The sequence below is a fragment of the Rutidosis leptorrhynchoides genome, chromosome 11 (assembly GCF_046630445.1).
Source record: "Rutidosis leptorrhynchoides isolate AG116_Rl617_1_P2 chromosome 11, CSIRO_AGI_Rlap_v1, whole genome shotgun sequence".
Lineage (NCBI taxonomy): Eukaryota > Viridiplantae > Streptophyta > Magnoliopsida > Asterales > Asteraceae > Rutidosis > Rutidosis leptorrhynchoides.
Window position 1 is genome coordinate 212,249,033 of NC_092343.1, and position 144,179 is coordinate 212,393,211.

Sequence of the window (144,179 nt, forward strand, 5' to 3'; positions counted from 1 at the left end):
GCAAAAAAAATTTTTCATTTTTTGAAAAAACTTTTTCACGAACATTATAGATTAGATGAAAATATGAACATTTAATAAAGACAATTTGTAATAAATGTTTTTATTTTGGCGGGAAAGCGCTCGAAGAAATTAGTATATAACAATTATCTTGTTTTTCGAACGTATTTTGAGGTTTTAGATATTAGGGTTTATAGGGTTTAGATATTAGGGTTTAGAAATTTAGGGTTTAGGGTTTAGATTTAGAGTTTAGATTTAGGATTTAGATTGAGTTTTTAACACGAACGGTTTAGAGTTTAGGGTTTAGGGTTTTGGGTTTAGGGACTAAACTAAAAACACTAAACCCTAAACCCTAAACTCCAAATCTGGCTAAATTTTACTTCACAAAACATGAAGAAAAAAACGTTAACATTCTTCACGATCAATATTATCTTGAATGTTATTTTTGTTGATCGTTTTCCGGCCTATATAATAACATTCATCACGAAGTGTCTTTTTTAAATGTTCATATTTACATCTGATAATGCTAAAAATGAACATATATTTCATAGCATTATCCCTCAAGAAAGAAAAGCTTTTAGTTGCAATTGTTCTATTTACAAGTGATATTCGTTTAAATAATAAAAGGTGAAGACAAAAGACAGATTCGACGAATTGAAGACGCAAACGACCAAAAAGCTCAAAAGTACAAAGTACAATCAAAGTGGTTCAAATTATTGATGAGAAACGTTTCAAAATTACAAAAGTACAAGACGCAAAATGCAAAGAACAAGATATTAAATAGTACGAAAGGACGATCGAAAATCCGGAACTGGGACCAGAGTCAACTCTCAACGCTCGACGCAACGGAGCTAAAATTACAAGTTAACTATGCACATAAATATAATATAATATATAAATAATTCTTAAAAATTATATATATATTATATATATTTATAAAACCGTCGGCAAGAAGCAAACAACAAAATGTGAGCTGGTAAAGCAGGCCATGCGATTGTAACATCCCGCCTTTTTCCGTTTACTTTTTCGTTTATTTGTTTAAAGTCCGTTATATGATTATAACGTCCTTCGTTAATACGCGTATTTAAAATATCTCGTTTAGGTAATTCACGCAACCGCAACCGAACTCGAGGGACTAGTTTCGCTAAGGGAGCAAAGATGTGACTAGCTTTTGACTAGTCAACACCCACCTCCCTTTCTTTTTCATTTTCATTTACCTTTTTCTTTACTACTTCCATATTTTTCTCTCAAACTTCATCACAAAGATTCATCATCCAAATCAAATCTAGCAAGCTTTAATCCAAACAAATTACATATTTGGAATCCTTGCAACTTCCTCTTCGATTCCATACCGATTACATCTAATTTGGGTAACTTTCTAAAATCACTAGATTTTGTGTTCTTGATGTTTTTAACTTATAAAGTTGTTAATTAGTGTCTATGGCTCAAGTCTAACATGAATATATGATTTATATGTTCGATCTTGTTATTTTTAGTAACTAGCATGAACTAGAAAGTTTGGTGTGTTTGATTGATGATTTGGTTGCTTAAATGTTGTTGTTATGATAAAGTACAAGTATTAAATGTGTTCCTAGTATCACTAGCTTCAATTTGATGTGTAGGCTGCTTTAGAAAACTTCATGAACTTGATTAGTGATTTTGGTGGATTTAGGTTAGGGTTTGATGAACTTGAAATGAACCTTTGATACTTTGAATGACATGAGATGTTATTAGTAAGTATTTAGTTGTATTGTATATTTAATTATCTTCGAAATGGCGTATCACATGTGTGCATTTAATTCCCGAATCATGATTGTGCATTTATGAACTTGAACATTAATGATGAGCATTAATTGAGCATTTAATTTGGAAAGTCGGTTGTTGCAAATGATGTTTTCGATTGGTGAAATGTGGTTAGTGGTATTCCTTGTCAAAATACATTTCCAACGATATAAGATACGCGTTTTAAGTGTTTACGGTTCGTAAATTATGTTTGTTTGAAGTTTGGCTCGTTTGGAACACTTGAAAACTGCCAGACTTGCTGAACCGAGAAATGGAGCGGCGCGCCAAAACCCCGCGCGGCGCGCCATTCTGGACTGTCCCAAATTCTTTTGATTTTCACGTTTTCACCCCCGCTTACTCGTAACTCCGATTAACATGAAACTTGGCCGACATGCTTATATATACTTTCTCATCATGGAAAAATTGTCGGATACCCGACCCGACCCCGTTGACTTTGACTTTGACTTTGACTTTGACCAAAGTTTGACTTTTGTCAAATTTAACCTAATGTTTATGCGATCGTTCTAACATGCTTCTATACTTGTATCTTGCATGAAACTTGACAATTTGATCCACATGCTATGTAATCAAGTCGTAATGAGCCATAGGACTAATTGAACATCTTTGACCTATTGTGTTTACCGTTATTGATACGACCTATTTGTTTAGGTCAAGACTAGCATTGTTCTTTGCACAAGTTACTTGTTGAAGTACTACTTACTCGTGCACACAAGGTGAGATCATAGTCCCATCTTTCAAACAACTTTTATGCTTTAAACTATGGGATGAGAAACATATTCGTATCATACTTTTATACTTTGAACACAAGTACGAAAATGAACATTCCACGTACGGGTTTGAACAAAAATCCTCAATTCAATTATCATTAGTTACACTTGCAGGGTGTAAACGAGAACTTATATTATGTGATCACATGGGCTTGACGAGCCTCATTCGGACGGTTCACTACCGTTAGCGGATGAAATATATTTTCGAGTATAGTGTATGTTCTAACACTACGTAACAGGGTACAAAACAGTTAAGTTTTATAATTGGGTGCCCGCAAAACAAATAACAACTTTGGAATGCAAATGATTTTGATAATCATCTTATATTAAATCTTGTGGTTCAAATGCAACGTTTACTAAAACACCTATGATTTCACCAATGTTTTCGTTGACAGTTTTCTATATGTTTTCTCAGGTCCTTGAATGTTTAAGGATACATGCTTCCGCTTACTTTTTGATACTTGCTTGGATGTCGAGTACACGTGCATAGTTGGAGCGTCTTTTGACTACTTTTATAAATTGTGTCACATAGGTTTCATTTGTATGTTAAACTTTGATATGTAACTAGTCATTGAACTACTTTTGTAAACTTGAAACATCCTTTTACTTATGAAATGAATGCCACATATTTTGGTCAAACGTCACGTTAAAGACTTATGACCACGTAACGGGACCTAAGTAGTCGGCACCGTCAAACATGATTTGGTCGGGTCGCTACAGATGGTATCAGAGCGTTGGTTGTAGGGATTTAGAGTTCATTGGTGTCAACCCCGAGTCATAGGGTACATTAGTGAGTCTAGACTACAACCGGCCTTATTTCATCTTAACCTAACGTTGTTTAATTTAATTGACACGCCACTTTGACTTAGTGAATTAATGTCGAATGCACATATGAATTAGGGTAATATAATTTCCGGGATTATATTACGGTGACTCATATGAACGTTCCGACATTATGGCATAAAGAATTTAAGGCGAGTCAAGGAAAAATATTCTCTATCCTTATTCCATATTATGATTAGTATTATTGAAAATACTAATCAATGGTATTCTTGTGTTTTGAAGGAACAATGCCTCCTCGTCGTGTGCCACGCCAAGAGACTCCCGAACAAGCTCTACAATGAATGATAGCCACCACCGTGGATGCGGCCATGGCCGGTTACTCCTCCAACAACAACAATAACAACAACCACAATAACAACAATCAAGGGGCCGGTAACTCATGCGAAGGGTGCTCCTATAAAGCTTTCATGGGGTGCAAACCTCATACTTTTGATGGGACCGGGGGATCAGTTGTGCTCACCCGATGGTTTTTCCCTCGTGAAGAAACCCGAAAGCTCGAACAAGAGCTAAGAACTTTAAAGGCAGTCGGAAACGATCTCAATGCCTACAATCAACGATTCGCTGAACTATCCTTGATGTGTCCCAACCTCGTGAACCCCGAATCTCAAAGGGTTGAACTCTATATGGATGGTCTTCCAAAGAGCATCAAACAAGGAGTGATGTCATTCAAACCCGCTAACCTACAACAAGCCTTAAACATGGCCCGCCAATTGATCAAAACGGTTGATGAAATTGTAGTTCCGGCACCAAAGGCCGAGGATAAATCGGGCGACAACAAAAGAAAATGGGAAGCCCCCCAATCAAGTAACAACTACAACAACAACTTCATCAAAAAGCCTTTCACCTCCGACGCCAAGAAAAGTTATGGCGGAAATAAACCCTTTTGCAACAAATGCCACAAACACCACTATGGTGAATGTAGCAATCTATTTTTCCACCGGTGCCAAAGGGGTGGTCATGTGGCCAACGATTGTAGAAGTGCCGCCCCCCGTCGCTCAAAAGGTGCCCAATGCACCAAAATCGGGTACTTGTTATGAATGTGGCCAAACGGGTTATTTTAGAAATGCATGTCCGAAGAAGAAAACCAACCCCAACACACACGTCCGAGCTTTCAACATCAACACTGAGGAAGCCCGAGATGACAATGAATTAGTCACGGGTACGTTTCTCCTCAACAACACTTATGTTACTTGTTTATTCGATTCGGGTGCCGATAAGAGTTTTGTATCCAAGACTTTGACTCATTCTTTTAGCACTCCACCACTTCCACTAGATACCACGTATACCATTGAAGTGGCCAACGGAAAAGTATTGAGTGCCGACACATATTACCGGGGGTGTACGTTAAACATTTTGGGTAATGAGTTTGAAATTGACTTGATACCCATGGAACTAGGAAGCTTCGATGTAATAATCGGTATGAATTGGCTAGCCAAAACGAAATCTCACATCCTTTGTGATCTTAATGCAATCCGAATTCCTATCGAGAATGGTGAACCCTTGATTGTTTATGGCGATAAGAGTTACACCGGACTCAACCTCGTTTCGTGCATTAAAGTTAGAAAACTACTCCGTAAGGGTTGTTTTGCGATCCTTGCTCACGTTAAGAAAGTCGAGTCAAATTAGAAGCACATCGATGATGTGCCAATTATTAGTGACTATTTCGATGTATTTCCCGACGAATTGCCGGGTCTTCCACCTCATCGACCTGTTGAATTCCAAATCGATCTTATTCCGGGAGCCGCACCCGTAGCACGTATACCATATAGACTTGCTCCATCCGAAATGCAAGAATTGCAAAGTCAAATCCAAGAACTACTTGACCGTGGTTTTATCCAACCTAGCCATTCACCATGGGGCGCTCCGATTTTGTTTGTTAAAAAGAAAGACGGATCTCTACTAATGTGCATTGATTATCGTGAACTAAATAAATTGACGGTTAAGAATCGATATTCTCTTCCTCACATCGATGACCTCTTTGATCAACTACAAGGGTCTTGTGTATACTCGAAAATTGATCTCCGCTCGGGTTATCATCAATTAAGGGTTAAGGGGGAAGATGTCTCCAAAACCTCTTTCCGAACTCGTTATGGTAGTTATGAATTTCTTGTTATGCCATTTGGTCTCACTAACGCACCGGCGGTGTTCATGGATCTTATGAACCGCGTGTGTAAACCGTATCTCGATAAATTCGTTATTGTGTTCATCGATGACATCTTGGTCTATTCTAAAAGCGAAGAAGAGCACGAACAACATCTCCGACTTATGCTCGAACTCTTGAGACAAGAACGACTATATGCCAAATTCTCCAAGTGTGAATTTTGGTTGAAGGAAGTTCAATTTCTTGGTCATGTTGTAAGTGATCAAGGTATTAAAGTCGATCCAACAAAAATCGAAACCATTAGTAAATGGGAGACTCCTACTACTCCTACTCACATTCGTCAATTTTTGAGTCTCGTCGGATACTATCGTAGATTCATCAAGGATTTCTCTTTGGTTTCTCGTCCTCTAACCGCGTTAACTCACAAGGGAAAGAAATTCATTTGGGCGACCGAACAAGAATCCGCATTTCAAATCTTGAAAACAAAGCTAACCACCGCTCCTATCTTGTCACTTCCCGAAGGCAATGACGATTTTGTTGTATACTGTGATGCCTCGAAACATGGTTGTGGGTGTGTATTGGTGCAACGAAAGAAAGTCATTGCTTATGCCTCTCGACAACTCAAAATTCATGAACGAAACTACACGACACATGATCTCGAACTCGGAGCCGTTGTCTTCGCACTTAAAATGTGGAGACACTATCTTTATGGAACCAAGAGTACTATCTTCACCGATCACAAGAGCCTCCAACACATCTTTGATCAAAAGCAACTAAACATGAGACAACGACGGTGGATTGAAACTTTAAACGATTATGATTGTGAGCTTCGTTACCATCCCGGGAAGGCAAACGTAGTAACCGATGCGTTGAGTCGAAAAGAAAGAGTTGTGCCTCTTCATGTTTGAGCTTTAAACATCACCATCCACACCAACCTTAATAGTCAAATTTGTGTAGCCCAAGACGAGGCTCTCAAGGATGAAAATATCTCTCTCGAACACTTGAACGTCCTCACCTCTCAATTCGAAGTTAAAGAAACCGGACTCCGATATTTCGCCGGAAGAATTTGGGTGTCTAGTTATGGGGAATTGCGAAGCCTTATTTTAGACGAAGCCCATAAGTCACGATACTCGATTCACCCCGGTGCCAATAAGATGTACCATGACCTTAAAGAACAATATTGGTGGCCGAACATTAAAAAGGACGTTGCTACTTATGTTGGAAAGTGCCTAACTTGCTCCAAAGTCAAAGCCGAACATCAAAGACCGTCCGGACTACTTCAACAACCCGAAATCCCGCAATGGAAGTGGGAAAGGATAACGATAGATTTCATCACCAAACTACCAAAGACGGTTGGCGGATATGATACTATTTGGGTTATTGTTGACCGTCTCAGCAAATCCGCGCATTTTCTAGCCATGAAGGAAATCGACAACATGGAGAAACTCGCACAACTTTACATTAAAGAAATCGTAGCCTGACACGGTGTACCCTTATCGATTATCTCCGATCGAGATGGCCGTTTTGTTTCTAGATTTTGGCGTACTTTACAAGAAGCGTTGGGAACACGTTTAGACATGAGCACCGCAAATCGACGAACAAAGCGAACGCACAATTTAAACCTTGGAAGATATGCTACGAGCTTGCATTGTAGACTTTGGAAAAGCTTGGTATAAGCACTTGCCTTTCGCCGAATTCTCCTACAATAATAGTTATCACGCGAGTATAAACGCCGCACCATTCAAAGCTTTATATGGCCGAAAATGTCGTTCACCTCTTTGTTGGGCCGAAGTAGGCGACACACAAATCACCGGACCCGAACTCATTCATGAAACAACCGAGAAAATCGTTCAAATCCGAGATAGGCTTAGGACGGCCCGAAGTCGTCAAAAGAGCTATACCGATAAACGATGCAACGACCCTCGAATTTCAAGTCGGTGACCGAGTAATGTTAAAAGTCGTACCTTGGAAGGGTGTAATCCATTTTAGGAAACGTGGGAAGCTAAATCCGCGGTATATTGGTCCTTTCGAAATCTTGGAGCGTATTGGAACCGTTGCTTATCGTTTAGATCTTCCACCTCAATTGAGCTCCGTTCATCCTACCTTCCATGTATCTAACTTGAAAAAGTGTCTTGCCGAACCTGATATCGTTATCCCTCTCGAGGAACTTACTATTGATGACAAACTTCATTTTGTGGAAGAACCGGTTGAAATTGTGGACACCTCCGTCAAGGCGTTGAAACAAAGCCGAATCCCGATTGTCAAGGTTCGTTCGAATGCCAAAAGAGGACCCGAGTTTACTTGGGAAAGGCAAGATCAAATGCAAAAGAAATACCCTCACTTGTTCTCGGTTCCGGAAACGCAAGATCCCGATGAAGAAACAACGACTACTACGCCTACTTAAATTTCGGGACGAAATTTCTTTTAAGGAGTAGGTAATGTAACATCCCGCCTTTTTCCGTTTACTTTTCCGTTTATTTGTTTAAAGTCCGTTATATGATTATAACGTCCTTCGTTAATACGCGTATTTAAAATATCTCGTTTAGGTAATTCACGCAACCGCAACCGAACTCAAGGGACTAGTTTTGCCAAGGGAGCAAAGATGTGACTAGCTTTTGACTAGTCAACACCCACCTCCCTTTCTTTTTCATTTTCATTTCCCTTTTTCTTTACTACTTCCATATTTTTCTCTCAAACTTCATCACAAAGATTCATCATCCAAATCAAATCTAGCAAGCTTCAATCCAAACAAATTACATATTTGGAATCCTTGCAACTTCCTCTTCGATTCCATACCGATTACATCTAATTTGGGTAACTTTCTAAAATCACTAGATTTTGTGTTCTTGATGTTTTTAACTTATAAAGTTGTTAATTAGTGTCTATGGCTCAAGTCTAACATGAATATATGATTTATATGTTCGATCTTATTATTTTTAGCAACTAGCATGAACTTGAAAGTTTGGTGTGTTTGATTGATGAATTGGTTGCTTAAATGTTGTTGTTATGATAAAGTGCAAGTATTAAATGTGTTCCTAGTATCACTAGCTTCAATTTGATGTGTAGGTTGCTTTAGAAAACTTCATGAACTTGATTAGTGATTTTGGTGGATTTAGGTTAGGGTTTGATGAACTTGAAATGAACCTTTGATGCTTTGAATGACATGAGATGTTATAAGTAAGTGTTTAGTTGTATTGTATGTTTAATTATCTTCGAAACGGCGTATCACATGTGTGCATTTAATTCCCGAATCATGATTGTGCATTTATGAACTTGAACATTAATGATGAGCATTAATTGAGCATTTAATTTGGAAAGTCAGTTGTTGCAAATGATGTTTTCGATTGGTGAAATGTGGTTAGTTGTATTCCTTTTCAAAATACCTTTCCAACGATATAAGATATGCGTTTTAAGTGTTTACGGTTCGTAAATTATGTTTGTTTGAAGTTTGGCTCGTTTAGAACACTTGAAAACTGCCAGACTTGCTGAACCGAGAAATGGAGCGGCGTGCCAAAACCCCACGCGGCGCGCCATTCTGGACTGTCCTAAATTCTTTTGATTTTCACGTTTTCACCCCCGCTTACTCGTAACTCCGATTAACATGAAACTTGGTCGACATGCTTATATATACTTTCTCATCATGGAAAAATTGTCGGATACCCGACCCGACCCCGTTGACTTTGACTTTGACTTTGACCAAAGTTTGACTTTTGTCAAACTTAACCAAATGTTTATGCGATCGTTCTAACATGCTTCTATACTTGTATCTTGCATGAAACTTGACAATTTGATCCACATGCTATGTAATCGAGTCGTAACGAGCCATAGGACTAATTGAACATCTTTGACCTATCGTGTTTACCGTTCTTGATACGACCTATTTGTTTAGGTCAAGACTAGCATTGTTCTTTGCACACGTTACTTGTTGAAGTACTACTTACTCGTGCACACAAGGTGAGATCATAGTCCCATCTTTCAAACAACTTTTATGCTTTAAACTATGGGATGAGAAACATATACGTATCATACTTTTATACTTTGAACACAAGTACGAAAACGAACATTCCACGTACGGGTTTGAACAAAAATCCTCAATTCAATTATCATTAGTTACACTTGCAGGGTGTAAACGAGAACTTATATTATGTGATCACATGGGCTTGACGAGCCTCATTCGGACGGTTCGCTCCCGTTAGCGGATGAAATATATTTTCGAGTATAGTGTATGTTCTAACACTACGTAACAGGGTACAAAACAGTTAAGTTTGATAATTGGGTGCCCACGTGTAACGACCCGGGAATTTCCGACTAAATTTAAACTTAATCTTTATATGATTCCGACATGATAAGCAAAGTCTGTAATGTTGAGTCTCGAAAATTTTGGAACTATGTTCATATATTCAATTACCATTTGACTTGGACCATTTCTGACGATTCACGAACAATTATTTGATAATAAATATGTATATATATGTGTATATATATATATATATATATATATATATATATATATATATATATATATATATATATATAAGTGTATAAATAATAATTTGAGGTATTAGATAAAGTATTATATGAATTGATGTTTTGAATTAAAAATTAAATTGTTAGTTAATATATATTTATGTAAATATAATGTAATTCGAAAATAAATTGTTTTAAATTCAATTAGGAAACAATAATAACACTCGTTTATCATTCAAATGGTTATTTTAACAAACTTATATGATTTTGAAATAAACGGTGATTCGAAAATGAGATCTATAAATTTTAGACTTACTAAAATTGTATCTAGGACCTAATTATTAAATTTTAACACTTTTTATATTTTACCCAGAGTTGAGCGGGACAGTTGACGTAATTTTTATTTAATAGTTAATAACTGAATTTTATACCATAATGACTAAAATAAATAAATATAATTGTTATAAAAAATGTGGGAATTTTCCGTGTACTTTTATCCGCCACTGCTTATCAAATGAACACGAATTTCAGTCCATAAATGATATAGTAGGCAACAACTAACTAATTACACGTTTATTAATCTCATATTATTATTACTAATACGTTACTGTTGAACATGATTGATATTTTTTTTTTTTTGTCATCTCCATAACTCTCTCCGATGTATATATATAATTACATATACTTAGAATCTAGATAGATTTAGGTATGTCATAATTTAAACACTTTCTATTAAACATCTCAATCACAAAAGAATTTCGATGGCTATACTGTGCTTAATTGATATTTGATTGAACTACTATATTTGTTGTATTGCCTTTTTCATTTGAACTGAACTATCAACTCTATTCTTTCACACACATATATACTACCATAGCAAACACAAATATTAAATCCTCAATTTTTGTGAAAGACATCATCATCCCCTGCAACGCCACTTTACATCAACCTAATCACACACCCGTACATGATCGATCACCGAGAACGAACCAACACCACTTCTTAATTCATTTTCTGTTGTTGTCAAAATCAACCAACCATCAAACCACCTTGTTTTCTTCTTCAACCATTGACAATCACCTTGAAACCAATAAAACCGCCACCGCTACCGTTCCGTTTCTGTTTCTTTATGAAAACCACCACCATAAACCACAATACACACCACCTTATTCATAACAACCAATGCCATCGTGAACACCCAACAATCCACAAAACCCATTACCTTCGGACCATACTGTTATTACACGATATGTTTTATGGTTCTAATCAAATTGTATCACTGCAACTGCACTGCTACTACCTCTGCCCGTTTTATATTTTTTTTCTCGCTGTAAACAATCACAGTTCACCACCTTGCTCGCTGCCGAGTACTGTCGCTACTGCAGTTGCCATTCATCTCCTGCTTTTGTTCGAAGCAAACCAAGCAAGCTAATAAATTACTGCTATTGCGTGTTTATTTTTTTTCTTTATGGCCAACAACTCCCAAATACTAAACCCACTAGTGAATTAATAAAGGTGCTATAATAATAAAGAGGAGGTGGGTTAGTGATAAAGGGGATACTAATCGACACAATGGTCACTCATATGACGTGGTAATATTTAGGATAAACAATACACAAAGATTGTTGATATCTAGTTGATATTTTTTTATTTCGGTCAAAGGAGAAACCAAATGAAACAACCCCAATCCGTTTAACCAAAAACGGAGCACATTTTTTTTTTTTATAAGTTAGATCTCATTAATACAATACATTTTCAACTCTGTTTTAATCAAAACATAACATCGTAATGATACGTTTAACAATTTATCAAGACCCTTGGTACACAAATTACACTTTACAAAATCATTTGTAATAATGACCCGAACACAAGAAATACGGGTTAGTACACAATAACCCAACCCGATACCAAGAGCATAATCCCGGGGACTACCAAATCCCCAATCCGCGTCCAAAACCTCAAAAGCTACCCCATTGAGCCCAAGCGCTCCTAAACATCTAGTCTAACAACTAGTTAGCTTAATACATGATACCTGTAAAAGGTAAACAACGAGAGGGGTAAGCATAAAGCTTAGTGAATGCAATAATTATATATATACATATACAATTTACCTACTTACACCCACTTACGCAACCACGCATAAAATTCCGTATATCAATGAATACAAGCTAGCATTTTAATTAGCATACCGTCGTAAGTATAATGCTAAAATCTTCAATACGCAAGCTAGCACAACAATAGCATATAATGCGAATAAAACACTATGCTACACTACAACACATAAACATTGATGTTCACAACATCCATTAGTATTCAAGTTTCAAGGCTAGCTCTGCAAATGGTATCGTCAATGAAATGTCCCGTTCTTATTGATTAAAAACGTTCCATATTAATTGATTTCGTTGCGAGGTTTTGACCTCTATATGAGACGTTTTTCAAAGACTGCATTCATTTTTAAAACAAACCATAACCTTTATTTCATAAATAAAGGTTTAAAAAAAAACTTTACGTAGATTATCAAATAATGATAATCTAAAATATCCTGTTTACACACGACCATTACATAATGGTTTACAATACAAATATGTTACATCGAAATCAGTTTCTTGAATGCAGTTTTTACACAATATCATACAAACATGGACTCCAAATCTTGTCCTTATTTTAGTATGCAACAGCGGAAGCTCTTAATATTCACCTGAGAATAAACATGCTTTAAACGTCAACAAAAATGTTGGTGAGTTATAGGTTTAACCTATATATATCAAATCGTAACAATAGACCACAAGATTTCATATTTCAATACACATCCCATACATAGAGATAAAAATCATTCATATGGTGAACACCTGGTAACCGACAATAACAAGATGCATATATAAGAATATCCCCATCATTCCGGGACACCCTTCGGATATGATATAAATTTCGAAGTACTAAAGCATCCGGTACTTTGGATGGGGTTTGTTAGGCCCAATAGATCTATCTTTAGGATTCGCGTCAATTAGGGTGTCTGTTCCCTAATTCTTAGATTACCAGACTTAATAAAAAGGGGCATATTCGATTTCGATAATTCAACCATAGAATGTAGTTTCACGTACTTGTGTCTATTTTGTAAATCATTTATAAAACCTGCATGTATTCTCATCCCAAAAATATTAGATTTTAAAAGTGGGACTATAACTCACTTTCACAGATTTTTACTTCGTCGGGAAGTAAGACTTGGCCACTGTTGATTCACGAACCTATAACAATATATACATATATATTAAAGTATGTTCAAAATATATTTACAACACTTTTAATATATTTTGATGTTTTAAGTTTATTAAGTCAGCTGTCCTCGTTAGTAACCTATAACTAGTTGTCCACAGTTAGATGTACAGAAATAAATCGATAAATATTATCTTGAATCAATCCACGACCCAGTGTATACGTATCTCAGTATTGATCACAACTCAAACTATATATATTTTGGAATCAACCTCAACCCTGTATAGCTAACTCCAACATTCACATATAGAGTGTCTATGGTTGTTCCGAAATATATATAGATGTGTCGACATGATAGGTCGAAACATTGTATACGTGTCTATGGTATCTCAAGATTACATAATATACAATACAAGTTGATTAAGTTATGGTTGGAATAGATTTGTTACCAATTTTCACGTAGCTAAAATGAGAAAAATTATCCAATCTTGTTTTACCCATAACTTCTTCATTTTAAATCCGTTTCGAGTGAATCAAATTGCTATGATTTCATATTGAACTCTATTTTATGAATCTAAACAGAAAAAGTATAGGTTTATAGTCGGAAAAATAAGTTACAAGTCGTTTTTGTAAAGGTAGTCATTTCAGTCGAAAGAACGACGTCTAGATGACCTTTTTAGAAAACATACTTCCACTTTGAGTTTAACCATAATTTTTGGATATAGTTTCATGTTCATAATAAAAATTATTTTCTCATAATAACAACTTTTAAATCAAAGTTTATCATAGTTTTTAATTAACTAACCCAAAACAGCCCGCGGTGTTACTACGACGGCGTAAATCCGGTTTTACGGTGTTTTTCGTGTTTCCAGGTTTTAAATCATTAAGTTAGCATATCATATAGATATAGAACATGTGTTTAGTTGATTTTAAAAGTCAAGTTAGAAGGATTAACTTTTGTTTGCGAACAAGTTTAGAATTAACTAAACTATGTTCTAGTGATTACAAGTTTAAACCTTCGAATAAGATAGCTTTATATGTATGAATTGAATGATGTTATGAACATCATTACTACCTTAATTTCCTTGGATAAACCTACTGGAAAAGAGAAAAATGGATCTAGCTTCAATGGATCCTTGGATGGCTCGAAGTTCTTGAAGCAGAATCATGACACGAAAACAAGTTCAAGTAAGATCATCACTTGAAATAAGATTGTTATAGTTATAGAAATTGAACCAAAGTTTGAATATGATTATTACCTTGTATTAGAATGATAACCTACTGTAAGAAACAAAGATTTCTTGAGGTTGGATGATCACCTTACAAGATTGGAAGTGAGCTAGCAAACTTGAAAGTATTCTTGATTTTATGAAACTAGAACTTTTGGAATTTATGAAGAACACTTAGAACTTGAAGATAGAACTTGAGAGAGATCAATTAGATGAAGAAAATTGAAGAATGAAAGTGTTTGTAGGTGTTTTTGGTCGTTGGTGTATGGATTAGATATAAAGGATATGTAATTTTGTTTTCATGTAAATAAGTCATGAATGATTACTCATATTTTTGTAATTTTATGAGATATTTCATGCTAGTTGCCAAATGATGGTTCCCACATGTGTTAGGTGACTCACATGGGCTGCTAAGAGCTGATCATTGGAGTGTATATACCAATAGTACATACATCTAAAAGCTGTGTATTGTACGAGTACGAATACGGGTGCATACGAGTAGAATTGTTGATGAAACTGAACGAGGATGTAATTGTAAGCATTTTTGTTAAGTAGAAGTATTTTGATAAGTGTATTGAAGTCTTTCAAAAGTGTATAAATACATATTAAAACACTACATGTATATACATTTTAACTGAGTCGTTAAGTCATCGTTAGTCGTTACATGTAAGTGTTGTTTTGAAACCTTTAGGTTAACGATCTTGTTAAATGTTGTTAACCCAATGTTTATAATATCAAATGAGATTTTAAATTATTATATTTTCATGATATTATCATGTATGAATATCTCTTAATATGATATATATACATTAAATGTCTTTACAACGATAATCGTTACATATATGTCTCGTTTAAAAATCATTAAGTTAGTAGTCTTGTTTTTACATATGTAGTTCATTGTTAATATACTTTATGATATGTTTTCTTATCATAGTATCATGTTAACTATATATATATATCCATATATATGTCATCATATAGTTTTTACAAGTTTTAACGTTCGTGAATCACCGATCAACTTGGGTGGTCAATTGTCTATATGAAACATATTTCAATTAATCAAGTCTTAACAAGTTTGATTGCTTAACATGTTGGAAACATTTAATCATGTAAATATCAATCTCAATTAATATATATAAACATGGAAAAGTTCGGGTCACTACAGTACCTACCCGTTAAATAAATTTCGTCCCGAAATTTTAAGCTGTTGAAGGTGTTGACGAATCTTATGGAAATAGATGCGGGTATTTCTTCTTCATCTGATCTTCACGCTCCCAGGTGAACTCGGGTCCTCTACGAGCATTCCATCGAACCTTAACAATTGGTATCTTGTTTTGCTTAAGTCTTTTAACCTCACGATCCATTATTTCGACGGGTTCTTCGATGAATTGAAGTTTTTCGTTGATTTGGATTTCATCTAACGGAATAGTGAGATCTTCTTTAGCAAAACATTTCTTTAAATTCGAGACGTGGAAAGTGTTATGTACAGCCGCGAGTTGTTGAGGTAACTCTAGTCGGTAAGCTACTGGTCCGACACGATCAATAATCTTGAATGGTCCAATATACCTTGGATTTAATTTCCCTCGTTTACCAAATCGAACAACGCCTTTCCAAGGTGCAACTTTAAGCATGACCATCTCTCCAATTTCAAATTCTATATCTTTTCTTTTAATGTCAGCGTAGCTCTTTTGTCGACTTTGGGCGGTTTTCAACCGTTGTTGAATTTGGATGATCTTCACGGTAGTTTCTTGTATAATCTCCGGACCCGTAATCTGTCTATCCCCCACTTCACTCCAACAAATCGGAGACCTGCACTTTCTACCATAAAGTGCTTCAAACGGCGCCATCTCAATGCTTGAATGGTAGCTGTTGTTGTAGGAAAATTCTGCTAACGGTAGATGTCGATCCCAACTGTTTCCGAAATCAATAACACATGCTCGTAGTATGTCTTCAAGCGTTTGTATCGTCCTTTCGCTCTGCCCATTAGTTTGTGGATGATAGGCAGTACTCATGTCTAGACGAGTTCCTAATGCTTGCTGCAATGTCTGCCAGAATCTTGAAATAAATCTGCCATCCCTATCAGAGATAATAGAGATTGGTATTCCATGTCTGGAGACGACTTCCTTCAAATACAGTCGTGCTAACTTCTCCATCTTGTCATCTTCTCTTATTGGTAGGAAGTGTGCTGATTTGGTGAGACGATCAACTATTACCCAAATAGTATCAAAACCACTTGCAGTCCTTGGCAATTTAGTGATGAAATCCATGGTAATGTTTTCCCATTTCCATTCCGGGATTTCGGGTTGTTGAAGTAGACCTGATGGTTTCTGATGCTCAGCTTTGACCTTAGAACACGTCAAACATTCTCCTACGTATTTAGCAACATCGGCTTTCATACCCGGCCACCAAAAATGTTTCTTGAGATCCTTGTACATCTTCCCCGTTCCAGGATGCATTGAGTATCTGGTTTTATGAGCTTCTCTAAGTACCATTTCTCTCATATCTCCAAATTTTGGTACCCAAATCCTTTCAGCCCTATACCGGGTTCCGTCTTCCCGAATATTAAGATGCTTCTCCGATCCTTTGGGTATTTCATCCTTTAAATTTCCCTCTTTTAAAACTCCTTGTTGCGCCTCCTTTATTTGAGTAGTAATGTTATTATGAATCATTATATTCATAGATTTTACTCGAATGGGTTCTCTGTCCTTCCTGCTCAAGGCATCGGCTACCACATTTGCCTTCCCCGGGTGGTAACGAATCTCAAAGTCGTAATCATTCAATAATTCAATCCACCTACGCTGCCTCATATTCAGTTGTTTCTGATTAAATATGTGTTGAAGACTTTTGTGGTCGGTATATATAATACTTTTGACCCCATATAAGTAGTGCCTCCAAGTCTTTAATGCAAAAACAACCGCGCCTAATTCCAAATCATGCGTCGTATAATTTTGTTCGTGAATCTTCAATTGTCTAGACGCATAAGCAATCACCTTCGTTCGTTGCATTAATACACAACCGAGACCTTGCTTTGATGCATCACAATAAATCACAAAATCATCATTCCCTTCAGGCAATGACAATATAGGTGCCGTAGTTAGCTTTTTCTTCAATAACTGAAACGCTTTCTCTTGTTCATCATTCCATTCAAATTTCTTCCCTTTATGCGTTAATGCAGTCAAGGGTTTTGCTATTCTGGAAAAGTCTTGGATGAACCTTCTGTAGTAACCAGCTAGTCCTAAAAACTGGCGTATGTGTTTCGGAGTTTTCGGGGTTTCCCACTTTTCAACAGTTTCTATCTTTACCGGATCCACCTTAATACCTTCTTTGTTCACTATGTGACCGAGGAATTGAACTTCTTCCAACCAAAATGCACACTTTGAAAACTTAGCGTACAATTCTTCCTTCCTCAATACTTCTAACACCTTTCTCAAATGTTCACCGTGTTCTTGGTCATTCTTTGAGTAAATAAGTATGTCATCAATGAAAACAATGACAAACTTGTCAAGGTATGGTCCACACACTCGGTTCATAAGGTTCATGAACACAGCTGGTGCATTAGTTAAACCAAACGGCATGACCATAAACTCGTAATGACCGTAACGTGTTCTGAAAGCAGTCTTTGGAATATCATCTTCTTTCACCCGCATTTGATGATACCCGGAACGTAAGTCAATCTTTGAATAAACAGACGAGCCTTGTAGTTGATCAAATAAGTCGTCGATTCTCGGTAGTGGGTAGCGGTTCTTGATGGTAAGTTTGTTCAACTCTCGGTAGTCGATACACAACCTGAATGTACCATCTTTCTTCTTGACAAACAAAACAGGAGCTCCCCACGGTGATGTGCTTGGTCGAATGAAACCACGCTCTAAAAGTTCTTGTAATTGGCTTTGCAGTTCTTTCATCTCGCTGGGTGCGAGTCTGTAAGGAGCACGAGCTATTGGTGCAGCTCCTGGTACAAGATCTATTTGAAATTCAACGGATCGATGTGGGGGTAATCCCGGTAATTCTTTCGGAAATACATCGGGAAATTCTTTTGCAATGGGAACATCATTGATGCTCTTTTCTTCAGTTTGTACGTTCTCGACGTGTGCTAGAACAGCATAGCAACCTTTTCTTATTAGTTTTTGTGCCTTCAAATTACTAATAAGATGTAGCTTCGTGTTGCCCTTTTCTCCGTACACCATTAAGGGTTTTCCTTTTTCTCGTATAATGCGAATTGCATTTTTGTAACAAACGATCTCCGCTTTCACTTCTTTCAACCAGTCCATACCGATTATCACATCAAAACTCCCTAACTCTACTGGTATCAAATCAATCTTAAATGTTTCGCTAACCAGTTTAATTTCTCGATTCCGACATATATTATCTGCTGAAATTAATTTACCATTTGCTAATTCGAGTAAAAATTTACTATCCAAAGGCGTCAATGGACAACTTAATTTAGCACAAAAATCTCTACTCATATAGCTTCTATCCGCACCCGAATCAAATAAAACGTAAGCAGATTTATTGTCAATAAGAAACGTACCCGTAACAAGCTCCGGGTCTTCCTGTGCCTCTACCGCATTAATATTGAAAACTCTTCCACGGCCTTGTCCATTCGTGTTCTCCTGGTTCGGGCAATTTCTAATAATGTGGCCTGGTTTTCCACATTTATAACAAACTACATTGGCATAACTTGCTCCGACACTACTTGCTCCGCCATTACTCGTTCCGACACCATTTGTTCCTTTCGTTCTATTAACCCCTGGTCCGTAGACCTCACACTTCGCCGCGCTATGACCATTTCTTTTACACTTGTTGCAAAATTTGGTGCAGAACCCCGAGTGATTCTTTTCACACCTTTGGCATAGCTGCTTCTGATTGTTGTTGTTGTTGCGGTTATTATTGTTGTTGGGATGATTGTTGTAGTTGCTGTTGTTGTTGTTGTTGTTGTTGGACCGTTTGTTGTAGTTGCGATTGATGTTGCGATTGTTGGGATAATTGTTGCGATTATTGTTGTAATTGCTGTTGTTGTTGTATTGGTGATTCTTATCACCGTTTTCCTCCCACTTTCTTTTGACTTGCTTCACATTGGCCTCTTCAGCAGTCTGTTCTTTAATTCTTTCTTCAATCTGGTTCACTAGTTTGTGAGCCATTCTACATGCCTGTTGTATGGAGGCGGGCTCGTGTGAACTTATATCTTCTTGGATTCTTTCCGGTAATCCTTTCACAAACGCGTCGATCTTCTCTTCCTCATCTTCGAATGCTCCCGGACACAATAGGCACAATTCTGTGAATCGTCTTTCGTACGTGGTAATATCAAATCCTTGGGTTCGTAACCCTCTAAGTTCTGTCTTGAGCTTATTGACCTCGGTTCTGGGACGGTACTTCTCGTTCATCAAGTGCTTGAATGCTGACCACAGTAGTGCGTACGCATCATCTTGTCCCACTTGCTCTAGATAGGTATTCCACCATGTTAACGCAGAACCTGTGAAGGTATGCGTAGCGTACTTCACTTTGTCCTCTTCAGTACACTTACTTATGGCAAACACCGATTCAACCTTCTCAGTCCACCGTTTCAATCCGATCGGTCCTTCGGTTCCATCAAATTCCAAAGGTTTGCAGGCAGTGAATTCTTTGTAGGTGCATCCTACACGATTTCCTGTACTGCTAGATCCAAGGTTATTGTTGGTATGTAGCGCAGCCTGTACTGCGGCTATGTTTGAAGCTAGAAAAGTACGGAATTCCTCTTCATTCATATTCACGGTGTGTCGAGTAGTCGGTGCCATTTCCTTCAAAATAGTTAAATGGAACAAGTTAATCATACAGAATATTAAGAGTAGTTAATAGTATTTCGTAGCATAATATGAACTCATTTATAAAAGCTTTTTCTTCATATTAGCATTTTATAAGTTTAAATTCGGGTAGTACCTACCCGTTAAGTTCATACTTAGTAGCTAATATACAATTCAACTACTACAATTCTATATGAAAAACTGATTGTAATAATATTTCGCGTTCAAACTTTTATACAATATTTTACAAACTTACAATACCGCTTATTTTACATAAAGCATGAAATATAGCACACAATAACTTTGATACAAGATAGTTGTGAAGACAATTCTAGCTAGTACACAAGTCGTTCGGCAAAGGCAATAAAGACACGTAATTCATACGTCCAGAAACAAGTCATGCATTCTGGTTTTACTAGGACTACTTCCCATCCTTGGTCTTGTGCAACATAACCGTTATGGCCGTTGATAAGACAGCGTGTTGTAACGTCATCAAAGGGACGAGGGTTACGTAATGTCCAACAGTCCCGTAATAATCTAAAAACCTCATTTCTTACCCCAATTACCGACTCCGTCACTTTTGTTTAATAGTTGTAGCCCGATGTTCTTGTTCTCACTTTGGTGAGAAGCGAACATTACTAATCCGTAAGCATAACATGCTTCTTTATGTTGCATGTTAGCCGCTTTTTCTAAATTACGAAGTCCAATATTCGGATATATTGAGTCAAAAAAATTTCTTAACCCGTTGCGTAAAATAGCATTTGGGTTCCCCGCAATATATGCGTCAAAGTAAACACATCGTAACTTATGGGTTTCCCAATGTGATATCCCCCATCTTTCAAACGAAAGTCTCTTATAAACCAAGACATTCTTGGAACGTTCTTCGAATGTCTTACAAACTGATCTCGCCTTAAATAGTTGTGCCGAAGAATTCTGGCCGACTCTAGACAAGATTTCATCAATCATGTCTCCGGGTAGGTCTCTTAAAATATTGGGTTGTCTATCCATTTTGTGTTTTTAAACTGTAAAATAGACAAGAGTTAGTTTCATAAAAAAATACTTATTAATACAAGCAATTTTTACATATATCATAAAGCATAAGAACACTATATTACATATATTACACCACACGAATACAACTATCTTATTCCGACTCGCTCGTTTCTTCTTCTTCGGTTTTTGGTTCGTTTTGCCAAGTTTCTAGGGATATATGATGTTCCCCTAATACGAGCCGTCGTTGTCCACATTGGTTTAGAAAAACCTGGTGGTTTAGAGGTTCCCGGGTCATTGTTACAACTTAAGGACTTCGGGGGTTGACGATACATATAAAGTTCATCGGGGTTGGAATTAGATTTCTCTATTTTTATGCCCTTTCCCTTATTATTTTCTTTTGCCTTTTTAAATTCAGTTGGGGTAATTTCTATAACATCATCGGAATTCTCGTCGAAATCCGATTCATCGGAGAATTGGTAATCCTCCCAATATTTTGCTTCCTTGGCGGAAACACCATTGACCATAATTAACTTTGGTCGGTTGGTTGAGGATTTTCTTTTACTTAACCGTTTTATTATTTCCCCCACCGGTTCTATTTCTTCATCCGGTTCCGATTCTTCTTCCGGTTCTGATTCTTCTTCCGGTTCCGACTCTTCTTCCGGTTCCTCTTCGGGAACTTGTGAATCAGTCCACAAATCATTCCAATTTACATTTGACTCTTCATTATTATTATGTGAGTCAATGGGACTTGTTCTAGAGGTAGACATCTATCACATAATATCAAACACGTTAAGAGATTAATATATCACATAATATTCATATGTTAAAAATATATAGTTTCCAACAAAAATGTTAAGCAATCATTTTTAAAGAAAATACGGTCGAAGTCCAGACTCACTAATGCATCCTAACAAACTCGATAAGACACACTAATGCAAATTTTCTGGTTCTCTAAGACCAACGCTCGGATACCAACTGAAATGTCCCGTTCTTATTGATTAAAAACGTTCCATATTAATTGATTTCGTTGCGAGGTTTTGACCTCTATATGAGACGTTTTTCAAAGACTGCATTCATTTTTAAAACAAACCATAACCTTTATTTCATAAATAAAGGTTTAAAAAAAACTTTACGTAGATTATCAAATAATGATAATCTAAAATATCCTGTTTACACACGACCATTACATAATGGTTTACAATACAAATATGTTACATCGAAATCAGTTTCTTGAATGCAGTTTTTACACAATATCATACAAACATGGACTCCAAATCTTGTCCTTATTTTAGTATGCAACAGCGGAAGCTCTTAATATTCACCTGAGAATAAACATGCTTTAAACGTCAACAAAAATGTTGGTGAGTTATAGGTTTAACCTATATATATCAAATCGTAACAATAGACCACAAGATTTCATATTTCAATACACATCCCATACATAGAGATAAAAATCATTCATATGGTGAACACCTGGTAACCGACAATAACAAGATGCATATATAAGAATATCCCCATCATTCCGGGACACCCTTCGGATATGATATAAATTTCGAAGTACTAAAGCATCCGGTACTTTGGATGGGGTTTGTTAGGCCCAATAGATCTATCTTTAGGATTCGCGTCAATTAGGGTGTCTGTTCCCTAATTCTTAGATTACCAGACTTAATAAAAAGGGGCATATTCGATTTCGATAATTCAACCATAGAATGTAGTTTCACGTACTTGTGTCTATTTTGTAAATCATTTATAAAACCTGCATGTATTCTCATCCCAAAAATATTAGATTTTAAAAGTGGGACTATAACTCACTTTCACAGATTTTTACTTCGTCGGGAAGTAAGACTTGGCCACTGTTGATTCACGAACCTATAACAATATATACATATATATTAAAGTATGTTCAAAATATATTTACAACACTTTTAATATATTTTGATGTTTTAAGTTTATTAAGTCAGCTGTCCTCGTTAGTAACCTATAACTAGTTGTCCACAGTTAGATGTACAGAAATAAATCGATAAATATTATCTTGAATCAATCCACGACCCAGTGTATACGTATCTCAGTATTGATCACAACTCAAACTATATATATTTTGGAATCAACCTCAACCCTGTATAGCTAACTCCAACATTCACATATAGAGTGTCTATGGTTGTTCCGAAATATATATAGATGTGTCGACATGATAGGTCGAAACATTGTATACGTGTCTATGGTATCTCAAGATTACATAATATACAATACAAGTTGATTAAGTTATGGTTGGAATAGATTTGTTACCAATTTTCACGTAGCTAAAATGAGAAAAATTATCCAATCTTGTTTTACCCATAACTTCTTCATTTTAAATCCGTTTCGAGTGAATCAAATTGCTATGATTTCATATTGAACTCTATTTTATGAATCTAAACAGAAAAAGTATAGGTTTATAGTCGGAAAAATAAGTTACAAGTCGTTTTTGTAAAGGTAGTCATTTCAGTCGAAAGAACGACGTCTAGATGACCTTTTTAGAAAACATACTTCCACTTTGAGTTTAACCATAATTTTTGGATATAGTTTCATGTTCATAATAAAAATTATTTTCTCATAATAACAACTTTTAAATCAAAGTTTATCATAGTTTTTAATTAACTAACCCAAAACAGCCCGCGGTGTTACTACGACGGCGTAAATCCGGTTTTACGGTGTTTTTCGTGTTTCCAGGTTTTAAATCATTAAGTTAGCATATCATATAGATATAGAACATGTGTTTAGTTGATTTTAAAAGTCAAGTTAGAAGGATTAACTTTTGTTTGCGAACAAGTTTAGAATTAACTAAACTATGTTCTAGTGATTACAAGTTTAAACCTTCGAATAAGATAGCTTTATATGTATGAATTGAATGATGTTATGAACATCATTACTACCTTAATTTCCTTGGATAAACCTACTGGAAAAGAGAAAAATGGATCTAGCTTCAATGGATCCTTGGATGGCTCGAAGTTCTTGAAGCAGAATCATGACACGAAAACAAGTTCAAGTAAGATCATCACTTGAAATAAGATTGTTATAGTTATAGAAATTGAACCAAAGTTTGAATATGATTATTACCTTGTATTAGAATGATAACCTACTGTAAGAAACAAAGATTTCTTGAGGTTGGATGATCACCTTACAAGATTGGAAGTGAGCTAGCAAACTTGAAAGTATTCTTGATTTTATGAAACTAGAACTTTTGGAATTTATGAAGAACACTTAGAACTTGAAGATAGAACTTGAGAGAGATCAATTAGATGAAGAAAATTGAAGAATGAAAGTGTTTGTAGGTGTTTTTGGTCGTTGGTGTATGGATTAGATATAAAGGATATGTAATTTTGTTTTCATGTAAATAAGTCATGAATGATTACTCATATTTTTGTAATTTTATGAGATATTTCATGCTAGTTGCCAAATGATGGTTCCCACATGTGTTAGGTGACTCACATGGGCTGCTAAGAGCTGATCATTGGAGTGTATATACCAATAGTACATACATCTAAAAGCTGTGTATTGTACGAGTACGAATACGGGTGCATACGAGTAGAATTGTTGATGAAACTGAACGAGGATGTAATTGTAAGCATTTTTGTTAAGTAGAAGTATTTTGATAAGTGTATTGAAGTCTTTCAAAAGTGTATAAATACATATTAAAACACTACATGTATATACATTTTAACTGAGTCGTTAAGTCATCGTTAGTCGTTACATGTAAGTGTTGTTTTGAAACCTTTAGGTTAACGATCTTGTTAAATGTTGTTAACCCAATGTTTATAATATCAAATGAGATTTTAAATTATTATATTTTCATGATATTATCATGTATGAATATCTCTTAATATGATATATATACATTAAATGTCTTTACAACGATAATCGTTACATATATGTCTCGTTTAAAAATCATTAAGTTAGTAGTCTTGTTTTTACATATGTAGTTCATTGTTAATATACTTTATGATATGTTTTCTTATCATAGTATCATGTTAACTATATATATATATCCATATATATGTCATCATATAGTTTTTACAAGTTTTAACGTTCGTGAATCACCGATCAACTTGGGTGGTCAATTGTCTATATGAAACATATTTCAATTAATCAAGTCTTAACAAGTTTGATTGCTTAACATGTTGGAAACATTTAATCATGTAAATATCAATCTCAATTAATATATATAAACATGGAAAAGTTCGGGTCACTACAGTCAACATCGAACTTAAATCCCATCCGTCCCAATTAACGTGGTATCGTCAACATCGAACTTAAAACCCACATATGAGGTATCGTCAACAACGAACTTTAAACCCTCATCGAACGTCACTACAATAGTCGTATGGCATCGTCAACATCGAACTTTAATTCCATACATGAGGTATCGTCAACAACGAACTTTAAACCCTCATCCAACAAACAATAATGGTATGGCATCGTCAACAACGAACTTTAAATCCATACCCCACAAGCAAATAAATCATATACATACATATATAATTATTCCACTCACCTTATCACGTCGGTGGTGATTTAGCACTTCTGTATGCTTCGAGCAAGGTACCTAATACATAAGTACACATTCAATACACAACTTGTGGAATTAACCACAATACTCACTCTCGAGCATTTAATGACCCAAAAGCATTAAATAACTCACTTACACCCAAAACCGTCCATAAATGGCCAAGACTCATCTTTAATTACTAAAACTAGTGATGTAAGTCTACTAACACCAATTAACACAAACTTAGGGTATTTCATACCCATTTCACCCAATTAGGTCAACCTTAACTCATTTGACCCATTTCAACACTTATACATACCATTTTAGCCAAACATGACCTATTTACAATTCTTCCATCATTTACAAGTGTAGTAGTGACTAATCAACACAATTTAACACTTACAACTTCAATTCACATGGCCAAACCCTAGATCATAGCTATTAGGGTTTCCTTATCTCAACATAACCCAAATTCACCCATTTTACCCCCAAATGGGTCTTACAAGTTCCAACACTCCTAAAATCACTAATACTAGTGATTATACCCTACTTACAAACCTTAAACATGCTTAAATCATTAACCAACCCAAAACCCGCAAAATATCAAAATAGTGAGTTTCCATAAACCCTCTTCATCATCTAAATGGGTTTTACAAATAACAAACTCAAAACCCTAACATGAAATCTCAAATCAAACAATGAAATTCGGATTTAGAATTTACCATAACAATCAAAACGTAGCCGAGAACGAAAGGAACAACTTTATCACTCGCACCTTTGATCGATTCAAGCTTCTTCATCATCAAAACTCTAAATCTCTCTCTAGAATCTCCCTCTCTCTCTAAACTTTGAAGATGAGAGTGTTTGGATGTGGAAATGGAGATAAGATAAGCATTGGAACTGATTTGGGGTATAAAACTCGTCCACAAGTGAATTTACCAAAACACCCTCAAAAGATTCCATTAAAATGGGTCAAAAATGACATTACAGCGACATTTGTCGCGTTTCGCGACACTTTGTCGTGTTTCGTGACACCAGGACGCGACAAACAATACTCAAACGCGACAGAAAGACAGAAACCATGTATCAGAAGTTGTCTCATTTCGGTCATGTTTGTCACGGATCACGACAGACCAGAACGCGACAAAACACACCCTAACTCGACAGTTTACCTGATTTTCTCCAATTTCACTTTTAAAACATCCCAAGGTCCAACGTGGTCAACTAATTACATCCAAAACATTAATTAATCATTCTTGGACTTCAAATGATGCCCCGAGCGTCATGTTTAGAAAAACGGGGTGTTACAACTCTCCCCCACTTAAATTCGATCACGTCCTCGTGATCCTAGTCACTTAACCGATCGGAACAGCACTCTTTGGTCCTCGAACAAACGTTTCGATCCGAATTCTACCACATTACTCATTAACCCGAAGATTAATCCATTAACTAATTACACACTTGCACGCATTCCAAGACGTACAACACACAACATCCGAAGTCTATAACGATCAGCTAGAATACACAGATTCACCTTGTATTCTCCTAACTCCTCTAAGTAATTCCTTTCAAAGAGTCACCTTCAACAACTAAATCATCACCCGCGATTTATCAAAATCCACAATTCCGAGCACTAACACTTGCTCAATTCCACACATTGGAAAAACTCAACCAATCTCGTACCGAGATATCAACTCCTTAGCGTACCCATACCAAGTACAATTCTAATAATCACAAACTTGCATTACCGCAACCAGCGGTATCTCTTGCATTCAACGTCAAAATACGAAAAACTCAATTAACCCTTCAAGTTCTCTCGACTAAATCTCGCAACAATCTACATACATAACTATATCGCCCAACGCGATATACTAGATCCACTACGCCGTGAACCAAGTCTTGCATTAATCCAAACCGAGAAGGATTTATACCTCATTAAACTCCGTACTTCATTGGTTCATAAACACATCACTCGACCGGTCAACCACGAATGTCCTCCTAATCAATAACCCACTTCCTCGTCTCCACCACCGGGTCATTCCTTCAACGAAGGAATTTCGGTATCACCACATAATCACACTAAGGACACAAGTTTTTTCCTCCAAACCCTACAACACAACCACACAAGACGGCTTCCTAGTACCAGCATGGAGACTATTCATATACTTGAATCCCGTCAACAGCGAATTATCATCACAACAAATTCGCAATTTGCCACACGATCCACAAAATATTCTCCAACGTCGGGTGAATCCTCCTACCTAGACCGTCCATTAAGGATGGCCTTGATATTTCCATGAAACCAACGGGTCACATCACTAGGGAACACACTCTTACAAACAAACAACATCCGCATACCTCGATGTGAGACAATCGGAGCCGACACTCCCCGCCTCCCAATCATTCATAAAGTGGAATAATCCACTGACAATTTTTACGACCACGTTTCCCGAAAGGGAAAATACAATATACATCCCCAAATCGAACCCGTACCTACTCAACAGTACTATCCGGGTTTCACACCAACCCAAAATTACATCACGAGAGCACCTAAAATGACAGTTACATTCTCTCACTCCGAGATCTCAAACTTCACATTTGGTCTCATACCGCACTCTGGTACTACACGACCACCTTACACAAGAAGACTTACACTTCCTTCGATCCCATCATCACAATCTTCACACATAACATTCCGGAAATGTAACTCACAATCGTAATGCACGATCTCGAGTCAACATCAACAACTCATCACTCTTCCTTGTTAGGAACTCCGAATACCTATTGAGGCTTAGCACGGTACACTCTGACACTTCACTATACATAACACCACCGGAGCCCCCTCGGGCGGCAGTAAAACTCCCCCACTTAGGATTTAGCTCCACATTCTTACCGCAAAGATAATAACATCCCGCGGAATTACCATTCCACAACACACATGATCATTCTCATCACTGATCATAAACACCGAATCACTGCAAATTCACTTTAGGCTCTCAGAGCCGTAGTACAAAATTACCAGGGATGTCGTACACGTGACGACTTCGCACCTTCATACCACAAGTCACAATCGACTGCCTTAATGGTTCGCACAGCGAACTCCACCAAAGTCCAACATACGTCTCTATGCCTAAGCATATGTCACCCCGATAAATCAGTTGTGCATCTCGGTCGAGATCACCCGACCTTCCACTCAACGAACCTTTACCAACAATCGCTCACTCTCATGGAGAAGAGTGACCAATCCGACACAATAATTTCATCGACCGCAATACCAACACTTCCTCATAACCTTCGGTCTAACCGAGCCTTAAGTCCGTCACCGGCTCACCGGTCATCTTTACTCGTCTAACACTTAAAAGCAACAAGATTCGCTCATCCGTCACTTCCCAAGAAGTATTTACCGAAAAGCTCTTAAACCTCGACTTTCATAACCGTCGAATTACAATCCCTCGTCGATCACTATTGTAATCTCCGCTGCTTCCAAGGGTATCTCACGGGCTCCCTAAGCACAAAGTGATCACACCACTACTGGAGTTGGACATTACACTAGCAGGTATAAAGAGGCACCTGACGCAGTGTCATGTAGACTCCCACCACAATCTATCGAATTTTAGAAACTCGATCTTTAGGTTCCATACACCCGATGTCGCCCATCTCTCCACAATAATGGCCCGAAGCCATACTTACCCGAAAAATCTTACAGTTTATTGTCTTATCGAAAGTTTATAGCGATCACACGCTACCCACAATTTCCACAAGACCAAAACGATATAGCCTAACGAAACCTTTCATCCAACACTAAGGAGATGCTTGGAAACACCAAGTCTTACATCCTTCCATACCTCGATAAAACCACTACTACAAGGGATGTTCCATTAAGAATGTTACCCTATAATCCACAACACACTAACGCAACCGACGTCATACGGGTCCCACTCCCATGAGCTTAATGACCCAAAGACTTCCCGATTCACCAATTCCAAGGCGACTCACAACAAGAATCCTAACACGATTCTCTAACCACACACTCTACCGAGTGTAACTCAAACTACAATCATTAGACTTGTCGCATTCCATTACGGAATTCAAGTCCTCGTCGCACACACGCACACGTAAATCGGTCATCGTAGTTACGATGAGTAACTTCAACGAATGACAAATCTCAAAATGCACCCACTACTTAGTGTGACTAAGTAGGCACCAACCTCGTGAGTTGGCTCACTCACTTAACTAAACGAATCAACAGTAACACTTCCCGACTCACAAAGAACTCGATGTGACAACAAGCACTTCATTCGAGACGACTATATCCTAGGAACCAATAAAAGATTCCTAATTCGTCTCGTTCTACCCCAACCATGCCACGTTTCCTCCGTTCGGTACTTGTCATGTCATGCTTGGTGTCAAGATACACTTTCGTAATAATGGTGATCAATCACTATTACAAATGCGTACCTTACCATTTTCACATGGTCACGCAAAGTACTTTACCTGGACTGACGCAACATTCACACAAGATAACACGCGATAACTCCTAGTACCCGAATGACCAAAGTCCTTACTGCGAACTTGATCACTCAAAACCGCCAATTACTCGAATCTCTCCAATAGATTCGTCCCAGATTTTATGCGAGGTGTATATGAAATAGCTTTATTTTTACTAGGAAAAAATATTAAATACGATACAATTTTACACAAGATATTTATTTATTTATAGAATGGATATACCTAAACCTTGCTACAACACTTATAGGCAGTGTACCTAATCGTACAGTAGTGTAGTTTTTAGTAAGTCCGGTTCGTTCCACAGGGAAATCTTTAAACAAAGCTTAACGCTATGTTAGTTTTACTTTATAAAAATACAAATATATATAAGTAATATTATTAATATAAAGGGGGGTTTTTACCGTTTAATGACCGGTTTGTCGATTTTAAAACTTTAGTCGCAGTTAAAACCTAATGTAAAATATTAAAAATAAATACAACTTAATTTAAAGCACAAAGTAAATAATGATAATGAAATTGCGATAAATAAAATTGCGATAATTAAAATTGCGATAATTAAAAAGTACGATAATTAAAAGTGCAATTAAATACAATGACAATAAATAAAAGTGCGATAATTAGAAGTGCAATTAAATAAGAAATAAAGGAATTATGCTTATTTAAACTTCCGTAATCATGATGTTTGACGTGTTGATTTTTAGTTTTATGCCCATGGGTTAATTGTCCTTTGTCCTGGATTATTTAATATGTCCGTCTGGTTTTTGTCCATAACAGTCCATCAGTCATAAATATAAAGTGCGAGTATCCTCGTCAAATTATCCTTATACCCGAAGTCAAATATTCCAACTAATTGGGGACTTAAACTGTAACAAGGTTTTATTACTTTGTTTAATAATTACACCAGGATATCGACTGAGTGTAACCCAAGGTTTTAATACTTTGTTATCAATTATGCCAAGTGTCCTTGTACATAATTTCACCCCTGTTTTAATAATTCCATAGACTATTAATCCATTCCCGTGTCCGGTTAAATGAACGATTATTCGAACATATAAATATCCCGCCCAACATGTCCGATCGAGTGTATATGGTTATTTATAGGTACGTCCAATTGTAAATCTTTATATTAAAATTAACAAACTATCATTTAGTTAAACAAATATAAAGCCCATTAATAGCCCATAGTCTAATTTCCACAAGTGTCGTTCTTTTGTTCAAATCCCAATTATGGTACAAAGCTCAATTACCCAATTTTAGTAATTAGCCCAACATCATGATTACTTCGTTTTAAATAAGCATAATAATAACTTAGCTATGAGACATTAAATTAAAAATGTTGAACATAACTTACAATGATTAAAAATAGCGTAGCGTTACACGGACAGAATTTCGACTTACACCCTTACAACATTCGCTAACATACCCTTATTATTAGAATTAAAATTAAAATTAAAATTAAAATTATAAATATATATATATATATATATATATATATATATATATATATATATATATATATATATATATATATATATATATATATATATATATATATATATATATATACGTGAGAGATAGATTAGAAAAAGATATGTTTTATGATCACCAAAAACGCGAGTTTTATAGGCCTGTGACCAGAAAAAGGGGCTCATGCGATCGCATGAGCTTTGCCCTTCAAGGCCATGCGATCGCATGGCCAGCTGGGGAGGCTCACATGTGGTTGTTTTCTTCTGCCGACAGTTTATTAATATATTATATAATATATAAATAATTATAAGAATTATTTAAATATTATATTATATTTATGTGCATAGTTGACTTGTAATTTTTAGTCCGTTGCGTCGAGCGTTGAGAGTTGACTCTGGTCCCAATTCCGAATTTTTGAACGTCCTTGCGTATAATTTAATATCTTGTACTTTGCATTTCGCTTCTTGTACTCTTGTAATTTCGAGATGTTTCTTATCAATAATTGGAACCTCTTTGATTGTACTTTGTACTTTTGAGCTTTTTGGTCGTTTGCATCTTCAATTCGTCGAGTCTGTCTTTTGTCTTCACCTTTTATTATTTAAACGAATATTACTTGTAAATAGAACAATTGTAACTAAAAGCTTGTCTTTCTTGAGGGATAATGTTATGAAATATATGTTCGTTTTTAGCATTATCAGTCCCTAGGACACCGCAAAATTAGATACATGTATATATATACACATATATATATACACGTATATACAATATAATAATAAATATACACAAGTACACCGCAACACAAGTCAACCTACAACTTAGGTGACTATTACTAAAACAACGTCCAAGTTCGCCTACTTACATTAGGCACTAGCAATATAAGGCACTAATTTACGCACCAAATAAGGCCCCACAAAATTCCACATTGGACAAACACAAGTCCTAGTTAGTCTCCTACTCTAAGGCACTAACAAATCTCAATTCGACCAGTAATCCTACAAGTCCCGCAATTAACGCACCACTGTTAATAAGTCTAAGACTAGGCACCTATTCCAAGGTCACCTAATTCCCTTAGACCATGCTCTGATACCACTTGAAACAACCCCAATCCGTTTAACCAAAAACGGAGCACATTTTTTTTTATAAGTTAGATCTCATTAATACAATACATTTTCAACTCTGTTTTAATCAAAACATAACATCGTAATGATACGTTTAACAATTTATCATGACCCTTGGTATACAAATTAAACTTTACAAAATCATTTGTAATAATGACCCGAACACAAGAAATACGGGTTAGTACACAATAACCCAACCCGTTACCAAGAGCATAATCCTGGGGACTACCAAATCCCCAATCCGTGTCCAAAACTCCAAAAGCTACCCCATTGAGCCCAAGCGCTCCTAAGCATCTAGTCTAATAACTAGTTAGCTTCAATACACTATACCTGTAAAAGGTAAACAGCGAGAGGGGTAAGCATAAAGCTTAGTGAATGCAATAATTATATATATACATATACAATTTACCTACTTGCACCCACTTACGCAACCACGCATAAAATTCCGCATATCAATGAATACAAGCTAGCATTTTAATTAGCATACAGTCGCAAGTATAATGCTAAAATCTTCAATACGCAAGCTAGCACAACAATAGCATATAACGCGAATAAAACAATATGCTACACTACAACACATAAACATTGATGTTCACAACATCCATTAGTATTCAAGTTTCAAGGCTAGCTCTGCGAATGGTATCGTCAACATCGAACTTAAATCCCATCTGTTCCAATTAATGTGGTATCGTCAACATCGAACTTAAAACCCACATATGAGGTATCGTCAACAACGAACTTAAACCCTCATCAACGTCACTACAATAGTCGTATGGCATCGTCAACATCGAACTTTAATTCCATACATGAGGTATCGTCAACAACGAACTTTAAACCCTCATCCAACAAACAATAATGGTATGGCATCGTCAACAACGAACTTTAAATCCATACCCTACAAGCAAATAAATCATATACATACATATATAATTATTCCACTCACCTTATCACGTCGGTGGTGATTTAACACTTCTGTATGCTTTCAGCAAGGTACCTAATACATAAGTACACATTCAATATACAACTTGTGGAATTAACCACAATACTCACTCTCGAGCATTTAATGACCCAAAAGCATTAAATAACTCACTTACACCCAAAACCGTCCATAAATGGCCAAGACTCATCTTTAATTACTAAAACTAGTGATGTAAGTCTACTAACACTAATTAACACAAACTTAGGGTATTTCATACCCATTTCACCCAATTAGGTCAACCTTAACTCATTTGACCCATTTCAACACTTATACATACCATTTTAGCCAAACATGACCTATTTAAAATTCTTCCATCATTTACAAGTGTAGTAGTGACTAATCAACACAATTTAACACTTACAACTTCAATTCACATGGCCAAACCCTAGATCATAGCTATTAGGGTTTCCTTATCTCAACATAACCCAAATTCACCCATTTTACCCCCAAATGGGTCTTACAAGTTCCAACACTCCTAAAATCACTAATACTAGTGATTATACCCTACTTACAAACCTTAAACATGCTTAAATCATTAACCAACCCAAAACTCGCAAAATATCAAAATAGTGAGTTTCCATAAACCCTCTTCATCATCTAAATGGGTTTTACAAATAACAAACTCAAAACCCTAACATGAAATCTCAAATCAAACAATGAAATTCGGATTTAGAATTTACCATAACAATCAAAACGTAGCCGAAAATGAAAGGAAAAACTTTATCACTCGCACCTTTGATCGATTCAAGCTTCTTCATCATCAAAACTCCAAATCTCTCTCTAGAATCTCCCTCTCTCTCTAAACTTTGAAGATGAGAGTGTTTGGATGTGAAAATGAGATAAGATAAGCATTGGAACTGATTTGGGGTATAAAACTCGTCCACATGTGAATTTACCAAAACACCCTCAAAAGATTCCATTAAAATGGGTCAAAAATGACATTACAGCGACATTTGTCGCGTTTCGCGACACTTTGTCGCGTTTCGCGACACCAGGACGCGACAAACAATACTCAAATGCGATAGAAAGACAGAAACCATGTATCAGAAGTTGTCTCGTTTCGGTCATTTTTGTCACGGATCACGACAGACCAGAACGCGACAAAACACACCCGAACTCGACAGTTTACCTGATTTTCTCCAATTTCACTTTTAAAACATCCCAAGGTCCAACGTGGTCAACTAATTACATCCAAAACATTAATTAATCATTCTTGGACTTCAAATGATGCCCCGAGCGTCATGTTTAGAAAAACGGGGTGTTACAACAAACAAGTCACAAACATTTTTGGCCATGTTAATTTGTCACTTGGACTTCATTTAAAACTTGCATATCGTTTAATGGGCTAAGTATCCAATCGGGGATTAATTAATAAGTGGACTGCAATATATTTTAATTTCCATTCGGACCAAAATCTGTGTTGGGCCGTATATACATGTAAATGATGATAAGTTTACATGGTACATGATACTGATTCGAGTTTAAGATATGAGTATGAAAATGATACGTAAATTTTATTTGTACAATGATGATGATGGTATAACTTGATGGGCTGTTAATTTAATAAGAAGACAGACAAGATTACTTGGTTAAATGGAGTTATGGTGTGAATATATTCAGATAAAAATAGACAGAGAAATGGTTAGGGGTCTGTGTACTTATTCAAGAGGTTGTGGGTTCGAATCCGGGCTATGGCATTTATTTCCTTTTTAAGCTATTAAGGTAGTCTTCTCTTATTATTATTATTATTATTATTATTATTATTATTATTATTATTATTATTATTATTATTATTATTATTATTATTATTATTATTATTATACTAATACAAATATATACAATACACTTATTAATATTACTATCATCACAATTAAAATTTATTTCTTTTTAAGAATATTATTACTGTTATTATATAATTATTACTAGTATTAAAATGAGTATTATTATTATTTTTATAACAAATAAATATTATACTTATATTACATATAATTATATACTAAACATATTAACATTTTTTATAAATATTATAAATAACAAATTATTGATAAAATACTAATATACATATTAAGATATCTACATGTATAATATTAATCATTTTAAATATATACAAATTAAATACATATAACTTATAAACTAAGATATAATATATATATATATAAATTTGTTCGATTACAAATATATGTGTTAATATACATAAATGATATAGGTTCGTGAATCCGAGACCAACCTTACACTTGTTCAATGACGTCATATGTATTTTTACTACAAAATACAGTATGGTGAGTTTCATTACTCCCTTTTTATATATATTTTTGGGCTGAGAATACATGCGCTGTTTTATAAATGTTTTACGAAATAGGCACAAGTACTAAAACTAATTCTATGTGGGTTTAAACCAGAAAAATACCCTTAGCTTGGTAACATTAAACTACTTGTTTATGTACGGTAGGCGCGAATCCTAAAGATAGATCTATTGGGCCTGACAAACCCCATCCTGACTATGGGATGCTTTAGTACTTCGAAGTTATTTAAAACACACCTGATCTGGTGTACTTCAGAGGGTAAAACATGAACGTTAAGGCTTGTTACCGGGTGCCTACAGCTTATAGAATACTTTTATACACTTGCGAGTGTACATATATTATAAACGAAAATCTTGTGGTCTATTAATATATTGAAATGATTGTTATGATAAACCTATGAACTCACCAACCTTTTGGTTGATACTTTTAAGCATGTTTATTCTCAGGTATGAAAGAAATCTTCCGCTGTGCATTTGCTCATGTTAAAGATATTATATGGAGTCGTAAATGGCATATTTAGGTCAGTACCTCGCAATGGGACCAAATGTTGATGACTTCCAGATGGATTAGGATGGGTCATCACAGTTGGTATCAGAGTGGTTGTCTTAGCGAACTTGGTCTTGCATTAGTGCGTCTAACTGATAGTCGTTAGGATGCATTAGTGAGTCTGGACTTCGACCGTGTCTGCATGTCAAAAGTTTTGCTTATCATTTTTGTCAGAAATCATCTGCTTATCATCCTTAGGAACTTACATGCTCTTTATTCTTAGTCCAGACACATTTTACTGCATTGACTGCATGAATAGTGTATAGACAAAATTCATTTCTTAGCGTATATGACAATTCATATCTTAACGTATCTGTTACTGTAGACCTTGCTTAATATCTCTCGTAAATTTCTCCGTACTTTAAGGGATCCTGGTATTATATATATCTATGCATATTATGCATTGAGAATACATCCAACTATCAATTGCTGTCACTAAACTCTTCATACCAAAAATCTTTTCTGTGATCGCATAAGATGGCCTCTATGAATCGACCACGTTCCTCTGACTCTGAAGACAGCGTGACAGGAGCACACCAACCAATCAACTACAGTGATTACTGGAGAAAATGGGGGTGGGTTCGTGACATACTCACCCTATGGAGAAGGGAAGAAGGTACTCCATATCATGAACCGAATCTACCACCTAACCTTGGAGTACTCGACCCGCTCACCGGCGAACCTGTTCGCAACACCATTTATACCCTTTTTGCCAGAATTTTTCGTCTTGAGGCTACCATTAACGGAACTAGAGAAGATATCCGATCTCTACCTCACACTGATAACCAACCAGGGTTAGTAGAAGAAGTTAAAGAACTTCGAGCTCGAGTGTTAACTTTAGAGAGCATGGTACACAATTTGCAAGCACCAGCAGTATCACCAACACCAGTAACATCACCAACCTCAGCACCAACAGCACTAGTACCACCAACAACAACATCCGCATCACCAGCTTCGACATCTCATTCTGTACCTTGAGTATAATCATCGTTCTACATAACGTTCTACATCATTTATCTTCGTTCTACATAGCGATTATGTAACCTCTAATGTTTTAGAGATTATATATTCTTGTTCTAACGGTAAATCAGATGAGTTAATATCATATTAACTCATTAAATCCATAATTGCATCTGAAGAAAATATATATGTATATATGTTTTCATAAAGATTGTAATTAAAAATTCTTTTGTACAAACTGATAATGGTGAAAATATTTTAACGGGTAGGTAATACCCGAGGAAATATTTAACTTTCATATTAACATGTTATACTGTACATTCTTCGAATCTGATTCAACAGTCATTTACTATCCTACTTACATCCACAGATATACTTATCCGTTTACAGCAGAATAACCATTTTCCTTCAATTTCATATTTGGATTTTGACCTATCAGAATCCAACAAGTGGCATAATGAAAAAAAAAACATTGGACAAAATAAAATTTGTTAGAAACAAACAAATTAACTATGAGAAAAATTTTGTTAAGAATCCTAGCTAACTGTTCCTAGCTAACTGATTACATTTTATTTATCGTAGTTTATTTATCGCAATTTAATTATCGCAATTTTATTTATCGTCATTTAATTTCTGTTATTTACTTTACGCACTTTATTTATCGTCATTTAATTTCTGTTATTTATTTTACGCACTTTAAATATCGGGACACGTATACAAGGTTTTGACATATCATATCGACGCATCTATATATATTATTTGGAATAACCATAGACACTCTATATGCAGTAATGCTGGAGTTAGCTATACAGGGTTGAGGTTGATTCTACAATAATATATATAGTTTGAGTTGTGATCGAGTCTGAGATGTATACGGGTCACGACACGTATTAATTAATTCAAATATTATATATTAAACTATATATGAATTATTGGACTGTTACTGTGGACTATCGACTGTGGACTATCAAGATTGGACAATTAAAAATGAATTAAAATATTAATTATAACATATGAAACTAAACATTTCTTCAAGTTTACCACTTGATTTCATCTTAAACCTCAATTGTATCTTAACGATTACAATCTACATTCAAACCTTTCATGATTCTTGAAAACACCTCAATCGAGAGGATGAACCAACCGCACTTTATCTACGAAAGAAAAGAATTATGCATATAGTTATGCACCTGAAGAACTCTCGGAAACTGAGTAAACGTTTAACATATAGCTGTGCTAATTCCTTTAGTGTTATTATTACCCAAAATAACTTTGCAGTTTTTTTTCAAAATAGACAATTTTGTCACAGCTCCAGCAACACAACTTCGACTTTTCACTCAAAACAACCTTATTATAACCTTGATATATATGCGTGCTCATTTATTGTTACCAGAGAATGCTCATTTATTGTTACCAGAGAACCTTTCATATTTCACCATATTACCATCAGCGTTTAATCATCTAAAAACACAATTCTCCTGAAATCACCTCGGATTAATAACCGATGATTCAGATATCGTAGCATTAAATGCAGAGGAAACAGAAAAATGGTAGATGGACTAAACGGCCAAAAGTTTGATGATGAAGAAAGGAGTGTTAGGAACGCTCGATAGAAAATTTGGTACTGAAAAACAGATTGAGCTACCCATGAAGGAGACCAGGGACAAATACAAGGACCAAACCCTATATTCAAAGGATCCAGGTAATTCTGAATCCGATGAAAATCTTTAGAGAATATCTTGCTCCGAGGTCATGTTAAAATCTTGCAGAAAATCTTTCTTCATCAACCATCGAACTTAGAAATCCCAAAATATCATCATAAATATCTTCGATATTTCTGAGGATATTTTCATAAATCTTCTTGTCCGAAATTAGTTATCTCTTCGTGCTATCTGTATTACATCATAAAGGAAACCATTTTAGTTTCTAATTTTCTTTAAAATTCGAGTTTGAATTATGAATAATTTTGAAGTGGTGTTGGAAATTGATGCATGAGTTAGTATAATAAAATGACACTTGATCAACGTGATTATATTACAGTAAGTCATGCTGAGTTTCTAATGAAACGTGATGATGGTTCACAGTAGATCATACCATCATCATGTGCCATGTTACATAACTCTTTCATTCTAATTAACCTCTAAACATATCAAGAAAATATATTCTTTATAGTTCTATTCTCAGTAATTCTGGTAATTTGACAAATCAAATCGTGCTATTACGTTCTTTCTTGATTAGAACATTAAGTTCATTCGAAACTCCATACTTATGAATTCTGGACCGTTACTCGCTTTACTAGAGGTCGAGAAGAGAACAAAAAGGCAAAGAGCTTCGAAACATAAGGGAAGATATAAAACTCTACAACAACACTGAAATCACAAACTGTGTACATTAATACGAATAGAAATATAAAGACACGGGAGTATGATAAACACAATTACCCTAAGGGCGAAGTAGAAATAAACAGATTCCTCTTATAGGAGTTGGAATAGAAGAATGATTGTTTCAATAGCCAGAATGAGGTTAAGAATCAGAGTTGGATTAAGCATATTCACAATCATTGAAAGTATGGATCGAGAAAGAAAATATAAGAGTGGTGAAAATAATGGAACGGAAGAGGTAAATTTATAGTGAAATATCAGACATAGCAATCGAGGCAGATGACCGCATTTAATTAAAGAGGATCCAAATTTCCTTATTCATCGAAGAACCGAATCTTATATAGATTTCGAAGATTTTCTTTAAATCCTTTGAATTCCGGAATTCAACCAAGACAACGTCAAAAGTTAAAATGCACCTTATTTTCTAAATTCAAATGTGACTCCGTTAAAAGCTAAATCTCTATCTCAATCTTCACTCGTACGCTACAAGTAGCCGAATCATTTTATATATATTACTCAATAATGATAAAACTCAATTTATCAACTCATATTCGTCATGAAAACATTTTTATTGTTAGCCATGACCACCTCACTCAAATTTTGGGATGAAATTTCTTTAACGGGTAGGTACTGTGACGACCCGGGAATTTCCGACTAAATTTAAACTTAATCTTTATATGATTCTGACACGATAAGCAAAGTCTGTAATGTTGAGTCTCGAAAATTTTAGAACTATGTTCATATATTCAATTACCATTTGACTTCGACCATTCCTGATGATTCACAAACAATTATTTGAAAATAAATATGTATATATATATATATATGTATATATATATATATAAGTGTACAAATAATAATTTGAGGTATTAGATAAAGTATTATATGAATTGATGTTTTGAATTAAAAATTAAATTGTTAGTTAATATATATTTATGTAAATATAATGTAATTCGAAAATAAATTGTTTTAAATTCAATTAGGAAACAATAATAACACTCGTTTATCATTCAAATGGTTATTTTAACAAACTTATATGATTTTGAAATAAACGGTGATTCGAAAATGAGATCTATAAATTTTAGACTTACTAAAAATGTATCTAGGACCTAATTATTAAATTTTAACACTTTTTATATTTTACCCAGAGTTGAGCGGGACAGTTGACGTAATTTTTATTTAATAGTTAATAACTGAATTTTATACCATAATGACTAAAATAAATAAATATAATTGTTGTAAAAAATGTGGGAATTTCTTGTGTACTTTTATCCGCCACTGCTTATCAAATGAACACGAATTTCAGTCCATAAATGATATAGTAGGCGACAACTAACTAATTACACGTTTATTAATCTCATATTATTATTACTAATACGTTACTGTTGAACATGATTGATATTTTTTTTTTGTTTTGTCATCTCCATAACTCTCTCCGATGTATATATATAATTACATATACTTAGAATCTAGATAGATTTAGGTATGTCATAATTTAAACACTTTCTATTAAACATCTCAATCACAAAAGAATTTCGATGGCTATACTGTGCTTAATTGATATTTGATTGAACTACTATATTTGTTGTATTGCCTTTTTCAGTTGCACTGAACTATCAACTCTATTCTTTCACACACATATATACTACCATAGCAAACACAAATATTAAATCCTCAATTTTTGTGAAACACATCATCATCCCCTGTAACGCCACTTTACATCAACCTAATCACACACCCGTACATGATCGATCACCGAGAACGAACCAACACCACTTCTTAATTCATTTTCTGTTGTTGTCAAAATCAACCAACCATCAAACCACCTTGTTTTCTTCTTCAACCCTTGACAATCACCTTGAAACCAATAAAACCGCCACCGCTACCGTTCAGTTTCTGTTTCTTTATGAAAACCACCACCATAAACCACAATACGCACCACCTTCTTCATAACAACCAATGCCATCGTGAACACCCAATAATCCACAAAACCCATTACCTTCGGACCATACTGTTATTACACGATATGTTTTATGGTTCTAATCAAATTATATCACTGCAACTGCACTGCTACTACCTCTGCCCATTTTATATATATTTTTCTCGCTGTAAACAATCACAGTTCACCACCTTGCTCGCTACCGATTACTGTCGCTACTGCAGTTGCCATTCATCTCCTGCTTTTGTTCGAAGCAAACCAAGCAAGCTAATAAATTACTGCTATTGCGTGTTTATTTTTTTTCTTTATGGCCAACAACTCCCAAATACTAAACCCACTAGTGAATTAATAAAGGTGTTATAATAATAAAGAGGAGGTGGGTTAGTGATAAAGGGGATACTAATCGACACAATGGTCACGCATATGACGTGGTAATATTTAGGATAAACAATACACAAAGATTGTTGATATCTAGTTGATATTTTTTTATTTCGGTCAAAGGAGAAACCAAACAAGTCACAAACATTTTTGCCCATCTTAATTTGTCACTTGGACTTCGTTTAAAACTTGCGTATCAATTAATGGGCTAAGTATCCAACCGGGAATTGATTAATAAGTGGACTGCAATATATTTTAATTTCCATTCGGACCAAAATCTGTGTTGGGCCGTATATACATGTAAATGATGATAAGTTTACATGGTACATGATACTGATTCGAGGTTAAGATATGAGTATGAAAATGATACATAAATTTTATTTGTACAATGATGATGATGGTATAACTTGATGGGCTGTTAATTTAATAAGAAGACAGACAAGATTACATGGTTAAATGGAGTTATGGTGTGAATATATTCAGATAAAAATAGACAGAGAAATGGTTAGGGGTCTGTGTACTTATTCAAGAGGTTGTGGGTTTGAATCCTGGCTATGGCATTTATTTCCTTTTTAAACTATTAAGGTAGTCTTCTATTATTATTATTATTATTATTATTATTATTATTATTATTATTATTATTATTATTATTATTATTATTATTATTATTATTATTATTATTATTATTATTATTATTACTATTATTATACTAATACAAATATATACAATACACTTATTAATATTACTATCATCACAATTAAAATTTATTTCTTTTTAAGAATATTATTACTGTTATTATACAATTATTACTAGTATTAAAATGAGTATTATTATTATTTTTATAACAAATAAATATTATACTTATATTACATATAATTATATACTAAACATATTAACATTTTTTTATAAATATTACAAATAACAAATTATTGATAAAATACTAATATACATATTAAGATATCTACATGTATAATATTAATCATTTTAAATATATACAAATTAAATACATATAACTTATAAACTAAGATATAATATATATAAATTTGTTCGATTACAAATATATGTGTTAATATACATAAATGATATAGGTTCGTGAATTCGAGACCAACCTTACACTTGTTCAATGACGTCATATGTATTTTTACTACAAAATACAGTATGGTGAGTTTCATTACTCCCTTTTTATATATATTTTTGGGCTGAGAATACATGCGCTGTTTTATAAATGTTTTACGAAATAGGCACAAGTACTAAAACTAATTCTATGTGGGTTTAAACCAGAAATATACCCTTAGCTTAGTAACATTAAACTACTTGTTTATGTACGGTAGGCGCGAATCCTAAAGATAGATCTATTGGGCCTGAAAAACCTCATCCTGACTATGGGATGCTTTAGTACTTCGAGGTTATTTAAAACACACCTGATCTGGTGTACTTCATAGGGTAAAACATGAACGTTAAGGCTTGTTACCGGGTGCCTACAGCTTATAGAATACTTTTTTACACTTGCGAGTGTACATATATTATAAACGGAAATCTTGTGGTCTATTAATATATTGAAATGATTGTTATGATAAACCTATGAACTCACCAACCTTTTGGTTGACACTTTTAAGCATGTTTATTCTCAGGTATGAAAGAAATCTTCCGCTGTACATTTGCTCATGTTAAAGATATTATATGGAGTCGTACATGGCATATTTAGGTCAGTACCTCGCAATGGGACCAAATGTTAATGACTTCGCCCGGATGGATTAGGACGGGTCATCACACCACGAAACAAATAACAACTTTGGAATGCAAATTATTTTGATAATCATCTTATATTAAATCTTGTAGTTCAAATGCAACGTTTACTAAAACACCTATGATTTCACCAACGTTTTCGTTGACAGTTTTCTATATGTTTTCTCAGGTCCTTGAATGCTTAAGGATACATGCTTCCGCTTACTTTTTGATACTTGCTTGGATGTCGAGTACATGTGCATAGTTGGAGCGTCTTTTGACTACTTTTATAAATTGTGTCGCATAGGTTTCATTTGTACGTTAAACTTTGATATGTAACTAGTCATTGAACTACTTTTGTAAACTTAAAACATCCTTTTACTTATGAAATGAATGCGACATATTTTGGTCAAACGTCACGTTAAAGACTTATGACCACGTAACGGGACCTAAGTAGTCGGCGTCGTCAAACATGATTTGGTCAGGTCGCTACAGCGATCTAATGGCCTGGAAGTGAAAATTTCATGCGATCGCATGGCCCCAATATGCAGGCCACATCTATAAATTTTAGCATTTTCGGTCGAATGTTTACATCTATAAATTTTAAGTATAGTTAAATTAAAAAGTTTATATTTTTTTTATTTATTGTGAAAAGTTATAAAAACTAATAAGTATTTTTTTTAAATATAATTTTTTATTATAAATTATATTTCATATATTAATATATATATATATATATATATATATATATATATATATATATATATATATATATATATATATATATATATATATATATATATATATATATATATATATATATAATCACTCGGCCTGGTACTGTAGCAGCCCATATTCAGGCCTGGAACCCTAGCCCATGCGACCACATGAAAATTTAACGGGATATCCATGCGATCGCATGGCCTGATCTGACACGCCAGGTTTGACTGATTTCTGCAATAATTACGGTGTATTAATTATTATTATTAATTAAAACCCTAATTAGGGTTAGTTTATTTAATTATTTAGTTTTAGTTTTATTTATTTAATTTGTATTTTTAGTTTTAATTAGTTTTAATAAATTATAAAATTGATACTTTTATAAAATAAATAATATAAAAATAATATTTTTATAAAAATTATACTTTTTACAACTTTAAGCTTATTTTTATATTTTGTATCTTTTTATTTGTTTTAGCGTAATATTTGTATTTTTCGTTCTTATTTAGTTCTAAGTCATAGTTTTTGCCATAGTTATTTTTATTTCTAGATTTTTAGGCTTTGCCGTAAAATCCCTTAAGTACTTTTTCTTTAGACTAAGATTTAGGTGCTTTAGAATTTTGCAACGCCGTTTTAAGATGTTAGTATTTTTTTAAGTTATTACCGATTTGGATATAGAATTTCGCTAAGCTTTAATACTTTTAGACGCAACTTTTAATTCTTAGTTTTTAGACTCTTAAGTTTCGATGCGCTACGGTCTTTTTATTATTTTTCGACCTTTTATTTTTTGACGTTTTTCCGACGCACTCTTTTTCTTTCTTATTTCTCGCCGCTCTAGTTTTTAGGACATAGAATTTTCTATTTCTTCTCTAAAATTTCAAAATAAAAAATTATTTTAAGCGGTTAAATTGATAGACATCCAAAATTTTCTGGTTCGTAGTAATAGTTGGATTTGTTAGTGGCGAGTTGTGGGCTTCCGATTTAAAGGGTCCTGGCTACCTGTTGCATCTATTGGCTATTCGAAACGTGGGCAAAATCAGAAAAGTCTATTTAATTTGATAACTTATATAATTTTTATTTTTATAACTAATAGGATATTCAGTGAATGCACCGAGCAAAACGTTCACCACCTTTTATACGTTCACCACCTGTAACTCGATCAAGACATCTAGCCAATATTGTTGCCATTGATTTCTCTTTAGAATCGTCATCCAGTCGACCAAGTACTCCAATTCAAATTTCCGATAATCCATTTTTTGAACCCGACCTCACAATTGAGAATCCGGAGGATATTCAGGGACAATTCAGAGATCCTGAACCATTAATCTTTCCTTCGGAACCACCAATTATTCAAACAGAGATTGTCGAGGAATAACCCATTAAATTAGAATCCTCTAGTGATTCAGATTCAACAAATTCAATCATGGAAAATCTGGAACCTCTAAGTATGGAAGACCGAATGAGAGCTAAACGCACTGGCCAAGGTCACGCAATTACTCAACCAGACATTAATGCGCCAGATTATGAAATCAAAGGACAAATCCTACACATGGTAACTAATCAATGCCAATTTAGTGGTGCACCGAAGGAAGATCCAAATGAACATCTTCATACCTTTAATAGGATCTGTACTCTATTTAAAATAAGAGAAGTGGAGGATGAACAGATATATCTCATGTTATTTCCCTGAACTTTAAAGGGAGAAGCCAAAGATTGGTTAGAATCGTTACCTGAAGGGGCGATTGATACATGGGATGTTTTAGTTGAAAAATTTCTTAAACAATTCTTTCCGGCATCTAAAGCCGTAAGACTTCAAGGAGAAATTGTTACGTTCACACAAAAGCCAAATGAAACTCTATATGAAGCGTGGACAAGATTTGGAAAGTTATTGAGAGGATGTCCGCAACATGGTTTAGACACTTATCAAATAGTACAAATATTCTACCAAGGATGCGACATCACTACACGTTAAGACATCGATATAGCAACTGGTGGTTCCATTATGAAGAAAACCGCAACTGACGCTTACAAAATTATTGATAACACTGCTTCCCACTCACATGAGTGGCATCAAGAAAAAGATATCGTTAGATCATCTAAAGCATCTAGAGCCGATTCTAGCCATGACTTTGATTCCATTTCTGCAAAGATAGACGCTGTTGAGAGAAGAATGGAAAAGATGACTAAAGATATCCACTCAATACGAATTAGTTATGAGCAGTGTGGAGGATCACATTTAATAAAAGATTGTCTCAATATTGAACAAACAATGGAACAAAGAGAGAATGTTTCATACATGAACCAAAGGCCTGGAAATAATTATCAGAATAATTATCAACCGCCAAGACCAATCTATAATCAAAACCAGAATTATAACTGAAATGTTCCATACAACAACCAACAAGGTCCTAACAATCAACAAGTATCCAATAATACTTACAATCAGCAAAGACCTATTTTTCAAAACAAACCACCACAAACCGATGATAAAAAGCCAAATTTAGAAGATATGATGTCAAAGCTAGTTGAATCTCAAACTCAGTTTTTCACATCTCAGAAACAAACTAATGAACAAAATGCTCAAGCATTTAGAAATCAACAAGCTTCTATTCAAAATTTGGAACAAGAAGTAAGCAACCTAGCAAGGTTGATAGGTGAAAGAAAACCTGAAAGTCTACCTAATGATACAAATGCTAACCCCCGGAATGAAACAGCTAAAGCCATCACCACAAGAAGTGGTATTACACTTAAACCACCTGAAATGCTTGTGATTTCTGATGAAGCTATTCCTACTCCACAAGAACCACAACCTGAACAAGATAAGGAAACAGAACCGGTAGTTGAAAAGGTTAATGAATATAACACAATTAAGGCTAAACCTTATGTTAAACCATACCAACCACCACTTCCTTACCTGAGTAAAATGAGAAAAGAAAGACTTGAAGCCGAGCAATCCAAATTCTTGGATATGTTTAAACAAATAAATGTTAATCTTCCTTTCATTGATGTGATTTCAGGAATGCCTAGATAGGCTAAATTCTTGAAAGATCTAATCACAAATAGAAAGAAAATGGAAGAACTCTCGGCTGTTACTATGAATGCTAATTGTTCTGCAGTGCTATTGAATAAGATACCAGAAAAACTTTCAGATCCAGGAAGTTTCACAATTCCATGTTTTCTGGGTAGTCTTAGTTCAATAGAAGCATTGGCAGACTTAGGTGCTAGTATAAATTTAATGCCATATTCACTATAAGCTAAACTAGACCTTGGAGAATTGAAACCAACACGAATAAGCATACAACTAGCCGATCGATCAGTAAAATATCCTAGAGGGATAATGGAAAACATGCTAGTTAAAGTTGGTACTTTAGTATTTCCAATAGATTTTGTTATTCTGGACATGGAAGAAGATTCTTGAGTTCCTCTCATATTAGGAAGACCATTCTTAAACACGGCTAAAGCAATAATAGACGTGTATGGTAAGAAACTGACCCTAAGTATAGAGGACGAGAGTGTTACCTTTTCTGTTGATAGAACCATGCAATAACCGCAATCTGTAGATGATACATGTTATTATATTCAAACTATAGATTCACATGCAGAATTGTTAGAAGAATTTCCAGAATTACAAGGAACAGGAGAATGTTCTTTAGGAGAAGGAACTGAACCAATTGATGAAACTGAAATGTTAGCTACACTTATGGCTAATGGATATGAACCAACAACAGAAGAAATTCAAATGCTAAAAGAAGAAGACAGATATCGATATAAATCATCGATAGAAGAACCACCGACATTAGAGTTAAAGCCACTTCCAAACCATTTGGAATATGCTTATTTACATGGTGAATCTGAATTACTTGTAATAATATCATCTTCTCTTACTGAAAATGAAAAATCTCAACTCATTTCTGTGCTAAAAGCTCATAAACCAGCTATTGCATGAAAGATTCATGACATTAAAGGCATAAGTCCTTCGTATTGCACACATAAAATCCTTATGGAAGAAGGTCATAAAATGTATGTGCAACGTCAACGAAGACTAAATCCTAATATGCAAGATGTTGTTAAGAAAGAAATTATTAAACTGCTTGATGCAGGTTTAATTTATCCAATCTCTGATAGTCCATGGGTAAGCCTAGTTCAATGCGTACCTAAGAAGGGTGGCATGACTGTCATCACAAATGAGAAAAATGAGCTTATTCCTACTAGGACTGTAACAGGATGGCGTGTTTGTATTGATTATAGAAAATTAAATGATGTCACCAGAAAAGATCACTTTCCCTTACCTTTCTATGATCAAATGTTGGAAAGATTAGCCGAAAATAGTTACTATTGTTTTCTTGATGGTTTTTTCGGATACTTTCAAATTCCAATAGCACCCGAGGACCAAGAGAAAACCACGTTCACGTGCCCTTATGGTACTTTTGCTTATAAACGCATGCCATTTGGACTTTGCAACGCCCCTGCAACTTTTCAAAGGTGCATGATGGCGATTTTTCACGACATGATAGAAGAATGCATGGAAGTTTTCATGGATGACTTTTCAGTCTTCGGTGATACATTTGAATCATGTCTAGTTAATCTTGAACGAATGCTAATTAGATGCAAACAATCAAATCTAGTTCTTAATTGGGAGAAATGTCATTTCATGGTTAAAGAAGGCATCGTTCTTGGTCATAAAATTTCAAAAGAAGGAATTGAAGTGGATAGAGCTAAAGTAGATGTAATTGCTAAGCTTCCACATCCCACCAATGTTAGAGGAGTTAGGAGTTTTCTAGGGCATGCCGGTTTTTACCGACGTTTCATAAAAGATTTTTCTAAAATTGCCACTCCTATGAATAAACTCCTAGAAAATGATGCTCCATTCATCTTTTTAGATGAATGCATCAAATCTTTTAATATTCTTAAAGAAAAACTCACTAATGCGCCGATCATGATAACTCCAAATTGGAATCTACCATTTGAACTAATGTGCGATGCAAGTGATTTTGCAATGGGACCCGTTTTAGGACAAAGGATTGAAAAACGATTTCAACCTATTTATTATGCTACTAAGACGTTACAAGGAGCACAAACGAATTATACAACTACTGAAAAAGAACTCTTTGCCATTGTCTTTGCTTTTGAAAAATTTCGTTCATATCTCGTTCTAGCAAAAACGGTGGTCTATACCGATCATTCTGCTCTTAGATACCTATTTTCGAAACAAGATGCTAAACCACGATTAATCCGTTGGATCTTACTCTTACAAGAGTTTGATATTGAGATCCGAGATAAAAAGGGAGCAGAAAATCTCGCCGCTGATCATCTTTCTCGTCTTGAAAATCCTGAATTAGAAGTTCTAAATGAATCGGCCATACAAGATAACTTTCCTGATGAATATCTATTGAAGATAGATTATAGTGAAATTCCATGGTTTGTAGACTATGCAAATTACTTAGTATGTGGATTCCTTGAAAAAGGATTGTCGTACCAAAAATGAAAGAAATTCTTTAGTGATATAAAACACTATTTCTGGAAAGATCCACATTTGTTTAAAAGTTGTCCCGATGGAATAATACGCCGATGCGTATTCGGAGATGAAGCCAGTCAAATCTTAAACCATTGTCACACAGGACCAACAGGAGGGCATTATGGGCCTCAACTCACAGTAAGAAAAGTTTACGATGCTGGATTCTATTGGCCTACAATTTTCAAAGACGCACACCTTCTTTGCAAATCCTGTGATGCTTGTCAAAGGGCCAGAAAAATAAGTCAACGTGATGAAATGCCACAAAATGTCATTCAAGTATGTGAAGTATTTGACATTTGGGGTATTGACTTTATGGGTCCATTTCCAAAATCTCATAATAATCTCTACATTCTCGTTGCCATTGATTATGTATCTAAATGGGCGGAAGCACAAGCTCTCCCGACTAACGATACACGAGTTGTAGTCAACTTTTTAAAACGTCTTTTTGCTAGGTTTGGAACACCGAAAGCTTTAATAAGTGATCGGGGTACTCATTTTTGTAACAATCAACTTGAGAAAGTTCTCAAAAGATATGGAGTAACTCATAAAATCTCAACCACTTATCATCCACAAACAAGTGGACAACTTGAAAATACCAACCGAGCTTTAAAACGTATTCTAGAGAAAACTGTAGGATCAAATCCGAAGGAATGGTCCATGAAATTGGAGGATGTACTCTGGGCTTTTAGAACAGCCTACAAAACTCCAATTGGAACCACATCTTTTAAACTCGTTTACGGAAAAGCATGTCACATTCCAGTAGAAATTGAGCACAAAGCATTTTGGGCTTTGAAGACATGTAATCTTGATTTACATAAAGCTGGACGTCTATGGTTAAGTCAACTAAACGAATTAGAAGAATTAAGACATGAAGCATACGAAAATTCGTTAATCTATAAGGAAAGAACGAAGAAATGGCATGATAAAAGAATCAGAAGTTCAAAAGAATTTAAAGAAGGAGACAGAGTTCTTCTTTTCAATTCACGATTCAAGCTATTTCCTGGAAAATTGAAATCAAGATGGTCTGGACCATTCATAGTCAAAAGAGTTTTCCCGTACAGAATAGTAGAATTAATAAATTCAAATGGAATTGAATTTAAGGTTAATGGTCATAGAGTTAAACATTACATAGATAATCCAATGGAAGTTGAAGATGAAGTTAATCATAATTTCGACACCACAGCTAACTAAGTGTGGGAAGGTTCGAATCTTTTTAGGGTAATAGTTATTTCTGTTAGAGTTAGATATTCTGTTTTCATGTAGTTTCCGAGAATGGAATCCGAATGGTCTTTCTCTAGCAGACCCTAAAGAACTAGTCTTCTCCCCTCATTCTGAATTTTTATTTTTTTTAGGTTTTACGAGATGAAGAATTCCTTTGATCTGAACCATGGCCTAATGCTACATGCTATGATTACTAAACGTAATAATGATACACTTCCGAGTGAACTGGTATCATTCATAAGAGAAAAAATGGACGGAGTAAGAAAAGAACTCAGAAAAGATCATCATAAGATACATTTTGGTAAAGAAAAATCAAAATCTGCAACAAAAAGAAGAGCACGACACCTTGAAAGATGTTACAAATGCGGAAAATGGTCACACGAAGGTAAATGTTCAAATAATCAAACATATTCAAATACCGAATTTGTTACTCTATGCAGAGAAGGACCGTTTATATGTTTAGAAGAAAAGATATTGAAGATTCGAGGTTATGCGTATGTAGCTATGGAAAACTAAATCACACGACTCTCCTATGAGTCAGCTAAAGCAGGTCTCTGAGAATTCTTTCTCACAGGTAAGTATGTACAGTTTAGTTTTTTTTTATTGCTTTTAACCTTTTGATAATAAACGCTGAATCGTTCGCTATAAAGTATTAAATTGGTATTCAATAAAATTAGGTATGCGTAACCAAAATTATTGATATCATACAAAAATTTATTACATCACTGCGAAATTTACCGTTTATTCTTAAGGTATAAATATCTTTAATCAATCAACCCAAAATATTTTAGAAATTCGTCAGGAGTAAAACTAGGTTATGGAACCGAAATTACTTTACCGAAAAGAGGGGCGTATATTTTTGATAATATTTGATTGATTAAAGTGGGATAAAAGACCAAAAAGATTTTTAATTTTATTTTTACCTTGTTTTTAAAATTAATATATTAATATTAAATTATTATTGTAAACTTTTTAAAATCAATATATTTAAGTTTGTAAATATTTGAGAAATTAATATTTTTAATATAAGTTTGTATGTATAAAAACAAAAATATAATATAAGTTTGGTGTGAAGTTTTAATTTTAATAATATGAATTTTTAATTTTATGCATTTTAAATTTAAGTTTGGTATGAATTTAAAAACAAAAATGTACTTTATTTCATTAAGTTAAAAATGTGATTTCTAAAAATTCGTCGTGAGTTGAAAACTAGGTCGTTGAACCGAAATTGCTTTACCCGAGGGCGGGACGAGAACTTTTATTATCATTATTTTTAATCTTATTGAATTAAAGTAAGCCAAAAACATTTAAAAAACCTAAAAATCTTTGCTTTTAAAACGACGCTTAAAAAGTAAAAAATTTTAAAATTTTGTCGAGGGAAGGACTAGGACATCGATCCGAAACAACCTCGTCCTAAATAACAAGGAAAACAAAATTTTTAAAATTTAATTATTTTATGTTTTATTAGTTAAAAGATTTTTATAAAAAGAAAAAAAAAAGAAACAGACCCCATGCGATCGCATGGGGTTCCTTTCCAAAATCCATGCGGTCGCATGGAGGAAAAAAACTGGTCAGGTTACAAAATCCACGAGCTGTTCTATTCTCTTCCACAAAAACACACACATACACGAATATACACTCAAACACCCTCAAATTTTCATCAATTTTTCACCAAAATCAACCAAATTTCTTGCTATAATCTGCTCTAATCATGAATTTGATAAGAAGTTTATCAAGAAGGGTAACAATTACACCCCAAAACCTCTTTAAATTTGATTTTTAATGTTCTTGAGCTATAATTTACCTAATTTGATTTTGTTAATTTCTAGTGTAATTAGAGTTAAATTGTTAGTATATTATGCATGTATAACCTAGATTGATGCTATTTAACATGATTTGAAGCTAAAAACTTCAAAAATTTTAGGAATCTAGGGTTTGTGTTCTTGAGCAATTTGGGGCTTTTTGATATAAACAGGTTATGGCTAATTTTTTTCATGAATTATTGCTAAATTAAGTAGTGTAACATGTTTAGGTAGCTAAATGATCTAAACTTTGATCCTAAACATGATTTTTGAGAATTAAAGTGGACTTTTTAGGTATAAAATTCATGAACTTGATTAAATTGATGTAAATGCCATTTGAAACTTGTTTAATTGCTAGTAATGGTTGTTTTAACATGTTATTTGAGTTGAATGCTTATGAACTTTGTAAACATTTTCATATATGCTTATTTGAAAAAGTGTAGAATTGTTAAAATTGTGAAAATGTGTATAAGTTTAATTTTGATTAAACATGTTATTGTAATTGTTTCAAATTGTTATTTTGCTAACACTAATGCATATTTGGATGCACAAAATTTGTGTTTAATGTGTTTTGCAGAGATTTACTAATACTGATGGTGCATCATCATCATCTAGACAACCTGCTCCAGAACCTGAACCAGAAATGCAATATGAACCTGAACAGGAGCAACAACAGGAACAACAACAACAACCTGATCAACACGTACCTTATTATGATCCGCAACAAGAATATATTGATGCCTACGTAGTATTTCCGATGCATCCGATAGTACAACACCCAACGATTCATGAAGAACAGTTGCATCCCAATTTGAGATTTGATCTAAGTTGGAGAGATTACCCGACATATCAAAGTAACAAATTCAAATTGGTAACTAAAAATGTAGAAGTGCTGAGGGTAATTGATTGGGAGCCTTTGGAAAGGTTCCAACTAGCTAACTCAGTTAGACAGCATTTGATCTAAAGGTATGGTAGCTCTTCTTTTCCCGATTGGGAACGTTTATTCACCATTCGTATGCCTGTGTATAAGGAATGGTGCATTGAGCTTATGAGTACTATTTCACTTAATGCGGATGTAGTTAAGTTAAATGATAGAAGTTTTCTTAGATTTATACTTGGCCGTAGGATGTATAGGATGTCCATGCTGGACATGGCCAGGGCTTTACAGATATATACGCCTGCTGAATTACTATTACCCGATTGTACAAATTTGATTTATCATGGTGAAAGGGTAGATAGGAATTTTGATGCTAACACCGTCTAGAGGAGTATGTCAGATTATAATGTTTTTAGGTGGGCAGGAACACACTCCTACTTACATATTCACAGAGCCGAGCTTCATATAATTCATAGATTTCTGGCTAACTCGATTACACAGAGAGGTCACAACAAGGAGAAAATGACCTTACATGATTTATTTTACCTTAAGTGTATTCGAGACCCAAGAGGCTTTGTTAATATCCCCTACTGTGTTGGTTTTTATTTGTCTAAGATAGTGGAAGGAATACAGGAAGGGGGAATAATAGGAGGAGGTATTTTTGTTACTCTCATTGGAGAGTATATGGGTGTAGATAGAGATCAAGGGAGTCCACTCTTGGTTTGTAGGGAACAGGATGATACTTTAGGATTGAAGGTCTATCAGGGTGCTAAGGTATTGAAGAGTAGACGCAATCAGGCAGTACCCTATGTGTGGCGACCCGACAAAATTGTCATCGACGGCGCCGCTACTTAGGTCCCATTGCGTGGTCATAGTCTCTATATGAGACGCGTTTGACCAAAATTATGTCGCATTCAGTTGAATAGTGCAAAACTTACAAAGTTTAGTTTACCAAACGGATCGACAACAAGTTTAAGTTTACAAAAGTTATAAAGTGTAAATGAAACAACTTGCGACAAAATTAGTTTAAAATCACGGTTTACTATAAATAGCGTAAGTATGTAGACAAAAGTTTGAATCCAAGGGTGCTATCACTAGCGTATGTATGTATGTATGTATGCTTGACCCCAAGCAAGAAATCAGAGTGTATGCATGTATGCTTGACTCCAACCAAGTATGAGTGTACGCGGAAGCATGTATCAAATAGCCAAGTATAAACCTGAGAAACATATAGAAAACTGTCAACGGAAAATGTTGGTGAAATCATAGGTGTTTTAGTAAACGTTGTATTTGAACCACAAGATTTAATATAAGATGATTATCAAAATCATTTGCATTCCAAAGTTTTTGTTTGTATCCCGGGCACCCAATTATCAAACTTAACTGTTTTGCACCCTTTGCATAGTGTTAGAACATATACTAGACCCGAAAATATATTTCATCCGCTAACGGTAGCGAACCGTCCGAATGAGGCTCGTCAAGCCCATGTGATCACATAATATAAGTTCACGTTTACACCCTGCAAGTGTAACTAATGATAATTGAATTGAGGCTTTTTGTTCAAACCCGTACGTGGAATGTTCGTTTTCGTACTTGTGTTCAAAGTGTAAAAGTATGTAGTATAAAACCGTATATGTTTCTCATCCTATGATTTAAAAGTATAAAAGTTGTTGAAAGATGGGACTATGATCTCACCTCGAGTGCACGAGTATAAAAGTACTTCACAAAGTAAACGTGTGCATGATAGTTGTTTAGCCTTGACCTAAACAAGTAAGTTGTATCAATTAACAGGTTACGACACAAGGTCGGGCGAAATGTGTTCAATTAGTCCTATGGCTCGTTACGACTCGAATAGTATAGCATGTGAATCACGTTGTCAAGTTTCATGCAAGAATCAAGTATAAAAGAAGATTAGAACGATTGCATAAACGTTTGGTTAAGTTTAACTAAAAGTCAAACTCGGTCAAGTCAAAGTCAACAAAAAAGTCAACACGTTCGGGTCGGGTCCCGAACTATTTTTCTAAGGTTTTTAATCATATATAAGCATGTTAGAACAAGTTACATGTGAATCGGAGGTGCGTAGCGTAGCAAACATTTTCTAAATTTTGACCATGTAGGTCAGAATCCAAACACGGCAAATGCCGCGCCGCGACCAAGGAGGGCCGCGCCGCGACATTTAACGTGGTCTGGTGCCTGGTCAGTTTCAATTGTTCAAGTCAAAATTAACTCTTCAATTTAGCACAATTCACAAACCATAAATACTTAGAACACGTATCTTATATCATTGGAAAGCTCTTTTGACAAGGAATACAACTAACTACCTTTCACCAAGCAAAAACATCAATTAAAATAACCGAAATCTCGTCAAGTGATCAATAAAGGTTTATTTTCAAAGTTTCAAGTTCATTAAATGCATTTTAAGCTTCGGGAATCCAATTCACACATATGATATGCCGTTTTGAAGGTAATGAAACATACATTACAACTAAACACTTACTAATAACATTTCATGGCATTCTAAACATCAAAAGCTCATTTTAAGTCTATCAAACCCTAATCAAAATCCACAAAAATCAATATTCATGTTTTTGAAGTTTTCTTAATCAACCTACGCATCAAAACGTAGCTAGTGATACTAGTAACACAATTAAAACATGAACTTTAACAATTTAACAACATTAACTCATCCAAAATCAAAGATTTAGCACACCCATTTCAAATGTTCAAACTAGTTACTTAAAACAATAAATCGAGCAAACAAATCATATATTCATGTTTTACACGAGCCATAGACACTAACTAACACCATTTCAAGTATATAAAACGAATTTAGAGAAATTTAGTGTTTTAGAAATGTTACCCAAACGAGATGAAATTGGTACCAAAATGTAGAGGATGAAGAGAGGATCACGAATATGTAATTTGTTTTGATGTTTGCTTCTTGATTTGGATTTGGATGATGATTTTGTGAAGATGGGTGTTTGAGTTCAAAAATGGATGAGAGAAAAGGAGGTAGAAGAAGAAGTGAAAAATGAATGGATGAAATGGTGGGAGGTGGTTGACTTAGACAACCACTAGTAACCTTTTTGATTAAATGGCAAAACTAGTCCCTCGAGTTTGTAGTCGGGTGCGAGAATTAATCGAACGAATATTTTAAAAACGCTCGAGTAAACGAGTGATGTTATAATTAAGTAACGGGAATATTATGAACGTTAGTCAACGGAAACTACGAATTTAAATAACGAAAGGTATTATTTAAAAAAAAGATAGTGTTAAAAATAAATTTAACAGAAAAACGCGGGATGTTACACTATGTTGGTCGTCATACACAGGTAGAGAGAGGTTCAGATGAGGAAATGGAGGAAGCAGATGACATTAGGGATGTCATTAAGGAGGCTATGACTGACGTCTACCAGCGTATAGATGAGGTAAAAATGACAAACGAGGATAGATTTAGTCGGTTAGAGCAGTGGCAAGCCCGGAATTAGTACGAGCATTCTAGGCAACGACAGCATGATAGATGGGACTATCATCAGTGTCAGATCATGAGTCGGCTGTCACCTCAGGATCACTACGTACCGACCCGACCCGCTTACTATCCTCCACACCAGCCCGAGATGAGACCACCATTTACTCTCTACGACCCTAATCAGGCCTACCAGTACACCTATCACCAACCATGGAACTCGACCGACGACAAGAACTGGAACCCCTATCCAGATTGATATAGTTCCCTTTAGTGATTTCTATGATTTTTATTTTTTTTATTATTTCTATTTATTTATGTTTAAACCTATGATATTGTGATACTTTTATTGTAATGTTTAATATTTTTATTATATTGTACTAATATTTCATATTTGATTTGAAAGTGGGATGTTAAGTCCATTTTAAATTATCATGCATGTTATTATTTGTATGTATGTATATTGTCAATTGTACACAACAGGGTAAAACAGCGCGTTTTCAAAGACTGGCATTAAGTTCAGCAAAAGCTACTAATTTTGATGACAAAACGAAAAACAAATGTGATGTAACAACAAGACGGAATGAACAAATGATGTGCACCATTTATCATTCAGCAAACAAACGCCAATATGTTTGGAAACTTTGGTAAAATTTAATCATTTTTCTACGCTAATCACCCCCAATAATTTAAATTGTTACTGATTTCTTGCAAATGAGGGCATTGCAAGATCTTAAGTGTGGGAAGGGGTTAAATTCTTTCGGATTTTTAAAATTTTAACTTATACACTTGGTTACCATTAAAAATACTAGTAACGCAGTAGTTGTATTAGAATCTAGTGCTCACTGATAATAAAGAACAGCCCTAGTCTTATATACTGACTACTCAATTTTAGTAAAAAATTTTAAAATTTTCAAATAAATGAATTCAAAATCATGTTTATACATATTTATGAACGATAAAACTAGGTGTTGACACCGAAATTATTGTTACCTCGGAAAGGACATAAATTGAGAAACAACCCAAAATGTTAGAATTCATTTAAAGTGGAATAGAGGACAATAAAAAGGCAAAGAAAGAAAAATAAAAAGCCAAGTGTGGGAAAAATTTACCAAGTTATTTAAAACATATATCACATATTTTTATACAAATAATTGAAGATACTTTTGTTTTGGACAAAATTAACCGTTTTACCCGGTAAATTGTAATATATTTGAAAGAAAGATGGATCTACACGATGAATCAATTCCATCATTAAAAGGAAGTAAAGTCTTCCAAAAAAGACATGCGCTTCTTGATTTAGGTCAGGAAGTTGTCGTCCAGACCAGTTGTAGAGTCTACGAAAAACCTTGAAAAGTTTTCTCGAAAATCAGCTGGAAATCCTCAGACCTCAGCATCAAACAGGGTCGCCAAGTGGTCAGACTTATCCTAACCATGAGAGGATCTGTCTCTTAAAATGGTGGGCGCCGTGCAAATTAGCTTGATAAGACTAATGAATCAGATCCCTAGAAAGGATAATCTCCTTAAAGATCAAAAATCAGCTTTTAAGCATGTTATTACTCAATCCTTGAGATTGACCTTAAAGATTGAGAATTACAAACTCATGGAATTCGATGATGAAAGGACCCGTTCATATACATTATAAATGATTCACAATAGTTGATTACATCGCGAGGTATCTGACCTCTATATGATACGTTTTACAAACATTGCATTCGTTTTTAAAAGACAAACTTTCTTTACATCAAAAATTGACGGCATGCATACCATTTCATATTACATCCAACTATAATTGACTTAATATTAATCTTGATGAACTCAACGACTCGAATGCAACGTCTTTCAAAGTATGTCTTGAATGACTCCAAGTAATATCCTTAAAATGATCTAATGCACAGCGGAAGAATTCTTTAATACCTGAGAATAAACATGCTTTAAAGTGTCAACCAAAAGGTTGGTGAGTTCATTAGTTTATCATAATCCATCATTTCCGTAATAGTAATAGACCACAAGATTTCAGTTTCTATAAATATTCGTACACTCGCAAGTGTATAAAAGTATTCTATAAGTTGTAGGCACCCAGTAACAAGCCTTAACGTTCATGTTTTACCCTCTGAAGTACACCAGATCAGGTGTGTTTAAAATAACCTCGAAGTACTAAAGCATCCCATAGTCAGGATGGGGTTTGTCAGGCCCAATAGATCTATCTTTAGGATTCGCGCCTACCGTACATAGACAAGTAGTTTAATGTTACCAAGCTAAGGGTATATTTCTGGTTTAAACCCACATAGAATTAGTTTTAGTACTTGTGCCTATTTCGTAAAACATTTATAAAACAGCGCATGTATTCTCAGCCCAAAAATATATATAAAAAGGGAGTAATGAAACCCACAATACTGTATTTCGTAGCAATTATGTATATGACGGAACTGAACAAGTGCAGGGTTTGTCTCGGATTCACGAACCTATATTAAGTATATATATTTATATGTTGGTCAATATCTGTCTAACAATTTAGGTCAAGTCGTAGTGTATCACAATCCTAATGCTCGAGACCGACATGCAAAAGTCAACAAAAGTCAACTTGACCCAAAATGACTTCCAAAATCTGTACATGTTTTTTATATAACTTATATATAGTCGTTTTATATATTTAAATATATTTATCAGATCTTATTATACTAAATAATACAAGTCATTTATTAATAAATAAAAATTTATATTTAAATTCATATATGATAAAAATATACTTTTATATATCTCAAGTAATAAAAATTTATAAAATTTACTTGATATCATAAAAATATAGTGGTATGTATTATTAATGTAATTATATTACGTGTGGTAAAAATATCTTTGTACGCATATTTATTTGATTAAATAATATTGATAATAATAATAATGATACAAATAATAAAATGATAGTTTCAATAAAAATATTAATTTTTAGTAATAAAGATAATTTTAGTAATAACATCAACTGATAACAATTATAATAATAGTTTTAATAATAATATTAAAATTAATAATAATTCAGTTGGCCATATCTTTTAATCCGTTCATCGAACCCACACGATTTCTAAATGAAAAGTTATTAATTTTTCTTTAGCTTTTTAACGACATGCATATCATATACCTTATCTCAGTAGCATATGTATCAAATTCGTAATTTATCATAAACTATTTAACGACGAAACTAAGCATACAAACATGCATAATCATATATACTCGAGCACTAGTCAGGGATACACTATGAATAAAAAAAATAAGATATGAATGCTCACGTATCAATATTGTGATTCAATATTGCAGGAAAGTACGTAAACGCAACGAAAATGATAAACGTTAGGTTGGCCTCACGAGCAATACCCTCGAACAATACCCATAACCTCCTTAGCTATAACCCATAATTTCCTTAGATCTATCCCGTTTGAAAACTTATTTTGAAATCGTCTGAATATAACTCCGTCGTAGTATTTTATGTATACTAATAATATCTTGAAATAATACTAACTAAATATATATATGTAATTCGATTGAGAGAGTTTAGAGAAATATATTTTCAAGTTTCTATGAAATAATGAAACCTATTGAATTCTATTTATAATAGATTTTTGAATTATTAAAGTGAATTATTAAAGTATGAATTATTAAAGTGAATTATTAAAGTATGAATTATTAAAGTGAATTATTAAAGTATGAATTATTAAAGTAAATTATTAAAGTATGAATTATTAAAGTGAATTATTAAAGTTAAAGTAAAGTAAAAGTAAAGCAAAGGTAAAGTTAAAGTATAGTATAAGTATAAAACTATGTACGTATAATACGCGTATAAAATATATATATAATATTAATTTAAATCGTTATATATATATATATATATATATATATATATATATTTAATAAAATAAAATATAAATGTCATTATCTTTATCATACTGGTTAAGTAATGAGTTGTCAAAAAAATAAATTTCTTAAATCACAGTGGACCTCATAACATAGGCCCGTAATCATATCATAATGTATCTGATAATTCAATCATTTGATATTATCTCTTAATTCTGTCGATAAATATATCGAAACAAATATGTTTATGTAAAGTATCACATATCTAATACTTTGTTAATGTTTTCAGTTAATATTATATATTATATATACATATCTATATACACATGATTGTTCGTGAATCGTCGAACACGGTCAAAGGGTAATTGATTACATGAATGTAGTTCCAAACTTTTTGAGATTCAACATTACAAATTCAGCTTATCGTGTCAGAAACATATAAAGGTTAAGTTTAAATTTGGTCGGAAATTTCCGGGTCGTCACAGTACCTACCCGTTAAAGAAATTTCGTCCCGAAATTTGATCGAGGTCGTCATGGCTAACTATAAAAATGTTTTTATGACGAATATGAGTTGATAAATAGAGTTTTATCATCATTGAGTAATATAGATAAAACAATTTGATTACGCGAAGAGTATAAGTGAAGCTATCGCAAGAGAGTGAAATGAGTAAACGTATGTTCGTTTTAACCGATGACGTAGTTATGATTGATTTCCGGAATTCATGGGATTTAAAGAAAATCTTTGCAATAAGATTTGGTTCTTCGGCGATTAAGGAAATCAGGATCTTCTTTGATTAAATGCGATAATCTGTCTCGATTTCTCTGTCTGATATTTTACTATAATTCCACCCCCTTCGTTTCTTTATTTCCACAGCTCACACCTTCTAGTCTTTCTCCCCAATTCATACTTTAAAGCATTCGTTAATATGCTTCATCCAGTATTGATTCTTGATATACTTTTAACTTTCATATCTGTCATTCTTCTTTTTCATCTACCACCGGAGGAAGTTATTTTCTTCTACCATTACCTTGGGGTTATTGTGTTTTTCATTCTCCCGTGTCTTTATATTGCTATACGCATTTATATACACGGTTTGTAATTTCGGGGTTGTTATCGAGCTTTATATTCTCCATTATATTTCGGAGCTTCATGCTTTCGTTTTCTCTTCCCAATCTTAAGTCAAGCGGATAATAGTCCAGAATTCGTAGATATGAATTTTTGAATGAACATAGTTAATGTTCCAAGAAGAAAATCGTAATGGCACGATCTTGATTTGGCAAATTACCAGAATATCCGAAAATATAGAGCTATCAAGATGATATGTTCTTAATATGTTTGAAAATTGGGTAGAATGTAAGAGTCGTGTAAACAGTACATGATGACGGTATGTTCTGTGAATCATCACGTTCCATTAGAAACTCAGCATGACTTACTGTAATATAATCACGTTGATCAAGTGTCATTATATTATACTAACTCATGCTTCAGTTCCCGACACTACTTCAAAAACATTCCTATTTTAAATTCATAATTTTTTTTTTAAAATTTAGAAACTAACACAGTTTCTTTTTATGTTGTAACGCAGATATTGCGAAGAGATAAAAGATATCGGATAAGAATAGTTGTGAAAATATCTTCAGGAATATCGATGATATTATAATAAAAGATAAGATAATATGGATGATGAAGAAGATTTGTCTGTGAAGGTTTAGAATAAGAAGTAAGGTGTTTGCTAACGATTTCAGTAGACACTGAATCATTTAGATCCTTTGAAGGCAAGTTTAGTCTTTGTGATTTGTCCACAGCCTCCTTCATGGTCTGCTCAATCCGTTTTCCAGTTTCAAACCTTCTCTTTTTCTCAGCTTTACCACCATACTATTCTTTATCATCAAACTTTTGACTGTTAAAGTCGTTTACAGTTTTTGCTGCTTCATCAGCATTTTTCCAATTTCGGAGAACTAGTTCATAGTTTGGGATGTTTTCCAGAAAATTCAAATTCGAAGTATGTAAGTCTAGGAGATAGACGTTATATGTATAACTTTTGACGTAAAATTGTCGCGAAATTCAAAATACTGATTGCTAATTCCCAGTAGTTGGTGTGACAATTATTGTTACAGGATGTAGGTGAGTACATGATGGGGTTTTAATGAATAAGTATAGTGACTTTTCGGAGAGGCTTAAGTCGAAAGTTAATGAAGTTGTTGATAAGTTTACTGCTAATGTGGCGAGATATGAAAGGTTCCCCGGTAACAATGATGAAGGGGTAATTGTTATAATAAGGTTTATTTGTATAAACAAATGAAGGTGATTTGCTGGAGCTGTGACAAAACTGTCTATTTTGGAAAGAGATTGAAAAATTATATTTGGTAATAAATATCAAAGGATCTGACACGGATACGTGTTAAACTATAACTTTAGTTTCGAGAGCTTTTCAGATGCATGACAGTGGGTAATATGTGGTTGGATCATCATCTCGCATGTCTTTAGGAATTTCGAAGTGTTTGAACACATATTGTAATTGTTAATATACATATGATGTTCTAAGATTTTGAATGATACAAATATTTTTGTGAGTTTCATGAATAGAAATGAGGTTCTAGGATAGTTTTTGAAAGGATCCGTGTAGCGACCCCGACAAATCGTCAAATGACGGCGTCATCTACGTATGGTCCCATTACATGGTCGTAAGTCTTTATAACAAAGTTTGACCGAAAAGTATGTCGCATTCATTTCATAAATAAGGGTGTTTCAAAGTTTACAAAAGTAGTTTCCATAACAAGTACATAACAATGTTAAAGTTTGTATGAAACACATGCGACACGATTAAAAGTAGTCAAAAAGACGCTCCACGTATGCAAGTATACTCGACATCCAATGCAAGTATCAAATAGTATGAGCGGAAGCATGTATCACCTAAGTTCAAGGACCTGAGAAAAACATAGAGAATCTGTCAACGAAAACGTTGGTGAAATCGTAGGTTTAAATAAGTAAATGAGTAATAGTAAGTTGAACCACAAGATTTGCAACATCGATAAAGCCATAGTACATTCTAAAAGTTAATATTCACGAGCACCCAATTATCAAAGCTTAACGTTCCGTCCGTTGAATACCCCATCAATTAGTGCTAGAACAACACTGTTCCCGAAAATATATTTCATTCGTAAACGGTAGCGAACCGTTTGAATGAGGGTTTGTCAAACCCATATGGCCATATAACATAAGTTCTCGCTTACACCATCTGATGTAACTAATGATAATCGGATTGAGGATTTTCGTTCTAAACTCGTATGTAGAATGTTTGTTTTCCCGTTCTTGTGTTCACTTAGTTCAAAAGAATCGTTTATGTTTTCTCATCCCAAAAGTAAGTTTAAAAGAGTAAAAGTGGGACTATGATCTCACCTTGTATGCACGAACCAAAAAGTACTTCGACAAGTAACGTGTGCAAAGAACAATGCTAGTCTTGACCTAAACAAGTAAGTTATATCAATTAACCGGTTACGACACAAGGTCGGGTGAAATGTGTTCAATTAGTCCTATGGCTCGTTACGACTCGAATAGTATAGCATGTGAATCACGTTGTCAAGTTTCATGCAAGAATCAAGTATAAAAGCATGTTAGAACGATTGTAATAAAGTTTGAGTTGACATTTCAAAACCTTACCATTAGAAAGGAAATCTTATTACGTTTCCAACGATATTTGATTCATCGAAAACGGAGTTACGGTCAAAAAGTTATGGCCAAAACAAGTTTGCTGAAGTTCGGATGAGACAGGCTATTGTCGCGGCGCGACAAATGGCTCCGCGGCGCGACAAATGCCTATGTTGAAGGTCAGAAGGCCTGAAAAACATGTTCTAAAATCACCCTTTGGGCCACGGCGCGACAAATTGCTCCGCGGCGCGACAATGGCCGTGGCCTGGTACCTGGTCAGTCTCAAATGTTCAAGTCTTGGTCAAAACTTCAAACAACCATAAAACGCAAACCGTAAACAACTAGAAGGCGTATCTTATACCGTTGGAAAGCTCTTTTGACAAGGAACACAACTAAACATGTTTCATCAAACAAAAACAACATTTTCCATAACCGATTTCTCGTCAAGTGATCATTTAAAAGTCCATTTTCAAAGTTTCAAGTTCATCAATTGCATTTTAAGTTTCGGGAATCCAATTCACACATATGATATGCCGTTTTGAAGGTAATGAAGCATACATCACTACTAAACACTAACAATTAACATTCCATGGCATTTAAGCATCCAAAAGTTCATGTCAAGAACTATCAAACCCTAGTCAAACATCACAAAATCATTAATCGGATTTTTGAAGTTTTCTTAATCAACCTACGCATCAAAACGAAGCTAGTGATACTAGTAACACAATTAAAACATGCACTTTAACAATCTAACAACATTAACTCATCCAAAATCAAGGATTAAGCAAACCCATTTCAAATGTTCAAACTAGTTACTCAAAACAACGAATCGAGCAAACAAAACATATATTCATGTTATACACGAGCCATAGACACTAACTAACACCATTTCAAGTCAAAAACACGAATTTATAGAAATCTAGAGTTTTTAGAAAGTTACCCAAACGAGATGAAGTTGGTATCAAATTGTAGAGGATGAAGAGAGGATTCCAAATATGTAATTTGTTTTGGAGTTTGCTTCCCGATCCGGATTTAGATGATGATTTATGTTTGTGTTCTTGAGAGAAAAAAAGAAAGAAAGAAGGAGAAAGAAATGGATGAATGAGGGATGGAGGTGGTGAGTGGTTGACTAGTCAACTACTAGCCACCTCTTTGGTCAAGTGGCGGAACTAGTCCCTCAAGTTTCAGAGCGGGTGCGGGAATTAACCAAACGAATATTTTTAAAACGCTCGAGTAAACGGGTGATGTTATAAACATAATACGGAGTTTAAATAGTTAAACGGAAAAGTTGACGGAAAAAGGCGGGATGTTACATTACCTACACCTTAAAAGAAATTTCGTCCCGAAATTTAAGTAGGCGTAGTAGTCGTTGTTTCTTCCTCGAGATCTTGCGTTTCCGAATTCACGAATAGATGAGGATACTTCCTTTGCATTTGATCTTGTCTTTCCCAAGTAAACTCGGGTCCTCTTTTGGCATTCCAACGAACCTTAACAATCGGGATTCGGCTTTGTTTCAATGTCTTGACGGAGGTGTCCACAATTTCATCCGGTTCCTCCACAGAATGAAGTTTGTCATCGATAGTAAGTTCTTCGAGAGGGATGACGATATCGGGTTCGGCAAGACACTTTTTCAAGTTAGATACATGGAAGGTAGGATGAACGGAGTTCAATTGAGGCGGAAGATCTAAACGATAAGCAACGGTTCCAATACGCTCCAAGATTTCGAAAGGACCAATATACCGCGGATTTAGCTTCCCGCGTTTCCCAAAACGGATTACACCCTTCCAAGGTGCGACTTTTAACATTACTCTGTCACCGACTTGAAATTCAAGATCGTTGCGTCGTTTGTCGGTATAGCTCTTTTGACGACTTCGGGCCGTCCTAAGCCTATCTCGGATTTGAACGATTTTCTCGGTGGTTTCGTGAATGAGTTCGGGTCCGGTGATTTGCACGTCGCCTACCTCGGCCCAACAAAGAGGTGAACGACATTTGCGGCCATATAGCGCTTCAAAAGGTGCGGCTTTAATACTCGCGTGATAACTATTGTTGTAAGAGAACTCGGCGAGAGGTAAGTGCTTGTCCCAAGCTTTTCCGAAATCAATCACGCAAGCTCGTAACATGTCCTCTAAGGTTTGAATTGTACGTTCGCTTTGTCCATCGGTTTGAGGATGATATGCGGTGCTCATGTCTAAACGCGTTCCCAATGCTTCTTGCAATGTACGCCAAAATCTAGAAACGAAACGGCCATCTCGGTCGGAGATAATCGATAAAGGTACACCGTGTCGGGCTACGATCTCCTTAATGTAAAGTTGTGCAAGTCTCTCCATTTTGTCCGTTTCTTTCATGGCAAGGAAGTGTGCGGATTTGGTGAGACGGTCAACAATAACCCAAATGGTATCATAACCGCCCGTCGTTTTTGGTAGCTTGGTGATAAAATCCATCGTTATCCTTTCCCACTTCCATTGCGGGATCTCGGGTTGTTGAAGTAGTCCGGACGGTCTTTGGTGTTCGGCTTTGACTTTGGAACATGTCAAACATTTGGAAACATAAGTAGCTACGTCCCTTTTGATGTTCGGCCACCAATATAGTTGTTTAAGGTCGTGGTACATCTTATTGGCACCGGGGTGAATCGAGTATCGTGACTTATGGGCTTCGTCTAAAATAAGGCTTCGTAGGTCCCCATAACTAGGCACCCAAATCCTTCCGGCGTAATATCGGAGTCCGGTCTCCCTAATTTCGAATCGAGAGACGAGAATGTTCAAGAGCTCGTGTGAAAGGTTTTCATCCTTGAGAGCCTCATCTTGGGCTACCCGAATTTGGCTATTAAGGTTTGTGTGGATAGTGATGTTTAAGGCTCGGACACGAAGAGGCACCGCTCTTTCTTTTCGACTTAAAGCATCGGCTACTACATTTGCCTTCCCGGGATGGTAACGAAGCTCGCAATCGTAATCGTTTAAGGTTTCAATCCACCTTCGTTGTCTCATGTTTAGTTGCTTTTGATCGAAAATGTGTTGGAGGCTTTTGTGGTCGGTAAAGATAGTACTCTTGGTTCCATAAAGATAGTGTCTCCACATTTTAAGTGCAAAGACAACGGCTCCGAGTTCGAGATCATGTGTCGTATAGTTTCGTTCATGAATTTTGAGTTGTCGAGAAGCATAAGCAATGACTTTCGTTCGTTGCATCAATACACACCCAAAACCATGTTTCGAGGCATCACAATATACAACAAAGTCATCATTGCCTTCGGGAAGTGACAAGATAGGAGCGGTGGTTAGCTTCGTTTTCAAGATTTGGAATGCGGATTCATGTTCGGTCGCCCAAATGAATTTCTTTCCCTTGTGAGTCAATGCGGTTAGAGGACGTGCAACCAAAGAGAAGTTTTCGATGAATCTACGATAGTACCCGGCGAGACCCAAAAATTGACGAATGTGAGTAGGAGTAGTAGGAGTCTCCCATTTGCTAATGGCTTCGATTTTCGTTGGATCGACTTTAATACCTTGGTCACTTACAACATGACCAAGAAATTGAACTTCCTTTAACCAAAATTCACACTTGGAGAATTTGGCATAGAGTTGTTCTTGTCTTAAAAGTTCAAGCACAAGTCGGAGATGTTGTTCGTGCTCTTCTTCATTTTTAGAATAGATCAATATGTCATCGATGAACACAATAACGAATTTATCGAGATACGGTTTGCACACGCGGTTCATAAGATCCATGAACACCGCCGGTGCGTTAGTGAGACCAAATGGCATGACAAGGAATTCATAACTACCATAACGAGTTCGGAAAGCGGTTTTGGAGACATCTTCCCCTTTGACCCTCAATTGATGATAACCCGAGCGGAGATCGATTTTCGAATATACACAAGACCCTTGTAGTTGATCAAAGAGGTCATCGATGCGAGGAAGAGGATATCGGTTCTTAACCGTCAGTTTATTTAGTTCACGATAATCAATGCACATTCGTAGGGATCCGTCTTTCTTTTTAACAAACAAAATCGGAGCGCCCCAAGGTGAATGGCTAGGTTGGATAAAACCACGATCAAGTAGTTCTTGGATTTGACTTTGCAATTCTTGCATTTCGGATGGGGCGAGTCTATATGGTGCACGTGCTACGGGTGCGGCTCCCGGGATAAGATCGATTTGGAATTCGACCTGTCGATGAGGCGGAAGACCCGGCAATTCGTCGGGAAATACATCGGAATAGTCACTAACAATTGGCACATCATCGATGTGCTTCTCATCGGGCTCGACCTTCTTAACGTGAGCAAGGATCGCAAAACAACCCTTACGGAGCAGTTTTCTAACTTTAAGGCACGAAACGAGGTTGAGTCCGGTGCAACTCTTATCGCCATAGACGATCAAAGGTTCACCATTCTCGATAGGAATTCGGATTGCGTTAAGATCACAAAGAATGTGAGATTTCGTTTTGACTAACCAATTCATACCGATTATTACATCAAAGCTTCCTAGTTCCATGGGTATCAAGTCAATTTCAAATTCCTTACCCAAAATGTTCAAAGTACACCCCCGGTAATATGTGTCGGCACTTAAGAGTTTTCCGTCGGCCACTTCGATGGAATAAGTAGTATCTAAAGGGTGTGGTGGAGTGCAAAGGGTAGGAGCTAAAGTCTTGGACACAAAACATTTATTGGCACCCGAATCGAATAAGCAAGTAACATAAGAGTTGTTGAGAAGAAACGTACCCGTGACTAGTTCGTTGTCATCTCGGGCTTCCTCGGTGTTGATGTTAAAGGCTCGGCCTCGGTTGTTGGGGTTGGCTTTCTTTTTCGGGCATTCGTTCTTATAATGGCCCGTTTGGCCACATTCATAACAAGTGACCGTCCTTGGAGGATTGGGCCCCTTTCGAGCGACGGGGGCGGTGCTTGTGCAATTGTTGGTCCTATGACCAACTCCTTGGCAACGGTGACAAATTAGCTTGTTACATTCGCCGTAATGATGTTTGTGGCACTTGTTGCACAAAGGTAAGTTTCCGGCATAACCCTTCTTGCCGTCGTTGTTGAAGGGCTTTTTGGTGAAGGTGTTGTTGTTGTAGTTAGTTGATGGAGTGGCTTCCCATTTCCTTTTGTTGCCACCCGACTTGTCCTCGGCCTTAGGAGCCGGCGCTACGATTTCGTCAACCGTTTCAATTAGTTGGCGAGCCATGTTCATAGCGGCTTGATGAGTAGTGGGTTTGGATGACATCACCCCTTGTTTGATGCTTTTTGGAAGACCAAGCATGTAGAGCTCAATCCTTTGAGATTCGGGGTTAACAAGATTAGGACACATCAAGGATAGTTCGGCGAAGCGTTGATTATAAGCTTTAAGATCGTTTCCGACCGCTTTCAAAGCTCTTAGTTCTTCTTCAAGCTTTCGGGTTTCTTCGCGCGGAAAATATTCGACAATCATCTTTTCCTTCAAATCGGTCCAAGAGAGAGCATGAGCTTCATCGGTACCCACCGATTGAACATAGGTGTTCCACCAAGTGAGAGCAACACCGGAGAACGTGTGGGTGGAGTATTTGACCTTGTCTTGATCACGACAACCGCTTATGCTAAAGACGGCCTCGGTTTGTTCAAACCAACGCGTAAGCACAACCGGTCCACCGGTTCCATCATAAGTGTGAGGTTTGCACCCCATGAAAGCTTTGTAGGAGCATCCCTCATTTGAGTTACCGGCCCCATTGTTGTTGTTGTTGTTGTGGTTGTGGTTATTGTTATTGTTGTTGGAAGAGTGGCCGGCCATGGCCGCATCTACGGCGGTAGCTATCATCCGTTCGAGAGCTTGTTCGGGAGTTTCATTGCGGCGTACACGACGAGGAGCCATTGTTCCTTCAAAACAAAAGAATACCGTTGGTTAGTATTCCAAATGATACTAACCGTGATATGGGATAAAGATAGAGAGAAAAATTATCCTTGACCCGCCTTAAATTCTTTATGTCATAATGTCGGTATGTTCATATGAGTCACCGTAATATAATTTCCGGGAATTATATTACCCTAATTCATATGTGCATTCGACATTACATCATATAGTCAAGGTGGCGTGTCAATTAAATTATACAACGCAAGATTTAGATAGGATAAGAGTAGATATGAGTAAGAGAGTTCGAGTATAAATGCACAAATAGTCAAGTAATTCCTACGTCAAGTCTATATGCCGGTTGTAGTCTAGACTCACCAATGTACCCTAAGACTCGGGGTTGACACCAATGAACTCTAAATCCCTACAACCAAAGCTCTGATACCACTTGTAGCGACCCCGACAAATCGTCAAATGACGGCGTCATCTACGTATGGTCCCATTACATGGTCGTAAGTCTTTATAACAAAGTTTGACCGAAAAGTATGTCGCATTCATTTCATAAATAAGGGTGTTTCAAAGTTTACAAAAGTAGTTTCCATAACAAGTACATAACAATGTTAAAGTTTGTATGAAACACATGCGACACGATTAAAAGTAGTCAAAAAGACGCTCCACGTATGCAAGTATACTCGACATCCAATGCAAGTATCAAATAGTATGAGCGGAAGCATGTATCACCTAAGTTCAAGGACCTGAGAAAAACATAGAGAATCTGTCAACGAAAACGTTGGTGAAATCGTAGGTTTAAATAAGTAAATGAGTAATAGTAAGTTGAACCACAAGATTTGCAACATCGATAAAGCCATAGTACATTCTAAAAGTTAATATTCACGAGCACCCAATTATCAAAGCTTAACGTTCCGTCCGTTGAATACCCCATCAATTAGTGCTAGAACAACACTGTTCCCGAAAATATATTTCATTCGTAAACGGTAGCGAACCGTTTGAATGAGGGTTTGTCAAACCCATATGGCCATATAACATAAGTTCTCGCTTACACCATCTGATGTAACTAATGATAATCGGATTGAGGATTTTCGTTCTAAACTCGTATGTAGAATGTTTGTTTTCCCGTTCTTGTGTTCACTTAGTTCAAAAGAATCGTTTATGTTTTCTCATCCCAAAAGTAAGTTTAAAAGAGTAAAAGTGGGACTATGATCTCACCTTGTATGCACGAACCAAAAAGTACTTCGACAAGTAACGTGTGCAAAGAACAATGCTAGTCTTGACCTAAACAAGTAAGTTATATCAATTAACCGGTTACGACACAAGGTCGGGTGAAATGTGTTCAATTAGTCCTATGGCTCGTTACGACTCGAATAGTATAGCATGTGAATCACGTTGTCAAGTTTCATGCAAGAATCAAGTATAAAAGCATGTTAGAACGATTGTAATAAAGTTTGAGTTGACATTTCAAAACCTTACCATTAGAAAGGAAATCTTATTACGTTTCCAACGATATTTGATTCATCGAAAACGGAGTTACGGTCAAAAAGTTATGGCCAAAACAAGTTTGCTGAAGTTCGGATGAGACAGGCTATTGTCGCGGCGCGACAAATGGCTCCGCGGCGCGACAAATGCCTATGTTGAAGGTCAGAAGGCCTGAAAAACATGTTCTAAAATCACCCTTTGGGCCACGGCGCGACAAATTGCTCCGCGGCGCGACAATGGCCGTGGCCTGGTACCTGGTCAGTCTCAAATGTTCAAGTCTTGGTCAAAACTTCAAACAACCATAAAACGCAAACCGTAAACAACTAGAAGGCGTATCTTATACCGTTGGAAAGCTCTTTTGACAAGGAACACAACTAAACATGTTTCATCAAACAAAAACAACATTTTCCATAACCGATTTCTCGTCAAGTGATCATTTAAAAGTCCATTTTCAAAGTTTCAAGTTCATCAATTGCATTTTAAGTTTCGGGAATCCAATTCACACATATGATATGCCGTTTTGAAGGTAATGAAGCATACATCACTACTAAACACTAACAATTAACATTCCATGGCATTTAAGCATCCAAAAGTTCATGTCAAGAACTATCAAACCCTAGTCAAACATCACAAAATCATTAATCGGATTTTTGAAGTTTTCTTAATCAACCTACGCATCAAAACGAAGCTAGTGATACTAGTAACACAATTAAAACATGCACTTTAACAATCTAACAACATTAACTCATCCAAAATCAAGGATTAAGCAAACCCATTTCAAATGTTCAAACTAGTTACTCAAAACAACGAATCGAGCAAACAAAACATATATTCATGTTATACACGAGCCATAGACACTAACTAACACCATTTCAAGTCAAAAACACGAATTTATAGAAATCTAGAGTTTTTAGAAAGTTACCCAAACGAGATGAAGTTGGTATCAAATTGTAGAGGATGAAGAGAGGATTCCAAATATGTAATTTGTTTTGGAGTTTGCTTCCCGATCCGGATTTAGATGATGATTTATGTTTGTGTTCTTGAGAGAAAAAAAGAAAGAAAGAAGGAGAAAGAAATGGATGAATGAGGGATGGAGGTGGTGAGTGGTTGACTAGTCAACTACTAGCCACCTCTTTGGTCAAGTGGCGGAACTAGTCCCTCAAGTTTCAGAGCGGGTGCGGGAATTAACCAAACGAATATTTTTAAAACGCTCGAGTAAACGGGTGATGTTATAAACATAATACGGAGTTTAAATAGTTAAACGGAAAAGTTGACGGAAAAAGGCGGGATGTTACAATCCGTTCATATACATTATAAACGATTCACAATAGTTGATTACATCGCGAGGTATTTGACCTTTATATGATACATTTTACAAACATTCCATTCGTTTTTAAAAGACAAACTTTCTTTACAATGAAAGTTGACGGCATGCACACCATTTCATAATACATCCAACTATAATTGGCTTGATAATAATCTTGATGAACTCAATGACTCGAATGCAACGTCTTTCAAAATATGCCATGAATGACTCCATGTAATATCCTTAAAATGAGCTAATGCACAGCGGAAGATTTCTTTAATACCTGAGAATAAACATGCTTTAAAGTGTCAACCAAAAGGTTGGTGAGTTCATAGGTTTATCATAACAATCATTTCAATATATTAATAGACCACAAGATTTCCGTTTATAAATATATGTACACTCGCAAGTGTATAAAAATATTCTATAAGTTGTAGGCACCCGGTAACAAGCCTTAACGTTCATGTTTTACCCTCTGAAGTACACCAGATCAGGTGTGTTTAAAATAACCTCGAAGTACTAAAGCATCCCATAGTCAGGATGGGGTTTGTCAGGCCCAATAGATCTATCTTTAGGATTCGCGCCTACCGTACATAGACAAGTAGTTTAATGTTAGCAAGTTAAGGGTATATTTCTGGTTTAAACCCACGTAGAATTAGTTTAATACTTGTGCCTATTTCGTAAAACATTTATAAAAACAGCGCATGTATTCTCAGTCCCAAAAATATATATATAAGGGAGCAAATGAAACTCACAATACTGTATTTCGTAGTAAAAATACATATAACGTCATTTAACAAGTGCAAGGTTGGCCTCGGATTCACGAACGTATCAATATTGCAGGAAAGTACGTAGACGCAACGGAGATGATAAACACTAGATTGACCTCACGAGCATACCCATGAACCATACCCATCACCTTCATAGCTATAACCCATAATTTCCTTAGCTTCGACTCATTCAAAAAAAACTATTTTGAAATCACTCGGACAGCACTCCGTCGTAATATTTTATGTATACTAATAATATCTTAAAATAATACAGAGCAAATATATATATATATATATATATATATATATATATATATATATATATATATATATATATATATATATATATATAAATCGATTGAGAGAGTTTAGAGAAATATATTTTCAAGTTTCTCTGAAATAATGAAACCTATTGAATTCTATTTATAATAGATTTTTGAATTATTAAAGTGAATTATTAAAGTATGAATTATTAAAGTGAATTATTAAAGTATGAATTATTAAAGTGAATTATTAAAGTATGAATTATTAAAGTGAATTATTAAAGTATGAATTATTAAAGTGAATTATTAAAGTATGAATTATTAAAGTGAATTATTAAAGTATGAATTATTAAAGTTAAAGTAAAGTAAAAGTAAAGTAAAGGTAAAGTTAAAGTATAGTAAAAGTATAAAAACTATGTATGTGTAATACGCGTATAAATATATATAATATTAATTTAAATCGTTATATATATTTAATGAAATAAAATATAAATATCGTTATATTTATTATACTGGTTAAGTAATGAGTTGTCAAAAGTGATTCTAGATATTTATAAAAGTTATATACGTTTTAATAATAAAGTTCTTTTTAAACTGAAAACGTCTTTGTACGTTTGAAAATAGATTAATAGAATATTATGGAGACCAATTCTCCACTAACTTTTGTCTAACTTTCGTAAATGACACTTTTTGTTTTTATTTATAAATAGCTTTACAAATTATTCTGAATATCGTTAAGAGGAATAGATTTTCTCAAATCATAGTGGACCTCTCAACAGAGACTTGTAATCATAATTCAATGTTTCTGATAATTCAATCATTTAATATATATTATTTTTTTTAAATTCGTCGAAAATCATATTGAAACAAATACGTTCGTGTAAAGTATTATACGTTTAATACTTTATTAATATTCTCAAGTTATAATATATATATACATATACATATCTATTTATATATAACGGTTCGTGAATCGTCGGAATTTGATCGAGGTTATAATGAATGTATGAACACAGTTTAAAATTCTTAAGATTTAACTTAACAAACTTTGTTTATCATGTCGGAATAATATAAAGATTAAAGTTTAAATTTGGTCGGAAATTTCCGGGTCGTCACAGTACCTACCCGTTAAAGAAATTTCGTCCCCGAAATTTGATAGAGGTCGTCATGACTAACAATGAGAATGTTATTATAACGATTATAGAGTTTTATCATGTTCAAGAAGAATGGATAAAATAATTCGATTACTCGAAGCATGTGAGTGAAGTTATCGTAAATGAATGAAATAAGATAATAGTGATTCGTCGTATCTTTTGACGTCATCACGATTGATCTCCGAAAAGAAAATCTTTGTAATCTATATTAGATTTGATTAATCGACGATTAAGGAAATTATGATCCTCTTCGAATTAATGCGATAATCCATTTTGATTTCTCTGTCGGATATTTCACTATAAATCCACCTCATTTGTTTTCTTACAACTCACACCTTCTCAACTCATATTTTAAAGTATTTGTCAATATGCTTCATCCGGTGTTGATTCTTGATATACTCCTCACTTTCATATTTGTCGCTCTTCTTTTTCATCTGCCTCCTAAAGAATCTATTTACTTCTACTATACTCTTGGTTTTATAGTGTTTTTAGTTCTCCCGTGTCTTTATATTGCTATATGCATTGATATATACGGTTTGTGATTTCTGGGTTGTTGTTGGGTTTTATATCTTCCCTTATATTTCAAAGTCCTTGCTTCTTCTATAATCATCGTCATCCACGGTTAATGCTATCTTCTATTTGCTATGATTTATACTCCCATTTCTAGTTCGGAGCTTTATCCTTTCGTTTCTTCTTCTTGCGATTAAGCACCGCTTGTAATGGTCCAGAATTCGCAGATATAAATTTGGGAATGAACATTGTTAATGTTCTAGGAAGGAAATTGTAATGGCACGATCTTGACTTGTCAAATTACCAGAATACCTCGGAAAAGGCCGAATCATCAAGAAATATTTTCTTGATATTTAGAGATCAAAGAGAATACAAGAGTCGTGTAACATAGCACATAATGATGTTATGATCTGTGAATCATCATGTTCCATTTAGAAACTCAGCATGAATTACTGTAATATAATCACGCTGATCAAGTGTCATTATATTATACTAACTCATGCTTCAGCTCCCAACACTTCTTCAAGAATATTCCTATTTTAAACTCGAATGTTTCAGAATTTAGAAACTAAAATAGTTTCTTTTATGATATAATACAAATAGCGCGAAGAGGTAAATGATTTCAGATAAGAATAATTATAAAAATATCTTCAAAAGTATGGATGATATTTATAATGAAAGATACGATGATATCTCAGAATGTCTAATATCAGAGGATGATGAATGATATTGTCCGCAGGGGTTTAGAGTCAGGAGCAAGGTATTCGTTAATGACTTCAGCAAGTACTGAATCATTTGGATTCTTTGAAGGCAGGTTCAGGCTTTGTGATTTGTCCACAGCCTCCTTCATACTTTGCTCAATCCGTTTTCCAGTTCCAAAGCTTCTCTTTTTTTTTTAGCTTTGCCAATATACTATCCTTTATCATCCAACTTTTTACTGTTAAGGTCGTTTACAGTTTTTGCTGCTTCATCAGCATTTTTCAAAATTTCGAGAACTGGTTCGCAGTTTAGGGTGTTTTTCAGAAATTTCTCATTCAAAGAATGTAAGTCTTGGAGGTAGACGTTGTGTGTATATGTAATTTTTGATGTAGACATGCTGCGAGGTTTCAAAATACTGATTGCTGATTCTCAATAATTGGTATGGCAATTCTTGTTATAAGGTACGAATGAGTATATGATAGGGTTTCGATAATTATAATGATTTTTTTTTTGGAAAGTCAAAGATCAATGAAGTTGCTGGTAAGTTTATTGCTAATGCAGTGAATATAAACGATTCCCCGATAACGTTGGCGAAAGGGCAACGTATCTATCGAGGTTATAATAAGACTGTTTTGATTAAGAAGTCGAAGTTGACTTGCTGGAGCTGTGACAAAACTGTCTATTTTGAAACGGAATTGAAAAGTTATTTTAGCTAGTAAATGCCAAAGGGTCTAACACGGATACGTGTCGAACTATGACTTGGGTTTTGAGAGTTTTTCAGGTGTATAACTGTGGGTAACATGTGGTTGGATCATCATCTCGATTGTTCCTTACTTGAAGTGTCTTCAGGAATTTCGAAGGGTTTGAGCGCATATTGTAATCGTTAATACATATGATGTTCTAACACAGTTTTGAAGTCAAAGTATAGCTTTGAAAGATATAGGAATCTAAGAGTGATGATACTGGTTATATTTCAAATTGAATTATGTGATTTCAAAATCAGAATATGTATTTGAATTTGAATGAGTATGATTGTTTTGATTTATATGAAAGAATGGATATTGTTGTGAAAGTAGGGAGTATAGTTGATGATTGCTGAATCAGTTTCAAAAAATGTAATATATTAATTGTGAATTTATATATCTCTCGGGTATTACCTACCTGTTAAAAAAATTTTCACAATTAATATTTTGTACAAAAGAAGTTTATTACAGTCTTTATGAAAATATATGTGTATATTTTCTTTAGATGTAATATAGATTTAATGAGTTAATATTAAATTAAACTCATTTGTTTTATGGTTGGAACTAGAATTGAGTAATCCCTAAAACTTTATAAATTGCATAAGTATTTCTTCAATAATATTGAAATTATGAATCATTACTTTGTTATTTGTTGGTTTTCGTGAAATTCTTGTGAACTTCGCAAGGTACGAATGATGTTATTTGAAAAGTTTCGAGTACATCGATGATGAAAGTGTAAAATCAAACATATATTCGAATAATACACTTGATTTATTATGAATTGGATTTTTATTGAATTGAGACAGAGATTGTAATTAACGATGGTTAAGTTGCGGACGAATGACGTACATCATTGCATATTTGTAATATGAATTAACTGAGTAGTTAAAATTCACACATAATAGCTTAGTACGGGAAGATTTATTATGGTTTAAAAATTTATACATATAAAATATACATATAAATCTTTCGATTGGAAATGAGTTATAATACTTCATAACTCGTTGATACAATATATTTGTTGTTGATTCGTAATGATGTCCACAATGATTCTTGAACTGACAGAGTTTGTGATGTTACAGGTGCTGTTGATTCTGACGATACTGACGGCACTGACTGTGTTGATGATGCTACGGTCCCGTTGATGCTGTTGGTAAAACAATTCTAGCTTGTAAATCGTACACCATTTTCGATCAAAGTTTCTACTCTACCATCTCCGTTCACTCATCCGATTTACGGTCATAATTAAATAATCTCTAAGATTTTGGAGATTACATAACTGCCGCAGAGATATCTCTTCAATGAAGTTTATGAATTAATACTTCATCGTTTGTTGTTGTTGATATTCCTGGATATTTACAGGACGTATGACGTTGATGTTTGAGATACAGATTGTGATGTTGCGGTGTGGGATGTGGATGTTGTTGTTGGTGGTGGTGATGGTACTGTTGGTGTTGCTGATGGTGGTACTGTTTATGCTGCTGGTGCTGCTGCTGGTGTTTGTAACCTTTGCACCATATTCTCCAAAACCACTACCCAAGCGCGAAGCTCGTTGACTTCTTCTATTACACCGGGGTGATTGTCGGTTCGAACGAGTGGATAAATAAAATCTAGAATTTGGTGTAGTATGTAATCGTGACGAGATACTCTAGAAATAAGAGAGAAAATGGTGTTTAGGATAGGTTCGCCGGTAAGTGCTTCAGGTTCTTCGCCAAGAGGACAATGTGGTGGATGGAAGGGATCACCTTCTTCTTGTCTTCAATGATTAAGGAGGCTACGAACCCATCCCCAATTCATCCAGAATAGATGATGACTAATTGGTTGATCCATTCCGGTCACACTGCTTTCGGAACTTGAGTGGGATTCCATTTCGGAATCTAAGGGACTTGAACTAATGACAAATTCCATTTCGTACGATTGAATAAAGAATTTTTCGATATGAAATGATTTTCCGGCTATCGGGTGGTATTCTAATTATATAGAGCAAAAGGTTTCGTAGATTACGGAGGAATTTACGGAATATGTCAGGCAAAGTTTACAGTAACAGATACGCTAAGATATGAATTAGCAGATACGCTAAGATATGAATTTTGTCTATACACTATTCATGCAATCATTGCAATAAGATATGTCTAGACTAAGATTGATAAGCAAGTAATTTCCGACACAAAAATTATGAGCAAAACTTTTGACATGCAGACACGGTCGAAGTCCAGACTCACTAACGCATCCTAACGACTATTAGTTAGACACACTAATGCAGACCTGGTTCGCTAAGACCACCGCTCTGATACTAACTGAAAGGACCCGTTCATATACATTATAAACGATTCACAATAGTTGATTACATCGCGAGGTATTTGACCTTTATATGATACATTTTACAAACATTGCATTCGTTTTTAAAAGACAAACTTTCTTTACAATGAAAGTTGACGGCATGCACACCATTTCATAATACATCCAACTATAATTGGCTTGATAATAATCTTGATGAACTCAATGACTCGAATGCAACGTCTTTCAAAATATGCCATGAATGACTCCAAGTAATATCCTTAAAATGAGCTAATGCACAGCGGAAGATTTCTTTAATACCTGAGAATAAACATGCTTTAAAGTGTCAACCAAAAGGTTGGTGAGTTCATAGGTTTATCATAACAATCATTTCAATATATTAATAGACCACAAGATTTCCGTTTATAAATATATGTACACTCGCAAGTGTATAAAAATATTCTATAAGTTGTAGGCACCCGGTAACAAGCCTTAACGTTCATGTTTTACCCTCTGAAGTACACCAGATCAGGTGTGTTTAAAATAACCTCGAAGTACTAAAGCATCCCATAGTCAGGATGGGGTTTGTCAGGCCCAATAGATCTATCTTTAGGATTCGCGCCTACCGTACATAGACAAGTAGTTTAATGTTACCAAGTTAAGGGTATATTTCTGGTTTAAACCCACGTAGAATTAGTTTAATACTTGTGCCTATTTCGTAAAACATTTATAAAAACAGCGCATGTATTCTCAATCCCAAAAATATATATAAAAGGGAGCAAATGAAACTCACAATACTGTATTTCGTAGTAAAAATACATATAACGTCATTTAACAAGTGCAAGGTTGGCCTCGGATTCACGAACGTATCAATATTGCAGGAAAGTACGTAGACGCAACGGAGATGATAAACACTAGATTGACCTCACGAGCATACCCATGAACCATACCCATCACCTTCATAGCTATAACCCATAATTTCCTTAGCTTCGACTCATTCAAAAAAAACTATTTTGAAATCACTCGGACAGCACTCCGTCGTAATATTTTATGTATACTAATAATATCTTGAAATAATACAGAGCAAATATATATATATATATATATATATATATATATATATATATATATATATATATATATATATATATATATATATATATATATATATATAAATCGATTGAGAGAGTTTAGAGAAATATATTTTCAAGTTTCTCTGAAATAATGAAACCTATTGAATTCTATTTATAATAGATTTTTGAATTATTAAAGTATGAATTATTAAAGTGAATTATTAAAGTATGAATTATTAAAGTGAATTATTAAAGTATGAATTATTAAAGTGAATTATTAAAGTATGAATTATTAAAGTGAATTATTAAAGTATGAATTATTAAAGTGAATTATTAAAGTATGAATTATTAAAGTTAAAGTAAAGTAAAAGTAAAGTAAAGGTAAAGTTAAAGTATAGTAAAAGTATAAAAACTATGTATGTGTAATACGCGTATAAATATATATAATATTAATTTAAATCGTTATATATATTTAATGAAATAAAATATAAATATCGTTATATTTATTATACTGGTTAAGTAATGAGTTGTCAAAAGTGATTCTAGATATTTATAAAAGTTATATACGTTTTAATAATAAAGTTCTTTTTAAACTGAAAACGTCTTTGTACGTTTGAAAATAGATTAATAGAATATTATGGAAACCAATTCTCCACTAACTTTTGTCTAACTTTCGTAAATGACACTTTTTGTTTTTATTTATAAATAGATTTACAAATTATTCTGAATATCGTTAAGAGGAATAGATTTTCTCAAATCATAGTGGACCTCTCAACAGAGACTTGTAATCATAATTCAATGTTTCTGATAATTCAATCATTTAATATATATTATTTTTTTTAAATTCGTCGAAAATCATATTGAAACAAATACGTTCGTGTAAAGTATTATACGTTTAATACTTTATTAATATTCTCAAGTTATAATATATATATACATATACATATCTATTTATATATAACGGTTCGTGAATCGTCGGAATTTGGTCGAGGTTATAATGAATGTATGAACACAGTTTAAAATTCTTAAGATTTAACTTAACAAACTTTGCTTATCATGTCGGAATAATATAAAGATTAAAGTTTAAATTTGGTCGGAAATTTCCGGGTCGTCACAGTTTTGAAGTCAAAGTATAGTTTTGAAAGATGTAGGAATCTAAGAGTGATGATTTCGGTTATATCTTGAATCGAATTCTGAGATTTCAAAATCAGAATATGTAATTAGATTTTGAATGAGTATGGTTGTTTTGATTTCTATAAAAGAATGTATATTGTTGTGAAAGTAGGGAGTATAATGGATGATTTGCTGAATCAGATTCGAAGAATGTAACATATTAATTGTGAATTTATATATCTCTCGGGTATTACCTACCCGTTAAAAAAAAAAATTTCACAATTAATATTTTGTACAAAAGAATTTTATTACAGTCTTTATGGAAATATATATGTGTATATTTCTTCAGATGTAATATTGATTTAATGAGTTAATATTAAATTAAACTCATTTGATTTATGGTTAAGGCTAGGATAGATAATTTCTAAACTTTAGAATTTACATAATCGCCGTAGAATGTTTCCCCAATGAAGTTATGAATCAATACTTCATCGTTGTGGTATTCCTTGGTATCTACATGGCGTATGACGTCGATGCTCGTGGGACAGATTGTGAAGTTGAGGTTTGCGATGCGGTTGTTGTTGGTGGTGGTAATGGTATTGTTGATGTTGTTGATGGTGGTACTGGTTATGCTGCTGGTGCTGCTGCTGGTGTTTGTAACCTTTGCACCATATTCTCCAAAGCCACTACCCGAGCGCGAAGCTCGTTGACTTCTTCTATTACACCGGGGTGATTGTCAGTTCGGACGAGTGGATAAATAAGATCTAGAATTTGGTGTAGTATATAATCATGACGAGATACTCTGGAAATGAGAGAGAAAATGGTGTTTCGGACAGGTTCGCCGGTAAGTGCTTCAGGTTCATTGCCAAGAGGGCAATGTGGTGGATGAAAGGGATCGCCTTCTTCTTGTCTCCAATGGTTAAGTAGATTACGAACCCATCCCCAATTCATCCAGAATAGATGATGGCTAATTGGTTGATCCATTCCGGTCACGCTGCTTTCGAAGCTCATGTGGAAATCCATATCGGCATAGCTGTCGGAATTCGAGGAACTCGAACTGGTTGAGGGATCCATCTTGTATGATCGGGGAAAGAATTTTTTTGGTATGAAATAGATTGTAGAATTTAGATTTGGTATTCTTCAATATATAATTTACATATGTATATATAATACCAAAATCCCATAAATTACGGAGGAATCCTTGAAAGACGTCAGTCAAAGTTCACAGTAACAGATATGCTAAGATAAGAATTCGTCTATACACTATTATGCAATAAATGTAGGAAAACGCGTCTAGACTTAAGAATGATAAGCAGGTAATTTCCTAAGGATGTTAAGTAGATGATTTCCGACTACAAATGATAAGCAAAACTTTTGACATGCAGACACGGTCGAAGTCCAGACTCACTAATGCATCTTAACAACTATCAGTTAGACACACTAATGCAAGACCTGGTTCGCTAAGACCACCGCTCTGATACCAACTGAAAGGACCCGTTCATATACATTATAAACGATTCAAAATAGTTGATTACATCGCGAGGTATTTGACCTCTATATGATACGTTTTACAAACATTGCATTCGTTTTTAAAAGACAAACTTTCTTTACATCAAAAATTGACGGCATGCATACCATTTCATATTACATCCAACTATAATTGACTTAATATTAATCTTGATGAACTCAACGACTCGAATGCAACGTCTTTCAAAGTATGTCTTGAATGACTCCAAGTAATATCCTTAAAATGATCTAATGCACAGCGGAAGAATTCTTTAATACCTGAGAATAAACATGCTTTAAAGTGTCAACCAAAAGGTTGGTGAGTTCATTAGTTTATCATAATCCATCATTTCCGTAATAGTAATAGACCACAAGATTTCAGTTTCTATAAATATTCGTACACTCGCAAGTGTATAAAAGTATTCTATAAGTTGTAGGCACCCAGTAACAAGCCTTAACGTTCATGTTTTACCCTCTGGAGTACACCAGATCAGGTGTGTTTAAATAACCTCGAAGTACTAAAGCATCCCATAGTCAGGATGGGGTTTGTCAGGCCCAATAGATCTATCTTTAGGATTCGCGCCTACCGTACATAGACAAGTAGTTTAATGTTACCAAGCTAAGGGTATATTTCTGGTTTAAACCCACATAGAATTAGTTTTAGTACTTGTGCCTATTTCATAAAACATTTATAAAACAGCGCATGTATTCTCAGCCCAAAAATATATATAAAAAAGGAGTAATGAAACTCACAATACTGTATTTCGTAGCAATTATGTATATGACGGAACTGAACAAGTGCAGGGTTTGTCTCGGATTCACGAACCTATATTAAGTATATATATTTATATGTTGGTCAATATCTGTCTAACAATTTAGGTCAAGTCGTAGTGTATCACAATCCTAATGCTCGAGACCGACATGCAAAAGTCAACAAAAGTCAACTTGACCCAAAATGACTTCCAAAATCTATACATGTTTTTTATATAACTTATATATAGTCGTTTTATATATTTAAATATATTTATCAGATCTTATTATACTAAATAATACAAGTCATTTATTAATAAATAAAAATTTATATTTAAATTCATATATGATAAAAATATACTTTTATATATCTCAAGTAATAAAAATTTATAAAATTTACTTGATATCATAAAAATATAGTGGTATGTATTATTAATGTAATTATATTACGTGTGGTAAAAATATCTTTGTTTAAATAATATTGATAATAATAATAATGATACAAATAATAAAATGATAGTTTCAATAAAAATATTAATTTTTAGTAATAAAGATAATTTTAGTAATAACATCAACTGATAACAATTATAATAATAGTTTTAATAATAATATTAAAATTAATAATAATTCAGTTGGCCATATCTTTTAATCCGTTCATCGAACCCACACGATTTCTAAATGAAAAGTTATTAATTTTTCTTTAGCTTTTTAACGACATGCATATCATATACCTTATCTCAGTAGCATATGTATCAAATTCGTAATTTATCATAAACTATTTAACGACGAAACTAAGCATACAAACATGCATAATCATATATACTCGAGCACTAGTTAGGGATACACTATGAATAAAAAAAAATAAGATATGAATGCTCACGTATCAATATTGTGATTCAATATTGCAGGAAAGTACGTAGATGCAATGAAAATGATAAACGTTAGGTTGACCTCACGAGCAATACCCTCGAACAATACCCATAACCTCCTTAGCTATAACCCATAATTTCCTTAGCTCTATCCCGTTTGAAAACTTATTTTGAAATCGTCTGAATATAACTCCGTCGTAGTATTTTATGTATACTAATAATATCTTGAAATAATACTAAGTAAATATATATATATGTAATTCGATTGAGAGAGTTTAGAGAAATATATTTTCAAGTTTCTATGAAATAATGAAACCTATTGAATTCTATTTATAATAGATTTTTGAATTATTAAAGTGAATTATTAAAGTATGAATTATTAAAGTGAATTATTAAAGTATGAATTATTAAAGTGAATTATTAAAGTATGAATTATTAAAGTGAATTATTAAAGTTAAAGTAAAGTAAAATTAAAGTAAAGGTAAAGTTAAAGTATAGTATAAGTATAAAACTATGTACGTATAATACGCGTATAAAATATATATATAATATTAATTTAAATCGTTATATATATATATATATATATATATATATATATATATATATATATATATATATATATATATATATATATAAATGTCGTTATCTTTATCATACTGGTTAAGTAATGAGTTGTCAAAAAAATAAATTTCTTAAATCACAGTGGACCTCATAACATAGGCCCGTAATCATATCATAATGTATCTGATAATTCAATCATTTGATATTATCTCTTAATTCTGTCGATAAATATATCGAAACAAATATGTTTATGTAAAGTATCATATATCTAATACTTTGTTAATGTTTTCAGTTAATATTATATATTATATATACATATCTATATACACATGATTGTTCGTGAATCGTCGAACACGGTCAAAGGGTAATTGATTACATGAATGTAGTTCCAAACTTTTTGAGATTCAACATTACAAATTCAGCTTATCGTGTCAGAAACATATAAAGGTTAAGTTTAAATTTGGTCGGAAATTTCCGGGTCGTCACAGATGATATCTAAACTCGAGCTTGAACGAGAAAATATTTTGATCAAAATTACAAACCGATTTGTTTTCTGAAAAACCCATTTTTAATGCGTTCATTACCATTGAACGTAAAATCCTAGGAATTCACCTGGAATTCATTAGGTCACCTGAATTAAATCGGGTGTCAACCGTAAGAACGGTGGTTGCATAGCATGGTCGAAGACAGGACCTTGTGCCAGACCGAAAAACTATAGGGTTATCTTTACTATTGCTCCTACCAAGGATAGTAATTGCATCCGACATGTTATAGACCATAATTAAAAGCATGTCACGGGACATTGCCTTAACAGTTGCTTGTTCAACGCTTTCCTTTACAACCGGACGGTAGTTTACCGAAAGGTAATATACGGAGCAAGTATACTGGACGTGTTGATTTCTCAATACAAGGTTAGCAAGTGGGTGACACAAAACCATAAGTTTTGAGCTAAAATTTTCAAATCTGAAACCCACCAAACCCACAAAAACAATTTGCAAACACCGGTGAAGGGTTATTCCGGAAAACTTATCTAGCGTAAAAGCTAGATTAATTTTCAAAAGATCAAATGTTTTCATAAAGATCCAATTTCCTTAAGGATCTAAATTTTCATAGTCATGTGGGACTGTAAACCACATCGTTACTACCATTGTTTATACCGCCATATAAAAATCACTGATGTACAAAGTGTGAAGAATAAAGAAGTGATTCTAGTATTTTTATTTTCAAGACTATATTGCTTGAGGACAAGCAACGCTCAAGTGTAGAAATATTTGATAATGCTAAAAACGAACATATATTTCATAGCATTATCCCTCAAGAAAGACAAGCTTTTAGTTGCAATTGTTCTATTTTCAAGTGATATTCGTTTAAATAATAAAAGGTGAAGACAAAAGACAGATTCGACGAATTGAAGATGCAAACGACTAAAAAGCTCAAAAGTACATAGTACAATCAAAGTGGTTCAAATTATTGATGAGAAACGTCTCAAAATTATAAAAGTACAAGACGCAAAACGCAAAGAACAAGATATTAAATAGTACGAAAGGACGTACAAAAATCCGAAACCGGGACCAGAGTCAACTCTCAACGCTCGACGCAACGGAGCTAAAATTACAAGTTAACTATGCACATAAATATAATATAATATATAAATAATTCTTAAAAATTATATATATATTATATATATTTATAAAACCGTCGGAAAGAAGCAACCAACAAAATGTGAGCTGGAAAAGAAGTGAAAATTCCATGCGATCGCATGGCCCCAATATGCTGGCCACATCTATAAATTTCTGCATTTTTGGTCGAATGTTTACATCTTTATCTATCTCTCTATCTCAATGTAATATATATATATATATATATATATATATATATATATATATATATATATATATATATATATATATATATATATATATATATATATATATATATATATATATATATATATATTATAATTTTAATTTTAATTTTAATAATAATAAGGGTATGTTAGCGAATGTTGTAAGGGTGTAAGTCGAAATTCTATCCGTGTAACGCTACACTATTATTAATCATTGTAAGTTATGTTCAACCTTTTGAAATTAATGTCTCGTAGCTAAGTTATTATTATTCTTATTTAAGCCAAAGTAATCATGATGTTAGGCTAAATATTTAAGACGGGGTAACTGGGCTTTGTACCATAATTGGGGTTTGGACAAAAGAACGACACTTGTGGAAATTAGACTATGGGCTATTAATGGGCTTTATATTTGTTTAATTAAATGATAGTTTGTTAATTTAATATAAAGATTTACAATTGGACGTACCTATAAATAACCATATACACTCGATCGGGCACGATGGGCGGGATATTTATAAGTACTAATAATCATTCATTTAACCGGACACGGAAATGGATTAATAGCCAATGGACTTATTAAAACAGGGGTGAATTATATATAAGGAAAATTGGTGTAATTATAGTTTAAGTCCCCAATTAGTTGGAATATTTGACTTCGGATATAAGGATAATTTGACAAGGACACTCGCACTTTATATTTATGACTGATGGACTGTTATGGACAAAAACCAGATAGACATATTGAATAATCCAGGACAAAGGACAATTAACCCATGGTAAAAAACTAAAATCAACTCGTCAAACATCATGATTACGGAAGTTTAAATAAGCATAATTCCTTTATTTCATATTTAATTGCACTTTTAATTATCGCACTTTTATTTACTGTCATTTTATTTAAATGCACTTTTAATTATCGTACTTTTTAATTATCGCAATTTTATTTATCGTCATTTTATTTATCGCATTTTTATTTATCGCAATTTCATTGTCGTTATTTACTTTACGCTTAAAATTAAGTTATATTTATTTTTAATATTTTACATTAGGTTTTAACTGCGACTTAAGTTTTAAAATCGACAAACCGGTCATTAAACGGTAAAAACCGCTTTTTTATAATAATAATACTACTTATATATATATTTATATTTTTAGAAATATAGTTTTTAAAAATATAGCGTTAAACTTGGCTAAGATCCCTGTGGAACGAACCGGACTTATTAAAAATTACACTACTGTACGATTAGGTACACTGCCTATAAGTGTTGTTGCAAGGTTTAGGTATATCCACTCTATAAATAAATAAATAACTTGTATAAAATTGTATCGTATTTAATAGTATTTTGTAGTAAAAATATAACTATTTTGTACGCCTTCGCTTTAACATCAACATCCATTCTATAATGTTCGTGAACAAAAAATTTTCAAAAAACGAAGAAAAAAAAATTTGCTTCCCCCGGCTTGGTTACTTCCCCCTTGATCCTACCAGCAAATTTTTTTTCTTCATTTTTTGAAAAAACTTTGTTCACAAACATTATAGATTGAATGAAAATATGAATATTTAATAAAGACACTTTGTGATAAATGTTGTTATTTTGCCAGGAAAACATTTTAAGAATTAATATATAACAATTATCATGTTTTTCGAGTGTATGTTGAGGTTTTAGATATTAGGGTTTATAGGGTTTAGATATTAGGGTTTAGAAATTTAGGGTTTAGGGTTTAGATTTAGATTTTAGATTGAGTTTTAACACGAACGGTTTAGAGTTTAAGGTTTAGGGTTTTGGGTATTGGGTTTAGGGACTAAACCTCAAACCCTAAACTCTAAATCGGGCTAAATTTTACTTCACAAAACATGAAGAAAAAAAAAACGTTAACATTCTTCACGATCAATATTATCTTAAATGTTATTTGTGTCGATCGTTTTTAGCCTAAATAATAACATTCATCACAAAGTATCTTTTTTAAATGTTCATATTTTCGTGTGATCTTGATGCCTGAAAAAAAAATTCTAAAAAAAAAAAATTATGCTTTCACCCTCTTCTCCCTGATTGGTTACTTCTCCATTGATCCTACCCTATATATATATATATATATATATATATATATATATATATATATATATATATATATATATATATATATATATATATATATATATATATATATATATATATAGGGGTAGGATCAATGGGGAAGTAACCAATCGGGGGGAAGAGGGTGAAAGCATATTTATTTATTTTTTGGAATTTTTTTCAGACATCAAGATCACACGAAAATATGAACATTTAAAAAAGACACTACGTGATGAATGTTATTATTTAGGTGGGAAAACGATCGACATAACATTCAAGATAATATTGATCGTGAAGAATGTTAACGTTTTTTTTTCATGTTTTGTGAAGTAAAATTTAGCCCGATTTAGAGTTTAGGGTTTAGGGTGTAGAGTTTAGTGTTTTGGGGTTTAGTCCTTAACCCCAAAACCCTAAATCCTAAACTCTAAACCGTTCGTGTTAAAAACTCAATCTAAATCCTAAATCTAAACCCTAGATTTCTAAACCCTAATATCTAAACCCTCTAAACCCTAATATCTAAAACCTAAACATACGCTCAAAAACACGATAATTGTTATATTAATTCTTCGAGCGTTTTTTTCGTCAAAATAAAAACATTTATCACAAAGTGTCTTTATTAAATGTTCATATTTTCATCCGCTTCCTCCGCTTCCCCTCGATTGGCTATTTCCCCCTTGATCCTACCACTATATATATATATATATATATATATATATATATATATATATATATATATATATATATATATATATATATATATATATATATAGCCAAAAGTTCAAATGGGAACCATAAAAAAGGCGAGAACTGCGAGAACTTTTGATTTATAAAGATTTTCACATTTAACTAGATTGAATCACACATAAACCTTGATGAAGAGTATGAATGAACATAAAATAGTTGAAAAACACTTATATTTTACCTATATAATTAAATATATAGTTTCTCGTTCACATGTGCATATATGTTTCCGAACATGTGAACAGTTTCATATAATTAACAATTTAACATGTAATTTGATATAATTAACATATGTTTGTTAATGATATGTGCATTAATTAACATTTGCATGTAATTTGTTGCATTTAACGCATAAAAACTATTAAATTAAATAGTTCTCGCAGTTCTCACCTTTTTGGTAGTTCTCGTTTGAACCTGCCCCTATATATATATATATATATATATATATATATATATATATATATATATATATATATATATATATATATATATATATATATATATATATATTAGTAAATATGAATATATTTATATGTATATATGCATTTTGGGTAATAAATTATTATTTATATTCGATACCACTATATTTTAATTGTTATCAATATCCATATTTTTTATCCACTTATTATCTATATTCAAATTCATATTCATATTTATATCCTTTTCATATCATTTAATGAAAATGTATAGAGTAACGATAATAATTTTTTTTATTTTTTTATATGTTTTTCTTAAATAAACTCGTAATTTTACTGCTTGTTGTGGTTGTAATATATAATATAATATATAAAATATATAATTAATACTATACATCCTAAAACACATGGGCTTCTTGGTCGTCCCTTCTCTCCCAAAACTACAGTAGTACCAAAGCCTTTTCACACTTGAATTTTCATTTTTCCCCCTCAACTGTAACCATCTTACAAAAAATACACCAAACCTCGGGGGGTTAAACCATAAATTCCCTAAATTAAAATAAAAACTCCACCCAAACCTTTCGACAGCCCGTATCTTTCTCCTCACTCCGAGTTAAATTTCACCAAGCACTCCGTTAACTGGAAATATTTTTACGAACAAAACAAAACTAACTACATTCGAAACATACACTTTTTAAAAAACGCTAAACACAACGACAGCCCGTATCTTTCCGCTCGCCGCGAGTCAAATTTTTTCGACAGCTCCGTCAAACTCAAAATAATTTTATGAACAAAACGATACTAACTACTTTCGGAATGGACACTTTTTAAAAAAACGCTAAACACAACGACAGCCCGTATCTTCCTGCTCGCCGCGAGTTAAATTTTTTTGCCAGCATCGTCAGGCTCGAAATAATTTTATCAACAAAACGAAACTAACTACGTTTGAACCGAACATATTTTTAAAAATACTAAACAACGCATAACACATGGGCCGTTTTCCCTTCTGTAAATACAACTGCGTTAAATATGAATACGCCGGCCGAAAGCCCCCACCGCATCGCGCGTATAACGACCCTCATTTTTCTATTCTTTATTTTTCCTTATTAATATGCCCAACTATATAACTAAAACTTAATGATTAAATTATAATCAATAATTGTTAAGCATTAAGAATTATAAAGCAATATTAATTAACTTTGTGTAATAATTGACAAGTTAACAAAAAGATAAAAATAATGAGCTTATTAATTTTTGGTGAACAAAATAAATAACCATAAACCTTGTACATTTAAATAATTAAACTTGGATAATTTAGGGACCATATAAGCTAATCTAAAGTACAAGGACTAAAGTGAAAAAGTTCTAAACCCTTCCCTTAAACCCTAGCCGATTTTAAGAGGGGTAAAATTACCCTTTTGCCCTCCAAAATTTTGGCCCAAGCAACCTCCATCACCTCCTCATTAATCTTGACTTGTTCCTTAAGTAAAACTTAACCTAAACCTAATTCTAGAATTCTCTAATCACTCCTATAAATAGAGACCTAGGCTAAACCATTTTCTTGTACCAAATCAAAATCACAAATCTCTCTCAAGTCTCTCTCCCTCTCTCTTATTTTCGGCCAAAAACCAAAAATCACCACCACCACCATCGAATTCATCATCATCTTCAAGGGTTTTCAAGTGATCTTCAAGCTCGTTCTTTATGTTCTTCAAAGATCTTCAAGGTGTTCTTCGTTATTCAAGGGTTTTGATCTTCATCTTCAAGTCGTCATCATCTTTTTCTTGTTAATCTTCATCAATCTTCATCAAGGTAAAACCCTAGATCCAAACTTTTACATTCCATCTTGTTAATTCATGTTTATGTTCATAATCATGTTCATGTTCTTAAACTTATTCATAATCATATTCATATTGTAAAAAAAAAATATGCATATACATATACATACATACGGCCTACATATATAAAAAAAAAGTTTTGTTAGATCTTAAAAACCTTAAGGATTCACTAAGATTGTGTTAGGGTAGTTATAATTGGAAAGTAGATACACATTACATATATATATATTTACTAATAATGTATATATATATATATATATATATATATATATATATATATATATATATATACACGACTACATACATATATATATATAATAAAAATAAAAATACTATATATATACATATACACGATATATATACATGTGTGTATATATATATATATATATATATATATATATATATATATATATATATATATATATATATATATATATATTTATATATATATTAAATAACTAAAACCCTAATTAAACCTAACCCTAATTTATTAAACCCTAATATTACTTAAACCCTAAAACATTAAATAAAACCCTAATCATTATCTAATCATTACTTCACTAAACCCTAAACCTAATAATATTATTAAACATTTATCACATAAACCCTAATCATTAAATACTACTTTAATTAATTAAACCTAATTAATTAATACTATTACTTAACCCTAATACTATTTATACTACAAACTACTACTTATACTTATACTACTACTTAACGCTTATACACTTATACTATTACTAATACTTATAATATACTACTTATATTATAATACTTATGTTACAATAGTCATTCACGGTAGCGTGAAGTTACTTGAACATCGACGTTGCTTAAGGCCTAGGGTGATCCTTGGTACCACTATGGGATGCTTGTGGATTACGAATGCCAAACTTAGATTTTGGTCAAGAAATCCTGGGCTAACCGGTAACAATTGGTCATTCTAGTGACTCGGCGGTGGCATAGATGTTTGGGTACGATCCATAATATCAACTCGACTATAGTAATCATACACTTAGTTACTTTCACACTTAATAAGTGGTAGACTTATTAAGGACAATTCACTAGTGTTCAACACCAACTTACTAAAAATGGAAACATTCTAAAAGTGGAAACTTAGTAGGAATGGAAACTTAGTAAAACGGACTATACTTAAAACACTTTCATGCTTACGCTTAATTTGGGCAAAACACTTAACTACTCTTAAATGTCAAATAGGTTGACTTTCTGCTCATCCATACGAACTTTCTATTCCGAGGAATAACCATCTCTCCTACTTACTAAGGTGAACTCATAGCCCCACTCTTTATTGCTAGCAAATTTATTTAACTTATTTGGGGTGAGACACATGCTACTTTTACTATTTACAATTTAGACACAAGTACCAACTGTTAAACTATGCTATAACTGGCTATGTCTGACTAAGTCCCTACAGTGATATTTTTAATTACGATTTAAATGCATTCTTAATTATTGGGGGTAGGCCTATCGGGAGTAATGTCCCCGATACATTTGACTAAGTCTTTGTATTACTTAATAATGAAATTAAACCGACAAGTATAGATACAACTTTTCGTTGGGGCAAACTTTGAACGTTTAGTCTAAATATCACGAATTGGCATAACTTTTTTGATCCCTGCGAGATCAACTTTATAAACTAAATCTTGTGGTCTAAAACAACGGTCAAACATATTTGTTAAACCTATGAACTTCACTCAACCTTTTTGGTTGACACTTTAGCATGTTTGTCTCAGGTGCCGATTGATCAAGCTTATTTACTTAATGCTTATGTGATGCTACTTGGACTTAGGATCAAGAGATATCGCATTTATTATTCTTGCATTTGAAACAATTACTTTATTGTAATTTCCATTATTGTAACGACATTTCATTTTCCGCTGCGTACACAATAAAGTTTGTTTTTATCATTTAGTATTTTTCTCGTATATTATAATATGATGGTTTATTTGATATTAATGTCACATTCACCCAGGCCTTAATTGTGGGTGTGATAGATTGGTATCAGAGCCAGGCTGTTATAGAGAACCAGGATTGCATCTTTATGTGTGCCTTACTTGCTAGATAGGGTGCCTTAGCAATCTAGGAAACTATAACCCTTCCTCCCTTAGAATTTAAAGCACTTAGGATTGCCTTATAATCTTAACAAGTATGTTTTAATAAACTTGACTTAAAGATTTTAATCAAAGTCTCTTTCCTAATGTTAGGATGTCAAGCTCAAGCGTTAATAAACCAAACAAAGCAACTCTCTACAAGCCCTCTGAAAAAAATGGCTCGCTTCAACCCTACCTCCGAAGTAGGTGTTGGACACTCTTCAACTTCGAGACGATTCCAAAGCCCACCTTATGGTCTTGGTGGTCCTCCCTCACCAAACTATAGTCCGAATACATTTTCTAAGTCTCCCGACTACTACCCAACCTCAAGAATTGAAGACAAGGGGAAACGCCCTGCTGATTTTAACGAAGATGGCCCGTCTAAGAAGAGAGCCCGATCTCCTTCTTATGATAACCATAACGCCATGTGTGAAATCATGAATCTGCGAAAAACTACCGAGAAGAACTTCGATGGTTTGCTTCGCCATGTTACAAGGATCGAGGCTCGAATGGATGAAAAAGACTTAGTGATCAAAAAGCTTGTGGAGGAAAATGCGGAGTTAAAGAAAGAGATAAAGTTGGTAAAGTATGAGGAAGAACGTAACACCCGTTGGGGAAAACAATCGCTTGCTCATCTCAAGGAGGATGTTGATTTCTGGATGGATATGGAAAGAAATCGAGTCAATAAGCAGCTTGCTCTAAAGGGGTACGATAACAACGCAGTCAACAGTCATGTTACTAACCTCTACGATAACCTCGAGTATCTCTATGAGAAGCAAAAGGCGAGGAACGAGAAAGTTGATGAGTTTATGAAGAAGGTTGAGGGTGAGAAGAAGAAATATGAAGATTACTTCAATCTTAATATTTCCTACCTTATTTTTCCAATTTTTTATCTATGTAAAGGCTATGCCTTAAACTATTTCTATTTCCGAATCGTGTATTAAAAAGGCTTATTAATGCCTCGTTCTAATAATATAAAGTGTTCTATTAATATCATGTGATATCAATGCTTTATTTTATTCATACTTGTAATTGCTCAAACTTATAACTTGTCACCTAACCAAACTTATGTTCACTTCTATGTAGTGACATCATGGTTCGTCCAGCTGCACCTACTGTTAACAACATCGTGTTGACCACCAAGCAATTCCAACAGTTGCTTGCTGCCGCCCAAGGCAACGCTCAAGCTAATCATGCTAACACCCAACCGAAACCTTGTTCTTACAAGGACTTTACAAACTGCCACCCTCCCGCTTTCAAGGGAAATGAAGAAGCTGTTGAACTAGTTCGATGGTTCGAGAAGCTAGAGTCTATCTGCCGTGTTTGTAACTGCGGGGAGAACAATCGAGTCAAATATGCCACTAGCTCATTAGCTGGCAATGCTTTGACTTGGTGGACTGCTCATGCTAAGTCCGTGGGAATTGACAATGCTAATGCAATTCCATGGGACAAACTCAAAAGCATGATGGTTAATAAATTCTGTCCTAGAAGTCAGGTACAAAAACTTGAATCCGAGTTCTGGGAACTCAAGGTGAAGGGTACCGACATAGAAAGCTACACCAATCATTTTCTCGAGATTTCTACTTTGTACCCCGAGATGTTTCCTACCGAAGCTAGAAGGATTAAAAGGTATATTGAAGGTCTCCCCGAGGATGTTCAGGGGAATGTTATTGCTACCGAGAAGGTTACTCTTAATGCTGTGATTCTCATGGCACAAAATCTGATGTTGGCCAAGAGAAGAAGAGCGTCGGCTAATAAGCAGGTTGATACTAAGGGTAATGAAGGTAAAAGGAAGTTTGAGCTGTCTCAAGGTTCGACTCAGAATGTTAGTAAGAAGCCTGCGGATAGTACAAGGATGAATTATAAGGGTACCTATCCTTTTTGTATTCGTTGTGAAAGGCATCACCTGGGGCGGTGTACTGCTACTTGTTCGTTGTGTAAGAAAGTAGGACACGTTGCTAAGACGTGTAAGACTCCTCCAAAGGATAAAGCTATTGTTCCTGCCAAAGTTCCTCCTACTTGTTACACTTGTGGAGAAAAGGGACACATTAGTCCGAATTGTCCTAAGAAGAAAGATAATCCCGCTACTGGAGCCAATACTACTGCTGCAAAGGGTCGTGCGTTTGTTCTTACTGCTGCTAAAGCCCGAGAGGAAGATGAGGTCATCACGGGTACGTATCTTGTCAATAATTGTTACGCAACAATTTTATTCGATACGGGTGCCGACAAGAGTTACGTGTCTAGTGAATTTTGCACCTTATTCACTGAAAAGCCTCAACCCTTAGAAACTAAACGATTAGTAGAAGTAGCCAATGGAAAGATCATGAAAGTCGATAAAATCTACAAAAACTGCAACCTAATCTTAGCCAATAAAGAATTCAAGATAGACCTTTTGTCGGTCGAGCTCGGAAGTTTTGATGTCGTAGTTGGAATGGATTGGTTACGTCCATTACATGCTACAATCTTGTGTTTTGATAAAACCGTTAACATTCCGTTGGGAAATGGAGAGACTCTAGTCATTCAAGGCGACAAGAATGGTTCTAATCTCAACATTATCTCCTGTATTAAAACCTGAAAATACCTTATGAAAGGTTATCCAGCTATTCTAGCCCACGTTAAGATGATTAAAACGAAAGAAAAGTGTATTGAAGATGTATCAGTGGTTAAAGACTTGTTCGATGTGTTTCCCGAAGATCTTCCTGGTCTTCCACCTCCTCGATAAGTTGAATTCCAAATTTATTTAACTCCCGGTGCTTCTCCTATTGCTAAAGCACCATACCGATTAGCACCTTCCGAAATGAAGGAATCATCTAACCAACTCCAAGAACTATTGGATAAAGGTTTCAAAAGCCTTTTGGTCTGTTGACACAACCCGATATCCCGCAGTGGAAGTGGGAATGCATCACTATGGACTTCGTTACTAAGTTGCCTAAGACTTCGAATGGTAACGATACTATTTGGGTCATAGTTGATCGTCTTACTAAATCTGCACATTTCATACCGATCAAGGAAACTGACAAGATGGAGAAATTGTCACAGCTTTACATTAAAGAAATTGTCTCACGTCATGGGGTTCCTATCTCGATTATTTCTGATCGCGATGGTCGATTCGTTTCTAAATTCTGAAAAACTTTACAATCCGCTCTCAGAACTCAACTCGATATGACTACAGCCTATCATCCGCAAACAGATGGTCAAAGTGAATGAACTATTCAAACCTTGGAAGATATGCTACGTGCTTGTGTAATCGATTTCGGCAAAGGATGGGATAGACATCTACCTTTGGTTGAATTTTCTTACAACAACAATTCCCACTCTAGCAATAAAGTTGCACCTTTTGAAGCTTTATATGGCCAAAAATGTAGATCCCCTTTGTGTTGGGATGAACTCGAGGACAGACATTTAACTGGTCCTGAAATTATTCACGAAACTACCGAAAAGATCGTCCAGATTAAGCAACGACTAGAAACTGCCCGTAGCCGACAAAAGAGCTATGCCGATAGAAAGCGAAAGGACATAGAATACCAAGTTAGAGATAAAGTCATGTTGAAAGTATCCCCTTGGAAAGATGTCGTCCGCTTCGGTAAACGAAGCAAACTCAGTCCACGATATGTTGGACCTTTCACAGACACTCAAAGAGTCAGTCTAGTGGCGTACCGATTAGAACTACCAACTGAACTTAGCCAAGTACATGATGTGTTTCATGTCTCAAATCTTAAAAGGTGTCTTGCTGATGACACACTTGTTATTCCTTTGGATGATATCTGCATTGATGAGCAAATGCACTTCGCTGAAGAACCTATAGAAATCATGGAAGGAGAGGTCATACAAACGCGTAAAAGCAACATACCTATCGTTAAAGTCCGTTGGAATTCGCGTAGAGGCCCTGAATATACCCGGGAACGCAAAGACCACATGATACAGAAATATCCCCATCTCTTCTCAACTGCAGATACAAACGAGGAATCAACCTAAAACTTCGGGACGAAGTTTCTAATAACGGGGAGGTATTATAACGACCCTCATTTTTCCATTCTTTATTTTTCCTTATTAAATGCCCAAACTACATAACTAAAACTTAATGATTAAACTATAATCAATAATTGTTAAGCATTAAGAATTATAAAGCAATATTAATTAACGTTGTGTAATAATTGACAAGTTAATAAAAAGATAAAAATAATGAGCTTATTAATTTTTGGTGAACAAAATAAATAACCATAAACCTTGTACATTTAAATAATTAAACTTGGATAATTTGGGGACCATATAAGCTAATTTAAAGTACAAGGACTAAAGTGAAAAAGTTCCAAACCCTTCCCTTAAACCCTAGCCAATTTTAGGAGGGGTAAAATTACCCTTTTGCCCTCTAAAATTTCGGCCCAAGTAACCCCCATCACCTCCTCATTAATCTTGACTTATTCCCTAAGTAAAACTTAACCTAAACCTAATTCTAGAATTCTCTCATCACTCCTATAAATAGAGACCTAGGCTAAACCATTTTCTTGTACCAAATCAAAATAACAAATCTCTCTCAAGTCTCTCTCCCTCTCTCTTATTTTCGGCCAAAAACCGAAAATCACCACCACCACCATCGAATTCATCATCATCATCTTCAAGCGTTTTCAAGTGATCTTCAAGCTTGTTCTTCGTGTTCTTCAAAGATCTTCAAGGTGTTCTTCGTTATTCAAGGGTTTTGATCTTCATCTTCAAGTCATCATCATCTTTTTCTTGTTAATCTTCATCAATCTTCATCAAGATAAAACTCTAGATCCAAACTTTTAAATTCCATCTTGTTAATTCATGTTTATGTTCATAATCATGTTCATGTTCTTAAACTTATTCATAATCATATTCATATTGTAAAAAAAACATATATATATATATATATATATATATATATATATATATATATATATATATATATATATATATATATATATATATATATATATATATATATATATATATATATATATATATATGCATATACATATACATACATACGGCCTACATATATAAAAAAAAAAGTTTTGTTAGATCTTAAAAACCTTAAGGATTCACTAAGATTGTGTTAGGGTAGTTATAATTAGAAAGAAGATACACATTACATATATATATATATATATATATATATATATAGTCGTGTATATATATATATGTATATATATATATGTAGTCGTGTATATATATATATGTATATATATATATATTTTTATTAGTAAATATATATATATATATATATATATATATATATATATATATACACTATATATACATATACACGATATATATATATATATATATATTAAATAAATAAAACCCTAATTAAACCTAACCCTAATTTATTAAACCCAAATATTACCTAAACCCTAAAACATTAAATTAAACCCTAATCATTACCTAATCATTACTTCACTAAACCCTAAACCTAATAATACTATTAAACATTTATCACATAAACTCTAATCATTAAATACTACTTTAATTAATTAAACCTAATTAATTAATACTACTACTAAACCCTAATACTATTTATACTACAAACTACTACTTATACTTATACTACTACTTAACGCTTATACACTTATACTATTACTAATACTTATAATATACTACTTATATTATAATACTTATGTTACAATAGTCATTCACGGTAGCGTGAAGTTACTTGAACATCGACGTTGCTTAAGGCCTAGGGTGATCCTTGGTACCACTATGGGATGCTTGTGGATTAGGAATGCCAAACTTAGATTTTGGTCAAGAAATCCTGGGCCAATCGGTAACAATTGGTCATTCTAGTGACTCGGCGGTGGCATAGATGTTTGGGTACGATCCACAATATCAACTCGACTATAGTAATCATACACTTAGTTACTTTCACACTTAATAAGTGGTAGACTTATTAAGGACAATTCACTAGTGTTCAACACCAACTTACTAAAAATGGAAACATTCTAAAAGTGGAAACTTAGTAGGAATGGAAACTTAGTAAAACGAACTATACTTAAAACACTTTTATTCTTACGCTTAATTTGGGCAAAACACTTAACTACTCTTAAATGTCAAATAGGTTGACTTTCTGCTCATCCATCCAAACTTTCTATTCCGAGGAATAACCATCTCTCCTACTTACTAAGGTGAACTCATAGCCCCACTCTTTATTGCTAGCAAATTTATTTAACTTATTTGGGGTGAGACACATGCTACTTTTACTATTTACAATTTAGACACATGTACCAACTGTTAAACTATGCTATACCCGGCTATGTCCGACTAAGTCCCTACAATGATATTTTTAATTGCTCATTAAATGCATTCTTAATTATTGGGGGTAGGCCTAACGGGAGTAACGTCCCCGATACATTTGACTAAGTCTTTGTATTACTTAATAATGAAATTAAACCGACAAGTATAGACACAACTTGTCATTGGGGCAAACTTTGAACGTTTAGTCTAAATATCACGAATTTGCATAACTTTTTTGATCCCTGCGAGATCAACTTTATAAACTAAATCTTGTGGTCTAAAACAACGGTCAAACATATTTGTTAAACCTATGAACTTCACTCAACCTTTTTGGTTGACACTTTAGCATGTTTGTCTCAGGTGCCGATTGATCAAGCTTATTTACTTACTGCTTATGTGATGCTGCTTAGACTTAGGATCAAGAGATATCACATTTATTATTCTTGCATTTGAAGCAATTACTTTATTGTAATTTCCATTATTGTAACGACATTTTATTTTCCACTGCGTACTCAATAAAGTTTGTTTTTATCATTTAGTATTGTTCTCGTATATTATAATATGTTGGTTTATTTGATATTAATGTCACATTCACCCAGGCCCTAATAGGGGGTGTGATAGCGTGGGCCGGACCGGACTATTTATAATTATAATTATTAATATTATTATTAACCCTTTATATACTAAATGTGGTGGGAATGTTTGTAGTTTTAGTTATATTGAATTGTAGTTTTGAGTTTGCGTTTACATTACAAACGGCCCCTCAACTTCGGTTATATTTACACAACGACCCCTTAAGTTTGCACTTTCTTAGGGGTTAAAAGTGTAAATATATAATTTTACTAAAATAAAAGAAACTAATTCCACCCGAATTTATAACGGGCCCCATCTTCTCGCTCGGTGCGAGTTAAATTTTTTCGAGACCATCTTTCAATTACAAAAAATCTTACGAACCCAACGGGACTAACTATACGCGAAACGGACAATTTTAAAAAAAACGCTAAACACAACGACAACCAGTATCTTTCCGCTCGCCACGAGTTAAATTTTTTCGTCGGCAGTGTGTGACGCCCCATACAAAATTAACGTGTACGGATCATCAACAACAGGATCATTACAAGGTCAAATACTATATGCTGTTTTAAAATAAGTTTGCATTCATAAGAAAGGGTGACGTCATAACCAACGTCATAAGTTTTACAAACGATAGTAGGCTTCTACGAATAGAAGCAATTAACATAAGTACGAGACCCAATGGTCATTACAAATTCATTGTTTCAAAAGTAACATAGTTGTGAATGCAAGGTAAACGTTTCATGCAGAGACATCTCTAACAAAAGCAGCGGGAGTCTACACAGCAAGACTACTACAGCGGAAGCATCAAACCTCTAAGCACCTAAGAAAACATGCTTAAAAACGTCAACACGAATGTTGGTGAGCTATAGTTTAAGTATAACAGTAATGTAAGGTAGGCCACGAGATTTCGTATTTCAAAACAGTATGAAAAGTACATGTTCAACCGTGGGCACTTGGTAACTAATTTAACGTAATATCACCCCCTAAAAGTACACTTGGCGAGTGCGTAAGTTTACGAAGTATTAAACACCCGTTATATGCTAGCGCGACTAGCCCGAGTGGGGATGTCAAACCCTATGGATCCATATCTAAGATTCGCGTTCACCGATTCAAAAACCAATGACTAAACGTTACCGAGCTAAGGGGAAAGTTTATGCCATTGTATAACCAACACATGTATAGAGTTTAAGTACTCGTTCCTAGTATGTAAAACGTAAAACGTGCATGTATTCTTAGTTCCCAAAATAGTTAAAGTAAAAAGGGATGCTATAACTCACAGTGAAAAGTAGTAAAGTCGGTACGAGATAAGTAAGCAAGTAGTTGATCCAAAAGGTCCTCAACCTAAGTCAAAAGTTACTAAGTCAGTAAATTGTTCCCAAAGGTTTAAAAGTATGTAAATTAGGTCTTAAGTATCATCATCACCAACAACATAAGTAAAAAGTAAAGTAAGTTTTCAATCAAGAATAGAGATCGAAACAAAGGCTGAATTCGTTCAGCTGTCATGACCTCTATACAAACTGAAATGAGGTGAGACCAGTGGCCATGGCTCCGTATATGAGTCCTTTAACCACTGACCAATTTTCAGAACCAAACTCGTCCTCGTTTGACCATGGCGATGGTTTAAGTGCGAGTAGGTCAGAAATTTAAGCACAACGTTAAAAAGGCGTAGTGACTTTCGGAAGGCTATAAATCCTAAACCGTAAATCGGATTAAGACGAGGCCTAAATGGAAAATCATCTACTAGAACCGAACTAACCAGAAATCAACTTTTCCAGTAACCCAGGAGCCTGATCAAATCCAAAAATCAGTAAGCAAAGTGCTCCGGTGGATTTTTGGTGCTTGATGTTCATCACGGTTCTCATCCTTGATGCTTGTAGCTTCAAGTGTACAACTCGTTGATGTGTTTGCATCATCTTTACCAAGTTTTGACAATCATGACACTAGTGTATGTCTAAGATAAATAGCACAACTCATTTAAGGGTTGTAAGAAGGTTGATGAACCAAAGTTACATCAAGATCTTAGATCCGACACATACATGAGTTCTAATAGTAATATTAAGCTATAAACTTGAATGTAAACTTAAATAAACAAGATCTTAAGTTGTAGAACTTAGATCTTAGTTAGATCTTGAGGACCCTAGACTAGAAAGTCTAGATCTAGTATTCTTAAGTTAAACCCTAAGTTATGGAACTTGGATCTTTACTTTAATAAAACCATAAGTTATGAAACTTAGATTTTTATCTTGTAAAATATATATAAGCTTATAAGCTTTTGTTTTAGACAAAATTGGAAGACCATAAGGTATATAAACTTAGATCCAACATAAGTGTATGAAGTTATAACTAGAAAGTTTAACTTCCATGTTCTTGAACTTGCAAAGTTTAAACTTTAGTTTCAAGAAAAATGAGATCAAGTTTAACTAGTAATACTTGACCAATATTATACAATCATGAATTTAAAACAAAAAGATAAAGAAATAAACTAAAGTTACAAGTAACAAGTTCATGTTTGTTTCATACTTAAGAAGATTCAAGCCAAAGCTTGGATCTTAAGAAAATAAACCTTAAGTTTACAAAACATGAACACAAGTAAGATCTTAAAGCTTATGAACTTTAGATCTTTATAATATTTCAAGTGTAGAACCATAAGCTAACAAGCTTAGATCCTTCTTCTTGACTTCTCATCAAACAAAGGATGGAAGAAGCAAGATTACATGAAGATACAAACTATAAAGTTTGATCTTTAACAACAAACAACAACAAGTATGATGATGATGAACTAGTAGGCGGTTTTCAAAGGAAGAAAGGGGAAGAAAAAAAAAAGAATTTTACTTACAAGTTAGAGAGAAAGTAGTGTAAGAAAGTATGTGTAAAATGAAGTTCAATACTAGCATATAAGTAACAAAAAAAAAAAATTGGATCTCACTCCCCATGCCTACTAGGCCGACGGTTTTGGCTCCAAAAATGGGTTAGTCAACTTGATCTTTCATGTGTGGGAGAGTGGTGTTTGCTAGGAAGAGGTATAAAGCCAAATGCATGGAAAGTTGGTGCTTGCATGCTTGAAACATCTTTGTCTCCTCACTTAACTTAATTAATCTTGTTTAGTCTTAATGAATCACTAGCATAATGATGGGCTCACAATTAGTCCATTAAGAAATGTAGGGTGGGCTTTGATAGTCCAAGTCCAATAATAAAGGCCCATGTATAAGTATGTAACAAATTAGTAAAAAGCCCAAGTAATTAACTACTTACATTAGTTAATTAGAAATAATTAATAATAATTAATTATGAACGTAAATAATATTCGAAATATTATTCGAGAAAAGCACGTGTCGAAAAGACGAGTCGGGACATGGAAAGTCAAATACGGTAACAAGTAAAATGTATAAGAATACATTTATTAACACGCAAGTATTAATAATAAATATTAATAATATAAGTTGGAAAAATCCAGGGTCGTTACATTACGCACCTATTAAAGAAAATTTCGTCCCGAAATTTTAAGCTGAGGTAGATGGAGGAGTTGGGAAAAGGTGAGGATACTTCTGTATCATTTGATCCTCTCATTCCCAGGTAAACTCGGGTCCTCGTTTGGCATTCCATCGGACTCGAACGATCGGAATCTGGTTGCTTTTCAAAGTTTTGACCTCACGGTCCATAATTTCAACAAGTTCTTCCACGAAGTGGAGTTTGTCATCAATCGTAAGTTCCTCCGGTGGTATGACAAGTTCCGGTTCAGCAAGACATTTCTTCAAATTCGATACGTGGAAGGTAGGATGAACTGAGCTCAATTGAGTCGGAAGATCCAGACGGTAAGCAACGGGTCCAACACGCTCCAAGATTTCGAAAGGACCAATGTATCGCTTGTTTAGCTTTCCACATTTTTCAAAATAAATCACACCTTTCCAAGGTGCGACCTTCAACATTACACAGTCACCCACGTTGAATTCGAAGTCTTTACGTTTAAGGTCGGCATAACTCTTTTGGCGTTCACGGGCCGTCTTGAGTCTCGCTTGAATTTGGACAATCTTCTCAGTTGTTTCATGGACTAACTCGGGTCCGGTGATTTACTTTTCGCCTACTTCGGCCCAATAAATAGGAGAACGGAATTTACGGCCATACAACGCTTCGAAAGGTGCGGCATTAATACTCGAATGATAACTGTTGTTGTAAGAGAATTCGGCTAGCGGCAAATGCCTTTCCCAAGCCTTTCCGAAATCAATAACACAAGCACGCAACATGTCCTCCAAAGTCTGAATCGTGCGTTCTCTTTGTCCGTCGGTCTGTGGGTGATACGCAGTACTCATTTCGAGACGGGTCCCCAAGGCTTCTTTCAAAGAACGCCAAAATCTAGAATCAAAATGGGCATCTCGGTCTGAAATAATCGATAAGGGCACACCATGACGAGATACAATCTCTTTTATGTATAGATGAGCGAGTTTTTCCATTGTATCCATTTCTTTCATGGCTAAGAAGTGTGCAGATTTGGTAAGATGTTCAACGATAACCCAGATGGTATCGTATTCGCCCACCGTCTTTGGTAGTTTCGTGATGAAGTCCATCGTTATCCTTTCCCACTTCCATTGCGGGATTTCTGGTTGCTGAAGTAACCTAGATGGCCTTTGATGTTCGGCCTTAACCTTCGAGCAAGTCAAACACTTCCCAACATAAGTTGCAACATCCTTCTTAAGATTTGGCCACCAATACTGTTCCTTGAGATAGTGGTACATTTTATCGGCTCCTGGATGAATCGAATATCTTGACTTGTGGGCTTCGTCTAGAATGAGGCTTCGCAAATCCCCATAACTGTAGTGACCCGAACTTTTCCATGTTTATATATATATTAAATGAAATTGTTATTTACATTATTAAGTGTTTCCAACATGTTAAGCAATCAAACTTGTTAAGACTTGATTAATTGAAATAGGTTTCATATAGACAATTGACCACCCAAGTTGACCGGTGATTCACGAACGTTAAAACTTGTAAAAACTATACGATGACATATATATGGTTATATATATAGTTAACATGATTTTATTATAAGTATGTATCTCATTAGGTATTTTAACAATGAGTTATATACATAAAAATGAGACTATTAATTTAAGAAACTCGAAAACGATATATATAACGATTATCGTTATAACAACGTCTTACTAGGTACATATGAATCATATTAAGATATTGATACACTTGGTTAATTATGTTAAATGATAAGTAAATATATTATTAAGTGTATTAACAATGAAATACATATGTAAAAATAAGACTACTAACTTAATGATTTCGAAACGAGACATATATGTAACGATTATCGTTGTAACGGCATTTAACTGTATATATATCATACTAATATATATTATATATCATAATATCATGATAATATAACAATTTAACATCTCATTTGTTATAATAAACAATGGGTTAACAACATTCAACAAGATCGTTAACCTAAAGGTTTCAAAACAACATTTACATGTAACGACTAACGATGACTTAACGACTCAGTAAAAATGTATATACATGTAGTGTTTTAATATGTATTCATACACTTTTGAAAGACTTCAAGACACTTATCAAAATACTTATACTTAACAAAAATGCTTACAATTACATCCTCGTTCAGTTTCATCAACAATTCTACTCGTATGCACCCGTATTCGTACTCGTACAATACACAGCTTTTAGATGTATGAACTATTGGTATATATACTCCAATGATCAGCTCTTAGCAGCCCATGTGAGTCACCTAATACATGTGGGAACCATCATTTGGCAACTAGCATGAAATATCTCATAAAATTACAAAAATATGAGTAATCATTCATGACTTATTTACATGAAAACAAAATTACATATCCTTTATATCTAATCCATACACCAACGACCAAAAACACCTACAAACACTTCCATTCTTCAATTTTCTTCATCTAATTGATCTCTGTCAAGTACTATCTTCAAGTTCTAAGTGTTCTTCATAAATTCCAAAAGTTCTAGTTTCATAAAATCAAGAATACTTCCAAGATTGCAAGTTTACTTCCAAGTTTTCTAAATCCATTCCAAGTAATCATCCAAGATCAAGAAACCTTTGTTACTTATAGTAGGTTATCTTTCTAATACAAGGTAATAATCATATTCAAACTTTAATTCAATTTCTATAACTATAACAGTCTTATTTCGAGTGGAAATCTTACTTGAAATTGTTTTCGTGTCATGATTCTGCTTCAAGAACTTTCAAGCCATCCAAGGATCCTTTGAAGCTAGATCTATTTTTATCATTTCCAGTAGGTATATCCAAGGAACTTGAGGTAGTAATGATGTTCATAACATCATTCAATTCATACATATAAAGCTATCTTATTCGAAGGTTTAAACTTGTAATCACTAGAACATAGTTTAGTTAATTCTAAACTTGTTCGCAAATAAAAGTTAATCCTTCTAACTTGACTTTTAAAATCAACTAAACACATGTTCTATATCTATATGATATGCTAACTTAATGATTTAAAACCTGAATACACGAAAAACACCGTAAAACCGGATTTACGCCGTCGTAGTAACACCGCGGGCTGTTTTGGGTAAGTTAATTAAAAACTATGATAAACTTTGATTTAAACGTTGTTATTCTGGGAAAATGATTTTTATTATGAACATGAAACTATATCCAAAAATTATGGTTAAACTCAAAGTGGAAGTATGTTTTCTAAAATGATCATCTAGACGTCGTTCTTTCAACTGAAATAACTACCTTTACAAAAACGACTTGTAACTTATTTTTCCGACTATAAACCTATACTTTTTCTGTTTAGATTCATAAAATAGAGTTCAATATGAAACCATAGCAATTTGATTCACTCAAAACGGATTTAAAATGAAGAAGTTATGGGTAAAACAAGATTGGATAATTTTTCTCATTTTAGCTACGTGAAAATTGGTAACAAATCTATTCCAACCATAACTTAATCAACTTGTATTGTATATTATGTAATCTGGAGATACCATAGACACGTATACAATGTTTCGACCTATCATGTTGACACATCTATATATATTTCGGAACAACCATAGACACTCTATATGTGAATGTTGGAGTTAGCTATACAGGGTTGAGGTTGATTCCAAAATATATATAGTTTGAGTTGTGATCAATACTGAGATACGTATACACTGGGTCGTGGATTGATTCAAGATAATATTTATCGATTTATTCCTGTACATCTAACTGTGGACAACTAGTTGTAGGTTACTAACGAGGACAGCTGACTTAATAAACTTAAAATATCAAAATATATTAAAAGTGTTGTAAATATATTTTGAACATACTTTGATATATATGTATATATTGTTATCGGTTCGTGAATCAACCAGTGGCCAAGTCTTACTTCCCGACGAAGTAAAAATCTGTGAAAGTGAGTTATAGTCCCACTTTTAAAATCTAATATTTTTGGGATGAGAATACATGCAGGTTTTATAAATGATTTACAAAATAGACACAAGTACGTGAAACTACATTCTATGGTTGAATTATCGAAATCGAATATGCCCCTTTTTATTAAGTCTGGTAATCTAAGAATTAGGGAACAGACACCCTAATTGACGCGAATCCTAAAGATAGATCTATTGGGCCTAACAAACCCCATCCAAAGTACCGGATGCTTTAGTACTTCGAAATTTATATCATATCCGAAGGGTGTCCCGGAATGATGGGGATATTCTTATATATGCATCTTGTTAATGTCGGTTACCAGGTGTTCACCATATGAATGATTTTTATCTCTATGTATGGGATGTGTATTGAAATATGAAATCTTGTGGTCTATTGTTACGATTTGATATATATAGGTTAAACCTATAACTCACCAACATTTTGTTGACGTTTAAAGCATGTTTATTCTCAGGTGAATACTAAGAGCTTCCGCTGTTGCATACTAAAATAAGGACAAGATTTGGAGTCCATGTTTGTATGATATTGTGTAAAAACTGCATTCAAGAAACTAATTTCGATGTAACATATTTGTATTGTAAACCATTATGTAATGGTCGTGTGTAAACAGGATATTTTAGATTATCATTATTTGATAATCTACGTAAAGGTTTTTAAACCTTTATTTATGAAATAAAGGTTATGGTTTGTTTTAAAAATGAAAGCAGTCTTTGAAAAACGTCTCATATAGAGGTTAAAACCTCGCAACGAAATCAATTAATATGGAACGTTTTTAATCAATAAGAATGGGACATTTCAGTTGGTATCAGAGCGTTGGTCTTAGAGAACCAGAATTTTTCATTAGTGTGTCTTATCGAGTTTGTTAGGATGCATTAGTGAGTCTGGACTTTGACCGTGTTTACTTGAAAAATGATTGCTTAACAAATTTTGTTGGAAACTATATATTTTTAACATGTGAATATTATGTGATATATTAATCTCTTAACGCGTTTGATATTATGTGATAGATGTCTACCTCTAGAACAAGTCCCATTGACTCACCTAATAATAATGAAGAGTCAAATGTAAATTGGAATGATTCGTGGACTGATTCACAAGTTCCCGAAGAGGAACCGGAAGAAGAGTCAGAACCGGAAGAAGAATCAGAACCGGAAGAGGAGGAACCGGAGGAGGAAATAGAACCGGTGGGGAAAATAATAAAACGGTTAAGTAAAAGAAAATCCTCAACCAACCAACCAAGGTTAATTATGGTCAATGGTGTTTCCGCCAAGGAAGCAAAATATTGGGAGGATTACCAATTCTCTGATGAATCGGATTCCGACGAGAATTCCGATGATGTTATAGAAATTACCTCAACTGAATTTAAAAAGGCAAAAGAAAATAATAAGGAAAAGGGCATAAAAATAGAGAAATCTAATTCCAACCCCGATGAACTTTATATGTATCGTCAACCCCCGAAGCCCTTAAGTTGTAACAATGACACGGGAACCTCTAAACCACCAGGTTTTTCTAAACCAATGTGGAAAACGACGGCTCGTATTAGGGGAACATCATATATCCCTAGAAACTTGGAAAAACGAACCAAAACCGAAGAAGAAGAAATGAGCAAGTCGGAATAAGATAGTTGTATTCGTGTGGTGTAATATATGTAATATAGTGTGCTTCTGCTTTATGATATATGTAAAAATTGCTTGTATTAATAAGTAATTTTTTTTATGAATCTAACTCTTGTCTATTTTATAGTTTAAAAACACAAAATGGATAGACAACCCAATATTTTAAGAGACCTACCCGGAGACATGATTGATGAAATCTTGTCTAGAGTCGGTCAGAATTCCTCGGCACAACTATTTAAGGCGAAATCAGTTTGTAAGACATTCAAAGAACGTTCCAAGAATGTCTTGGTTTATAAGAGGCTTTCGTTTGAAAGATGGGGGATATCACATTGGGAAACCCATAAGTTACGATGTGTTTACTTTGACGCATATATTGCGGGGAACCCAAATGCTATTTTACGCAACGGGTTAAGAAATTATTTTGACTCAATGTATCCGAATATAGGACTTCATGATTTAGAAAAAGCGGCTAACATGCAACATAAAGAAGCATGCTATGCTTACGGGTTAATAATGTTCGCTTCTCACCAAAGTGAGAAAAAGAACATCGGGCTACAACTATTAAACAAAACGTTCCCACAAGTGACGGAGTCGGTAATTGGGGTAAGAAATGAGGTTTTTAGGTTATTACGAGACTGTTGGTCATTACGTAACCCTCATCCCTTTGACGACGTTACAACACGCTGTCTTATCAACGGCCATAACAGTTATTTTCCACAAGACCAAGGATGGGAAGTAGTCCTAGTAAAACTAGAATGCATGACTTATTTCTGGACGTATGAATTACGTGTCTTTATTGCCTTTGCTGAACGACTTGTGTACTAGATAGAATTATCTTCACAACTATCTTGTATCAAATTTATTGTGTGCTATATTTCATGCTTTATGTAAAATAAGCGGTATTGTAAGTTTGTAAAATATTGTATAAAAGTTTGAACGCGAAATATTATTATAATCACTTTTTCATATAGAATTGTAGTAGTTGAATTGTATATTAGCTACTAAGTATGAACTTAACGGGTAGGTACTACCCGAATTTAAACTTATAAAATGCTAATATGAAGAAAAAGCTTTTATAAATGAGTTCATATTATGCTACGAAATACTATTAACTACTCTTAATATTCTGTATGATTAACTTGTTCCATTTGACTATTTTGAAGGAAATGGCACCGACTACTCGACACACCGTGAATATGAATCAAGAGGAATTCCGTACTTTTCTAGCTTCAAACATAGCCGCAGTACAGGCTGCGCTACATACCAACAATAACCTTGGATCTAGCAGTACAGGAAATCGTGTAGGACGCACCTACAAAGAATTCACTGCCTGCAAACCTTTGGAATTTGATGGAACCGAAGGACCGATCAGATTGAAACGGTGGACCGAGAAGGTTGAATCGGTGTTTGCCATAAGTAAGTGTACTGAAGAGGACAAAGTGAAGTACGCTACACATACCTTCACAGGTTCTACGTTAACATGGTGGAATACCTATCTAGAGCAAGTGGGATAAGATGATGCGTACGCACTACCGTGGTCAGCATTCAAGCACTTGATGAACGAGAAGTACCGTCCCAGAACCGAGGTCAATAAGCTCAAGGCAGAACTTAGAGGGTTACGAACCCAAGGATTTGATATTACCACGTACGAAAGACGATTCACAGAATTGTGCCTATTGTGTCCGGGAGCGTTCGAAGATGAGGAAGAGAAGATCAACGCGTTTGTGAAAGGATTACCGGAAAGAATCCAAGAAGATATAAGTTCACACGAGCCCGCCTCCATACAACAGGCATGTAGAATGGCTCACAAACTAGTGAACCAGATTGAGGAAAGAATTAAAGAACAGACGGCTGAAGAGGCCAATGTGAAGCAAGTCAAAAGAAAGTGGGAGGAAAACGGTGATAATAATCACCAATACAACAATAACCGCAATTACAACAATAATCGCAACAATTATCCCAACAATCGCAACATCAATCGCAACTACAACAAACGGCCCAACAACAACAACAACAACAACAACAACAACAACAACAACAACAACAACAACAACAACAACAGTAACTACAACAATCATCCCAACAACAATAATAACCGCAACAACAACAACAATCAGAAGCAGCTATGCCAAAGGTGTGAAAAGTATCACTCGGGGTTCTGCACCAAATTTTGCAACAAGTGTAAAAGAAATGATCATAGCGCGGCAAAGTGTGAGGTCTACGGACCAGGAGTTAACAGAACGAAAGGAACAAATGGTGTCGGAACGAGTAATGGCGGAGCAAGTAGTGTCGGAGCAAGTTATGCCAATGTAGTTTGTTATAAATATGGAAAACCGGGCCACATTATTAGAAATTGCCCGAACCAGGAGAAGGCCGCGGAAGAGTTTTCAATATTAATGCGGCAGAGGCACAGGAAGACCCGGAGCTTGTTACGGGTACGTTTCTTATTGACAATAAATCTGCTTACGTTTTATTTAATTCGGGTGCGGATAGAAGCTATATGAGTAGAAATTTTTGTGCTAAATTAAGTTGTCCATTGACGCCGTTGGATAGTAAATTTTTACTCGAATTAGCAAACGGTAAATTAATTTCAGCAGATAATATATGCCGGAATCGAGAAATTAAACTGGGTAGCGAAATATTTAAGATTGATTTGATACCAGAGAGTTAGGGAGTTTTGATGTAATAGTTGGCATGGACTGGCTGAAGAAGGTGAAAGCAGAGATCGTATGTTATAAAAATGCAATTCGCATTGTACGAGAAGAAGGAGAACCCTTAATGGTGTACGGAGAAAAGGGCAACATGAAGCTACATCTTATTAGTAATTCGAAGGCACAAAAACTAATAAGAAAAGGTTGCTATGCTGTTCTAGCACACGTCGAGAAAGTACAACTGAAGAAAAGAGCATCAATGATGTTCCCGTCGCAAAAGAATTTCCCGATGTATTTCTGAAAGAATTACCTGGACTACCTCCACATCGATCTGTTGAATTTCAAATAGATCTTGTACCAGGAGCTGCACCAATAGCTCGTGCTCCTTATAGACTCGCACCCAGCGAGATGAAAGAACTGCAAAGCCAACTGCAAGAACTATTAGAACGTGGTTTCATTCGACCAAGCACATCACCATGGGGAGCTCATGTTTTGTTTGTCAAGAAGAAGGATGGTACATTTAGGTTGTGTATTGACTACAGAGAGTTGAACAAACTTACCATCAAAAACCGTTATCCACTGCCGAGAATTGACGACTTATTTGATCAACTACAAGGCTCGTCTGTTTATTCGAAGATCAATTTACGTTTTGGATATCATCAAATGTGAGTAAAGGAGGATGATATTCCAAAAACTGCTTTTAGGACGCGTTATGGTCATTACGAGTTTATGGTTATGCCGTTTGGATTGACTAACGCACCAGCTGTGTTCATGGACCTTATGAACCGAGTGTGTGGGCCATATCTTGACAAGTTTGTCATTGTTTTCATCGATGACATACTTATTTACTCAAAGAATGATCAAGAGCACGAAGAACATTTGAGAAAAGTGCTAGAAGTATTGAGGAAAGAAAAACTGTACGCTAAGTTTTCAAAGTGTGCATTTTGGTTGGAAGAAGTTCAATTCCTCGGTCACATAGTGAACAAAGAGGGTATCCAGGTAGACCCGGCAAAGATCGAAACCGTTGAAAAGTGGGAAACCCCAAAAACTCCGAAGCATATACGTCAATTTTTAGGATTGGCTGGTTACTACAGAAGATTCATCCAAGATTTCTCCAAAATAGCAAAACCCTTGACTGCATTAACGCATAAAGGGAATAAATTTGAATGGAAGGATGAACAAGAGAAGGCGTTTCAATTATTGAAGAAAAAGCTAACTACGGCACCTATATTGTCATTGCCTGAAGGGAATGATGATTTTGTGATTTATTGTGACGCATCAAAGCAAGGTCTCGGTTGTGTATTAATGCAACGGACGAAGGTGATTGCTTATGCGTCTAGACAATTGAAGATTCACGAGCAAAATTATACGACGCATGATTTGGAATTAGGCGCGGTTGTTTTTGCATTAAAGACTTGGAGGCACTACTTATATGGGGTCAAAAGTATTATATATACCGACCATAAAAGTCTTCAACACATATTTAATCAGAAACAACTGAATATGAGGCGGCGTAGGTGGATTGAATTGTTGAATGATTACGACTTTGAGATTCGTTACCACCCGGGGAAGGCAAATGTGGTAGCCGACGCCTTGAGCAGAAAAGACAGAGAACCCATTCGAGTAAAATCTATGAATATAATGATTCACACTAACCTTACTACTCAAATAAAGGAGGCGCAACAAGGAGTTTTAAAAGAGGGAAATTTAAAGGATGAAATACCCAAAGGATCGGAGAAGCATCTTAATATTAGGGAAGACGGAACCCGGTATAGGGCTGAAAGAATTTGGGTACCAAAATTTGGAGATATGAGAGAAATGGTACTTAGAGAAGCTCATAAAACCAGATACTCAATACATCCTGGAACGGGGAAGATGTACAAGGATCTCAAGAAACATTTTTGGTGGCCGGGTATAAAAGCCGATGTTGCTAAATACGTAGGAGAATGTTTGACGTGTTCTAAGGTCAAAGCTGAGCATCAGAAACCATCAGGTCTACTTCAACAACCCGAAATCCCGGAATGGAAATGGGAAAACATTACCATGGATTTCATCACTAAATTGCCAAGGACTGCAAGTGGTTTTGATACTATTTGGGTAATAGTTGATCGTTTCACCAAATCAGCACACTTCCTGCCAATAAGAGAAGATGACAAGATGGAGAAGTTAGCACGACTGTATTTGAAGGAAGTCGTCTCCAGACATGGAATACCAATCTCTATTATCTCTGATAGGGTTGGCAGATTTATTTCAAGATTCTGGCAGACATTATAGCAAGCATTAGGAACTCGTCTAGACATGAGTACTGCCTATCATCCACAAACTGATGGGCAGAGCGAAAGGACGATACAAATGCTTGAAGACAAGCTAAGAGCATGTGTTATTGATTTCGAAAACAGTTGGGATCGACATCTACCGTTAGCAGAATTTTCCTACAACAACAGCTACCATTCAAGCATTGAGATGGCGCCGTTTGAAGCACTTTATGGTAGAAAGTGTAGGTCTCCAATTTGTTGGAGTGAAGTGGGGGATAGATAGATTACGGGTCTGGAGATAATACAAGAAACTACCGAGAAAATCATCCAAATTCAACAAAGATTGAAAACCGCCCAGAGTCGACAAAAGAGCTACGCGGACAGTAAAAGAAAAGATATAGAGTTTGAAATTGGAGAAATGGTCATGCTTAAGGTTTCACCTTGGAAAGGCGTTGTTCGATTTGGTAAATGGGGGAAACTAAATCCAAGGTACATTGGACCATTCAAGATTATAAATCGTGTCGGACCAGTAGCTTACCAACTGGAGCTACCTCAACAACTCGCGGCTGTACATAACACTTTCCACCTCTCAAATTTGAAGAAATGTTTTGCTAAAGAAGATCTCACTATTCCGTTGGACGAAATCCAAATCAATGAAAAACATCAATTCATTGAAGAACCGGTCGAAATAATGGATAGTGAGGTTAAGAGACTTAAACAAAACAAGATACCGATTGTTAAGGTTCGATGGAATGCTCGTAGAGGACCCGAGTTTACCTGGGAGGGTGAAGATCAGATGAAGAAGAAATACCCGCATTTATTTCCAGAATATACGTCAACACCTCCAACTGCTTAAAATTTCGGGACAAAATTTATTTAACGGGTAGGTACTGTAGTGACCCGAACTTTTCCATGTTTATATATATATTAAATGAAATTGTTATTTACATTATTAAGTGTTTCCAACATGTTAAGCAATCAAAATTGTTAAGACTTAATTAATTGAAATAGGTTTCATATAGACAATTGACCACCCAAGTTGACCGGTGATTCACGAACGTTAAAACTTGTAAAAACTATACGATGCCATATATATGGTTATATATATAGTTAACATGATTTTATTATAAGTATGTATCTCATTAGGTATTTTAACAATGAGTTATATACATAAAAATGAGACTATTAATTTAAGAAACTCGAAAACGATATATATAACGATTATCGTTATAACAACGTCTTACTAGGTACATATGAATCATATTAAGATATTGATACACTTGGTTAATTATGTTAAATGATAAGTAAATATATTATTAAGTGTATTAACAATGAAATACATATGTAAAAATAAGACTACTAACTTAATGATTTCGAAACGAGACATATATGTAACGATTATCGTTGTAACAGCATTTAACTGTATATATATCATACTAAGATATATTATATATCATAATATCATGATAATATAACAATTTAACATCTCATTTGTTATAATAAACAATGGGTTAACAACATTCAACAAGATCGTTAACCTAAAGGTTTCAAAACAACATTTACATGTAACGACTAGCGATGACTTAACGACTCAGTTAAAATGTATATACATGTAGTGTTTTAATATGTATTCATACACTTTTGAAAGACTTCAAGACACTTATCAAAATACTTCTACTTAACAAAAATGCTTACAATTACATCCTCGTTCAGTTTCATCAACAATTCTACTCGTATGCACCCGTATTCGTACTCGTATAATACACAGCTTTTAGATGTATGTACTATTGGTATATACACTCCAATGATCAGCTCTTAGTAGCTCATGTGAGTCACCTAATACATGTGAGAACCATCATTTGGCAACTAGCATGAAATATCTCATAAAATTACAAAAATAAGAGTAATCATTCATGACTTATTTACATGAAAACAAAATTACATATCCTTTATATCTAATCCATACACCAACGACCAAAACCACCTACAAACACTTTCATTCTTCAATTTTCTTCATCTAATTGATCTCTGTCAAGTTCTATCTTCAAGTTCTAAGTGTTCTTCATAAATTCCAAAAGTTCTAGTTTCATAAAATCAAGAATACTTCCAAGATTGCAAGTTTACTTCCAAGTTTTCTAAATCCATTCCAAGTAATCATCCAAGATCAAGAAACCTTTGTTACTTACAGTAGGTTATCTTTCTAATACAAGGTAATAATCATATTCAAACTTTAATTCAATTTCTATAACTATAACAATCTTATTTCGAGTGGAAATCTTACTTGAAATTGTTTTCGTGTCATGATTCTGCTTCAAGAACTTTCAAGCCATCCAAGGATCCTTTGAAGCTAGATCTATTTTTATCATTTCCAGTAGGTTTATGCAAGGAACTTGAGGTAGTAATGATGTTCATATCATCATTCGATTCATACATATAAAGCTATCTTATTCGAAGGTTTAAACTTGTAATCACTAGAACATAGTTTAGTTAATTCTAAACTTGTTCGCAAATAAAAGTTAATCCTTCTAACTTGACTTTTAAAATCAACTAAACACATGTTCTATATCTATATGATATGCTAACTTAATGATTTAAAACCTGGAAACACGAAAAACACCGTAAAACCGGATTTACGCCGTCGTAGTAACACCGCGGGCTGTTTTGGTTTAGTTAATTAAAAACTATGATAAACTTTGATTTAAAAGTTGTTATTCTAGGAAAATGATTTTTATTATGAACATGAAACTATATCCAAAAATTATGGTTAAACTCAAAGTGGAAGTATGTTTTCTAAAATGATCATCTAGACGTCGTTCTTTCGACTGAAATGACTACCTTTACAAAAACGACTTGTAACTTATTTTTCCGACTATAAACCTATACTTTTTCTGTTTAGATTCATAAAATAGAGTTCAATATGAAACCATAGCAATTTGATTCACTCAAAACGGATTTAAAATGAAGAAGTTATGGGTAAAACAAGATTGGATAATTTTTATCATTTTAGCTACGTGAAAATTGGTAACAAATCTATTCCAACCATAACTTAATCAACTTGTATTGTATATTATGTAATCTTGAGATACCATAGACACGTATACAATGTTTCAAACTATCATGTCGACACATCTATATATATTTCGGAACAACCATAGACACTCTATATGTGAATGTCGGAGTTAGCTATACAGGGTTGAGGTTGATTCCAAAATATATATAGTTTGAGTTGTGATCAATACTGAGATACGTATACACTGGGTCGTGGATTGATTCAAGATAATATTTATCGATTTATTTCTATACATCTAACTGTGGACAACTAGTTGTAGGTTACTAACGAGGACAGCTGACTTAATAAACTTAAAACATCAAAATATATTAAAAGTGTTGTAAATATATTTTGAACATACTTTGATATATATGTATATATTGTTATCGGTTCGTGAATCAACCAGTGGCCAAGTCTTACTTCCCGACGAAGTAAAAAATCTGTGAAAGTGAGTTATAGTCCCACTTTTAAAATCTAATATTTTTGGGATGAGATTACATGCAGGTTTTATAAATGATTTACAAAATAGACACAAGTACGTGAAACTACATTCTATGGTTGAATTATCAAAATCGAATATGCCCCTTTTTATTAAGTCTGGTAATCTAAGAATTAGGGAACAGACACCCTAATTGACGCGAATCCTAAAGATAGATCTATTGGGCCTAACAAACCCCATCCAAAGTACCGGATGCTTTAGTACTTCGAAATTTATATCATATCCGAAGGGTGTCCTGGAATGATAGGGATATTCTTATATATGCATCTTGTTAATGTCGGTTACCAGGTGTTCACCATATGAATGATTTTTATCTCTATGTATGGGATGTGTATTGAAATATGAAATCTTGTGGTCTATTGTTACGATTTGATATATATAGGTTAAACCTATAACTCACCAACATTTTTGTTGACGTTTAAAGCATGTTTATTCTCAGGTGAATACTAAGAGCTTCCGCTGTTGCATACTAAAATAAGGACAAGATTTGGAGTCCATGTTTGTATGATATTGTGTAAAAACTGCATTCAAGAAACTGATTTCGATGTAACATATTTGTATTGTAAACCATTATGTAATGGTCGTGTGTAAACAGGATATTTTAGATTATCATTATTTGATAATCTACGTAAAGCTTTTTAAACCTTTATTTATGAAATAAAGGTTATGGTTTGTTTTAAAAATGAATGCAGTCTTTGAAAAACGTCTCATATAGAGGTCAAAACCTCGCAACGAAATCAATTAATATGGAACGTTTTTAATCAATAAGAACAGGACATTTCAATAACTAGGCACCCAAATTCTTTCGACGAAGTATCGGAGTTCAGTCTCCTTAACCTCGAATCGAGAGACGAGAATGTTCAAGTGTTCATGAGAAATATTCTCCTCTTTGAGAGCATCATCTTGGGCTACTCGGATCTGGCTATTGAGGTTCGAATGAATGGTGATGTTCAGGGCCCGAACACGAAGAGGTGCCATCCTCTCCTTTCAGCTCAAAGCGTTAGCTACAATATTGGTCTTGCCAGGATGGTAACGAAGTTCACAATCATAGTCGTTCAGCATCTCGATCCATCATCGCTGTCTCATGTTTAGTTGTTTCTGATCGAATATGTGTTGGAGGCTTTTGTGGTCGGTGAAGATAGTACTTTTAGTTCAATAAAGATAGTGTCTCCATAATTTGAGCGCAAAAACAACGGCTCCAAGTTCGAGATCGTGAGTAGTGTAGTTTTGCTCGTGAATCTTCAGTTGACGAGAAGCATAAGCAATGACCTTCGTTCTTTGCATCAATACGCAACCAAAACCATTTTTCGAGGCATCGCAGTATACGACGAAATCGTCACTGCCTTCAGGAAGTGATAAGATAGGCGCGGTGGTTAACTTATGCTTCAAGGTTTGAAATGTTGTTTCTTGTTCGGTTTCCCAAATGAACTTCTTCCCTTTGTGAGTCAGCGTGGTCAAAGGACGCGCAATCAGAGAGAAACCTTCAATAAATCTTTGGTAGTAACCGGCGAGACCTAAAAATTGGCGGATATGAGTCGGAGTAGTGGGGGTTTCCCACTTGCTGATAGCTTCGATCTTTGTGGGATCAACTTTGATACCTTGATCGCTCACAATATGACCCAGGAATTGGACTTCCTTCAACCAAAACTCGCACTTGGAGAATTTGGCATAAAGTTGCTCTTGTCTCAAGAGTTTAAGCACTAGTCGAAGGTGTTGCTCATGTTCTTCTTTACTTTTGGAGTAGATGAGGATATCATCTATGAAGATGATAACGAACTTATCCAGGTATGGCTTGCATACACGATTCATGAGATCCATAAACATGGCAGGTGCGTTGGTTAAACCGACTGGCATCACGAGAAACTCATAGTGACCATAACGAGTTCTGAACGCAGTTTTCATCACATCACTCTCCTTCACCCTCAACTGGTGATAACCGGATCGCAAATCGATCTTAGAGTAAACGCTTGATCCTTGCAACTGATCGAAAAGATCGTCAATTCGGGGAAGGGGATACCGATTCTTGATCGTTAACTTGTTCAGCTCACGATAATTGATACACATGCGGAAAGATCCGTCCTTCTTCTTCACAAACAAAATAGGTGCGCCCCAAGACGAAGAACTTGGTTGAATAAATCCACGATCTAGCAGTTCTTGTAGTTGGCTCTGCAACTCTTGCATTTCGGATGGTGCGAGTCGATAAGGTGCGCGAGCTACAGGTGCAGCTCCTGGCACTAAATCGATCTAAAACTCCACTGCCCTCATTGGCGGTAATCCAGGCAATTCTTCTGGGAAGACATCGGGAAATTCGTTCACAATTCGTACATCATCCACGCTCTTCACCTCGGTTTCTAATGTTTTCACATGTGCTAAAATAGCAAGATGTCCTTTCTTCATGATCTTTTGTGCCTTCATGCAACTAATGAGGTTCCGCTTCGTGTTACATCTCTCTTCGTAAATAATCAGTGGCTCACCATCTCTGTGTAGTATAGGAATAGCTTTATCTCCACAGATAATGTCGGCCCTTACCTTGGTCAACCAGTCCATACCGACAATCACATCAAAACTTCCTAATTTGATGGGTATCAAGTCAATCTCGAAATCCACACCAGCTATGTTGATAATACCTCCTCGGCTAATTTGGTCAACTTTCTCAAGTTTTCCATTGGCTACCTCAACAAGCATACTCTCCTTTAAAGGAACTAACAACTAATTTATCTTAGAGCAAAAGTGTCTACATACATAACTCCTATCGGCACCAGTATCAAATAGGACATAAGCTAATAGATTGTTGATAGTGAATATACCTGTAACCAAGTCGGGGTTCTCACGGGCATCCCTTGCGTTTACGTTGAAAGCTCTTCCACGCGCTGGCCCGCCGTCCTTTCTCTTGTTGGGACATTCATTCCAGAAGTGGCCCTGTTGTCCACACTCGTAGCACTTCCTTGGTCCAGTAGGGTTTGTCTTCACAGTTGGGGTGGTGATCTTGCAGTCTTTGCCAATATACCCAGTCCTTTTACACTTTTCACAGACCACGTTGCAGTACCCGGTATGATGCTTGTAGCATCTCTTGCACTGTGGGAGACTACCCTTGTAGTTAGGGTTTGAGCTAGGGTTTGGGTTGGGGTTCCTCCCATCGTTGTTTCCCTTGAAACTCTCATGCCTCTTAGCTGGGTTTTGATCAAAGACCCTTCCCTTATTGCTGTCCCACTTACGTTTCTCATTACTAGCTCCCGATTCGGATTTCCCCTTTTCTGGTTCTTTGCTGGTAATTTAGTTCATCAGGGTGTGCGCCATGCGCATAGCTTCCAGAACATCAGCGGGTTTTGAAGAGGTGACATTTCCCTAAATGGACTTGGGAAGTCCTCACAAATACCGTTCCATTCGCTTAAATTCCGGGGTAACCATCGTGGGACATATCAAAGCTAGTTCCATGTACCTTCGGTTATAACCATCAAGATCGGTTCCCACAACCTTCAACTCCCAAAACTTAGCTTCCATTTTCTGAATCTCTGTTCTGGGGCAGTACTCTTCGATCATAGCCCCCTTAAATTCCTCCCACGGTGTAGCATAGGCCTCGTCAATTCCCTTAGCCTAAGCAAGTGTGTTCCACCAGGTTAAAGCACCGTCCGACAGTGTACAGGAGGCATACTTAGTTTTGTTCATTTCTGAGCAGTTGCTCACACGGAACACAGCTTCTAATTTCTCAAACCATCTCATCAGTCCAACTGGCCCCTCAGTACCACTGAAATTGTGGGGCTTGCAGCTCTGGAATTCCTTATAAGTACACCCGTTATGATTGTTCTGGTTAACCGGTGGAGCTTGGGGGTTGATATCCGCTATAGCTGCGGCTACTCGTTCGGCTATCATCTCCTCAATCTGTGCTGCTGTGGGCGAGTCCCTTAGAATTCTTGAACCGTTTGCCATTGTTCTTCTGAACAAAAGTTTTGACTTAAGTCAAAATCTAGCATTTAATAAATAATAATACGGTATATGGTAACCAACATGGAATCAACACAACACATGCTAATCAAGTAATGCAACTAGATACAGATACCACATAATCACCATATAGTAATGTGAATAGAACACCGTACAGAAATTAAACAACACTAAGTTCCATTCATTAAATTAGAAAGTTGCATACATCCGCATAAGATTCGTACAATACATTAGCAAAACATGAAACTACAAACGGGATTACATAATGAAATCTAATACAATAGCCCTATGGTGACGGTGGGTAAAGGATGTCCATCATGTGGGACACCTGGTCCTCGAGCTCAGTTACCCGAGCACGGAGGATATGCACTTCCCTCGTCAGTTCCTCGACGACGGGGGATGCTGGTGGGGCAGGCGGTGCAGATGGTACAGGTGGAGCAGGTGGTGCAGATGATGCTGGTGCAGCTGGTGGTGCAGACGATCCAGCACCAGAAGTAGACGGTGCGTAAGGGGAAGCCTTACGCACGAATGGATCGGCAGGGTAAGGCACAACCCGCTTACGGGCGGTAACCCTAACCAACTGTCCGCGTGCGTCTACGAACGGTTTACCTCTGTTAACCCCTGGAATAACAGTACCATCGAAATGATACCGCATCTTCGGCGGGGTAGAGGGGGCTGCACGGGCGCCTCCTGAAGGTCCTCGTCGGAATCCTCATCGCTAGAGTCATCAGATGATGAGTCGTCTGAATCATCTGAGGGAGGATCTGCTTGACCGGTGGTCATCAGTGAATATCTGCTAGGCGGGATTGGCACGACACGTCCATCAGCAAGGCGTCTGACCCAATGTCCTCGCTCATTATGAAAAGGACCGTCCTCATTTCCCCCAGGAATCACAGCACCACCGAAATGGTGATGTGGCTCTGGGAGTCCTGGGTTAGGTGGAGCTGAAATCTCCTCTGGGTCCTCGTCTCCGTCGGAGATGATCATCAGGTTAGGTGCGTGGCTACTGTCCCCAGAGGATGAATCGCCAGAGTCACTGGAGGGTAGCGATGACGGGATCTGTGAGTCGGCAGGCGAGGCGGCAGATGAATCTGAGTCGCTCTCCAAGTCAATGATGATGGGCGGGATATCCGACATCTGAACAAGGAAAAATAACTTTTTCTATGTCAGTAAGTCATATAGCAAGCACGTATTAAGCAAAGTAACTACGACATTCTAGATCATCTATAGCAGTAAATAACATGGCAATAATAACAAGTATCATGCAATCGAAAGCAGATAGTAGTATGCAGTAGTGAAAACAAGTAACAGTATATGACATACAGCAGTAAAAGTAAGCAGCAGCATGCAGCAAGTTCCGCAGAAACAAGTAAACTAGCAAGTTGTAGATTAGTCCTATTAGTGAATCCTACTCGGTCCGGTCGAGACTCACTAATGCAACCTAACTCCCTACAACCAATGCTCTGATACCAAATGTGACACCCTGTACAAAATTAACGTGTACGGATCATCAACAACAGGATCATTACAAGGTCAAACACTATATGTTGTTTTAAAATAAGTTTGCATTCATAAGAAAGGGTGACGTCATAACCAACGTCATAAGTTTTACAAACGATAGTAGGCTTCTACGAATAGAAGCAATTAACATAAGTACGAGACCCAATGGTCATTACAAATTCATTGTTTCAAAAGTAACATAGTTGTGAATGCAAGGTAAACGTTTCATGCAGAGACATCTCTAACAAAAGCAGCGGGAGTCTACACAGCAAGACTACTACAGCGGAAGCATCAAACCTCTAAGCACCTGAGAAAACATGCTTAAAAATGTCAACACGAATGTTGGTGAGCTATAGTTTAAGTATAACAGTAATGTAAGGTAGGCCACGAGATTTCGTATTTCAAAACAGTATGAAAAGTATATGTTCAACTGTGGGCACTTGGTAACTAACTTAACGTAATATCACCTCCTAAAAGTACACTTGGTGAGTGCGTAAGTTTACGAAGTATTAAACACCCGTTAAATGCTAGCGCGACTAGCCCGAGTGGGGATGTCAAACCCTATGGATCCATATCTAAGATTCGCATTCACCGGTTCAAAAACCAATGACTAAACATTACCGAGCTAAGGGGAAAGTTTATGCCGTTGTATAACCCACACATATATAAAGTTTAAGTACTCGTGCCTAGTATGTAAAATGTAAAACGCGCATGTATTCTTAGTTCCCAAAATAGTTAAAGTAAAAAGGGATGCTATAACTCAGAGTGAAAAGTAGTAAAGTCGGTACGAGATAAGTAAGCAAGTAGTTGGTCCGAAAGGTCCTCAACCTAAGTCAAAAGTTACTAAGTCAGTAAATCGTTCCCAAAGGTTTAAAAGTATGTAAATTAGGTCTTAAGTATCATCATCACCAACAACATAAGTAAAAAGTAAAGTAAGTTTTCAATCAAGAATAGAGATCAAAACAAAGGCTGATTCATTCCGCTGTCACGACCTCTATACAAACTGAAATGAGGTGAGACCAGTGGCCATGGCTCCGTATATGAGTCCTTTAACCACTGACCAATTTTTAGAACCAAACTCATCTTCGTTTGACCGTGACGAAGGTTTAAGTGCGAGTAGGTCAGAAATTTAAGCACAGCGTTAAAAGGGCGTAGTGACTTTCGGAAGGCTATAAATCTTAAACCGTAAATCGGATTAAGACGAGGCCTAAATGGAAAATCATCTACTCGAACCGAACCAGGAGCCTGACCAGATCCAGAAATCAGTAAGCAAAGGGCTCCGGTGGATTCTTGGTGCTTGATGTTCATCACGGTTCTCATCCTTGATGCTTGTAGCTTCAAGTGTACAACTCGTTGATGTGTTTGCATCATCTTTACCAAGTTTTGACCATCATGACACTAGTGTATGTCTAAGATAAATAGCATAACTCATTTAAGGGTTGTAAGAAGGTTGATGAACTAAAGTTACATCAAGATCTTAGATCCGACACATACATGAGTTCTAATAGTAATATTAAGCTATAAACTTGAATGTAAACTTAAATAAACAAGATCTTAAGTTGTAGAACTTAGATCTTAGTTAGATCTTGAGGACCCTAGACTAGAAAGTCTAGATCTAGTGTTCTTAAGTTAAACCCTAAGTTATGGAACTTGGATCTTTACTTTAATAAAACCATAAGTTATGAAACTTAGATTTTTATCTTGTAAAATGTATATAGGCTTATAAGCTTTTGTTTTACACAAAATTGGAAGACCATAAGGTATAGAAACTTAGATCCAACATAAGTTTATGAAGTTATAACTAGAAAGTTTAACTTCCATGTTCTTGAACTTACAAAGTTTAAACTTTAGTTTCAAGAAAAATGAGATCAAGTTTAACTAGTAATACTTGACCAATATTATACAATCACGAATTTAAAACAAAAAGATAAAGAAATAAACTAAAGTTACAAGTAACAAGTTCATGTTTGTTTCATACTTAAGAAGATTCAAGCCAAAGCTTGGATCATAAGAAAATAAACCTTAAGTTTACAAAACATGAACACAAGTAAGGTCTTAAAGCTTATGAACTTTAGATCTTTATAATATTTCAAGTGTAGAACTATAAGCTTACAAGCTTAGATCCTTGTTCTTGACTTCTCATCAAACAAAGGATGGAAGAAGCAAGATTACATGAAGATACAAACTATAAAGTTTAATCTTTAACAACAAAAAACAACAAGTATGATGATGATGAACTTGTAGGCAGTTTTCAAAGGAAGAAAGGAGAAGGAAAAGAAAGAATCTTACTTACAAGTTAGAGAGAAAGTTTAGAGAGAAAGTAGTGTTAGAAAGTATGTGTAAAATGAAGTTCAATACTAGCATATAAGTAACAAAAAAAAAAAAAAAAAAAAAAAAAAAAATTGGATCTCACTCCCCATGCCTACTAGGCCGACGGTTTTGGCTCCAAAAATGGGGTAGTCAACTTGATCTTTCATGTGTGGGAGAGTGGTGTTTGCTAGGAAGAGGTATAAAGCCAAATGCATGGAAAGTTGGTTCTTGCATGCTTGAAACATCTTTGTCTCCTCACTTAACTTAATTAATCTTGTTTAGTCTTAATGAATCACTAGCATAATGATGGGCTCACAATTAGTCCATTAAGAAATGTAGGGTGGGCTTTGATAGCCCAAGTCCAATAATAAAGGCCCATGTATAAGTATGTAACAAATTAGTAACAAGTCCAAGTAATTAACTACTTACATTAGTTAATTAGAAATAATTAATAATAATTAATTATGAACGTAAATAATATTTGAAATATTATTCGAGAAAAGCACGTGTCGAAAAGACGAGTCGGGACATGGAAAGTCAAATACGGTAACAAGTAAAATGTATAAGAATACATTTATTAACACGCAAGTATTAATAATAAATATTAATAATATAAGTTGGAAAAATCCAGGGTCGTTACACAGTGTAAGAATCGAAATAATTTTATGAACAAAACGAAACTAACCACTTTCAAAACGGACACTTTTTAAAAATGCTTAACACAACGACAGCCCGTATCTTTCTGCTCGCCGCGAGTTAAATTTTTCCGACAGCACCGTTACACTCGAAAAAATTTATTGAACAAAACAAAACTAACTACGTTCGAAACAGATACTTTTTAAAAATCGTTTAACACAACGACATCTAAAACGGCGCTTAACACATGAGCCGTGTTCCCCTCTGTAAATAGACAACGCTACGTTAAATATGAATACGTAGCCCGAAAGCGCCAGTCGCAACGCGCGGGCCGGTCCGAACTAGTTATTATTATTATTATTATTATTATTATTATTATTATTATTATTATTATTATTATTATTATTATTATTATTATTATTATTATTATTATTATTATTATAATTATTATTATTATTATTATTATAATATAATAACCATAACAATAAAACAAATAACAATGTTATTATCTAAACTAGTTAAAGACCCGCGGTTTCGCGGAATTTTTGAAAGGTCTAATCATTTAAGATATAAAATTAAATATATAAATTACAAAAAGTATTATTATGTCTAGATGAACATTAAACCAAATGTTTTATAAGGGGTTGAAATTTTTAGAGATTCAGTATGTACTAACGAACTATTATTAAATCTATGATGAAAATTAAATCAAATATTTTATAGGGGATTCAAATTTTTAAAGTTTCAAAATGTCCTGACGAATAAATAAAAAAACAAATTTTGATTCAAATTAAATAAATCATCTCCGATATCGTGATGTAGTTTTAGGCGATTAAATTAAGAATTGTGGATGGTTATCTCAAATCTTCGTTATATTTTCTCACATATTCGACAATGTAGTTATTCTTGTAAGCTGATCATTAATTATGAATAATGTCATAACTCTTTGTATTGTTGTTAGTACTTTATGCATCCCTGATAAAGTCTTTTGTCTCCTGTCATAACTCGTCAGCCTATAATGAGTTGAAACATTATATTTGTAATAAAATGCATAATATTGTAATATTTTTTAATAATTTAGAAGATGGATGAAGTTTATAATTTGGTATACCACATCCATAAAGTTGTGCATAATAGTAAGTTTTCCAACTAAAAATGACATAGAATTGTAATAACTTGACATTGGCACTTCGCCTCCTTTATTCACAAAATATTTTCCTGTTAAAGTATTTGATATTGTGGCTTCTAAATTTCTAAATTTTTAAATTTTGTAGTAAGTGCAATCTCTTCGTTCGTAATTTTAGATGTTAAAGATTTCATTTTTTCAAGTTGAGGTCTAAAACTTCAATATGATTGTTGATTAACTGTCACAATCAAGATTAAGTTAATGTATGTTAATTTTGAAATTGAAATATGAAAAAAGTAGTTAATATTAAACCAATAATAATAAATAAGGTAAAGAAATAGTTTCGTGTACTTGCCTGTAACATATCAGTTGAACATAATCCACCAATTATACACCGCTGAGTAGAACACATCCAAGTACCATAAGTAATACTAAAGACATCAAATTTAGTAACAAATTTTTTCATATTAAATAAGCTATAGAAATGTGATAATATATTTTCGATAATCGGTAGATAGTCGTCTTCAATGAATTCTCCAATCAATTTTCTACGTAGTTGTAATATACGTTGGTGATGTTCAGCAAACCAATCACTATATTTTTTGATAAAGTTAATCGGATCTTCAAGAAATTTTTAAACAAAAACTTATAAGGTATACATAGTATTGTTGTATAAAAGACCGAAGTATATAAATTGTATTAAATTAAGATGTACCATGATTGAGGACTTGGTTCCTGGCAATATGTAAATGTGATATAATACTTTAGTAATGTAATTGTAAATGGATTGAGAATTGAAAGTCATAAATTTGTATATTTTCTATTTTTTGGTGAATATGTATTAAAAAAGTACCTTTTGAGGTAGTTCGATTTTTAATTGTATTTCCATGTTCAGTTGTATAACGTTTTCTTCTATCTTAGTGAAGTACGTCTACAATAAAAAATTATAATTATATGTTAATTATAACAGTTTGAAATTAGCAATTGGTGTGACGACCCGGGAATTTCCGACCAAATTTAAACTTAATCTTTATATGTTTCAGACACGATAAGCAAAGTCTGTTAGACCAAGTCAAAAAAACTTTGAAGTGTGTTCATATAATCATTTGACCTTTGACCATTCCCGACAATTCATAAACAATTATTTGTAAATAAATATATATGTATATATATAAGTGTATGTGCTGGAAAAAAAAAGATAACTGAATCCTTAGAATTAAATATGTAAAATAAAATACAAGATAACAAAATTATTATTATAATAAATCTATGAATAGATATATATGATTTTCTGTAATAATTATTATCATATGGATATTGGTATATATATATATATATATATATATATATATATATATATATAAATTATAAATACTATATGTTTAAATTTATTTCTATGATGTATAATACTTATATATATATATATATATATATATATATATATATATATATATATATATATATATATATATATATGTAACAATTACATTTTTCACATTTAATATGCATACACATATTATATACAACACGTGTTATCATATAATAAATAATGTATAATTAAAATATTAACATGTTAAGTGTAATTACAAGTTAAAAATATAATACTAATATTATTAGTACTTTCATTAATATTAATAACAATATTAACATTAAAATTAGTATTAGTCATATTATTGAAAGTTAATACATTTAAGTTGTTTATATTATCATGAAACATGAATAATATTAATATCATTATTACTATTATTAATATTATTAATATTATTACTAAAAGTATTAAAATTTATATAATTATTATTATTATTATAAAACAACTTATTAACATTAATATTATTATTATTATTATTATTAAACATTATTATTTATAATTATTATTATCATTATTATTATTAGTTATTATTATTATTATATTTATTTATATTTATTAATTATTAATATTAATTTTAATTAGGAAAAAATGATACAGAATCAACTTTCAGTTTGATGTCTCTCTCAATACTATTTTAAATTCTTGTTTCTGTCTTTAAACTGGATTACATATCGAATATAATCATGGGAACAATCCAATTTCCGTTAGAAATCACATTCAACTTTATATTTTGTTTTTTTTGTTTTTTTCTGTATAATACATGTTCTTGTCGATCTTCCTATAAATCAGCCAATTAACTCACGATATTAGGGAGAGTCATTCTGTTTTTCATAATCATTCTCAATTAAAACCAAAACACTCTTTGTCTGATTAAAAATCAAACAAAAATATTTAAAATTAAGGCCGGTATCTCTGTTTCTTCTCATTTTCCAAAAACCTAGAATCTGAATTCAATTTTAAAATCTATAAATTCAAAGATGTTAGAAAGATTTCACTTAAACTTTCTGTAAAGTTTCAAAACCTAATTTTGCATATCGTGTACGAATTTTGAGGTCAAAGAAATATATTAAAAAAGTCAACTCTGTGTTCATCACTAAATTCGATTATGTTTTAAAGTTTCTGTTAAAATTAATGATTCCTATAGATTCTATAAGGGAAATGCAAACTTTTTCATGTTATGATCGTGGTCTATTACAGTCTCTAAATTTGATTTTGATTTGAGGTTCATACGTGTTTATAAGCAAATTGATACAGCTTCTGTTTTATTCCGTTTATGTTTTAACTAAATTCAAACACAGACAATCGATTTCTATTGCAGTTAGGATTCTAAAGGCAACATTTAATTTGTTTTTATGACTAGTTTATGATTTATGGCCAAATAATTTTGTGAGAAAGATGATGAAAAGAGAAACAGACAATTACGGGTTATATGTATCTGGGTAATAATCTAAATCAGAAAGACAGAAATGGCGTAATGGTTGGGAGGTTGTGTTGGGTATCGAGAGGTCTCGGGTTCGAATCTCGTCTAGGACATTTCTTTTTAGTAAAGCTTTCAAAGGGTATAATCATTTTTCTTTCATTTTTATTATTGTTATTGCTATTATTATTATTATTATTATTATTATTATTATTAATGTTATTACCATTATTATTATGATTATTATTATTATTATCATTAATTATTGTTATGTTATTAACATGTTAACATAATTACCATGATTAATATTATTAACATTTTTGTTATATTTTTGTTATTAAGTAACAACATTAAGTATTAATAGTGTTATTATTGTATTATTAATATTGCTATAAGTATTATTATGATTAGGATTATTATTATTATTGTTGATATGAAAATAATACAAACTATTATAATTATCATTAATATTAGTATTAGTAACATTTAGAAATGTTATTATTTTTATTAACAAAAGTATTATTATTAAGAATACCACTAGTAATAAGATTGTTATAATTATTATTATTAAGTATTAGGTATTATCATCAAAATTATTATTTTCATTACCATTACTATTAAATTATTCATTTATTTAAAAACTATTATTATTATTATTATTATTATTATTATTATTATTATTATTATTATTATTATTATTATTATTATTATTATTATTATTATTATATTATTATTATTATTAATGTTATGAGATTTATTATAAAAACTATCATTAATATTATCATTTATAGAATTACTAATACTATTATCATCATTATTAATATTAGTACTATCATTATTATTGTTATCACTAAAAATATTATCTTAGTATTACTAAAATACTGCTTTAACAAACAAATAATATTTATATATAAATATATTTAATACATATAACATAACAAAATTTAATATCTTTTTATGTACAAAATGAATATATGAAACATATATATATTTAATATAAAAATGATATAACTAATAAAATTATATATATATAAATATATATATATATATATATATATATATATATATATATATATATATATATATATATATATATATATATATATATATATATATATATATATATATATATATATGTATTCGATTACAACTATGTATATTAATAAATATACAAATGATATAGGTTCGTGAATCCAAGGCCAACCCTACTTTTGTTCAATGCCGTCATACGTATTTTTACTACAAAATACAGTATTGTGAGTTTCATTTGCTCCCTTTTTAATTGCTTTTGCAATATATATTTTGGCCTGAGAATACATGCAATATTTTATAAATATTTTATGAATTAGAGACAAGTGATTAAAAATGATATTCTGCGGATTGATGTGCTAGGTAATTTAGTTACATGTTATAAGAGCATGTAAGCGCGAATCCTAAAGATAGATCTATAGGGCTTAACACCCCCATCCTGTAGGCTGCACTAGACATAAGAGCTAGTGGTCGGATGTTTAGTACTTCGAGGATTATTTATACACTTGCGAGTGTACGTATCCATCTTTGCGAAGATGACTTATTATATTATTGTTAAGGTTGGTTACTGAGGCCTCAACATAAGCAGAACAGTTTATACACTTGCGAGTGTACATATATTTATAAACGGAAATCTTGTGGTCTATTTACATATTGATATGATTGTTATGATAAACCTATGAACTCACCAACCTTTTGGTTGACACTTGAAAGCATGTTTATTCTCAGGTATGAAAGAAATCTTTCGCTGTGCATTAGTTCATTTTAGAGACATTATTTGGAGTCGATCATCGTAATGGGACCAGAGGTGGTGACTTCGTCCAGATGGATTAGGACGGGTCTCTACAGTTGGTATCAGAGCGGTGGTCTTAGCGAACCAGGTCTTGCATTAGTGTGTCTAACTGATAGTTGTTTAGATGCATTAGTGGGTCTGGACTTCGACCGTGTTTGCATGTCAAAAGTTTTGCTTATCATTTAGTGTCAGAAATCATCAGTTTATCATCCTTAGGAAATTACCTGCTTATCATTCTTAGTCTAGACATGTCTTACTACCTCTATTGCATAGACAGTGTATAGATAAATTCATATCTTAGCGTATCTGTTATTGTTACCTTTGCCTGACAGCTTCCGTAGATTCCTCCGTAACTTATGGGATTTTAGTATTATATATGCATATGTAAACTATGTATTGCAGAGTACTAATCTACATCCTATAATCTATTTCTTATCGAAAATCCTTTATCTGATCGTACGAGATGAATCCCTCAACCAGTTCGAATTCCTCGGATTCCGACAGCTATTCCGATATGGAGTTTCACCTAAGCTCCGAAAGCAGCATCACCAGAATGAATCAACCAATCATCCATCCCCAATTCATCTGATGGGTTCGTAATCGACTTAATCAATGGAGACGAGAAGAGGGAGATCCTTTCCATCAACCAAATTCACCTCTTGGCGAAGAACCTGAAGCACTTACCGGCGAACCTATCCGAAACACCATTTTCAGCCTCATTTCCAGAGTAGCTCGACACGATTATATTCTATCCACAATTCTAAACCTTAGTCATCCGCTCGTTCCGACCGACAATCATCCCGGAATAATAGAAGAAGTCAACGAACTTCGCGCTCGAGTAATCAATTTGGAGAATATGGTGCAAAACTTACCAGCTTCAGCAACATCACATGACTCAACATCTCATTCTGTACCTCGAGTATAATCATCGTTCTACATGACGTTCTACATCATTTATCTTCGTTCTACACGGCGATTATGTAATCTCTAAAGTTTTAAAGATCATTCATTCTAATTCCAACCGAAAACCAAATGAGTTTAATATCATATAAACTCATTAAATCCATGATTACATCTGAAGAAAATATATATGTATATATTTTCATAAAGATTGTAATTGAAAAATTCCTTCGTACAAACTATTAACGGTGAAAATATTTTAACGGGTAGGTAATACCCGAGGAATATTTAGATTTCACTTTAATAAGTTACACTGTACATTCTTCCAATTTGATTCAACGGGCATTTACTATCCTACTTACTGTAAGGGTGCAAACCAAAGTCCCACATCGGTCATGGGACAAAACAAATGTATGTATATAAGTCTAAGGGAAAATCATTCTATCACCAATTGGTTTTAGAATAAGGATGGACTCTTGGGCTTATATTGCAGGACATTGTGTTTGGGCTATACGATCCTTAACAAGTGGTATCAGAGCTGGGCCTTAGCCCCGATGTGGTGGATGGCGCAGTAGGGCGCACCCCTGAGCGCACGCAGCGACGTGGCACACCCCTCGGTCTTTAGCAGCAATGAGTGGACCCAGCTCTCGTTCGAGGGGGACCCTGGCACGATGAGTTGATCCTGTAAGCCTTGTATCGAAATCTCCCTGCCCTCCCACCAGGTTGAGAGTTCCGAGTTGGCGGCGGTAAAGGTTGGATCCAGACTATCGTTGGAGGGGAGGCCTAGATGGACTTAGGTTTGAGGGGAGGTTTGTAAGGGTGCAAACCAAAGTCCCACATCGGTCATGGGACAAAACAAATGTATGTATATAAGTCTAAGGGAAAGTCATTCTATCACCAATTGGTTTTAGAATAAGGATGGACTCTTGGGCTTATATTGCAGGACAATGTGTTTGGGCTATACGATCCTTAACACTTACATCCACCGATATACGAATCCGTTCACCACAGAATAACCATTTTCATTCAATTTCACATTCGGATTTTGACCTGTCAGAATTTAACAAGTGGCATAATGAAGAAAACATTGGACAAAATAAAATTTGTTAGAAACAAACGAATTAACTATGAGAAATTCTATTAAGAATCCACGCTAACAAAATCCTAGCTAACTGTTCCTAGGTAACTGTTAATTCTTTATTACATTTATTTATCGCAATTTTAATTCTCGCAATTTTATTTATCGTCATTTAATTTCTGTTATTTATTTTACGCACTTTAAATATCGGGACACGTATACAATGTTTTGACATATCATATCGACGCATCTATATATATTATTTGGAATAACCATAGACACTCTATATGCAGTAATGATCGATTTAGCTATACAGGGTTGAGGTTAATTCTACAATAATATATATATACTTTGAGTTGTGATCGAGTCTGAGACATGTACACGGGTCACGATACATATTAATTAATTCGAATATTATATATTAAACTATATATGAATTATTGGACTGTTAACTGTGGACTATCGACTGTGAACTGCCAACATTGGACAATTAAAATGAATTAAAATATTGATTATAACATATGAAACTAAACAATTCTTCAAGTTTGCCACTTGATTTCATCTTAAACCTCATTTGTATCTTGACGATTACAATCCGCGTTCAAACCTTTCGTGATTCTTGAAAACATCTCAATCGAGAGGATGAACCAACCACACTTCATCTACGAAAGAAAAGATCGATGCATATAGTTATGCACCTGAAAACACTCGGAAACTGAGTAAACGTTTAACACGTAGTTGTGCTAATTCCTTAGTGTTATTATTACCCAAAATAACTTGATAATCCCTTTTCAAAGTAGCGAATTTTGTCACAGCTCCAGCAAGACAACTTCGATTTTTCGTTCAAAAACAACCTTATTATAACCTTGATATATATGCGTGCTCTTTTATTGTTACTGGGGAACCTTTTATATTCCACCATATTACCATCAGCGTTTAATCACCTAAAAATAAAATTCTCTTGAAACCACCTCTGATTGATAACCGATGATTCAGGTATGGTAGCATTAAATGCAGAGGAAACAGAAAAATTGTAGATGGTCTAAACGGCCAAAAGTTTGATGATAAAGAAGGGAGTGTTAGGAACGCTCGATAGAAAATTTGGTACTGAAAAACAGATTGAGCAAACCATAAAAAAGACCAAGGCCAAATACAAGGACCATACCATATATTCAAAGAATCCATGTAATTCTGGATTCGATGAAACCTTCAACGAATACCTTGCTTCGTACTCATGTTAAAATCTTGCGAAAAATCTTTCTTCATCAACCATCGAACTTAGAAATTCCAAAATATCATCATAAATATTTTCGATATTTCTGAAGATATTTTCATAAATATTCTCGTCCAAAATTATTTATCTCTTCGTGCTATCTATATTACATCATAAAGGAAACTACTTTAGTTTCTAAATTCCTTTAAAATTCGAGTTTGAATTGTGAATGTTTTGAAGTAGTGTTGGAAATTGATGCATGAGTTAGTATAATATAATGACACTTGATCAACGTGATTATATTACAGTAAGTCATGCTGAGTTTCTAATGGAACATGATGATTCACAGATCTTAACGTCATCATGTGCCATGTTACATAACTCTTCCATTCTACTTAACTTCTGAACATATCAAGAAAATGTATTCTTGATGGTTCTATCTTCCGTGATATTGATAAATTTGAAAATCAAATCGTGCTATCATGTTCCTTCCTGCTTAGAACATTAGTCATGGTCATTCGAAACTCCATACCTACGAATTCTGGATCATTATTCGCTTGAATTAAAGTCGAGAAAAGAAAACAAAAGTATGGATCTTCAAAATATAAAGGAAGCGAAGGGGGTAGATTTATGGTGAAATGTCCGACAGAGTAATCGAAGTAGATTGTTGTATTTAACCAAAAAAAATCCTAATTTCCTTAATTATCGAAGAACCAAATCTTATTACGAAGATTTTCTTTAGATCCCTTGAATTTCGGGAATCAACCATGACTAGTTAAAAGATATGATGAAACTTGTCTTTCTCATTTCACTTTTTTGTGATAACATCACTCATACGCTTCGAATAATCGAATTGTTTTATCTGTATTACTCAATAATGATAAAACTCTATTTATCAATTAATATTCGTCATGAAAACATTCTTATTGTTAATTATGACGACCCCACTCAAATTTCGGGACGAAATTTCTTTAACGGGTAGGTACTGTGACGACCCGAGAATTTCCGACCAAATTTAAACTTAATCTTTATATATATATGTATTCGATTACAACTATGTATATTAATAAATATACAAATGATATAGGTTCGTGAATCCAAGGTCAACCCTACTTTTGTTCAATGCCGTCATATGTATTTTTACTACAAAATACAGTATTGTGAGTTTCATTTGCTCTCTTTTTAATTGCTTTTGCAATATATATTTTGGGCTGAGAATACATGCAATATTTTATAAATGTCTTACGAAATAGAGACAAATGATTAAAAATGATATTCTGCGGATTGATGTGCTAGGTAATTTAGTTACATGTTATAAGAGCATGTAAGCGCGAATCCTAAAGATAGATCTATCGGGCTTAACACCCCCATCCTGTAGGCTGCACTAGACATAAGAGCTAGTGGGCGGATGTTTAGTACTTAGAGGATTATTTATACACAAGGTTGCAAAAGATGTGAGACGGAGTCGAGACGGTCGGGTCCTAAAAAAGTCGAGACGTTCAAGACGGGGTCGAGACGGGGGTCGAGACAGACGTTGATCAAAGTTGACTTTTAATTATATAAGTATAAAAATGCATATATGTACACATATTTTAAAGCTAAAAACTTCAATTGATTAATTTTGTACCTATAATTGCTATCATCATTAATTTAATACAAAAAATTCAAACTAAAATACGATATATTTCACTGATTTTACCGATTTTCTGGCTTTTCAGAATTTTGACCGACTTTAACCCGGCTTTTTTTCAACTTTGACCCGAATTTTGACCGTTGACTGTCATATTAGACGGTTTTCTTCGAGACGGGACGGGCTAGTCACCAAACCGTCGAGACGGGCGTCGCAACGGCTCGAGACGGGGTGTTTTGCAACAGAGTTTATACACTTGCGAGTGTACGTATCCATCTTTGCGAAGATGACTTATTATATTATTGTTAAGGTTGGTTACTGAGGCCTCAACATAAGCAGAACAGTTTATACACTTGCGAGTGTACATATATTTATAAACGGAAATATTGTGGTCTATTTACATATTGATATGATTGTTATGATAAACCTATGAACTCACCAACCTTTTGGTTGACACTTGAAAGCATGTTTATTCTCAGGTATGAAAGAAATCTTCCGCTGTGCATTAGCTCATTTTAGAGACATTATTTGGAGTCGATCATCGCAATGGGACTAGATGTTGGTCACTTCGTCCAGATGGATTAGGACGGGTCTCTACAATTGGAACCTTTTTTTTGCGGATCTTTTCTATTCTTTGCTTTTTTCTTTTCTTTCTGCAAATTAAAAAAAATAAAAAATAACATATTACTTATATTTGACTAAGTAAATGTAGTTAGAATAAATTATTTCAATTTTTGTAATCTCATACTTTATAACCTAAATCCTAAACCGTAAACCCTATACACTAAACTCTAAATCCTAAAAACTATATCTAGACCCTAAACCACTAAACGTTTACCCTACACACTAAACCTTAAATCCTGAACTCTAAACTCTAAACCATATACCTTAAACCCTAAACTTTAAATTCTAAAACCTAAACCCTATACCCTAAATCATATACCCAAAACCTTATACACTAAACCCTAAACCCTATATCTATACTCACCATAAATTGATAAAACTAAACCCTAAGCCCTAAACTCTATACACTAAACCCTAAACCATAAATTCTAATATCTAAACCATAAACCCTAAACCTTATACAATAAACTCGAAACTCTATACACTAAACTCTAAACCCTAAACCCTATATCTAAACCTTCAAACCTAAATCAACCCTAAACCACCAACCCTACACCCTAAACCCTAAACCATAAATTATAAAATCTAAACCCCAAACTCCAAAACCTAAACCCTATACACTAAACCATGAAATCCTAAACCATAAACACTAAACACTAAACTCTATACCATAAAATCTAAAAATTAAACTCTAAGCCCTTAACCCTAAACACTAAACCCTAAACCCTAAAGCATAAATTCTAAATTTTAACCCTAAATCCTAAATTGTAAACCATAAACCGTAAACTCTAAATAGTAATTCATAAACCTTAAACCATTAACTCTCAACGTTAATCCTTTTTATCCATTAAACTTAAACCCTATACACCAAACTCTAAACCCCAAACCCAAATGTAAACCCTAAACCTTAAACCAACCCTAAACCACCAACCCTTTACCCTACACTAAACCCTAAACCCTAAAATCTAAACCCTAAACCATATACCCTAAACCCTAAACCCTAAACCTTAAATTATAAAATATAAACCCTAAACCCTATACACTAAACCCTAAACCCTATATCTATACTCTAAACCATAAATTGTAAAAACTATACCTTATACCCTAAACCCCTGTACCCTAAACTCTAAACCATAATTTATAAAATCTAAACTCTAAACCCTGGACCCTAAACCATAAAATCCTAAACCCTAAACTATAAACTATAAACTATAAAACCCTAAACCCTAAACTGTATACTATAAATTCTAAAAAATACCCATAAAACACAAAATCAGGCGAATTTAATCAATCCGAAACTAACCTCCCACTTTCTTGGACCATAGGAGTGTACATAAACTATATTTAAAAACAGATTGTAATGAAATCAAAATATATATACACGTAACCAAATGAATACATGCGACCATTTGAATAAATTGTTACCTAGACTACTTGTATATATAGCTTATAGATATAATAATATATCAAAGTTTTATACCTCGTGAACACCTCATCAACTTTGCACGATAGACAGTCCGATATGGTAACTTCCTCATTAACACAATACTTTTTGATAACCACTTTACATTAGCTACACTTATAGCTAAACCAGCCATCATTTTCAACTAATTAAGCATTGTGTCACGAATCACAAAGATAGATGCCTAGAGCCAATCACCAAATCATTTCTACCACTTCTGGAATTCGTAAATGCTCTAGATTTCAGCAAACGTTATTAGTTTTAAACCATTACCAACTCTTCTGACCTAACCGTATTGCCACTTGTGCAGTAAGAAAAAACAACATAACATAACATATATAGATAAAATAAACAATAAAAAAGTGGTCGAACTTCTTGGAGGATCGAACGGTTTTCCAATTGTTGGTACAGCAGCAACACGTAAACTCCTCATAATTTTAAAAAACTTTTTATTAATCCCCTGATAACTCGCATCAATCTTTTCTTTATCTGTTTCAATTTCAACTGGTGTTTTGCTCTCTCAAAATTATCAACCATAGCCAGGAGACTCTCAATTACTTCCTCATGAGCATTGGTCCGTACATTTAGCCTTTTTTCAGACCTTTTCTAAAATTATCAAAGCTAGCTTGTAACCGAATATATCTTTCTTTACCGAAACTTGAATCGGAAGTTAACGATGCAACCTTTTCCAGTAGTTGATTTTTCTCAGTTTCAAGATGACATAATTTAACCTCGATATCGGATGAAGTTGTGTTATCTTTATTGAGAAGAGCTACTTTGTAAAGCTGAAGTACGGACTTAATGGTTAAGCAATTTCAGAGATTAAACTAAACAATTTACCTCGAATCTGTAAGATGAACGATTGATTTGAACGCCGAATACGACTCAAACGATCCTTGCAATGACTATCGTTGTAGAAGATATATACCTGAATCAGATTTAAATTTGTTAAGTAATATTCAAATTTGATCAAAGTAAACAACATGTGTCTTGCAAATCATATTATAACAAAATATAGGTCGAATATGAAAAACATATAAGGAAAAATTAAGTAAATAAAGAAACTGAACAATTAGTTCATTGTTAGTAACAATATTTAGAAGAATTTGAGTTCTTGGTCAATATTAGGACACCTGTATTATATACAGATAGTGTTGTTGAAACTTTGAATCGGCCGTTAATGCTCCGATCAATATATTGACGATTCACATAAAAGTTTTCCAAACATTGAATGCCATCTTCATGTTTGGCTAGAAAAGGTTGGTGCGGTTGAACCGTTGACCAGAAACGTGTCTACCTATGGGAACAACATCAAAGAAGAGGAAGCACTCGAACGATATAAACTAATAACCGGAAATTCAACATGACTCATACAATAACTTAATCATTTTCTGCCTTACCGAACCCACCTACGATGCCACCCGCGTCAAGATAATTTTGTCATCCACATCAACCAGTCGTTATACACGAACAGTGCCCGCATGTTTTCTGGAATCCTCACCATTTTTAGAAAACTTAAAAGTCGAAATTGCATGTATTATATTAACATAAAGATACGATCAGTTTACTAAAACTTGCTAAGAATCTTACCATGTAGATCTTCTTGTTCCTAGCTCTAAGAACTTGCTCAGAATCTTACCACCATCTATTGTCTTGAAATAAGATATATCAGCTATTCAAACTGCAAAAAATTATGAAAACATGAACACCTAAAAGTAAGTCCGTGTTCAAAGAATACGTCATACTATACACATCATTTTTTAGCGTCTCTTTGTTTTTATGGGTCCAATCAAACAACAATACACAATTAAATTGGTTGAATCAATCTAATTTTTAACTGACACTTACCAAAAACCTAGAAAGTTAGTCGCATCCAAAGTTGAAACCTATAACACAAACTATTATGAAATGTTCCTTTAATACTTGTTAGTTAATGAGAGGAAAAATCAGTATATGTAAAGTAACTTCCATCTACTAAAAAGGGCCATTAATACCCTAAAGGCCTCATTGGTACTATTTCAACCAGATCATCCCAATTTTGCTTATAATACATTTTAAATTTCAAAACCTTAAAGGATACACGACAAGGTATATGGAGAAGGCATGTGCTTGTTGAGTTTCAAGATTGGAAGATAATCCAATTTGCATGATATTGTGAATCAGAATCTGCATGTCATAAAAAAAGTCAGATTTTAATCTAAGTTTTTGTGCTCCCTTCATTTATGCAGAAATTAAAGCTTACTGCAAACGCAATAACAACAGTTTGTCGAACTTCAAGACCATTTATACCAGCATGAATGTTGATCGAGTTTGTGCAAAAGACAGCCAAGAGCCTCATATATAGCTTATAGATTCATCATGTTTAGTACCCATGCAAAACAAGTACGATATGAAGATTATCTAGCAACTCCCAACTACTAAAAATTCTTAATCAGTTTGTAAGCCACTGATGGAGTAACACAGGGTGTTTGGACGGATGTTTTGAAACTGAAAAGGTTATAGCATAATCAGAATCAAATAATCAGAAAAAGTTATACCCGTATTGATAATAAATCTGAATGGCTCAAAGATCTCACTGCTCGATACAAACCACCACTGATACACACTCAATGACTCAAAGACACCGCACCCAACTATGGTCTGAATCTGAACTCCGCTTTAGCCTCTCATGTAGCTAAGGCGCCTCCTGACTGCATGACCAGTGAACAAAATAAGTTAATACGAACAGAAAATTGGACATTTCAGCCACCAAAGTGATATATTATTATAAACATGTTTTATTTTAAAAGCCTTGTAACTTGGTTACAACGGATTATTGATTCAAATTATATAATCACAGTAAACAAGACAAAAAGATAGAATGCTGCTGAAAGTTTATCTCCTGATTAATTTATCAAGTACACAAAGTTTCAAAAAGATCAATATAACACGTGAATTATATTCGAAAAACTAACCCACCAGCTGTAGCGACCCCGACAAATCGTCAAGTGACGGCGTCGACTACGTGGGTCCCATTACCTGGTCATAAGTCTTTATGACAATGTTTGACCAAAATATGTCACCCTCATTTCAAAATAAAGATTGTTTTCAAAGTTTACAAGAATTGTTCAACCAAAAGTTAAGTTACAAGGTTATAAGTACATTTGAAATCTAGGCGACACGGTTTAAAGTAAAGTCAAAAGACGCTCCAAGTAATGCATGTATACTCGACATCCAATGCAAGTATCAAATAGTGAGCGGAAGCATGTATCACATATCGTGCAAGACCTGAGAAAAACATAGAAATCTGTCAACGAAAACGTTGGTGAAATCATAGGTTTAAGTAAGTAAGTGAGTAAAAGTAAGTAAGTCGAACCACAAGGTTTGCAAAGTTGAAATAATATTAATACATTCTAAAAGTTAATATTCACGAGCACCCAATTATCAAAGCTTAACATTCCATCCATTGTATACCCCATCCATAGTGCTAGAACAAACACTGATTCTCGAAAATATATTTCATCCGTAGACGGTAGCGAACCGTCAAAGATGAGGGTTGTCAAACCCATATGGCCATATAACATAAGTTCTCGCTTACACCATCTGATGTAACTAATGATAATCGGATTGAGGATTTTCGTTCTAAACTCGTATGTAGAATGTTTGTTTTCCCGTTCTTGTGTTCACTTAGTTCAAAAGAATCGTTTATGTTTTCTCATCCCAAAAGTAAGTTCAAAAGAGTAAAAAGTGGGACTATGATCTCACCTTTGATTGCAAGAGTGAAATAGTACTTCAACAAG